The 121,896-nt window shown below is 42.6% G+C and overlaps 2 protein-coding genes across 5 annotated transcripts; both read left to right on the top strand.

Annotated features, from left to right (window-relative positions):
* Nucleotides 1–5,288: 5,288 nt before the first annotated feature.
* Nucleotides 5,289–64,703, top strand: SHOC2 (SHOC2 leucine rich repeat scaffold protein). Of its 4 annotated transcripts, none has more exons than XM_064716877.1 (10): nt 5,289–5,397; nt 6,128–6,278; nt 29,505–30,439; nt 43,278–43,415; nt 55,353–55,483; nt 58,203–58,391; nt 59,685–59,807; nt 61,910–62,047; nt 62,534–62,651; nt 63,931–64,703. In XM_064716877.1, exons 3-10 carry the CDS (start codon nt 29,737–29,739, stop codon nt 64,137–64,139), a joined length of 1,749 nt encoding a protein of 582 aa, XP_064572947.1. In that variant the 5' UTR covers nt 5,289–5,397; nt 6,128–6,278; nt 29,505–29,736; the 3' UTR covers nt 64,140–64,703. The 4 variants fall into 4 exon arrangements, with proteins under 4 accessions (XP_064572947.1, XP_064572948.1, XP_064572950.1 ...); XM_064716879.1 differs by lacking the exon at nt 5,289–5,397 and adding an exon at nt 5,994–6,008; XM_064716878.1 differs by lacking the exon at nt 6,128–6,278 and having other exon boundaries at nt 5,292–5,397.
* A 17,717-nt stretch (nt 64,704–82,420) lies between these two features.
* ADRA2A (adrenoceptor alpha 2A) lies at nt 82,421–86,160 on the top strand. The gene has a single exon (XM_064717188.1). The coding sequence runs from the start codon at nt 82,631–82,633 to the stop codon at nt 83,963–83,965; it is 1,335 nt and encodes a 444-aa protein (XP_064573258.1). The 5' UTR covers nt 82,421–82,630; the 3' UTR covers nt 83,966–86,160.
* Nucleotides 86,161–121,896: the final 35,736 nt, after the last annotated feature.

Below are 121,896 nucleotides of genomic sequence, written 5' to 3'. Positions count from 1 at the left end.
TTTCCCTTGGAAAGCTCAACTCCCCAGGGTCTGCATGAGGTCAATGGAAAAAGTGATTTCTTCAGAATGTGATTCAGAGTGCCTAAGCACTGGGCTTATCTTATTGACTACAGAGGAAGCTCAGATTCTGTAGATTTAAACTCACTTTTGAGAATACTCATCCTCTCTTGCCCCTTAGTTGTGGGAGTTATACTAGACCTGGATGTGGTTAGGCACACTTGGAAGGCACACTACCTACTGAAATTCAGGTGCTGCAGACCAAAGCTAAGAGAAGCTTGTCTACCAGAGCACAGGGTGTCCTGTTGGATCCTGTTTTGTCCTATTGAGTTACCCTGGGATGTCAGAAATGGATTTGCAAGTACCAGAAAGGAAAATTAAATCAAGAAAGGTTGGTTTCTTCATGGTTGTCCTGACTGGAGCTGGAATAATCAGCATCTGTTTCAGTTTAACTGAGTTTTCATTCTGGCCTTTTTCCCCTTTCAAAGTACAGGCAACTGAAGCCTTTAATTTGCCCTGTCTTTCACTGCAGAGGAAAATAGGAGTTTCTAACAGCTGTTACTATCCTGTCTAGAATAGCTACACTAAAAAAATACAGTTTATTGTCTGTTGTGAATGAAAAAGCTCTTGCTTGTTTCTGTTGTTTGTTGTGTTGACTTTGAAAGATAAATTGTTTGAACTGGTTGACTCTCCATTTGTATAATTGAAGATTAGCTTGCTTGATAGCCTGCTGGATTTGCAGTTTTCCCTTGCTCTGAACAAACTGACGAGCTGCTGGCCTTGGGACAGTTAGGACACAGCACATACTGAAAAAGTTTGTGCTCATACAGGTAAATAAGAAAATAACTTCATGCATGACATTCTGGATGTGCTGCTTCAGTGCTGATATGTCCTCTCTTTCCACCTGGAAGAGTTCTGGTAAGAGCTAGGAAGCCTTTTGAAAAATTGCTAACAGACATGGATAGGTGGCTAATGAGTTGAAAGTAGAAGCTGGCAGGACCAGAATGAGTTTTTACATGGTAGCTCTAAAATCCTAAATCGTGCTGCTTGTGTTTGAGAACATAGATACTCTGTCCTTTTATCATACGTTTGCTTTGTAAAAACAGTTGGAGAAAAAGGAAAAATAACTTCTTGTCACTCAAGTAAGCAGACCTGGCCCTGAATATATAAAAGGAAGTGACAGTAAAAATAGCAACATCTTATTGTACTGTAGTCCTTCAACAGAGAACCATATCTTGAAGTTCCCCTTCTTTGCATCCTTCTTTGTATTGCAAAGACATCTTGCCCCAAGCAGAAGCTTTTGCTCTGGGGGGTCAGAGTCTGATTTCAATGGGACAGAGCTTGGTGTCAGCCAGTGCACTGAGGATCAGCTTCTAGACATTGACAAGGGCTCTGGCCCTCCATGTGCATCCTCCAGGTTTGGTTTCTGTGCCTTCCTCGCTCCCCTTCTGCCAAGTGGTCCAGCCTTCCCAGTTTTTGTCTACTTATAATAAAGGCAGTGGGGCCAAGGTGCCATTCGCAGGGGAGACAGAAAAGAATGACAAAGGCGTTCACTATTTCCATGATAGGCATGGTACTCACAAAATTAAGTGGGATTTGTTGTGCCATCAGCCTTCAAAACATGCTTCTATCCTTCAGAATAACTAAACCCCTTGCAACCCTTGGCCAAGAGACTGAAGCCAAACTTCTGGTAAACTGACAATTCAAGGGAAAGGAATGGGATGTGACAGGAAGGTCTACATAGACTGAGGTGTAGATGAGAGGAAGGCAAAATCTAGTGTGAAATTTTGGGATCTGAGACATGATAGTGGGAGACTGAGATATAGGAAGAGAGAGAGAGAAAGAAAGAACAAACAAACAACTGGGAATTAGAGTTTTATGTTGAGACTGGTTGGCAAGGAACTGGCAGACAGAAGGCACAAGAGAACTTCAGTAGAAGGAAAGAAGAAGGAAGAGAGTGGAAAGTCAAGGGGATAGGCAGTGACATGAAGAACCAGACAAGAGGACTAGGACCTGGCGTGGGGAACCAAAGCTGGAGGCCCTATTGGAGATTAGGAAAGGAGGGACAGTCTGGGGAAGGAACAGGTGATCCAAGTCTGAGCGTGGAGGTGGGGCACAGGCAGCAGGGAAGGAATGGAGTAGCAGGAGGGAGCTGTGGGAAGCAGCCCCACATGGGGCAGAGCAGGGGATGTGTGGGTGGAGAGGGGCACCACGGGCTCTGCCTGCTGGGACATCCTGACTTGCAGAGCTGGAAGTGGAACAGAGCTTCCCTGAGGCTGGGCTTCATGTTGGCTCAGCCAGCAAAGAATTTGCCTCTTGTGCTGCCTGCCCCAGCAGCAGCAGCACAGAAACCACTGGAGCTGAGTGTCCTTGGCTGAGGCAGCAGCTGCCTGCCTGGGGGAGGAGAGCAGGCTGTCGGGCAGTTGGATGACAAGAATTTTACAGTTGGGAGGAGGCAGTGAAAAGGCCACATGACCAAGGGAGAAAGGGTCAATTCATTAGTCTGGCAGCCACTAAATTAAGAAAAGGCAAGTGGGACTATATATCAGAGGTATCTGAATTCAGTCAAAGATGATTCTGAAGTTGCTAGATTGATCTTGTGGTCGGCTTAAGCAAGCTTAACTAATTAATTGCTTTATTTTTGTTCATTGTGTAAGAGCTAGCTCCTAATCACACTGTTTTGTAGAAACATGCTTGAGACAACTGTGTAAATACTAAATAGCCTCAGGAATGGTCTTATGAATCCACTGAATAATCCAAATTCCAACACTCATCCCTCTCTGCTGCTGGTCTGGTTGGAGGATAACAGCCACTGCTGCTGTAACTTTCAGTAAAAGGAGAAGTCTGTGCTGGACACACAAGGGTGGGGACACCCAGCTAATGGCCCATGGAGGGGCTGGGATGCTGCATGAGCCTGCACCAACAGCTGTCCTTTTCAGGAGCACAGGAAATGCTACAGGTGTTACAGGAACACTATGAATGTTGCAAAGCCAAGCCTTTAAAAGTTAGGCAATGTCCAAACGAAATTGCCAGTGAAACCTTTATTCAGAACCATGCAGGTTATGAAATGCTCTTTAATTATATTTCTCCTCCTGCTCGTTTCAGTGTGGATGGCAATAGTTCAAGGCCCTTGTACAGTCCTGTGGGGTTTCTGGGACGACAGTCTCCTGATCCTGAGAGACCCTTCACTAATTCTTGTAAGGATTGTGAGCTCCTGTATTCACCCTCTGCTCTGGGACAGGTCTATGCCCATGAGATCTGGGGACAAACATTGCTGATGGAGACTGGGAGTAGGTTGGAGCTTTCCAACTCTTTCCAAGCTGAGCTTTCCAGCATCCAGTAGGAGGGTATAAATTTACCTACTCCATTTGGGCAGATTAAAAACAAATCTTTCATGCATGAATTCTGCCTTTGCAAAAATGTCTGTTAGTTCTGATTGTTGGCACAAGTATTGCCATAGTATCAGTCTAATCTCATATGACACATTTAAGGATTTGCAGCAGAAGGGTGGAGTTAGCAGTGTAAATTTCTTGGCTGATTTATCTCTTGTGACAATTGTCCTGCTCTGCTTTATATCAGCTTTTCAGAACAAATCTTATACTAGAGTGTAAAGTAACATTTCTTTAGATTTCAAATAATATTTTTTTTAAAGCAAAGTGAGTGGAAGCAGAAGTAGACTCTCCAACAGAACCAGAGTACGTGCAGCACATATCCTTGGTAAATATTTCAATGTTAAGGCAACTGGGCAGTGACACTTTGCACACAAAGGGCCTGAGAAATGTAAAGGTACATGACAAAACATTCAGATCCTCCCTACAACACTACAGTCTTTTAATGCAAATGACTGTGTTCAATTAACTCACACAAGAAACATTTTTTTCGGACTCCAAGCTCTCAAGGCAGTGTGTATTTCCATGTCTTGTAGAGGATTCTGCACAGTCCACAATGAAGTTTTACTGATTAATAACAGCAAATAAACATCCAGTCATTGTAAGAAATGTTGCCACTAGGAAATTTCAACTGGTTTCTGTCTTGTGACCCAATATGCTAAAAATCCAGTTCTGCTTTTAATGCTGTCCAGCATTTATTAGTAAAAGCCCACATAACCACATTGAACTGTCTGGTTTGCCAAAGACTCACACAAAGGCAATTGGCAGAATTTTGGTATTTGATAATTGAATGTGAATAGCCTTGTTTTGCTGAAACCAGCCAGATGATTGCCAAAAGTTGTAAAAAATCTCATGGAAATCAGCAGATACTCAGATCTGACTATCTGATGTGGCTCCCACTCATGGTTTTGATTCTGCTGAAGTAGCTGCTCAACGTGAGCCTGTGGGCCCAGTCCAGACTAGCAAGTACTGAGATCAATTAGTAGACTCCTATTAATTTGAACATATTTAGAAATTATAAATTTGAGATGCTACTGCAGTGCAGAATCCATCAAGGCTTGAAAGGGGAACTGATTGCAAACACCTGAGAACTTAGCATCAGAAAGCTAAACCTTTCTCAGCAAAATACTGAAAGATCTGTTACAAAAAGTCGTCAAGGAACTTGCTTTTAAAGCCCATCCTAAATGAAAGGGAGACTGATGGCAGGTGCTCTGTCACACTTGGGTATATTTGTCTACACAGAGGTGTCACCCTCTGGTATCCCTTGCAAAGGCAGCTTGCTTGGGCTTAGCCTGAGCTGTCTGCTACAGGAAGAAGAGTCAGCACATTGGTCCGAGGTTACATTGGCTGCCAGCTGCGGATGGTCCCGATTTTGTCGCAAAAGGAGACACGGGGATGTCGCGGTGCCCGTGCCCATTTCTTTGACGGAGTCTCAGCGGCTGAAGGCGCCTTGCAGCAGGAGCTGTGCCCTGAGCGTCCAGCACTGAGAGCCGCGCCACAGCAGCCATCCCTCCAGAACTCCCGCTCCTGGCTGCGCTGGGGCCAGCTCGCCATGCAGCTTTTGGAACGGCAGGAAAACACCTCCTGTTTGCTGTAACACTTCAATGAACGGCACTGGGTCACCGACCGAGTTACGGGCTGCCCTCCGCACCGGGGACATCCCGGCAGCGCTGGCCCGACGGCAGCTTTCAGCGGGGTCTGCGGGGCCGGGCACCCACCCGGGGACCGCCATGGGACAGCGCAGGGGAGCCGTGCCGAGCCCCGCGGGGAGCCGGCCCGGGCTCCGGCCCTCACGGCCCCGCTCCCGCCGTCGCCACGGGCAACGCGGCGCTTCCGCCGTAACCTGGAAGCGCTCGGTGTCCGCGCTCGGCGGGCCCGCCCCGAGAGCCGCGGGAGGGCCGTGGGCGGGCGGTCCCGTGACGGCTCGGTGCGCACAGACGGTGGCCGGCAGGGCAGGGCCGGGCGCGGAGCGGGTGCCGAGCGCGCCGCGGGAGGATGGCGGAGCCGCACGGTACGGGGCGGGCGGGCCGGGGGGCTCGGCCGGGCGGCGGCTGACAGCGGGCGGCGGCCGGGGGCGGCGGGAGGCCGCGGGCACAAAGGCGGGGAGGGCCGGGGCGCAGGTGGGGGCGGCGGGGCGGCCGGCGGGGAGTCCGTGCCCGCCTCGGCGGGGCTGCCCCGCCCGGTCCGCGGGGCCCGGCGCAGGTGGGGCGGAACGGGCCGGGCCGGGGGCGGCCATCGCCCCCGCGGGGCTCGGCCGAGGGGCTGCCGGGCGATGGCAGCGACCGCCACAACAACAACAACAATAACAACAAAAAGAAAGGAGGAAGCTCCGTCTTACAGCCTCACCTCTCCTCCTCGCCGCCAGCTCTCGGTGCCGGGAGCTGGCACGGAGAAATTGAAGCGATCTGGCGTGTGTGTAGTGGCGGCGGCGCTCCGGGTAATGATTACCGGCGTGCGGGTAATGATTAGCGCTGCCTCTGCCCGTGTCAGCGAGTCCCCCACCCTCTCGCATAGGCGTGAGGCTCTTTTCCTGTTTCACCCCACGTATTTATTGTGACAGTTCTGATGGAGCCACAGAGACAGAACCTCGTTTCAAAAGTCGTCGCCTTCCTGTCTAGCCAGGTGATTTTCCCGGTATTTAAAACAGAGAGGTGTGACAGAGAAAAGCGGTGTGACAGCTTCCCGCGTATATTTGTGGCTGTAGAAGGCGTCTTCACCGAGTTGTTCGTGTCTTTCCCTAGGAAATGCTCCAAAAGCTGTAGTAACCTTAGTAAGGTGAACGGCCGCCTTGACTAAAATTGCGACTGGGCGTGAGCTGCACAGCAATTCAGCAGAACTGAAGTTTGATGAAACTGTGTTGCTGCTTCACTTGTCCATCCTATTTAGGAACAGGTATGGACACGGAATAAAACGTCACCGTGTGTGAGAAAACAATTGTGAAGTGCTGAAATAGTACTGGTAATCTGTAAGTTGTGTTTTTGAGATGGGACTGTGCAAGCATTGAGTTCTGCACATGTGCAGACTTTTGAGGCAGACTATTAATGATCAAGGAGTTGTATTTGTGTGTATTGTCGTTGCTGCAGTATTTGGTGGAGACTTTTTTGACTGTCAGAATAGAAGTTGAGATGGTTTTGGTAATCACTTTTGGGGTCTTAATTTTCTACTGTTTCTTGTTAGCATGTTTGACCTTATATATTGTTCTTTTTACCTCCTAAACTGTGTGTGTTGGTTTGTTGTTTTTTTTTTTTAATTACTAATCATAAAATCAAGGGCTTAAAGTAGGTGGTGGTCAGATTAAATCATGCTTATTTACAGCCATATTTCAGGCATATGTTGTATGGTGATCTTGATATAAACTTAATCTGGTTTTGGGAAAGATTTATAGTATCTTTTGAATTTGTTATTACACTACTGTGCATACATTTTAATTTTAGTCACACCCTTATCGTCTTAATTCCCCTTGAATGTTTTGGATTTCACTATTTTGTTTTCTATGTAATTATTCCTTGCTCTGGATGAGTAAAATGGGAGATAATTTTCCTAATTTGAAGCCGTGTTCCTTTAATTTGAGGCTGTTTGTCGGCCATCAGCATTTCTGTACATGTGGCAAGGCAAAGCATGTATATTAGGCAAAACTAATTTTATATGTAACCTTGTAATGCACAAAGATGATTCCAGACAAAGCTCTCCTTGTGTCCACAGCCTTCCTTTGAGGAATACTGAGGGATCCTCAAAGAGGATGCTGTCTTCTTCCACGTCCCTCTGTGTGCTCTTTCTAGAAACAATCCTCAGCGTTTTTTGTTTGTGGTGATGGCAAGGGAGGGTCCATGAGCAGTTCTGCTTGTGAGTAGCTGCAGTTCCCGGTGTAGTTTTTCCTGGTGTAGTTTTCCCTTTCCAGCGTGGCATATCTGTACGGCAGGAGGTGCTGGGAGGGGCGTTCCTTTGTTATGTTGACACTTTAATCGCACTGACGGGTGTATTCTTCTCCAGGAATTCTGTGTGACTGAAGGGATTCCTTCAGACGAGGAATATTTTCTCCAGCTGTCTCCCTGCGCCGTTAGCCCGTGCACAGAGATTAATTGCTCGGAAGATCACTGCTGTGCGTGTGCCTTTTAGGAACCCCTTGGATTGATTGTGACTTGGCTGTGGCTTTCTAGAAAAGCATGTTTCTGCTGGAGCAGCGTGTGTGTGGCAGTCCTGGCTTGTCACCCTGAGCCGGCAGCTGTGTCCAGCACCCGTGAAATAGGTGGATGTAGATGTTTGTGTGTGGGCACGGTGCTCATGCATGGTAATTGAATTAGGGCTGTCAAAGCATCTTCTGCACGTTTGAAATAAGGACCACATTCTGTGATCCCTTCTTCACAGGGCTGAGGAAACGCAGTAAATAACAAAGCTCTGTTTTGGGAGGGTTTAGTATGCTAGCAAGGAAATAAAACTGCCTTAAGAGACCTCAGTGGTTCCAAAACACCACTGTAGAGAATTTGGGTGGGTGCTAGGAAGGAGCCATGTCTCTGTAGGAGCAGGTTCTCCTTCGTGTCTGAGGAAAGATGAAAACTTCTGTGCACAGGAGGGGAAGGCAGAGTTGTCCCTTCCCGTGTCCCACCACAGCCCCTGGGAAGGCTGTCCTGGTGCCTGCATTGCCCCTGCCCTCCCCAGCACCTGGGTTTGAGGTATCTGTGCTGTTCCTGGGTGGAGGAAAAGCTGCTGCCATGTCCTCATGTCCAGCCCGCCATACCCTCCTGTTCAGCGAGGCCAGTGGCATCTCCCACCCAGAACGCTTCAAGGCTCATTGCTTTGGATTTTATTTTTCAGTGGCTGCTCTTTTAAATGAAGTGAAGCTTGCTTCTCGTTCTGTTGTTGTAATACCTTGTATTCATTTTTACTGCATGCAACTGCATCTCAGAGGAGATATTTCTGCCTCTCGCTTTTTGGTGGGTTTGCGTGTGTGAGAGGGCTGGGGAGGATGCAGTAGAGATTAAAAAGCCAGTTACAACTGATGGTACAGATAAAAAGAACTCTCGTTTTCTGGAAACTGTACTGGCCGACGTAGTCTAGTCTATTTGATACAGTGGTCTTGCTGTGTAACAAAATGGATAAAAGGTAACAGGTTAATATAATAAGCAAGGTAATGTTTGCCGTATTAGCCATTGACCTTAATTCGCTTTTTTGCTGCATTGCTTTGCCTTGACTCTGTTGCGAAATACACATCACGTACTATTATAAATCTGGGAATTCTCCAACATCAAATTTGGTTCAATAAAGGCATTTTTAGGATATCCAGGTCTCTGGATGAAAAGGGAATTTTAATTACTAAGATTTTTTTCCCCATTTTTAACCTCCAGGTAATGTATCTTTTGTATAGAAATTATGGACAGTTTATAATTTCTTTTAAAAAAAGTGAGTTTGTGCCGTGTGGTGATTTTAAGATTGTCGCAGTTTAAGAGGTTCTTTATCTGTATTGCTCTAGAAGAGAAATGAGAGAACAGAGCCCGTCATATAATTGCCGACATGCTGACTGCTGTGAGGATATATTAAGAGGCTGTGAATTGGTGTAGATAAATACTAGGATGTACGGTCAAAGAACTTTTTAAAACAATCTGGCTTGTCTTTGTACTTGGTTGTTTTAGTATTGTTTTACATTAAGGTGTACATGTTGCAAAAAAAAAGGTAAATACTTGAGTCTATTAGTTTGCTTTTTGCTTTCTCTACAAAAGCACAGTCTGTTCTCAGAGTGGATGTGCATTAGATCCTGGTTTGCACGCCTGACTCAATCAGTGCTGGAGAGAGTTTTGGTGGTTTTTTTTTTTTGCCACAGGAAAGTACGTCCCCGATTTTTATGTACTATTTTTGAGCCAAGTTGAAAGTTTGCTGCTGTGTGTCAGCGGTGGGGGGTTTGCAGGGATGAGCAGCCCTGGGGACCGAGCTGTGCTCTCTTGTGAGACATGAGGCTGGTCCCGCATGGAGTTGGCTGTAGCTTGCTCTCACCTTTGCTGTGCTCATGCTCTCCGTGCTTTTGTGCCCAGGGACGCTTCACATTCCGGCTGTGAGCCCGAGGTGCGCTGCGATCCAGCAGGCAGGATTTCCATGGAGCCCTGTGGGTCCCGTAGATATTGTATCCGGTTCAGTGGACCTGCCTTCCCTGTGGTCGGAGGCTTTTTGTTATGCATGCATCCTAATTGTTCTTTCTGTCGGCATTGTGCGCTGACTGGAGGGGCTGTGCACCAATGCAAATCGCCTTTCTAATACCTTCCGCATTTGCATTAGAATGGCTGCATAAATATTGCAGCACATCTCAATTCACTCACTGCTTTGACTGCTGGGCTTTAAAATAGGTTCTTTCTGTAGCACAGATCTTGTTCGTGGTTGGTATTGCTTTGGAGAGGGGTTCTGAAGTGCATCCCTATTAAATAGTGAGGCTTGTTTGTGATGAGGTGCAATTTTAACTTAGCTATGTTCTAGTCTCCCACTCCTTTCAGCCCACAGGTTGATACATGCACTTGGAGGCAAAAAAATTTCAAGCTTTAGCAGTTTTTCACCAACTATTTCTAAACTCACTATATTTGGGGTTGCAAAACATGTTTGCTTGAGGTTTTGTTTTGCGTTAATTCCAGAAATCCTATGGAGGTCTGTGAGAATATTTCCTACATAAGGAATGTGAAACGTTGTGCCACTGTTGTTTTGGTGCTGAAACATTTGTTGACTTACTGAAAGTGTCGATACAGGGATGTGACTGAAAGCAGACACTCTTTTTGGGAACCGGTGGCAGATTGCCATCACCTGTCTGTCAAAAGTTTGCTTTACAGAGTTGTTACACAGAGCAGTGATTAGTATCACGTACTTGACTCTTAGTGATTAATAGATGCACAGAGACTTTTTAAAATCATCAGAGAGTGCAGCTTTTCTTGTGGCTATAGACTTTTTATTGATGCAATGTGTCAGATTTTGGGAATGATAGTACATGAAACTAGTATTTCTATTTTTGGCTAATTTGTTTTAATCCTAGGGTTCACTCTGTTTTATGTGTTTTAGTGTGTGAAAACTGCAGCAAGAAAGGTATGTTTAAATCACGTTAGGGTTTTTTTTAATATATCCGATGTTAGTAGCTTGTCACTCTTCCATTTGTTTGCACATGTATTAAAGCAGTATGAGTTATTCAGGTTAAGGATATGCAGAATGAGTTTGTTGTAAGAATTAAAATTACAGAAACTGTTTTCTGAAACAGTAACTGATAGCATTGTAGGAATCCTAAATTTACCTAGGACTTCTATATGATGATGGATGATTCACTTGCATGTGAAGTATTCTGTGTAGTGCTGCAAACAACATATGTGTTATTATAATACAGTACTTTTAACACTTATCCTGTCAAAAAATTGTGTCTATTAGAAGTTTAGAATAACTATAGTGATGGGCATGAAAATGCAAGGTTAAATAATGTTAAGTGAAAGCATAAAAATAATCTTGAAACCCCAATACCTGTGGACACTAAGCTATAGTGCATCTATACTTAATGTACAGATATATATGGATTTTAATTATCTATTAGATATTACAGATAATGTTGGTTTAGTACATGAAGAAATATGGCAAAACCACCTCAGGATTTACAGTTGTATTTAGATCTGTGTTTTCAATGTCTCCATCCTAATAGGAATTAGTAATAAATCAAAAATTGAAGAGTTATTTCATGACAGTTTGCATGGTCAGAACAATCCATTGGTCTGGCATGTTGTCTTGGCTGGGAAGAAAAGTAAGTATATTTATTACTTTTATGAAGAAATACCTGACTGGCAGCCAAAACAACCAGGGCCCGATATTTGTTTGTAGCTGAGGTGCAGCAATGATCGTGGGGAGTCAGATTTCTCCCTTTTCCTTTTCCTTACTCTTGCCTGTGCCCCAGCCATTTAAATCTTGGCAAATAGGGGATTTTGCTTTCTCTTTGTTATGAGGCTTCTGTCCTGTGACTGTGTAGTTGTAGCATGTGAACTGTCCAGTCTCCTGTATAATAAGATTCCTGACTGTTGTAAATTTTTCTTGATGCTGAAAGTTATAATCTGTTTTGTAATGCACAGCATTAATCGTGGTTATTGAGAATTGTCCTGGGTGGAAATACTCGTGTGTCAAAAGGCTCAGAGCAAAAAAAACCAAAAGCTCTTTTTTACTGTTTCTTAACTGTTGCATAGACTTTTCTTTTATAAACAAAAGAAACCTATTCAGTGTGTCACAAAGCTTATATTGCACAGTAGTGAAGGTTGTAGTAAATCTATGGATAATTAGTTAAAGCTCTGTGTTCAGTGCAGCTGCAGGTGCTGAATAAAGTGCATTGTGCTATGGAAAGGTTCAGACTCAGTCTTTCTTTTTTGTTTGTGTTAGACCTAATCCAGCATCATTGCATCCTCATTAAAAAAAGAACACCTTGTAATCTCTCTCAGTGTTTCTCTCCAACTCAACACCCCCCCAATCAACCTGCAGCTAACCAAGGCAAAGAAAAAATGGAGCAATTATTCTCTTCATTAGATGAGAAGTTGTGTTTCTGAAATTGTGGTGTTGGAGTTTTGTGCTTTTTTATATTCCCCTTCCCCCTCTGCTGCAGAAAAGCAGAACTGTGCATTTCTTTTAATTCCAAGGGATAACTGCACAGCCAGGAGTCTTTTGCAGATTGCTGCAAATACCAACTCCTGTTTAGAAGCATGTAGTTACATGGAGTTACTGTGTGCAGCAGAGAGAAAATGACTTCACTAGCAAACTGTATGTCTCCTGGAGGCATCAGGTGGCTTAATACGTAAACAAAAGTCCACTGCAGTCAAAAATAGATCTTTATAAAAAGAAATAGTGCAAAAAGTGGCCTCCTAAACAAGGAAGTGGAGGGCTAACAGAGAATTCATCTGTGTAGTCCTGCAAAATGCTGATCATAGCAGAATATGAAGGATTTACCATGAAATCCCATTTTGTTGTTTCTTCTGATGTAGCACTTAGAGTACATGACTTTTAAAAATGGTACATGTAGAGAAAATGACTGTACAATCAAAGGGTCTAAAGCCAAGGATAATATGCATAATTTGGAGTGATTTGCACAAATTCCTTATTGAAGGAATGTATGGGTTAAATGAAACCTCAGCTCAAATGTTCTTGTTAATATGTTAAATTGTGACAATTACTTTTCTAATAGTTCTTCAAATCTGATGGCTATTGTTCAGTACTTACAAAACCAAAAACATTACTTATTAAAAAGAACTTTATAATACTGGCAGTTGCATGGGCTATATTGAATTTAAAATTGTCGATTTCATGAAAAGGGAAATTCATATTAGTAAACAGCACTAATGAAAATACCTGGGAGCTTGTGTTAGTGCAGCAGATTTTGTTTTGGTAAGTCTGTTCAGGTCTTTTGTACTCTCTGACAGTGTGCAGATGTAACCACAGATTTCAGGTAATCATATTTATTTTTCACAGTGGGATATGTATTTGCTTTTTGGAATACTCAAAAAATTGTTTGGCAGCTGTCTTTATAGCATAATATGTGTGGCAGGCCTAGCTAGGAGGGAACAGAAGTTTAAATATTATACCTATGAGTTGTAATTCAGAATTTAAATGCAAGATGGATATTTTTTCCCTCCATGATGTCATTTCGTCCATAAATTTATTTTCTGTGTTTTAGGTCATCATTAGGGACATTTGCACAGTAGTAATTTCTCTTTTCTCTTCCCCATAAGAGGTCTTCAGATAAGTCTTTGTAGTTATTTCTTGCATTTAGGCTGTATCCTGTCTTGTCTTTTAAAACTTATCTGTTTGCAGGGTGGCTCTTTGGAGAAGCCCTAAGTTGTACCCAGCTATCGAGGTTTCAGTTACTTGTTCTCACTGTAGTATCATGTTTTCTTCTTCTAAACTGAGATGCTGTTTATTGAACCAATTAGCTGCTGGGTGCAAGCCAGAACTTTCTCCTGAAATCAGAATTAATGAATAAACAAATTCCTCTGGAGGGATTCCTGTTCTCACCGGGCAGTGACAGTGAACGTGTGACAAGGGCGCTGCTCGTGTCCTGTCACCTCAGTGCCCTGTGTGTGTCTGGGTCTGTACTCGGCCCTGCCAAAATCCGTGGGGTGACTTCTGAGTACGGATCACAACGTTCACATCACATATTTGATGGTATGTCTGTCTTGGGCTGGTTTTGAAACCATTCCAGCTCTTGTGCAGTCAGCAGATGGGATGCATACGCCTTCATTAGCAAGCAGTTAACTCCGCTGCTGGGGCTGAGTTTCCATCACGCTCCGGGTCTCTGACTTGGCTCTTTCTGCATTCCAGCTCCCACTGTTTGTTCTGCTGTCTCCAAGAAGAAATTGACAGGAGCGTTACATGCTCCTGCCCTCCTGTGGTAATGAAAACCCAAATGTTTTCCTCAAAATCAGGTTGTGTAAAAATAAAAGAGAGAGAGAGGGGAACAAGGAACTAGTTTGTCTCTTCTGGAGCAGCTGCTCACATCTCGAGATGTGCATTTGCCTTTGGTGAGGTGTTCTGCTTCAGAAGCCCTGGAAAAATCATAGTTATTTCTGAATTTGCTGTTGCAGTATCAGAAAGACCTTGTAGCCTTTTATAGTCTTGAATAAGCTTACTTGCCTTTATGTGTGATGTGTACTATCCCTTTTGCGTTAGAGAAAAAAGGCACAAATTAGAGGGGAGAATTTGACCAGCAGCAATGGCAGTGGGATAGCTCTGTCTTCCCTCCTTTGAGCCAGAGGTAGCTGAAACTCAGTCCTAGGATGTGGCTTGGAGACACCAAGCTCACCTTGGTTGAGGAACAGAGGTGGATCCCAGCCCCAAACTCCTCACTCCTCCCAGCCAGGAAGGTGGAGAAAGGCAAATGGGCACAAACCCATGGCTGCAGTGAGATCTTTGTTTGGAGAGTAGCATGTGTCATCTTTGAATGTACAGTGTGGTAACAAGTAGTCATGGGGCCTGAAAGGATCCTGAAATGGTTGTAATCTGTATGCGGCCTCTTATTTCTTAATGATCCTCTGTATTAAGAATACTAAAAGAAAGATGCTCTCAACTTCAAAGCTTGTGGTGTATATAAACTATGGGCTTACACCCTCAGTCTCTGTAGGCAAATCTTTGTGTTGTTCTCAACCTGTAAAGTCTTGGAATGAGAAATCTGTGTTTGTCACAGCTTTCAGTCCTGTGATTTTCAGTGTCTACTGAAACTGGTTTGTTTTGTTTTTTCCACTTAAACCTGCTTTATGTTAGCAGGAAGACTTTCACAGTTTGCATGCTGTTGGTTCTTTGGGCCAGCTTGCTGTCTGTCTTTCAGAAGTATTTAATATAAGCTGATCAGTTGTATACCATGGTAATCTAAAAGTATCCTTGAGAGCTGCTTCTACTGATTTTTGCATCGCTTTGTACTTTTACAACATGATTTTAGCTCCCTCTTCATCTTTGAACTACATAATTAATAGTTGAAATACCTTCTGACAAAAAGAAATGGTCCAGAATATTTTTTTTTATCTTGGCTGTAAATGTCTTATTTTATGACACAGAAACAAGTTAATGCAAGGCAGAAGTGTGTAGAGAGCATGAAAGGTACTCACTACTGCTGCTTGTCTGTATTCCCTTCTCCTGAGGTAACGTGAGGTATCCTGCCTCCATTCATCTTAATGCACACACTCAGGTATGTGTGCATGCCTGAACTCTTTCCAAGTCACTGCTATGCTTCCACCATTGAGTTACTCTGCTTGCAAGTCTAGAGGTATAAAGTTTTCTAATAAAAGTAGGGGGAGAGAGCATGGAAAGTTTGTGAGTGCCACTTTCGAATTACTTTTTCTAAATAGAAATGAATAATGGTTTGAACTTTCTCATGCACTTTTCCAGTGCTAGAGCAGTGACTTGTCATGTGAGCAAAGAGTTCTGCTTGTGTTGCATGTGGCTGTAAAAGCTCATGGACTGAATTTCAAGTTTTCTAAGTGCAGAGTGTAAAGTTACTGCTGAGATTCCTTAACTCCCTTCCAAGACTAAGTTTTCTTTCCTGTGTAAGCAACTTTCTCAAGTAGTGGAGGGTGAGATCAGTAACAGCTCTGGATATATCTTAGTTACAATTTTGATGTAAATTCAGTGTTGTATAGCCTGGTTTATAACTAAATGAGGCTAGGAACTCAGGAATCAATTAACAAGTTTTCTTTTGTGGGGTTCTGCTTTGATGGATCTTCCAGAAGTACTTCAGGTGTGTGTTTATATTCATGCATGACAAATGTGCTGCTCTTCAGTTACCAAAAGTAAATGGGCAGAACCTGATTAATAGAATAGAATGAATTATGATGAAAATAATCTTTTCACCAGATTTTGACCACTTTTCAGGTAGGTACTCCAAAATAAAGTTATTGATGCATTACAGAGATGATTAGTCCAGAATCACAGCATTTAGGATTCATTTGGATTCTCATTTTCCTTGCTGTCAAAACTCTTAATTACCAGCTAGTGAGCACTGTAAGTTCCCTTGTCAGTCAGATGTGGGAGGCTGGTTGTATGGCCCTTTTTCTCACCTCCTCTGACCATGGGCACTTTTCATCCAAGGCTACTGCTTGGTTTTGATTATTAGTATCATTATTAATGTGCAGCTTTTACCACTGCCTAGTGCTTGCAGCCAAGTGTAAATAAAATATCCCAGCTTGAATAGCAGTGACAAATGAAAGCTTAAACAGGTGATCACAGAGCAGAGAAATTAGCCAGTGCAAAGAAGTGATTCTTTTAGGTCAAGCTTTTCATTTAGATTTAAGGGTCACTTGCCTTAAGGGTCACGTTTCAGTATGAGGTGTTCTGATATGCTGACAATAGTTGTTATTATGCCATTATAATTATATATCCATCCATATATATATATATATATACACATACCTATAAAGGGAGAGGGGAGAATTACTTTGCACTTTGTGAAGTTTACCAAAGTCACTTGTGGATCACTCCCAACTTTGCTTTGGTTCTTCTGGTGACAACTAATAGTATTTGAATTAAGTAATGTGACTTTTATGCAAACCTCCTAATATTTGAAACAGTATCTAGAAATAATAAATAACAAATGGAGAGCTCCTGGTGATAGTACAGATGAGGAAGATATTTTAACTGGAACAGATGGTATTTTTTCAGCCTAATTTGGATTTGCTGTGTTATCTCCCTTTTTATTTAACGGTCAGCCTTTTGTATCTCTATTAGCAACTTCATTTATTGTATATGGAGGCATGACTAATGTGTTGGAGCATGCAGGGCAGCATGGCTTGGAAGCAGTCCACAGGCCAGAACTGCCTTGCAGGGCAATGATTTGCTTCCTGTTTCTAAAGGACAGGTGGAAGGGCAGTTTGGGCAATAAATACTTTGACACTGTTTTTTTTCTTAGATAGCATTTTGTAGTCCTGTCTAGACACAATGGTAGTATGGCTAAAGGATGAAGGGCATAGACAATTTTCTAGCAGATTCTTGCAGTTATGGTGTGTTTATAAATATAAGAAGAAGTGGCCCCATAGAAACATCCATTGAAGAAACCACATTCTTCTGGAGAGAGATGAAGAGCTCCTGAATCGAAATAATAATTTATTGATAAATGCTAGAAGTAGGAACAAGATGATGCTGTGTAAGATCATGCTGTAATGCAGCCCACAGTGATGAGTCTGAGTGTTGGCAGGGATCATCTGGTCTGGATTTAGTGGTAGTGTTATTTGCTCTGCAAAATAAGCTAAAAGTTGATTGTGAGAAAAGTGAGCAGTGAAACAGTATCAGCTGCACAGATCTGACACGAGGACTTTAGGAGTTAGAGGACAGCACACAGTGTGTCAAAAGCAGAGCCTGTGGTTAAACCTTTTTCTCTCAGTCATATTTCCAACTGCTGGTCCTCACAAGCATGGATCAAATTTAGCCTTAGAAAGCAAGAATCATTTAAAATGAAAATTTCCTTCTTTGCATCATGTCTGAATTTGATCCTCATGTGATGCTGATCTAATATAAAGTGATTTAATGTGTATATTGGTGTATATTTAAAAAACTGTTAATTTATGTTTATAGCATTTAAGTGTACTTCAATACTAAGTCAATACTGACAGTTGTCAGACTAGTTATGCTACTCTGTAGGAATTACAGAAGCTTTTGGTTTGGTAGGAATTTGTGCAGTACACACTGATATTCAGCTCTTCAGATTGCAGCTTCTCCACCTCCTGTTTGAGGAATTATTGTCAGAGAATGTAAGAAGGGGAGGAGGAAGGAGGAGTTGTGGGGGAGAGAAGCTGCCCCTGTTTGCACAACCCTGTGCCCAAGAATCACAGGAGCTGGGGGCTGGTGGGGAGGAGGTTTCCTCAGACATGTGCTGATCCTTTAGCCCCAGACAGGAATAAAATAGTGCATGTAACTGGATGTTTCTTGCCTTGCAGCGGAGGGAGGGATGGAGCAGGCTTGTGGTGGGATGGAGGAGCAGCTCTGGCACGTTGTGCCTGGCTGGGAGGGTGGCACTGGCTCTGCCCTGTTGCAGGGCTTGCAGCAGTTCAGGTCCTGCTCCACACATCCTTCTTGGGCAGTTCTGGTGTCCTGCTGTCTGTCTGCTGCTGCTCTTTTGTTATTCCTGTACATTGCCAGAGTTCCTTGCAGCCTGTACCCAGTGCTCCTGTCTCACTTCAGGTGCATGCTGGTGGTTTTCATCTCTCTTCTACCTGTACTGCTGTTTGCTCTCTTTTTCTCATCCTTCATGTTTTTATTGGAAGTGTCATTCCTGTGATTTTTTTTCTTCCTTCTTCACTATTTTGAGAACGGTTGAGTGAGAAAGGAACAAGCAGGTAGCAAGTATTAGTTAAATTAGTTAATCAGCTTCTTTGTTAAACTGATTTTTATTTATTTGTTTTTAGAGTTCCAGGTACAGTGTTTCTACAGTGTTTCAGTTTCTTATTCTTTCTTTTCAGGAGCTCTGTTCTCAAGTCCTCAGATATGTTCTTAGTATTCTCATACTGTTCATATGTATATATAGTACCCTTATTTTGAACATATTGTTCATATTGTCATACTAAAACTTGTTCAGTCCTTCAAGTCAATTTGTGAGGCTGTATATTTTTTCTGAGTGCTTTGAGCATATGTCTAATACTTTTTGGATTATTCTTGGCTTGAAAAGGACTCACTGTTTTTTAATCTGAGTTGGTTCAACCCCTGCAACTCGTGAATGTCACTTAAGTGGTTAAAATACCCCTCTCCTGCCCTGTGCATTAGTGCAAAAATGAAGGCTCCATCACTTTGTTGAGCTGTTAGCTGGGGGTTGGGTCAGGGTCACTCTGCAAGGGCTGAGAGCATCCTCCCCTCTGTGCAGGTCAGAGGGGGCAGCTGTGGGCAATCCCAGTGCAGGGAATCACCTGTTCTCAGCTGGGAAAGTTACTGCAATCCTCTGCTCCATCTGTTCAATAGGAACAGATTCTGCAGGGCACAAATATCTGCAGACCAGCAGGCCTGGTGGGACACTGTTGTACCTGAGCTGCTGTAAAGGTTGCATTTTAAATGTTCACAAACAGACAATTTCTTGCTGAATTATCTAGACATTTATGACATCTCTTTTCTGTCGTAAAGGCCAGTAGGGTGCAAAAGTGTCACTCAGTATAAACAGGCATATAGTAGAATTTTGATTTTCATTTTGTTAAGATAGTGATGTGATCTTTAGTGTAGCTCTAAGCTAGCCTGCTTATTTATCAGTTTTTTCAGATTTCCATTACCTTTTTAATTTTTTAGAAAGTGGTGAGGTAAAAGGTATTGTTGCAATATTTATACAACGATTTATTCAGATTGCATCTAAATTTTTTTCCATGACATTTTTTCAGGTTAGCACTGCTGCTGCTTTCTACTTCTGCAACACACAACCCTTTCAAGTGTGCTCGGAGTCTATCACTGAGCTGATTTTTGACAAGCAGAAATCATGGTTTTCACTGTTTCTAGAAAATTTGTAATTGAAGACATTTTGGTGGTGGGTTTTTTTTTTTTTTTTTGGAAGAAAAGAAAAGGATGCCTCATCTGAACAGATTTTGAAGAATCTGCTTGGAAGGGATCATAGATCTTTTTACTTTTTTTTTTCTTTTGAAGGAAAACATCTTGTTCCTGTGAAAGGACCCAATTTATCATGTGTTTTCCAGAATTGTTAGTATATGTGAAATAATCTTTTAATTGGGCTCAAAGTTATGAGCAGAATAGTGTTCAGTGCTGGGGCTGAGGGGGTTTTGTGCATCAGGCTCTGTGACAGTGGGGATGAGGAGAATTCATTGCAGGTCTGAACATTTTATGGTTCTAAACAGGAAGGTGAACAGAGCTTTCTTTCTCGTCCTTGTTTGTTTCACTTTCATCTGCTATCCTGGGAAAGAAATCTCTGGAATCATCTTGGGAGTCTGTAAGAATGTGGATGAACTTGCAATAAATTCAAATGCTGTCATTTTTGGATTTTTTGTAATGCTAATGCATTCAATGTTGAGTGGGGAAGAAAAGATGTAAAAAGCTAAATAAAAATACTCCTAAGAAGTTATGAAAATTAAATTTTCATTGTAAAACGATCAGAATTAGGTAGGTGTGAATGAGATGGCTTCCAGTGCTGTAGGTGACCATACTTGTCAGAGTGTGTTCAATACCTCTCCAATCACTACAGAGTCTCCAAGACCCCTTCTCCAGGCAGTGTGTAGGAGCAGGAGTGGTGCCTGTTGACTGATTATTTTCTCAGTATTTCTATGTCTGTGATATTCTCTTATGTAGAATTTCTATCAGCTGCTTCTTGCCCATCACCTGTGCGTGCCACTGTCCCATCCTTGTTCTTCTCCAGCTCCTGCCTCTTTCTCAGCTTGCCTGTGCTCCTGGCAGGAGCTTTTCCTCTGTGGGGCTGCTGTGACCCAGAGGGAGGTGGGGAGGACAGTAGCAGGGTGTTTCAGCTGAAAGCAAAGGCCTGTTTGCCCCTCTGGGTTTGACTTGCTCTGTGGGAATACCTTGTGTCAGAAGCTGTTGGTGTTGAGGAGGTGAAGCAGCCTCAGGAGTATGTGGTGAAATTCACTGTGGCACCAAGCATTATAATAGATTTGGAGTCCCTAGTCTAAACTAAAACTGCCATAGTTATGAAATTGGTGTCAAGATTACCTTCAACTTGAATAAAGCCATGTGCTTTTACCAGCTGTTAGTCTTGCAAACAGCTGAACCAAGTAAATTACCTTACCTTTTCCCTCTATTCTTATGCTCCCTCAAGACCCCTCTCTCCAACCCCAAAACAATCCAAAAATTCCTGAGGGCTGGCAGGCAGATGCTGCCAAATGCCAGCTTGAAGGAGTGAAGTTTTGTACAGGTCAGTGTGTTTGAAGAAGCCTTTGCCACAGGGCCCTGGCTGCAGTGGCAAAGGTGCAGGGCCACCTGAATCACCTCTGGGGTGCATCTGTTTGTTTCAGTAATGTTTCACTGCTTTCTGTCCTTGGGTTTAATTCTGTCATGCTCAATGGGGGAAAGCAGTTGAAAGCTTTGAAAGGGGCTTGGGAGTAATTTTGGTCTTCATCACCTCCTCAGGGTGTGTAATGAGCCTACATTTCCATGGTGCCATTAATTGGTGAAGTTCCCCGAGGTATTTCTGAGTTGCTGTGGCTGAGCATCGTTTCAGGCAGTGGTGCATGAACATGGGATCCATTGGAATGTGGTGCCCATTGGAATGTGGTAATCTGCTTAACCATGTGCAGTAATGCAGCATGAGAGCGTGAGGGCAGGGAGGGAATAATGCAAAAGCCAGTTGAAACTGAGTGGGCAGAATGCAATTAAGCTCAGAAATGTAGCAGTTAAAAATGAGACTCCAGCTGGAATGGGCACACATAATACAGGGAAAATAGCATTTCTCTTTGGCAGTTTCTGGTTCTTGCATCTGAGCATTTGGATGGCAGAAGTGGTTGGTCACATCATGTTTAGGCAAATGATTGCTGGAGAAAAGAGATGAGAATATTTTAACTTTTATCTCGTTAGTTGAAACACAGCAATTTCTTTGTCCTAATGTTATATATACATTATATATTTATATATTCACACACACACATATATATTAACCTGGCCTGAATCAGTTGCTTTCAGCAGGTAAAATGCATTTGTCTGAAAGAGTCAAATTACAAAACCAAACAAAAAAGCCTCACTAGAAAGAGCACTGCTTGAGCAGTAATGGGGGAAGATGTGTAGATTTTTTTGACTTTTCATTCAGTCTGCATTTGTTTTGCTTTCCTGTAATATTTAAATATATAATGTCAAAATTTGGGAAAATATAATGTCATAAAGAAACAATGCTAGCTGATCATTGTGCAGTTTTCAAAGAAATTTTATTTAATTTGGTTGTATTGAAGCAGAAAGTTACACTTAGAGCAAATTCGATGCTGATTGTGGTTGTTATCTTTTCTTTGAAAAGAATGCTGATCTGTTCAAGGAGCTAGATGTTTTCTAAGAACTGATCAGATCCAAAATATGTTAATGATTTTAAGGGTGAGGAGATATGTAATTGGCAACTTGTGGGTGAAGTATTTTTTTGGACATTGACAGACACTTCTATATCTTCCAAACTCGCAATGTTAGTTGAAAAGTAAGTGTTACTGCAGATTTCCTTTTCAATGCATTAGTTATATTTAAACTAGGTGTTCAATAAAACAAATATGTCCAGGCTTTTGTCATCTTAACTGAAGATCAAGAACTGCAAATACTTTTAGCTGAAAACAATAAAAAAATTGAAGAGAGGCCAGATATTGTTCAGTGCTGAGCTGCAATAATGTAGTTATTGTGGCTTTTTCTGCTAGAACATAGAAGGTAGAGAGTTGTTGCTCCTTTTCGCGTACAAAATTGTGTTAAAACCACATCTTAAGTTGTTTTTAGATAGTTTTTTGGTTTCTTTTTTTGGCATAGTGTTCCTGTGCAAAAGGATCCAGTGACATAAAAGTCACTAGTTATGGTCAGAAAATTTGAGGGACTGGTAATCATCATCATCCAGCACTGAACTTTGTGAAATTGTCATGATTATTACAGAAAAGCATGTTGAAGAAGCTGAGCAAACGTACTGTGTTAAATTCAGAGATAAATAAACAGAGAACTGCCACAATAAACAAGATTTTTGGTAGATAATCCTGTGTTGCTCTTAGGGGCCAGGGTGGGATGCTACCCTAGATAGTAATTGTTTTTGTTTAGCTGTCATGGGGTTTTGTGTGTGCTTTGTCCCAATCTCTGTAGGATCAACACAACTTAATTTGTTGGTAATGTAGATAATTAGTAGATAATATGTTACTCTGCTGTTGCTTTGTGTGTTTACTTTCTCTCTTGCTTGTAATTCATGTTTGAGTCTCCTTTTGAGTAGGTTTTGTTTTGATAAGTTGTTTTTATTGCTCAGAGGAAATGATGAATGAATGAAAAATATTTTGTAGTTTGTATCATCACCTTTGGTGGGACCAGTGCCATTTTCTGTCAAATTGGTAACAAAACAGTGCGTGGCAGGTTGTTTATAGGAGCTGTTGAGGGATCTGAATAGTTGTGGCTGGGTGCTGTGTAGTCGTAATAGTGAAAGGTTGTTTTATATTGGAAAATAAGTTTTTGCTGGGTGAGTGATCTTTATTCAAAGGAGGGTATTGGGTGGATTGGGAGTACTTGCTCTTGCAGAAGGTTGTATGCCACTATAGATAGAGAAGTTTATGGTCACAAAAACAAGAACTGGGTTTTCCTAGACTGGCAAATCCATTTAGAATGACCCTTTTAAGAGATATTAGAACCTGCACTAAATCCTGGAAATTTGTTTCGTCTAGAAAGTTAGGATTTTCAAATTTCATATATTATGCAGGATTACACAGCCTGCTGATAAAGCGAGTTGCCATGGAAATGGAGACATGCAGCTCAAAAGGTACATGCTGGGGGCCACACATGTAGAAAGTACCTTTTTACATATTAAAATAAGCTGCTCCATGGAGTTAGCAGAATTCTTTGCTCTTGGAGTCTGTTTTGCAAAAACATGCAATGGTATTTTATAACTTGGCCAAAAAACTAGTGGGTTTTTGTTCCTGCAAAGGAGAAGAAGAGAGAGTGCTTCATAAAAATAATGTTGGAGCACACAGAATGAATCACAGTATGTATATTTTTGTGCTTGCTAGGTGAGTTCAAAGGCAGGGCACTAAAGATTATTTCTATCTCCTAGGAACCTAAGGCGTGGGTGACTTTCTGTCTGCATAGGTGACACTCTGTCTGCAAGTGTGGAGCCTTTTTGTCCTGACTGCTCTGCACTTTGGTATGTGACCTGGCACTTAGTGCAGGGAAATGCTTCCAGAGAGCAGCAGAGCTGGTGACCAGTGAGTGAAAAGATGGATTCCAAAGCTTCAAACCCAGCAGTGTGTCCATGTGCCTGCCCATTTGCCCTGGAAAGGCATGGTTGTGTCAGAAGCTGCGATGGGGTGTTGTCGCAGTCGAGGCAGTTACCACAAAAGCAGAGACCACAAGCAGTCTCAGTTGGCAACACTTTATTAGTGAACATGGCTGATCTCTTATACACTTTCCAATTGTTTACCCTTCTTCTACTTTAACTGTTGGCCACAATAAATCAATACCATTCTATTGGTGAAAAGTTATAGTGACTTCACCTAACTTTCTAAAAATCCTTCGTCCAGCTGCAAAGTGCTCTTATCTTTCTTCTCTCGATCTCCTTGGTTACAGACTTGGAGAAAGCTCCTGATCAGCTGCTTCTTATTTCTCGGCTTCTTCTCACTCCTTTAGCTAACAGGCCTGCTGTTAGCCCCTTCCACAGGGTGTCCTGGGAGATCTGCCTGGTTCTGCAAACACACAATGATTAACCTTCAAAATCTTTAGAAACTCACTTGCTTATTCATAGTTACTCCAGATGTAACTGCACATAGGTTTATAATTAGGTGCCTATAGTTACAGACATGCTTGCAGGTTTAAGACACCACAGTGAAGCATAAAGAAGCCCTTAGAGGTGGTCTAAAAGCAGTTGTTGCCCCCTTGGGCTGAGGTTTGCTCAGTCATTCCCTCGGCCCCAGGTTTTGCTGGAGTACAAGGCTGGGTTATGCTCGGCTGTTTGGCAGCCGTGGAGGCAGCAAACAGTCGGGATGCTCTTGGCTGCAGGCCTGTGGCAGATGAAGATGTTCTGAAGGGCTTGGAGGCTGTCAGGGCCCAGGCCTCCTCCTTGCCCAGCTCCGCAGGCTCAGGCTGGGCCTGCAGTGAACAAGCCGCTCCCTCAGCGTGAGAGGGGATTAGGGTGAAAGCTGTGTCGCATCCTGGGGTGCTGAAATCAGGCTGAATTGGTAGCCTGTGAACTACCATCTGCTGGCCATCCACTCAGAGAACTGAGATGAATTTAATGGTCAGCCTTTTCTATTGAACAAGCCAGCCAGGGTAGCTGGCACCATGACAGTATTGCCCTGCTGCCATTGAGCACCCTGTACTCTGGAATAACAGGTTTCTTCCTAAGGAAGAGAAGCTGTCCAGCTGGCATATTTCAGGAGCACTGCTTTTGTTGAGATAGATGCTGCTGTTTTTGATCTCTGGTGGAGTGACGGCTGGTTGTTCCCTTGCTGTCTCCGTACCTCTGGATGAGGTTTTGTGTTCAGAGGAGCTGTGCAGCCGCTGGTGACTGATTCAGCAGTTTGCTCCCAGCTGCTCTGTGGTGGCTGCAGTGGCAGAAGCTGAAATGCACTTACACAGATGAAAACTCTGTAGGTCAGATGTTTGAAGCTAGCAAATTGTAGGAGAGAATGTGCTTTGTTTGCAAGTGACTCGTTGGCTTAAGCTATTTGGGTTTCCAAATGAAAGTAGTGACTATGGTGGTTGAGGTTTTTTTGGGTTGGCTTTTTTTTTTTTTTTGCTTATGTGGTATGAAATGAAATGGAAATTCATTGTAGCCACTTGGGCTAAGCTTTAAATTTCATCCGTTGCTTATTGATGTGTTCATCTTTGTGGTGTGCTGGAATATGAAATGTTTTTGATGTATCCCATGCTGCTCTAATTAAAAAGTAAATAATTTTAACAAGGTAGATTTTTTTTTTTGGTGTGTGTTTGTTTGTGAAGAGGTGTTGCTGCAATTACCAGATAGCATTTGAACTCTGCCTTGTTGTTAAGAATCACTTAGGGCTGACTAATCAGAAATACCTAGATCAGAATTGCAATCTCAGAACATTTTATTTATTATTATGTAGTAGAATAATTTTTTGCTTACTTCAGAGTGTCAAGTAGGAGCTGATTCCTTATTCAAATTTTTTTGCATTCGGAGTGATCCTCTGCTGTTTTTTATGTTAAAAGCCCTAGCTATGGTGGGGGTTAAATTTAGTACAAACACAGAATAAAGAGAAAAAAATCATTCCTACTGTTATAAAAAGTTGTATATGTAGTAAAAAAAATTCTTTTAAAATGCAGGCCTGTATGTCTCTTGCTACATTACAGAAGTAAAATTCTGTTACAGTTGAGTGTAATGTGTTACACTTCAGTGGAAATGATGCCTTAGATATCACATGCTTAGAATATCAGAAATGTTTATGGTTTGAAGTGCCTGGTTTGGCTCCTGAAACACAGAAGGGGAACCAGTAAAGGTTTAGGTGGAGCTGTAAAGTGACCATTTTGTAAGATGACGTGCCGCAATGATTTTCCTTTGGCAGAGAATCCTGCTGTTGGTTAGCCTCCTCACTTGAGTGGGAAATGTTTCAGCTGTGGGAGACTCTTTATTTCAGTTAACAGTTTCTTCTTCAAGCCATCTCTGTGAACTCACAGGAAAGGAAACTTTCACATAATTACAAGTCACAAGACACTTGAAGGCATCCTCTGGGAAACGAGGGACTGCTGGGAGTGTTTCATGCAGGGAACAGCCTGTTCTGGGGGGTCCCATTGCTTTGCAGTAGTGGGTAGGAGACAGTTAAGGTTTTTACAGCCTGACTTGAATAGCAGTTGGCTGAAATTCTTTATCTCAAGCCTCATATTGTGTTAGATAGTGACCAGGAAGCATTGGTATTTATATTGCCAAATTGCACTGATTAGTGTAGTGTTATTCCTAGAACTGCAAAATGTTCCTACATTACTGCACTTTTAATAAAGCATTTATTGCATAAATGTTTTAGGTTGTATTGCTCAGAAAAACTGAAATCTCTTTTCAATTACTTTTACATATTTTAAAAAAATCATTAAAATTTACAAGGTAAATGTGTTCCTCTTTTCCACATGGTAAGGAAGGTGATACAGTTTAGGCTTAAGTTGCTTCTGTTTCTGAAGTTTCATCAGCTACAGATGACAGAAAAAATGAAATGAATCTGGTTTATGTTCACCAGACATCAGGAGGAGTGGATCAAAACTCTGAAGTTGGTTATTTATAGCTATTTACAAATATTTTACTTTAAAAAAGTAGTACTCAGAACAGGGAAGAGATTATTTTTCTTAACTTCTTTAAACATTTCTTTTCCCCTCACATACTGTGCCAAGCAAGAGTCTTATTAAATTTTCCAAGTTCTCCACAACATAATAGTTAAATGTTTTTATGTCAATTAATATTGACAGGAAGTCAGTTTGAACAGCATTGGAAAATGGAAGTAGTTGGCAGAACTAGCTAATTTCACTTAATTTCCTTTTGCTAAAAATATCTCTGAAAGAAGCTCTCCTTTTGGGATACAATGAATGCTTGTTTGACTGTAGTTTAGAATTTATGGTGACTCTTGTCCTTTAACTGAAAGGGCTTGAAAAATATTCATAACCTTTTGAAACATATTTAACTTCCTCTGTAGTATGTGTTATTATACTAAGGCCCACCAAAAGTTTATACACAGGTTTGACTTGATGTATGTGAGTGACCCCATCAGCTTGAATGATCGGCAGTAGAGATCATGTAGAGCATTGCAGATGAACATTTAATTTCTTTCTAGGTACAATTCAAGTTATTGCTAACCAAGACAGTGAAATGCGTGCAGATTATTTGGAGCACTTGCACTGCCGAGCTGCTTTCAGCAGCACTAATCTCCAGCAGCCTTTCCTTTCTGAGGCTCTTTCTAAACCTCCTCCAGCTGCTGTGCACATAAGAAATGAAACAAATCTCTTGGTGGGTCCTAAATTTGATTAAATTGAAAGCTCAAGAGAGCAGCAGCCCTTTGAGTATTTCGCACTTTGAGGACTGGATGAGGAGCAGTAGCTGTTCTGGCACTCAGGTCTCTTTCCTGTATTATTGGAATTCAGAAACTGTGTTAGTTCTCGATTCTTTGTGTTACTGTTTCATAATGAAAACCTTGTCAAGCCTTTGAGGCTCCCACCCTTTACCCAGCTGTGTTTTTGCATTGGGAGTCATTGCATGTCCTATTAGTGGCGTTTTACAAGCTGTAGATTATACATTGCTCAGAAGCAGTTTTAAATATAATCTGGTGAGGTTAGCAATCTTGAGGAGAGGTTAAATTAATGGATGGTGTAAAAGCCATGTGGAAATCTTAAGGATAGAACCAGTAAAGAACTTCTAGTAAAGAACTGGTTTGTGCTGCTTTAGAAAACTCAACAGTGCAGAAAATTTCCAAGTTAAAAACTGTTTTTGCTTGCTGCTGCTAGCGTTCAGCCATGGCCCTTTACAACAGAGTTGTCCAGAAGACAGGAACTGGAGGCAATTTTGGGCTTCTTTTGAGGGTGAGGGGTTGTCCTTTTTATGTTACAGTGTTTGTAGCACAATTGGTGATGCTGCAGCAGTAATGAATCAGGGTGAAGGACTGGAAGGCACCTCCTAGGGCAGGTTCTCTTTTGAGCATTGTTACTAAACAGCTGGATTTTCAGCTGGGGTAAAGTGCCTTGTCCTTCTGATCATCTTTAAATAGATTTTATCTTAAAAAAAAAATTAATGAATATATATATACATTTAGAGCAAAGTGTGCAGCTTTGTGTTCTCCATGTACATTTTTGTATTTGAAGGTAATCATACATAGCGTGACCACAGTTAAAAATGGTTACTTGAGCTTTGCTAAAAAATGTTTGTATTTATAGTACTTGTGATGGCTTAAGTATGCAAAATATTATTTAATTGATTTTGATTACAAGCTTTATGAACTTGTGCAGAAGTTGGAATACCAGGACAGTGACACAGTTCCTGTGAAGGTTTTAAGAGTATTTAAACAAGGTGGCTGGGAAACAAGGGATCTTGCTTCAGCAGTGGATACTTCATATCAAAGCTAAAAGGTGGACTAATGTGGAGACATGAAGTTATTGTTGCCATTGATTGCTTATTTTTCTTCCACAAAGATACATTCCAAAACTTCTCCATATTACACAGAATCATGAAGTTCTTGGGCATGTCATGTGTTTTGAATTGAAACATGAAGAAAAGCTACTCTCCATGGTGCATAATGATTTTGTAAAAATATAAATTAATCTTTATAGGTTTGAGACATCTGTTCACTTATTAGGCTGCATTGTATTCATTGAGGGGGTAAATTCAAGATACGGTAAAGATATATTGCGTCCTACTCCCAAGAGAAATTCCTTCATAATTTTACTTATATTGAAGTATAATATATTGTTTCTTCTAAATCCTTATGCTTGGTTCTTCAAAGCACATGAAGCTGGTGAGAATGTTCTGCTCCACATGAAAAGCAGAGACTTGCAGTTCAGAGCTGGTCAGAAGAGAGACCTCAAGGCAAAGTGTTTGTGTTACTGAGCATATTAGATTTTACTGTAGATTGAACTGAGATTCTCTTGTGCTGGAAGAATAAGCCTATATGGGTTTCTTTGAAGAGGCAGGCACTTAAAATTATAGCAGATATTTATTGGCTGATTGGGCATTGAGGGAAGAGAGAATATTGATGTTGATGACCAGGGAGTTGTTGTAAGAACTAGCTAAGACATAGGATGGTGACTCAAATGTAGTACTGAAGGCAGTATTATGTTTAAGAATTGGGATTTTTCTTCCCTCACATATACTAATTAGTACAGTTCTTGTACCACAGTGGGTTTTGTGAGCAATATGTGTAGTATTTCTGATTTAGCCTTGGGTTTTTCATTGACATTTGAACAGAAGGACAAATCATTAACCTGACTTAGTGAGCAAGGCTCGATGTAGAAACACTCAGTATTTAATTGGAAGTTTTATATTTACACTAACTTTGGCTTCTCTTCTCTGTGTTCCAGAAATACTAATACGGAGCATTTGACCTGATCTCTACAGCTGGATCTCCTGATAGCAGGATTAGGAAAGAGTGCCTTCAGAACCAATATGTAGCAAATGGGTGTCATACCTCTGAAGCTCCCCCCTGGCTTCAACATTTGCGTGTTTTAAGGATCCTTGTTGCCTCAGCATTGAATTGTTCTTGTGGACTTCAGAAACAGATTTCATGTGGTGCTTGCTGAACGTTGAGTCACCATGAGTAGTAATCTAGGAAAAGAAAAGGACTGTAAAGAGAAGGATCCAAAAGTCCAATCGTCAAAAGAAAGGGAGAAGGAGGCGAAGGCCTCCGGAGGATTTGGGAAAGAGAGCAAAGAGAAGGAGCCTAAGACCAAAGGGAAAGATGCCAAAGATGGAAAGAAGGACTCCAGTAGCACGCAGCCTGGGGTAGCTTTTTCAGTGGACAATACGATAAAAAGACCTAATCCTGCCACAGGTACTCGCAAAAAATCCAGCAATGCTGAAGTGATCAAAGAGCTCAATAAATGCCGGGAGGAGAATTCCATGCGCTTGGACTTGTCCAAGAGGTCTATACACTTGCTTCCATCAGCTGTCAAAGAGCTAACGCAGCTGACAGAACTTTATTTATACAGTAACAAACTGCAGTGCCTGCCAGCAGAGGTGGGCTGTCTGGTGAACCTGGTGACGCTGGCCCTGAGTGAAAACTCACTCACCAGTTTGCCTGACTCTCTGGATAACTTGAAGAAGCTGCGCATGCTTGACCTGCGGCACAACAAACTGCGAGAAATCCCCTCGGTGGTGTACAGGCTCAGCTCCCTGGCCACGCTCTACCTACGCTTTAATCGCATAACTACTGTGGAAAAGGATATCAAAAACTTGTCAAAACTCACCATGCTTAGCATACGAGAGAACAAAATCAAGCAGCTACCTGCTGAAATTGGTAAGTGATTGTACTGACTGAAAGCGTGATGCCGTTTTTACGTTCCCTGCAGTTCAGTTAATTATACATAAACTGTCACTTTATTTAAAACTACACAAAATTATGCTCTTGATCATGCTGTTCCACTGTTCGCTTGAGAATAGTCAATACCTTGTATATATATTTGTTTTTAAACAACAAAAACTCTTTTTCTTCATCTGCCATCTTAAAATCAGATATATACTGTTTTCATCTTTGCTTTGTACTTTCACATATTGTGTCTTGAGAGCCCAGATGGTTTTAAAAAAAGAGATACAGGGGCATTTTTTATTTTAAGATTTTTTATGAATCATTTATGCACTGTTCCAATTTATAAACACATTATGGGCATGTTACAGAGGGGTGTGACCACAGTAATACAAGGTAGAATAGGTAACTATTACCGTGAGCAAGCTATTGGATGCTGTAACAGTTAATAATCTAGGTTAATGATTTGTGCAAGTGTCTGCCTTTTATAAGTCATGAATATATTAATACATGGACTCTGAAGTGACCAAATGTTGTACACATGGCTGATTATTCTTATGACTTTGTAATGACTAGTTTGTTTTTCCAGACATGGTTACAAGGGTTCAAAAGATGGTGAACTAGTGTGAAAGTATTTTATTACTTTAAATTGTTTATTACACAAAATGTGCTGGATTAGCTGTATATCAGAACTTCTGTGTTGTTCCTAATATATTCTGCTTCATGGAAAATGTCTTTATAACACTGTTTGAACAATGTGTGTGCCCTATGAAAGTGTGATTCTCTTAATCAGTAGGTTTTTTTTCTATATGTCACCAGTTTTTAAAATGCTAGTATAGCTTAGCCCTTTTAGGGGGTGGGGGAATAGAAACTTCACACAATTAAGAAACTGCTTTGACTTTCTTCAAGTGTGAAAAAAAAAAAAAGCCCAACCTTGTGAAAGCCCTTGTAACACCGTGAGTAATAACTCTCATGTCCTGTTTGCAAAAGCTGCTGGTACTTTCCTATTGTCCAAGCCAGTGCGTGAGTGTGTTGCTATTGAAGTGGCCCCTATGGTCACCAATTTTGCAAAGCTTGGGAAATGCTCTTGTATTTGTATATTTGTATACCTGATAGATCTTTCTCAAGCCAGCCGTGTTTGCTCTTTATCTTGCACATTGATGTGAAAGATACATAAGATAACATGTTCTTGATGGTGGGAACTCCTGGGCATGCCTGAAACTGCTCATCCAGTTACCAGCAGTGCCCAGTACAGGGAGCTTTGTCAGTGGTAACAGGAGTGGAGAAATGCACTGGGGATGCCAGCTGCTGCTCTGAGCCCTTGGCTCCCTGTGGCAGCTCTGGGGATGCATTCTGCTGGAGCCACAGGAACACTTTTTACTAGGCAGAAATGAAATGGATGATGTAGTATGTTTTCTGATCCATGTGATTTTTGAATTGTCATGAGCATCTCAGCAATCCTTTGAATTTCCCCTGAGAGAACGAAGTAATTACAATTTTCAACTATTTTGACACTTCAGTTTAAGTTCAGCAGCCTTGTGGGATATTTTGCTGATCAACAAATGATACTGGAAACCATGGGGCTGATGTTTACAGAAAACCCAGCATACTGCGTGTTTCTACATTCATTGAAGGAATTGTGGCCAATTTAGCTGGTTGAGCTATTACACAATTGTCAGTATTTTACCTGGTTCTGTTTGTGGCTCAGTTATTAGTTAATCTAGCATAGATCCATCTTCTGAGGTTCAGCTGGGGATAGTGCTGCATAAATTCAAAGTAATACTAGTAGTGTGTGAAGAAAAAACTTCTGTGAGGTGTTGGATCCTAGTGTTTGATGCTGTGCTTAAGAAACTTCTCTTGTGTGTTTGGTACTGCAGACATTGCTGCTGCTGAAACCCCTTTATTTCTTTTGTTTATTGAATAGGATTTACATGGAAGTATGTAATGCCTGTGTTTGCTCACAGTTGTCTTGAAAGAGATCATGTGTAACTGCTTCATGGGAAAATTAGTAGGTACTTGTATCATGAACGTGTGACTTTTTTCTTTCTTTTGTATTTTTTATTGTCTTGATATGTGTACAGGTAGTGTTCTCAGTTCTTTATAAAACCCTAGCTTGAGAACATTAACTGCTTTGCTTCTGTCTTTGTATCCAGCAGTTAGTCCTGCCTTTATTTGAATTGTGATAATGCTCATGTGCCTTTTTACGGGTCAGCACCTCATTGTGGAAGGCCTTTTAGAAGCACAAATGCAACACAACTGTCACCCTTATGAAGAATTTCAAAGGAAAATCATCAAGTTCAAGCATCCTTTTTTATTCAAAATAAATTCCTCAGACTAGGTTGCCTGAAATTGAATCAGATGAAAAATAAAATTAATTGGTGTTTAAGTAACACAAATAATTTAAACTGCTCAGACACATAGTACAAGCATTTGAAAATCTTTTTCATCAGAGTAAACCCAGATAGGATAGTTTAAATGCTGTAATTGATTTCTACTCACTTACTTTCGTGTTACGTTTTTTGATGAAATACTTCAGTTGAAAACACAGCTGAAAAATGAAACTACTGAGAAGTGTATTTCTGACTTTCCAATGGAATTTGTTTCTTTGAACACTTACTATTTCTCTACATTTCACATATGCACTTTAAAAAACCCTTCCCTTTTAAGTCTCATTGCTTTTAATCCCTTTTATGTTTTATAATGCAGTATCTAAATACTATAAACTAGCAAGCACTCATATTATCAGCTTGTAAATAACACAGAAGTTTTTCTTTCTGCAGAATGGAAAGTAAAATGAAGCCATTATCTTTTACAAAGCAATATCATGTGGAGCATTTCAAATTCTTTTTAAAAATGCCCCATTGTTCTAAGGCCTAAGGCTCACAATGGCATGCTAGTGTGCTTGTTCATATTTCTAAAAATTCAAAGCTTATGTAACTTGCTGACTTGTCCAGAGAGGAAGAGTCTTGCAGCAGTTAACTACAATGTGCTCATGTTGTTGATCTGGTGTGTGGAAGGAATCCTGGGTTTTCTTCACTTTTTCTTTTGAAAGTAGATGTGCTACAAAAAGGTTGGTCTGGACAAAAAGAAAATTAAAGATCCAGACTTCAGTTGGAAAAATGTTGCTATTGTTCCCTCAAAGGTGGGTAGCATTAAGTCTTACCCTGGTGCTACAGACTTGCGATGACTTTCACTGTTACACAAAACTGAAAATTTTTGTTTAGTAAGAATAAATGGCTTTCCAACTTTAGGGCCTTGTTATAAGCAATCATCCCATTGCTTTTCTAGGCATCTTTATTCTCAAGCCTTATAAAAAAAGTTTATTTTCCTTCTGGTCTTACTGAAATAAATTGAATGTTGGACTTTTAAGTGCTCTGATAATTGAGAAGTTTCTTCCAACACCCAGCATATCTTTGAATAGTTCATTTTTGTGCCAGTGATGTTCCATTGTTCTTAGATGCAGCACTTTCCCTCTATTGCCTACATTTGTTCTCAGGTGGTCCTGGAAGCTGCTTTACAACTGACCTGTTTAAGGTGTTTGTTGTTTTGGGGAAAACCTGGAAGAGGTGAACCTCCCACCTGAGCTGCTGGGAAATAAGCTGAAGTTTGGTTCTATTTTGGACTTTAAACTGTCTTTAGTAGCTAAACAACACAAACTTTAATTAGGGGACTACACCTGAGGAGAATTTGCTTTGCATTTAAAACCAGTGTTTTAGTGAGAAAGCGGAAATGTTATTATCTATAGTTACTAAATAGATGTGTGTGTTTCTGGTCTTTCCCCCTCCCCAGAATTAAGCACCTCTCATTCCATTGCATCCAGTTGCTTTATTATAGATAGATACATACTAAATAATTTCTGCTTGTATTTATCAGACTTCTCTTAACACTTTTCTAGCAACATCTGTATTACTTATATGTTTTTAATGCAATTTGAAATTATTTCAGTTGACTGCATAGTAAGCTGAGGTCTTGGTGTGCATTGTATTTTCAAATATAAACATATTTGTTTGAATAAGATGTAAAAATACTCAAATAGTTTGTTTTGGTTTTTTTTTTCCACGTTTAGCCGAGAGCTCTGCAGGTGAATCAGTGGGAGTTTTCTTGAAATAGATGTGCTGATGTATAAAAGCTTCATGATACTGAAAGTGGCAGGATCCACTCCCCTCCTGGCAGCTTCCCAGATGCTACATTTGTTGTCTGTTACTTTAGGTAGTTGAAATCAGTGCAGTTTAGATCAGCCTGGAGGTGGTGTGGGAGGAAAAGTGGGAGAGCATGAAGAGGAACAGGGAGGGCAGGACGCCTGAGCTCTGGGATCACTGGGCTGGCTGCAGCTCGTGTGAGCATCCCCGCTAGGATTGCTCTTGTTGTGTATGAGTGTGAGCGTGACAAGAGCACTGCAGGTGCTCTGGGGAAGGGTGGATTGCTGAGTGCAGAGAGCTGTTGAAAATGCAGCAAGTTATATTTTCAGAATCTTTTTCTCCTTTCCCACTGCTTTCCATGTCTTGTACCACAAGACCTGGAAATAACCTGGTGTACCTTACTGGAATCCTGGTAGCCTGAGCTCAACTGCACCTTAGTGAAACAAATGTTTTTATGTAGAGTGGTGGGAATCCGTTGAGAGTTTTTTGATGGCAAAGCTACTCTTATTCTTTCTTACAAATTGCATCCTACCTCACAGGGTGATAAATTGTTTCAGAGTGCATCTTGCTCTGTATCCTGGTTCTGACTCTAGCCTTAAGCAAGAATGTGCATAGAAACAGACTGAGTTTATATATGAGGCTTAACCTGACTCCTTGCCCACATCCAACTGTTTTTGTATCAGGGATTTCATGAGTCTGATGCAGCTTGTGTCTTTAGTAATTCTCAGTACCCTCTTCTTCCAAAGGCTTGGCCATTTTTTTTCTTTAAACTTCTATAAATGCCTTTCATCTTTAGTAAGGTCTGCAAGTTTGCTTTGAATGTTGTTCCTGCCCCATGAAGGTCACTGTTATGCAGATGTTTTATATATATATATATATGTATATATAGATAGATAGATAGATATATGCACACACAAGCACATCAAGTGCAAGACAGAATTTACCTGTTCACCTGGTCATTCAATCTCTGGTGGCATCCATTAAATAAAACCTTAACAGAAAGGTTTCCTTGTGAAAACTTTGCCAAAAGACAATTTGGAGGGGTAATTGTGGGGATGAGTTCACAAAGTGGACACCATCTTCATCTCCTTATCTGGTAAGTTGTCCTTTTGCACTGAGATCAAAAAGTGGAAGATTAGAATGGAAGAATGTGAATGCTTTGGTGAGTCAGGCAGTCAGCATGAGAAGGATGAAAACCAGAGGAATTGTCTTGGGATGAGGCCAAGCAAATGTTTCAGTTTGCAGGCTGTTACTTAAGCAAGCCTTTTGCATTTCTTATATTTGGAGTTTTATTGCATTCCTCCATGTTGTGTTGAAGGAATTGTTTTGCACAATCAAGTTGATAACATTTTCTTTGCAAAGACAAGGTTGCATCTTATACCAGTTCTGAATATTTTTGTCGTGTTGGCACACAGAACTCAAATAGAAATTATATTGTCAACATGGTTGAAATTACATGTACATAGTTTCTGCAAGTTTCTTGAGACTCCAAATATTGTGTTTTCTGTCTGTGAATGCAACTCCTTTTCTGGGGAGAATCTGGTCAGGGCTGTTCTGCAAGGGAAATATTTTTAGAATGTAATTCGGGGAATCTGCCTACACCAGACTAGGAATGTCTTTGAGACTCTCTTCTTCTCTTCCCCCATCTACCCAATATTTAGATAGTTTGTGGTTTCTTCACTGCTTTGAAACTCTTTTTCATAACACTTGCACCTGTTTTGTTTTCAGTAGTGTAGACAGTGGACCAGATGTGTGCAGCCACATTAGTTCAAGTCTACTCACTCCACACTGAATGTGGTGCTTCCTTATTAAATGACTTGCTAGTTGCAAAGCTTTTCAGTGATGCTCTGAATTTCATTTCCCTTTTTTTTTTTTTTTTAAGCAGAGCTGATAATATAGAGAAATATTTGTTTACATTATTTGTATCTAAGAACATCTTCCTGTGTTTCATCAATTTGAAGGAAAAACTAAATTGTGTTTCTGGGCTTAACTGGTGTGGTAATGTCTGCAAACAGTAGTTGAGAATGCTTTTATATGTTTTTATTTTAATGTGATAAAAGCATGAAGTTGTTAACAGGAGTGGAATAAATACAAGCATTAATGTATGTGTGTTGGTCTCTAGGAGTCAATGATTGCTTATGTGATCCAATTCTGGTGGTTTTCTTGAACTGCAGAAAAAGTGTAGAACTCTTTTGACCAGCTTTAGTTCTGGTTCTTGTGAGAGCTCTTGTGGGGATGCAGTTTTGTCTTGTCAGCTAGTCAAATTCCTCCTGATTACAGTTTCTTCAGGCTGGCTTTAGGATAATGATAAAGTAGTCCTGCCTTTTTGATCTGCTTGCAGAGCTTACTGGGATGATGCCCCAACTGTAATTCCAGTAGATAACTGACAGCTTGTTAGAAGTCCACAGTTTTGGGATTTTTTAAAAATTTTTTATTTTTTTCAAGTTTTATTTTTTTTAAATCAAAGCTGCAATTATTTTAACCGTTTGAATACTTCAGTAAGTACTGAACAGAGGAGAAAAAATCACCTTCCTCAGGCTGCCTTTTCTAATGTAGCCTGGAAGGTGGTTAGCCTTTATTATTTGAGAGCTTGCTCCATACTGACAATGGACAGGATCCAGATGTTACCCCAGGCTCAGCACCGCCAGGACCCCCTGGTCCTTCCCTGCAGAGCTGCCTCTCACCTCCTGGTGCAGGGCTGCACCTCTTTACAGGGTTATTCCCTGCTAGGTGCTTTGCCTTTGTCTTGGCACTCAAATGAGTTTCTGCTGTCCACCTCAAATCCTGCTTTGAGCCCTTGCTAAGACTTTTCTCTACATTTTGCATGTTTGGGATTTTGTTTGAACACGTTTTTAATTTTATTTGTATTTTTTGCTTTCAGTTATAAGCAATAAGTGTTTGCTGTTGTGTCTTGTTGAAGCTTGTTTTAGAACAGATTTTGAGTCTTTTCAGCTGAGGTTCTGTGGTTTTGAGTGGTTCCCACAACTAGATCCTGGTGTGCATTTTGAGAATAATATTACTGTGCTTATTTCTTACTTACATGAGTATTTTAACTTTGGTAGTCAGTAAGTCACTCATGACCATATTAAAATTACATTGCTACTCCTTGGTAACTCTTCTGTGTAAGTTAGAGTTGTGCAGCAATAATTCAGAATGGCTCTGACTGCAGTTGGTAGTGCAGAACAAAGAGCTCAGGCTCTCTGTCACAGTGATGTACTCAGATCTCACAGAGAGTTAAAAGATTCCAAAATTCTAAAATAGTTTGTAAATTTTTTTTCTAACATCAAGAAACCTGTCCCACAGACTTTGTGTAGACTGAAAATTCTCTTTCCTTTTATTTTCTCCTTTGCCAGCAGAGAACCAAGTGAAAGATGAGTAGCTATGAAAGTTATGGGAACTGTTCGTAACTTGTTCGCAGCATTGCTGATTTTGGATAATTAATTCTTGCATATTAGATTATAACCAATGTTCTGACACATCAGCCTGAAGTCCCACTAATATTTGCATTCTCCTCTTCCTTCTACTTTCCATAAGAGTCTTGATCCTCTTGCTGTGTCATCTGGCCTAGGATTTATCATGTTGTGAAGGATTTCATAATATTCAATCTGCTTAAGCATGGGCAGGCATGTCATTAATCCAGTGGAAAACAGGCTACATTACAAATTGTGTTTGCCATCCAAGAGTGGTGCCCACTGACTGAATTAGTGATTGGAGACACTGAAGCCTCTTTGCTATTGACCTATATACTCTCTCCAACTGTTAATTTGTGTGTACTTGAGTGTTTTTTGATGAAGCAGTATTTTGTGTTTCATATGGCCAAAAAGAACTTTCAGAGTTTTGTAAGTCAGGGCATGTAACCTGGCCCTCTTGTCATAACAGGCTTTCAAAGTTGGCCATGAAATGGGACTATAATTCTGCCTCATTATGTTGAAAATATTAGTCATTTTATTGTGCTGGCTTTTTAAAAGCAGGTATATCTATCCTTGTCATACTACAACATTTATTCTTTGTGTGTATGAGAACAACAGTGAGGTGATTGCTCACTCCACCTTTTTTAAGGATTGTTGAGGTGAATGCTTAGCTGTATTTCAACAAGTTTTTTTTTTAAATGGAAGGTGGTTGGAGTCTTCACAAACTGTCTTTGCTGAAAAATGCATTTGAATTGTGTGGTTTTTTTTTTAGGGCCTTTAAAATACAAATTTTTAAAAACTACATGCTATGCTGTAACTGACTATTTTTTGTGAAGGTTATTTATAGAGAAACTGTTTTATGTTTTTCAAATGAGCATTGCTCCTACTTTAAAATCTTTTATTGTCAAGCCAGCTAGTACGTGCAATTCCTGTCTGCTTTCTTGGCAGACTTGGAGCTTTAATTGCTTTTTTTCCCTTTGCAATCACAATGTAATATAGTAAAAAAAGGCAAAAAAATTCTCCTCCCCAAGAAAACTAACTCCAAACCCTAGTACCCTCCTAGTTTATTTTTTAATTGTTGTGAGGGTGCTTACCCCTTCAATGCAGCTGCAAGTAGTCTATAGAGAATCTTTTATTCACTACTTGTCTGTTTTGGACATTACTTGTGGCAAAAAGAGTTAATTTAACCTGTGGTTATTATTTCCCTGAAGCAGTGCTTGCCTTATTGTAGTGATTTGGGGTGTTTGAACAATATTTTCGTGAAGTGATGCAGAAGTTGCCCGTGTGATGAAAAGGAATGGGTTTTCCTTCAGGAAACTGCTTTCTGGTTAAGGCTGATTTTGATCTGCTGCACATTTCTAGCTGACTTATTTCTGTTAAATCAAGATAAAAATGGGTTTCAGCAAATTTTAGGTAGTACACAAAAAATATTGCAAATGTTGATTCTTTTACTGTGAATAAGATCGTGAGCTCCTTTTTTCTTTTTGTACCTGACCAAATCATTTCTTTAGGAAAAAAAAAGTTTGCTTTTTTTTTTTTTGATTTTGACATATGGTTCTTATCTTGGCAAAGCAAAAATGGCAGATTTCAGTTGTATCTTGGTGAAACTTATTTTAACTTTTTTTTTTTTTCGAGAAGCATTTCCTCAATACAACTGCCGCTGTTCAGACAATAAGAAGGACACTTTGACTCACTGAAACATCAGCTCCTGGGAAGAGCACGATGCAGATGGCCTCCAGTTGGGGCTCTGTGCATTTGCAGATCATTGTGTGTGGTGTGGAGTGCTCCTGCCATGTGTTTGTGTGCTGTGGCTGCTGACAGAGCCGCTCTTGTGAGCGGCGCCTGCACAGCCGCAGCCACAGCGTGGCCATTCCCGGTGCGCTCGCTCGGTGGGACCAGAGCTGTCCCCGGGCTGTGGCTGCTGCTCCGGTGGCCCCGAGCCCTCCTCGTCCCACTGGGAACGTGGGATGGGATGGGATGTGCTGGGATGTGTTCAGCAGTGCTGGGCCCATGAGCTGTGCTTTTGCTGTGCTCAGAGCTCACAACAGGGAGATCCTCACCCGGCAAAATAGAGCTTAAAGAGAGGACGGGGCAGGTGGTGCTGGTTGGCCACAGGGCATGACCAGCATTGGTTTGTAAGGGACTGGACCCTTTTATTTCCTTATTCCTCTGTTTTCCTATACTTGCCCTTCTAAGCTACATTGATTCCTCCCTTTCCCGTTCCATGAAGATTCCCTAGCAACTCTTACCATCCCTGGTTGCTCTTCCTTTTACCTCACGGTAGCTGTTCAAGCCCCGCATGCAGCGACAGCCTCAGGCTGCGAGGTGCTCTGAAGAGCATTTCCATTTACACACTGTCTCGGCTTTCACACATATGGCCACTCAGTATTTTAGTATTTTAGTTCTCAGACCACAGCTGAGAGAACTCTGTGTGCCTTTGCATGTGAAGTTGTAAAAAACCATTTAGCTCTGTTGGTTCGAGCATGGTGCGCATGACACCAAGGACGTGGGTTTGGTCTCCCTGTGGGCCATTCACTAAAGAGCTGGACTTGATCCTGAGTTTCTCAGTTAACCTCTTTGTGTGTGTACTGTTAGGCTTATGAAGTGATTCTGAGACTTCCTTCCATTTTTATCTCAAATGGAGTGTTTAAGTTGATAGGCTGGGTTCATGCTCTTCACTTCTGTGATCTGAGTCTCTATCACATCACCCAAATGTTTTTTGCCTTTTTAAGCATATTGGATGTAAGATTTTTTTTGCCATATGTCGTGGAGAGCAACAGGAGAAATGTACCTCGAGTGATATTTGTTGACTTGCATGCTCTCTGTTGTATCTCAGTAATTCAAGTTAATGTTTTGAAAAAATTGCAGTGCAACAGCATTTCATCTCCCCTCTCCTTCTACCCTTAGAGTGGGCAATAAACCCATATTGATGAAATGCTGAGAAACTATAAGTACACAATAAATGTCCAAGAACAAGATTCCTTACTGAGCAATGAGAATTAAAAGCTGACTATTTCTATATTTCTTTAATTCCTTTCCTTAAGTCGCTATGCTTCATGATAGGGCAATAACTTTTGATGTCTGCTCTAAAGCTTAAAATTTGTTGGGCAGTCCTCAATCTTTTTTAACATTCAGTATTTTTATTAAATGCTACTATTGTTGCTTTTTAAAATAATGCCTGCATCTTTAATGTGACAATATTAAGTATGGCTATTCAAATTAAACTAAAGCGTTTGGTTGCCCTTAATTTTCTAGAGAGACATAGGCATTATGTCTCTTTTCATTATTTTTCCTCCTCAGGATTAGGTAGTAAGATGTTTGTTTCAAACATTTAGCTTGCTGTTGTCAAAGATATCAGCAGGTGCAAAAATGAAGTGCAGCACATGTTGCTGCAAAACCCCCAAGTATTTCTTCGACTTCAGCAGATGTAGAGTGGGAAGAGTCAAGTAAATGAGAACTCAGCACGATGAAATGGAATTTATGCCATATTTCAAATTTGACATCATTGGTTAAGGCCTGAAGTGAAAACAAATGAAAACAGCAATCGTGAAGTGAAAGCTACTGCCCCGAAGTGTGTGAAGGTTCTTGAGTTACCTCAGTAAAGTTTTGTGGGGCTCTTTTTTTGTTTGTTTAAAGGGAGGGATGTTTTAAGTCTTCCTCAAGCTTTTCTTCCTCCTATTGCATTCTACACTTTGCCCCCTTTTTCCATGAATAATAAAGATACCATTGTCACAGACCATTAACTCTTGCTTAATTATTTGTTACGTTTGCTTTCTTCTGCCTGGTAATGGCATTGACATGTGTGGGTTAGGCAGTGCTGGGTACAGCACATTTAGCTCTTGCCTGTGGTTGCCTGGACTGCACTTGATTGCTGATCTACGAGAGGGGACACACAGTGCTGGAGTAGCTGCTTCAGCACCAGCTTTACATTTCCATCTTCCTAGCTTGCAGAAAAACATCGCGTTTTGGGTTAATTAATGCAGGAAATAAGACATGTTAACATATCAGCTATATGTTAACAATCTAAGAAAAACAGAATAATGAAGCTTTGAGGTTGACTTTTTTCCTGGCCTTTCACAATTGTTCTGTGATACATAATGAGTACTGTGGCTACATGACGCCTGAACTCTGAACAGAGTCTGAATTCATATTATTTTATGATTTATTAAATCACCAGTTGTGATTATCTGCTGACCTAATGAGTAGACACTCTACACGTCAGAACTTGCCCAGGATAATCCTCCAGGCCTGTGAGAAAATCCTTGTATCAAAGATACAATGCTGAAGCTTAAAAATAGATATTTGCTCCTCAAAAGGAATTTGCTGCTCTTCCAAATTTGTTACTCACTGAGTCATGCTCTAATATACAAATGCAGTGACCTCATCTTTACTGGAGAGTAGAAGCTGTTCAAATAATATGCATTAATTTTACCTCCATCAGATGCAAAAACTGTGAATACATACACATGTATTTATGCACACATTTGGTTTTTTCTTTTTTCAAACCCAACCATCTTTTGCTCAGAACACAGTGTGTTTGACATAAAAATAGGTGAAACTACTGTTCAGAGAGTTGTGCCTAGCTGTGCTTTTAAATTAATTTATAAATGTTAGAAATGAAGCAGTTCTGTGTGAAGTGGCTCTAAACTCCAAGCAAATCCAAACTTATTTAATGTTTAACAGATAACCCTTTTATTTCAAACTTTTATTTGCTGTAGGTCTGCTTGCCTACACTTTACTTATTGTAAGTTGTCTTTTTTGAGATGACTGTCACCAATGTTTAAAATGTTTAAAAATAGTGTTCAGGACTTTAGATTCTAGGTTGTCAGCCAAATAATTTTTCTGTCTCTTAATTGTTGATTTTATGGCTGAAAGTAATTCATTATATAAAAACAGACCTTAATTTCTCAAAATTTACTACAATTCATTTACTTAGTAATGTTTTAAAATTCTGGTCAGCCTGAAACAAGTGTAAGATGCAAGTTTTGTGCTTGTATTCCACAGCTTGAGCTGTCAGAATAAAATCAACCAATAAATTACATTTCTTTGGAGAATCTATTAAAGCTTTATCTCAGCTTTTCAAAATTGTTGATCAGGTTTTAGATCTGACTGATGAAATGATGATCCTGTAATACCTTATTTTATATGTATAACTTTATGGTAGCAGTAGCTTTTTTTCAGCTTATCCCAAAATCCGTCTGATTCTATTAATCTGTGTAGAGGTCACTGTTGAGAGTTGTACATTAAAGTCCTTTATGTTTTGGTTTTCCTGTGTGCTTTTAGGTGAGTTGTGTAACCTCATAACGCTGGATGTAGCGCACAATCAGCTTGAACATCTTCCAGAAGAGATTGGAAGCTGCACGCAGATCACCAACCTTGACTTGCAGCACAATGAGCTCCTGGACCTGCCAGAAACCATAGGTAGGTGAAGAGGCTGGAGAGGAGAAAATAAATCACTGTTTCAGAATATTCATTAAGGGGAACAAATTCAAGAATGAATATTTGTTGGCGGCTCTGGAATGACTGGTGTTCAGCTCAACACAGCTTCACACTTGAGATTTAAAGCAAGGTGTGCTTGTTACCTTAAGTGTTACCTTAAATAATTTAAGAATGAGAGTTGCAATGAAAAAAATCCAAATCCATTACTTCTAAATCTTAAGGTGTTCTATGGTTATAAGCAAACATCATCTACTTGTTTGTTTATTCTGTAATGAAACTGAGCACATAAAGAAATGAAAGGCTCACTTATAGTTGAAGTGCACTACTTTGGCAGATAATTTTAACTTACATCTTTGCCTAAAGCAATATAAAGCTAAAATCATAAATATTTTAAAATAATTATGTATGTATTATGTTCTTTGGTGGAGCATTTAAAAAAATCTCAAGTCCACAAGGTCATCGTGTTCTTATGCAATAGAATACAGAGAGTTTGCAACTTACATTGGGAATAATAGACTAAGATAAACACAGTCCTGGTTGGTTTCAGTATCTCATATGGGATAAAGCGGCAAAATATGCCTTTTCCTATCTCATTAAATCAGTTTTAAACAGATGGCAGAAAAAGATGGCTGCTGTGATTTAAAAAGGCTAAAAACAAGGCCATGATGATTTTAAGTTCTGTCACCAGAACATACTCAGAAGAATGAACATTATCAGTTTAATGGTATTCAGTGTTGAGTACTTATTAATGTCCTCTAGTGCATGGTAAAGTGAGGAACCATTTAATGACACTCCAGCTTTTCTTCTAGCAGTAAATTGTTGAGGATGAATTTACTATGGCTTTTGGTTGAGAAAGTTTGATGTGAGCAGAGTTTACACTGATGATGTATCCACTGGAACTAAACTTCCTTCCTGGACTGATATTTTTAAACTCTGGAGATCCCATTCCATCTGGAGTTTGCATCTAACTTACACCATTCATAAGTACAGCCTTTATTTTTGTTGCTATTTTGTAAATCTTGCTGAATGCTGTTTTACATAACACTTATGTGTAGTGTATGTATCACATTTAGGGAGTGAGTTCCCTGGATAAACTGTTAATTATGGGAAAAAATCTCCAAGCAAGTGTGAGAATTCCATATTCAAGGCTTATAGACTAAAGCTGTTAATTCCTGTGAAGAGTAGTAATATGGTTTACTAAGTTGTTTAGTGCCTGGTAATCACTGAACGTCTCAAAGGACCAGAAAAATCTCACTTGTTATATGCTGCAAGACTGTACTTACAAGGAAAGGTCTCTGGGTAGGAGAGGCACAAAGTTATTAGGCAGTTAAGTCACTTGTGATAGATAGGAAATTGCTCACTCTGCAGTCAGGATAGTTTGGACTCACCTATTTCTTCAGAAAGTTTCTGTAGGCTTAGGTGGTTTCTTTTGAGTCAGGTTCATACCTGGTTGGACTGGATTTCTGTTTTCTTTGTTTAGTTTTTCCCTTGCATTGGCTTTATAATGTATAGAAGTTACTTGTTTTTAAATGTTGGTAGCTGTCTCTTTACATGCTTATCTGAGCTGAATATCAATGTTTTAGAGCTCAAGAAACCACCAAAGATAGCTGAATAATGGTAGGAGACAAGAGTGAGCCATCTTGTCGTTAACCTTACTCTAGTTCGGTTTTACTCCACTGGAAAATCTCTCTGGTAAACAGTAAGTTAAAAAAAAAGTATTTAAATAAGACCTTGAAATCAGAAATCAATGTTTGTGCCTCCTGTGGTTTGCAAACAGAATTTAATAGTGAAGGGAAAGCTTTAGGTTCCATCTTAAATGATAATGATCAGCCTACATTTATGCATGTTGCAGAAAAGGCAGCCGTAGCCAGTTCAGCAACATTGGCTTTATTTCTTAGTCATCGCAGTTTTGGTTCAACCTACGAAAGCAAGCTGTGGCATGATTTTTAGATTACAGCTTGCTTTGTGGTTGGCATTGTTCAGCGAGAAACTCTGAGTGCTGTGAAAAGCCCAGCGAGTCAATGGCGCGTGGCTGGGGCAGCCCCTGGGCCCCTCCAGCTCTCGCTGCAGGTTCTGTCCCTGCCTGCTGCTTGCCACAACTGCCTTTTCTTGCCATGTTTCCATGCTTCCAGGTGTCAGGATGCTCGCTGCAGGAGTGCTGTTAATGGTTCTCAGTTCAAACTCTGGGTTACACACCAGGGACAAAGCAGATCAAACATATTTGCTCATTTCAAGTATTTGATGTTCTGTGAGCCCATGGGCCTCCTGGTATGGACCAGGCTTTCCATTGCTGCCAGGTCTGTGCCCTTCTCCCCCACTGACACCCTTTGATTGAGGCCTCAGTTTTTCTTGAGAAGGATGTTTCTGTCATGCTGCTTTGAAAAACAAACAGCCCCCTTTGCTTTTTATTTCTCCTTCCTCTCCATCAAAAAACCCTCTGAAAGTAGCTGCTGAACTATATAAACAAGCTTTGGTTTTACCACAGGAAAATTTCAGAATCTGCCAAACTTAAAATAAAGCTTGTTTGGTAACTAACAGCATGTACTGAAATGTGCTGGAGCTGTGGGAAAGGGACGTGAGGGTGACATGCAGGGGAGTGGCAGGGAAGGGATTATGCATCAGCAGTGATTACAGAGGTTGCAGAGCCAATATACCCACTCTGTAAAAATACCAAGTTCTTCTCTTAACTAATGCTGTAGAAGTATGTTTTTGTGCAGTAACAAATAGATATTAGTTGTCAGGAAGTGACCTAATGCCTTGCTTTATAGATATTGGCTTAATACATTCATATCTGTATTTCTGTTGATTGAAAATTGTAAAGTACTTTTTATATTAGATCATTTCCTGTAAGAAAAATGAGCTTTGTAGAATGGCTTAGCACATTCCGAGAGTCTCAAGCCCAGAATCAAAATCATACTGGGATCATAGCTGTTTAGTGTTTTTGTTGCAGATTGCACACACCCCCCCATGTTGTGACGGTTTTTTTTTTTTTGCTTTTGGAGGGTGGTGGAATTGTTAGCTACTTTTATTTACACAGTGTCTTATCTCTGTATACTTAGCTGGCACACTAATATATCCAACACAGAAGAAGGTGAATAGCCTATCATTTATATTAAAATTATTAATTGAATTTTTGAGACTGGCAACAAATTTTGGGTGGAGTAAATTGTTTCTTAGGATTACAAGATAGCTTAGATAATTTTGTCCTGCAAATACTACATAGTGAGTGTTCCCTCTTTGAACTTCTAATTTTAGCATTCTGTACAAATGAGTTCACAATTTCATATGTAAAAGCATAGAAAAACTGATTTAAGAAAGAAATATAACATAAAACAGAGTTGCAGCTTTTAGTAATACCAGATTCTTCATCTGCTTTGTAATTTTTTAGTTTTGTGTGCTTACGTGTGCAGATTGATTATAGTCAAATGTGCCATATTCACAGGCATCTAAGGCAACAGAAATTTTAATAAGAAAAAGAATAGTTAGTTGTAAATGGTCCAAAATTATACTTGAAAAGCACAAAAAATTCTGTCAATGGACACACTTTCCCGTGTCTGACGTAGCACTGTTCCTAAGAGATGGTTTGGGAAATGGGATTTACAGTTCTGCACTACTCTCCTGCCCTCCTCTGTGGCACTATAGCTCAGAAGCTGAAATCGCAGCTTTTATGAAGTTAAATACTATTTATTGATTGGTTTTGCTGGTTGAAATTGTGCTCCAAACCACGCTTCTAATCTGCTTAACCCCAGTGTACCTCTGAGAGCACGGTTTTGTTCTTTAAACCTACAGCTGATAAAACATGAAGCACTGACCAGAACCAGACATGTGAAATTGGTACGGCTCAGGTTATGCAAAATTGTGGTTGAGAGCTTTAAGTCCCTAGAAGCAAAGATATTTCTGAAGAAATGTGAAACTACTTTAAAATGGTATTTTAAATTTGGCAGGTTTAGCAAAATCAGGAGTCTTGTTCTGAAATGTCTGAGCACCTGCAGCTCCCTCAGTGATCAGGGGCAATGTTCAGATGTGACTGATGAGTTTGATGTGGTTAATTACTCACTGTTGTGATGGAGCAAAGTGTAGAGGCTTCTGCTCCAGCTTTCACGGCAAGATTCATATTCTCAACATTTAAGCACGCCCTGGTGCTGTGGTCAGTGAGCATTCTGTTTTGTGGCATCAAGCCACTTTCCACGGGCACACTTTGGGAGAGCTGATCAACATTCAGTGCTTTGTCTAAGGTTTTGTTCTTGGACTATACTGTTAATAAAACTTATTTAATTGGATTCTGCTAGTATTGGGCAATTGCAGTAAGTCCAGCCTTTTCTTTACCTGATTGAAAGCAGTGGCTCCCACTCTAGTACTCTAGTTTTTGTATTACTGTGAGCCCTGTCTAGTTCTCGTGCTGGTCTCATAAAGGAAAGCTTCTAGTTCTTGTTGCCTTCAATTCTAGACTTAGTAAATGTAAAGTAGTGAAATTGACTGGAAAATGTCAGGTGGAGGGTAAATGGGAAGGGACTTGCTCATTTTGTCCTCCAAGCTCAGAAGGGCAGGCTTGAGGCTGTGAGGTGTTGTGTGTCACTGGTGAGGATCAGACAGTACTGCATGAGATGGGCAGGGCACGTTTGGGTCTCAGTGTTTGTACAGGCTGATGCAGATGCTGAAAGCTCGGGGTGTGACATGGCAGTTATGCAGAAGAAAATCATAACAGTTGCTTTTACATTTGGGAAATCACTGTTGAATCTTCCCTCACTCTTCAGGAAGTTTCAGGGTGTTCTTTCTCCTTTCTTTAGGCTCTTTTCCTGGTATCTGCTGTTGGACAGCATTCAACTGCAGGGAAGATACAAATGGAACCCTGGTCTCCATAAAATAATTCTCACATTACTTAATTGGCTAAAACTGTAAAGATATATTCATGTGTTGTACATTTCATGTTTTCTTTATATAGTAGGGCAGCCTTAAAAAATTAAACACATCATTCACTTAGGAAAGGTTAATGTTTTTATCACATTGCCAGTTAAGCATAAACTGTTCATACAATATGATTTACATTTATATGTATCTTTACTTTCCCAGAAAGGCTCTAAATAGTATATTTGAAAAGGGAAAAAAAAGACTGCCAATGAAAAATTAAATTAAATAAATTTCAGTAGCTTTGTCTTACTGTATACAGTGTGAATTGAGTAAAATGAAATGCTTTCACTGATAGTTCAAAATAAGGCCCAGCTGTTGTTTTTGTCTCTGTTGCAATGTGAAGTGTTTTGTATTTATGTTTTAATTAATACGTTTCCAATGCAAACCCAATATAGTTAAATACACATGTACTATTTCATTGAAGGTTAGATTGCTTCTAATGGCTAAGTAATTCTGAGTTTATTGATTCAATGTATTTATGAAAATATTTTTTATTTTGTGTTTTGGTTGGATATTCATCCTAAGACTAGAGTGGGGGCAGTTTATTTTAGTGAATGCATGTACCTTCACACAGTAATTAGATGCAGAGACCAGTGTGTACGGATGTATTATAACTGCAGCTCAGCATTTTCAGAATGATTAGTATACTGCAGAAAGAAAAAGCCTATAATATTATTTTCTTTATGTGAGAAGCAGGCACAAGGGAAGAGTGATTCAAAGGAACGCATCGGAATTGAGACAAGTGGGTCTGTGAGTTACTTGCATTTTGATGAATGCATATTAAATGAGTTTTAAGTTGAATTTTCATCTAGACAGTTTCAGAAACATGTCACTAAGAGTTTGTGCTCTCTAGCCTTATGCAGGTGTTGTGTGTGGTGTGTATTGGGGTACCTGAGCCTTTGTTGCTCAGGTTTTGCAAGTATCTTGTGTGCATCTTTTACACAGTCAGCAATGTTAGAGTCTGGAATCAGATTGAAAAATAACTGACTGCCTGTGGTCACAATTTAGCGTTTTAATATTGACCTGATGAGTGAAAACCTGTCTTTGGATGATATCAGACTGAAAGTAGAGAGAACTCTTTGCTCTCTTCAGATGGCATATAAACTTGTAGGGGTGGTAGAGACTAATTTTAAAGTAATGTTAAATAGCTTTTTAATAGATAACATCTTCATCAGAACTAGGCTTTGCAGAAGGAGGATAATGCACTTTGATTTGAGCAGGGCAAATAATGATGGACCCTGCTGACTTTGGTAATTTGTGAATTTGATTTTGCCTCCTACACTGGCCTGCCTGGTATATCAGGAGGTATTGGTGGGAGAAAAGAAAAATTAAAATACTCTAAAAGTCACTTTACTGTTAAACCAGTAAAATTAAGTCAAACTTTGTATTGTGTTTAACTACACTTCTCTATTTGGAACAGAATAATTACATTTCATGCTTTGGCTTTGGTAGTTGGTAGCAATGATCAGGAGGGATTCTCTTCTGTCCTGCAGTTCTGCTAGGAGTGGTTCCCTTCCACCCCCATCACCTTTCTGTTCCTATTCCCATTTTTCTAGGGCATCAGCCTTTAGCCAGAGCACATTAAACATTGGGGATGTAGGGCTTGTAAAGGGATTTGTTCTCTCTCAGATGATGGTTGGTGACACAAGTTTTAATTTGTACAAACCTACAAGCTTCAATTTAGGAAGAAGGTGTCCCCAGACCAGATGAATGATGGCTGTGGGATTTTATTCTTGTTTCCTCTGCAGCAGGGATCATGAGATCTCTTTTGGGGTGTCTTGTTGGACCAGTCACTTTGTGCTGTTACTCTCTGCTTGTGGGGAGAAACTGAAGGTTAAACACTTTATCTGCAGCCTTTCATTTTACTCTGCAGCTATCAGGGGAACTGGTTTGCTTTCTGATAAGAGATTAGATTAAACACCAACAGCTCCTTTCACCTAAAAATCTGTTGTACAGTTAAAAAGTTGTCACAGAGGTTGGCTGACATCTGGAAAACTTGTATATAGTAAGTACAAAGTGTGGTACAGGCATCTTCTGACTCAGGACTATTTTAGACCAGGAGCCACTGTTGAAATATCTGAATGCAATGTTTAATCTCTGTCCACAACGGCCTCTCTGCAGCATGTCTGCTATCTCCCACACAATTTGAAATTTATTTCATATTATCATCTTTGTTATTCTCACTGCAAGATTAATATCATGTGGTGTATTAATTAATTCATGTATTTTTTTAAGTGGCATCAAGTTTAATTTTTTTTTTTAAGTATTGTTTATTTTAGCTGTACTTCTTGCTTTCAGTTAGTTAAAAATGACACCTGGTATCTTTGTATGCAAACCAGTACTTTTTTTTTGCTAGAACATCCCTCAGTGAATTAAGCACATGGCATTCTATGAGGTGACATGGGCCCATATCAAACATGTTCTTTAGTAGGTGACTGCTCATTGTGTGCCAAGTTGAGTCTAATCAAAATTGAAGAATATTTATGCAAGTTAGACCATCTGAAATACTTCCTAGTGCCATGTTGTTTGTAGCAGGTTCTTGCAATTTTCTGTCGTGTGCTGAAGCTCACATATATTTTTGATAATGATCTTATGGGATTTTGATGTGCACAGCTCTTGTAAGTCCAGTTTATATTTTTAACATTATCTGTAGAAGTTTTGTCTAGTGAACAGATTTTTAAATTGATCTGATGCTTTTGGTTTATTTAAAAGAAAGCAGCTGATCCTGATAGCAAATTAGCTTGGTGAGCTGTTTCACATTAATAATGACCTTTCATCTAAGGATAGGGAATTTGAAGGATTATTTTAACTAAGGGAGTAAAAGGAAGAGGGGTGGTAAATCTCAGAAGAAGAGAGCATTTATCACTCTGTTTAAAAAGCACTAGTAGGACTTTGAATTAGGAATTTGTATTTCTTCATATTATTCATCTTACCAGTTCTTTTTTCTCTTGATTTTGAAATACTTAAAAAAGAGATGTAGAGACTTCTTCATGTGGTCTTTCTAAAACATATTGTTTTGTTAACATAGTTTCCTGCTTTGTTTTCTGTCTTCTCTCTTTTTTTTTTTTTTGAGGGGGGTATTGGTAGCCACCTGCTTTTCCTTTGATTAATATTTTTGAAATACCCTTAATAAAGAATTAAACCATCTATTTCGCATCCCTTTTATTGTATCAGTTTAATCTAATATTTCTGGATTTGCATGCTGCCGAGCATTTTTAATTCACTTCTGTGTAAATGAAGCAGCTAATCCTGAGAGAGACATAAAGTCACTCCAGTGAAGGGATTATGAATTCTGTGCTTTAGGTTGCTTCAACCCTGAGAGCTGGCATCTGCTCATGGGTGTTAATACTGTGCTGGTGAGAAAATGGTCCTGAGACAAGGCGTCTGTGAAACCTGAATCCCAAGGGTGGCTGTTTCTGGCAGAAGTTGAACTAAAGCAAGTGACTTTTCAGTGACTTGCTTAAGCCTGGTATGAGTTTAGGACTTGGTCAGGCTTTGCAATCTTATTTTTAGAAGTACCACTGAATAAGGCAGTTGAGTTTACAAGGGTTTTCATAACAGGCTCTCTAAGAAAACAAGTTGAAAGGCGTTTTGCTTGTTGCCTTTCCTGCTGGTATCTGCTTTTCACTTGTGGTTATCAAACTGTCACGTACATGAACATGCAGTGCAGCGTTTTCTGAGTCATTACCTGCGAGGGGCTGGTTCAGTGCCAGAAGTACAACTGCAAATGGCCCTGGTGACAGTCTGAGCTGATCATGATCAGTTGTTGCCTTCCTTGCCTTATTCCCTAGACCTGGCCTGACAGCCCATCAGCAGATAGCCAGTGCTGTTCCATCTCAGAAAGCAGTAGCTGAGCTGGAATGATGGAGATGACTGCAAACACTGTAAAGCAACTCCAGATAGAGGCATCAGCTGGGTAACCCTGAGCTCAGAGAGCTGTAAGTAGGATCATTTGGTGGTTCAGTGCACTAGGTGTGGTCTGGAGCAACTTGTGACTGTTTCTGTGGTAAAACAGTTTGTCACTTGGTTTTCATGTTAGCCCACTGGCCCCTGGAGGCAAATGTTAACATTGTACTGGTGCATTCCTGTTAAAAAGAAAAGTTAACTTGGACGCACTGGGCAGAGGGAAGAGCTGTATCCTGTTTTGTGAAGGTGGGTCTAGGATCTGGCTTGTCCAGCATGTGAAGATGAAAGCTGCTAAGGGTTTCACACTGTGATGCGTTCACAATGAGGTGTGTGTACGCACTCCAAGGAGGAAAAGGTAGCTGAGCCTTGTTGACAGAAGACTGAGAGGCTGTAAATAAATTCTGATTTGAAATGAGAAGGTGGCTCATGTTGTCTGTATCAGCTGGGCTCAGGACAAGAGCAGTGGGAGAGGTGCTACTGATGCAGCTGCAACTGAAATCTCACTGGTTTGTCCTCAGGAATAATTGTATTTAGTGCTGTAATGTGTAAAACAATCGTGAGGAATGTGGTACACACAGGATGTGTCTTCTGTTATGCCTTTCTTTGCCTTTCCTACGGAGAAGAAAGATAACTAGTAAAGAAACAGTGATAAAGTTCTATTAAGAAATGCTACTTATGACAAGGAGAAATTACTGGGAGCTGCTATTTATGCCTCCTTTCTTCTCATGATAATGTCATGAGGATCGCCAACGTGTGTCATTCTCTTCTTTATGGTACATTTTGACTCTCTCTAGTGGCTGCCTTGTTTCATTTTTCTGAAATGCCACATTGCTGGTAGGAAGAGAGCCATGTACATACAGCCTGTGCTCACAATCTGGAACTGGCACAGCAATGTTGTATTGCTAAGCAACAGTTGGCATCACGCTGTCTACTTTCCTGTTCTTCCTTTTCTCTTGAAAAATCCAGATCAGCATCTAGCGCATGTTTTAGGTAGTGAAAAGAATAATAGGTTTATATCTTACTTTGTGTGAAGTTTGTTGTTCATTCTTCAATAAAATATTAAATAGCAATTCAGAGAAATACAGCCAAGGTGTGCTTTGTTCATCCCTAGGAGGGCATATCATAGTGATCTTGGAGCCTTGCAATAGAATGTTTTTTGTGTGAAGTGAGGCCAGTTTTTTATTCAACCAGCAATGCCTGATCTCACAAATACAGCATGAAATAGCTAAATTATGTACAAATCTGTGTCTTTTTACTAGTGGACTGTAGGATCAGAATAGATCTTTATTCTCTTTAGTGTGTATATGCATTGCAGGATTTAACAGGAAAAGATGAAGATTTGTGCACTGCAGTGCAGTATTGATAGCCTTGGATTTTAAATGCCTTTTTCTGATTAAATGAAGATTTTCTTTGCTGCTTCTATAAAACTTAATTTTATACTTGTTTAGAATCCAGCACTTCAGAAAATAGAACTCAACACCCAATTGAAAATACTATTAGTTAAGCAATGGTGTGTAGCTACTTGTTGTGACTTTTGTTTAGTTTTTGATGTTACGAAGAGAAAATTGTTGCCAAGCTTGTCAGATAATTATCAGATTATGCACTGAAAACTCATCCTGTTTTTTTCACGATTTGGAAGATGTAGATGATTTTTGTTCTATATTAAAGGGTTTGTGGGTTTTGGATTTTTTTCAGTTGCAGTTTTATGGGAGAGCTAACATTTTTTGTTTTCTTGTTTTACTTTCACTGCTCTTGTGACTTCTCTGTTTTAGAACTACAGCGAAATCATACAGCATTCTTTCCAGTTTCAAGTTTTTATTATCTACATTCCCAACTGTTTGGTGATGTTGGGGCATTTATTTTGACCAGGTTCAGGAAAGAGATATTTTGTTGCTTGCGGTGGTGAAAGTTTTTGTCTGTTTAGCAAACATAATCTACATTTACTTCTTCCTTTGCTGTGCTCCCGTTTGTATAAGTGCCCATGCATAGACACTAATATAGCCTTCACTTAATGAGCAGTTGGGCTGTACATATTAAGACCCCTTCATCTTTTAAAATTCTTCTGGTTATTTATTCTACCATGTGTTAAATTCTTGTTTCCTTGTACCATGGATGGTCATAAAAGCAAGTGTAAACCAGCAAATGTTTTGCAAGGAACTGATTGTGTGAATTAATTGTGTGTTCACAAGCTCCCCTGGTGTGAAGTCCAAACCTGCACAGGCACCTTTTCTGATTGTAGGGATGAGCCAGAGGTGGAGTTTCTTTGTACAGTTTGGCAGTTGGCTTTTCAGTGAAGTTCAAGGCCTTGCTACCTGCAGGAGAGGATAAATGCCCCAGCGCCATCAACAATATCCTTGAGCAGTTGGTTTTGGTCTTTAGAACTTGTTAGATGGTAAAGGTTGGAGCTAAAGGGAGCTTCAGATGGGAAATTTTCAAGCTGCAAGTTTCTCAAGATTTTTGTTCCCTGACAGAAAGACATATCAACTGGAGACCATCAGCCTAGCAATATTCAGAAATACTTTTACATGCACTACTGTCCAGATTTTTGTAGACCTCCTCCAGACTTTTCCTTCAGTGTCACTCAAAAACTTGAGAATTCTGGGGTTTTTCCTATCACCTGTTAAAGGTTTTCTTGCTGTTGGAGGATGGTAAAGCTGTGGGGTTTTTTTCCCCTGCAGAGGAAATTGTTTTGCCAGGACCTGAGTTGTATGATGCATGCCCAGGTTCTGGTAATATGGTTGATGGCATTGAATGATAACGTCAGTAATTTTAAAAAGTCATTTTGGGACATCTGGAAAATGATAATGTGTTTTGATGATACAAAGATCAGGATAGAAGGACTTTTACAACAGGACAATAAGCTTTGCTTGCTTATCATATTATGCAGAACTTCAGAATTAGATGTTATATGCACAAGCTACTTCTGCATGGTTGACTTCAGCGTTGGAAATCTGTGATTCTCCTGTATTGGGATGATAGCTCCCATTTCACCATTTGAAATTTTGAAGTGTAGGGTGAGAGATAACAGAAGAATCAGAAGTCACACCTTGTTCTGTGTGTTTGTGTGATTCTCACAGCATGTTAACACCTGTTTTCTACCCGTAGGAAATCTGTCCAGTCTAAGTCGTCTTGGCCTGAGGTACAATAGGCTGTCAGCAATTCCCAAGTCTTTAGCAAAATGCAGTGAACTTGATGAGCTGAACTTGGAGAACAACAACATTTCTACTTTACCAGAGGTGAGGAGTAGAGGGAGTGGACTGGGGAGGGGATGCTGCTGGAGAGCATCCATGTTTTGTAAAGGGAGTGGAACAAGGGAAATTCTTTCATCTTGCCTCTTAACTCTGAGGAATGCCCTTTGTTTTAACCTAAAAGTAATGTGAATGATGGCAGTTGTGTAAATATTAGGTATATTTAATCTGTATAGAAAGACTAATGTCATACAACTGGAGTTTAAACTGGGAGCAGCACATGTGGTTGTATTTGCTGTGCTGTATCTTTAGAAAACCTTAAGTAATGAGTTCAGATTCCCACCCTTCAAGCCAGGTAAGTGTTTCTCAGTGGTTCTGCTTTGTGAAGCATTACTGCCTGGAAGTAATTGTTCAGATGACAGAAGAAAAATCTGATGTGATTGCTTCTTATTTTGGATATTTATTCAATTTCTTTAGAACCTTTTAAGATGAAGACTTCATGACACAACATAAAGTTTATAGTCTCTTCTGTTTTAATGATGGTCAAACTGCTTTCCTAAGCTGTCATCCCCACAACCCCAAGTTGTCTAGATTACTAGTATAAAATGAGGTTAAAGGTTATCTAAATATGTATGCAGCAAACTATAAATAGAAGAAAACAAAATGCATTAGGAATTAGGCAAAGTATTTACAGTAACAAAGGCCAGTAAGTAACTAATTTTCCTCAGATAAATTTCTGAGCTCATCAATGATAGACCGAAACAGAGAATTCAGTAAACGTTTGTGCAAGACTATAATTTGGGAAAATGCTAGAGTGAAAGCCACCAGGCTGCTTTTAGGATGAGAGCTAAGCTTGCCCACCCCACCCAGCCGTGTTACAAAAGCAGCTGCAGTGTAATTACAAAAAGCTAATGTGAGGGATGATTACTTGCTTTAAAACACTTTCAGTCACAATGCAAACCTCTTTGTAGCTGTGCTGCCTTCTTCAGGTATATTTGCCCACAATATGTTAACACTTAAGTTTGCAGAAGTGTATAGTTTATACTGTAATCTGTTTAAAATAAAACATGTTATGCTATGAGACAAAGAACTGTATTTGTAGAAGAAATTTGTGAATTTCAAAACATAGCTGAAGCTGCTGACACAATGCCTAATAAATATTTTATCTTAAAAGGATGGGCTGAAAGAAGGCAACCCTGCCACAGTTCTCATAGATGTAAGAGCATTGTTCTCTTTGTACTGCCAAAGCTCTCTTGCTTCCCTTCAAATGCATTTAATTACTCTAGGCTATTACAGTGAATTAGCTAACATATTTTAGATATTTTTTTTGTATACAAGCAGCCTTTAAAACCAGCTTTTTGAAATGCCAAGATCCATCTGAAACAATAAACTGTCTTAGAGCTCAGGGACTGCCTAACCCTAGGACTAATATCTGTTATTTAAAGTATAGGTAGAAACAATATTTCCTAACCAAGGACTATACTAATTAATGATTGGGTTAGATTGATACTGATTTGAAGATCCATTATTTTATCTGTAGTGGGGAAAATGCTTCACTGATATTTGCTGACATGCCCCCACTGTCTAAATTTTTAGCCAGGGCACATTGGTAAGTCCCCTTTAGATCCTATTTTATTTACAATAATGTTAATAAACTATTTATAAAATCAGCCAAAGCTTTGCTGGTGAAACAGCAAAGCCATGTTCTTAAAGCATTTGCCATGAATATGGAGCTCAAATTGCAATCCAGAAATACTGACATTAGGAATATGGTTGGAATCATTATCTTGTTACTGCTCATTCCTGATTGCAGATGTTGTATTATTTATGGTATGTAATGCCATGCATAAATCTCCAATTTCTGTAATACTTAAGCAAATAGGGCTGGATTCAAGTTGGTGTAGTAATAAGCAAAGGTGACACTTCAGCAGTAATTTAGATCTCATTATCCATCTCCACAGTTCCAGCAATGTGCTTGGCACGTAGCTAACAGATGAACTGAGATATGGGCTGCTGGGATTTTGGAATCTAATTAGATTGTCAAAAGAAATGAAACTCTGGATTCAATGGACAGCCCTTGCTATCCAGTTTACCTACAGGCTTCTTGCTTTTTATTTTTAAGGGAAAAAAATAGAGCAGTAACTACTTAGGAATATTTTAGAAAAAGGAAAAAAACAATGGAATTTTCCAACCCATCAGATTCGTTTTCTCTGTCTGATTATCTGAAACTATTATGGTATAATTACAAGACACTGAAGTTGTGATCACAGTATGGTTTTTTATGAAGTTACCAAAGATTTGTACTGGAATTATCAAATGCCTCTTTTGGGAGCCATTGTGTGGGGTTGATATTTCTTTGGGCCCCATTTTTATGTGGGTGAGTTGCTGGAGCCAAAAAAGCTGCTGAGGATGGGATGGACATGCTGCCCCTGTGCTCCTGGAGCACATGTCACTAGAAAAATTGCTTTCAGAGGAGAAAAGAGTTACCAAACCCCCCAAACCTGTGCTTTTAAATGTGGTATGTTTGCTTTTTTTGTAGTCAGCATGCTGGGAGCAAGGGGGAAATAAGGTAGTGGCTGGTGACTGTGAGCAGAGGTTGTTGCTGGTGGAAGTTTTATCAAATTTAACACTGGTTTGTGTGTTGCAACACTTCTTCAGGGGATGGACTGGAGGGGGGGAAAACATTTCTAATTAGACCCATAAGGGAAAAGAGATGCATTCAAATAAATCTGTCCTAAGTTCTTGGGTGGTTTTCTTCTTTCTACAGGGTCTTTTATCCAGCCTTGTCAAACTGACTAGTTTAACATTGGCCAGGAACTGCTTCCAGTCCTATCCTGTGGGTGGCCCGTCCCAGTTCTCCACAATCTACTCTCTCAATATGGAGCACAACCGCATCAATAAAATCCCCTTTGGAATTTTCTCCAGAGCTAAAGTATTAAGTAAGCTGAACATGAAGGTGAGGCACAGAAACATGCTACTGTGTAAAATCAATGAGGAGCACTGTTTGCTGCTCCATGAAGTCTGGCAGACTTAATAATGTAAGGAATTAATTTATCATGCTGAAGTGGATGCTGCTGCTATCACATATATAAATAATTCTGTATTAGTGTAAAATTGTGCTATCAAGATGTTACTCATATTCTTTGTTTTGTTAGTTAAGATTTTGTCACATTTGCTTGAGTTTAAACAATGAAAATAAGAAAGCTGACTGCAAAGTTTGTGAATATCCACATGGGACACAAGCATGTAGATTAGCTTATTTCTCCCTCAGACATTCTTACAGTTTACATTTTAAACAGAACTATGTAAAATATTTTTTTTAATATAGTCTTTCAAAACCTGAGTCTAGAGACTTTTGGCTGTAGTTGAAGAGCGCAGCAAAAGAATTTTTAAGTGTGCTAATGCAGTTAAAGTAGGGAAAAAAGATGATATTTTTCTATTAATAGATTTATTTCAAGAAATGCTTGAGCAGTAGCTAAGCTCAGCTACTGTTTTAGAATTCAGTTTGAGACAAATGAATCCTCAATTTGCATTGTCCAGTTTTTTCACATACCCATTTGTAACTTTGCCAGTTTACCACAACTTTGTGTGACCATTTTTTAAAAGATTTTGTGGTGTCTGGTCTAAATCAAATATTTAAAAAATATTTTGAGCAGTAACATGTTCAGAGTAATTTCAGATGCTTTTACTCTGAGACATTAAAGTATATGGGGTTTTTTTGGTTCCTTTCTTTTGGTTGTGGGTTTGTTGGCCTCTTTCCCCTCAGCAGGGTTTGGGTTGTGGGTTCTGGTGGGATTTTTTTAGTGATGGTGTTTATTCTCTTGATTGGTTTGTTTGGATTTTTTTTAAACTCCATATATTTTTAGGATTCAAACATTTGCTGATAGTGCCTTTGTAAGTTACAGTGAACTTTCTCTTCTCTTTTTGAACCCACCATCAATTGTATTCAGCAGGAATAGGACAAACAATGTTTTAACCATAGTGTGAGATCTTGAGAATTTTGTGCTTCTTGTTTTTCCACTTCAGTTCATATTAGTAACAGAGTCAATTCTGTAACTCTAGGTTGATACCACTAATATTTGGTGGAATTTGAAAAAAAATTGGCCAATTACCAACATTTTGTTCTTCTGATTTCATTATCAACTATGTTGTTATGAAGTATTTCTGTTAGCAGTTGGTTTAATCTGTCAGATGCCTTCCCAGCCTCTGGCAAGGGCAGACCCTAAATGTTTGATATGTTAAATCACAGGACAATCAGCTGACATCTCTCCCCTTGGACTTCGGGACTTGGACAAGTATGGTAGAACTGAACTTAGCGACGAACCAGCTCACAAAAATCCCTGAGGATGTCTCTGGGCTTGTTTCTCTTGAGGTGAGAAGAGTATAAGTTAACAGCTAAGTCAGTACTTGCAACATAGGGATTCTCTACTTCAGGTTTAAGTAATATTACTTTTGGGTCAAATAAAGCTACATAAATTTGTATATCTGTGCTGTTTAATCCCCTGTTGCATCTGTTTGTGGCTGTTGTCAATGGCTTTTGAATGTTCTTTAGGCTCTTGATGAGTGTGCACAGACCACTACCTACAGCTATATTTTTAGCCAGGTAGAAAGAAAATTTTTCTCAACAGGAATCGTGTTGTAAATGCAGTGTTGCTGAACTTGGTTCAATTCCTGGAGACCAGCATGGAAGCAGCAGGGATCAGAAAAACATAATGAAATGTTTGACAGCCAGGGGTGGTTTGAGTGTAGCTCTGTGAACCTCGTAGGCAGCCAGGTGGGAATTGTCAGCCTTTGAGGGGCAAGAACTCGTAGGTTAAAAGCATAAACTAAACCTGCTCTGTCCCCTCATCCTGTTTCTCAGGGTGCCATCAGCAGAGACAAATTATTGCCTTGGAGGGACAGAAAGACAGAGGTACTTGTTTGGGCGGTTGAGGGGACTTTTTAGGCTCTGTGAGTTGCTGGGAAAAATTTGTTAAAGAACTATAACAAATGGCATATTTGAAATTGCAAATTTCTAATGTGACTTCTTCTGTGAATATTTAATTATTCCTGTAGTGTGAGGCTAAATTTATGACAGAGTAATAGTTACTTAATAGCCCAGTTCCCTTTTAAGTGAAGGCTGTGGTTGATGTGATTGGGAAATTAGTAACCTCTAACAACTGGGTTTGCTGGTGGTCTGTCAGCTGCTGAAGCTGGAGAGCTGCTTGGTTTGCTGACCTGTTACCACTGTGTTTCTCTGTAATTAAAAAATCAAACACAAAGAGCTGTTGGGGCGGTGTTTACACAGAAGTGAAGGTTCCCACAGCACTGCTAAGTCAGCTGCATTGCACGTAGGTAATATTGTCTGTTCCTGCCTTTGTTTCTTGATATGCAATTAAAATATTCCTGTTCTCGCTGCTCCGTGCATGTTCAGTGCATAAAGGATGGTCACTGAAATGCTGCTTGTGCTAATCCTCAGGCATTGGCTTTCTTTCACTTTGATTTTCACTTTGATTGTCACCATGCCTTTGTTTTGTTCCTGCCTGTGGTGTTTTCATGTTCCATGAAACCAGTGAGAGTTGAGATTATTGGTAGAAGAGAGGAACTCTCAGCCTTGGCTGGTTCTGTGTGGCTGGCACGAGGGTCCACACTGGCTGCTCTTTCACATCCTCATGTCTCAATGTGCCTCCTTAAAGAGCTAGATAACAGCATTGTTTAATCAGTAATTAATTACCTGACTACTCACAGTGCTGTTATGAGGCTTGATTACTTCCAAGAACTGCAGGGTTTCTCTGGAGGAAAAATGGTGTATTAGTGTAACCCCTGTTAACTTGCCTGTGAAATAATGAATAACTGTTAACTCTGTTAACTCTGCTAACCCTGCAAATAAGGATACACTTCTTGAACCTGGGGTATTTAAAATTCAGCTCAGAAATGAAGAGAAAAACAAGAGGACATCACTGTAGTAAGCGTGGGTGTGTGATGGCAGCCCATTTTGGAAAGCCAGTGCTCTGCTTAGGTGCTCCCATCTGTGTGTTTATTTGCTGCTGCTCCTAGCCAAAGGGACATAGGGAGAAGAGGAAGTACTAAGCTTTTTAAGGAGGATTTGGCAAGCACAGCAAATAATGTAAAACATGTTTATGAGATAGCTATAAGGAAGCATAACAAAATGGTAGGCAAATTCAGGAAGCAATTGTTTTTCTTTGGTCATTTGAAGAAATAAGGTTTCTATTGTATTTGCTTTACATTTATTATTATGTATAATAATATTTGAAAGAAGTATATCCTAAATGTATGTATTTGTATCATTAAAGAAAAAAATTATGTTAAATCAATGACTTGTTTTATTTTTTTTAAATGTTCAACTACTTCCTTTATGTAAATGTAGGCTAATATTGGACTTCATTACTTGAAAATATTAAAAAAATGAGTATTTTAATCTGTTATTTACTTACCTTGTTGCTGAAATTCTGTGTTTGGTGTTTCTTTTTTGAGGTTCTTATCTTGTCAAACAATCTCCTAAAGAAACTTCCCCATGGAATTGGAAATCTGCGGAAACTCCGAGAGTTAGATCTAGAGGAAAACAAACTGGAATCCTTGCCAAATGAAATAGCTTACCTCAAGGATCTGCAGGTGAAACAATAATTGGTCAAGATAAGCATCTTATGCCCTTTATTTACACCATGCTGATTTAATTGCAGCTTTTTGGATGAGTGGAAACTATTTGAGACTGGACACAGAATCAGAAGTTGAGTCTTGTGCAACTTCACGCACAATTATTTCCCATTAACTGTTCCCCAGCTTTATTAGTGAATACTGAACAAAAAATTTATGAAGGTTTTAACTGTTGTACCATGAGCATGATACCACCTCAGGAATTATTTCAGTCGTGCTCATGAAATCTTCTACGTTTAGGCATTTGTTTTATTAGGCATCTTTTTATTTTTACATTCAGTGATGCTTGAGAGAGATTTGAAATGTTGATGAGTGATTGAAATTTTTCTTGCTCAAATTCAGGAGAGTAGAACCCATTCATTTGTCAGCCACATATATTGTAATTTGCTGTCATTCCAAGCAAAAATCATTAATTCAATTTGTAAAAATGTGTTTTTCCCTTAGAAATTGGTTCTGACTAACAATCAGCTGACCACCCTTCCCAGAGGAATTGGTCACCTTACCAATCTGACGCACCTTGGGCTCGGAGAGAACCTTCTCACACACCTTCCTGAGGAAATTGGTAAGATCCTCTTGTCTGGTTTGATGCAGTGTATCTGGCCAAAGGACATATCATAGCCAGCTATTTTGCCCAGCACTAAAAGCCACAAAATTAATTTGAAACTTCTAGATATGTGCAGCCTGATGTGAAGGATGTGCCTCAGGAACAGCATTAGAGTGATGTGCAGATGAAGAAGGCATGGTTTGTCTCTTGCATCATCTTTGGTGAGGAGCCATTACAGCTGCTCATCTTATATGTGCCTCAATGTGAGAAAAACCTAAAATAATCTAAACCCAGAGCTTTGTAATTTATAAGCTAGTGGAGAGAGTTTGCTGTGGAAACAAAGTGTGGAATTAAAATCAGTAGGAACATGTTAAATACCATTGAAGGAGTACAGTTTGGTTATTAAAGCTGGATATCTTCACAGGTGAGAGAATAGTTACTTATTGTCAGGCGTGGCTGTTTCATGTATCATGCTATCAACTGTTTTCTTCTATAGCTTCTCCTTTTGGTTGGTTTACTATGCCATGAGTCCTGCCCACTGCTTTCTCTTGTGAAAGATTAAATAGTCTCTTGGGTTATAGGAGATGTTTATGGTATATAAGATTGGAAAGTGGGGAGTATTTTGGGGAGGACTTCTATGATTTTGAAAGGAGAAATGGAAGTCTTAAAAAGAAATTACTCTGTTTTCCAGCTTCTGGTTAATCTGTATTGCAGTATGTGTAGAGGCAAACTGTAAAATTTTAATTCAGGAAAAAAATTTCACACTTGTTAGTTTCATTTAATAAATTCATAAGTTAATATTTCTGTGCAGAGAAGTCACACTCTTCTGGTTTTTTACTGTGACACATGAGAGTTATGGTTTCAGGTCTTTAATATATGGTTTCTAATTACATAAAAGGAATGACATAAATATTTTTAAAGAGAGACTAGATCCTCTATGGCATAAGTATTTCCTAGGTTCTTTTGACTAGATAGCTGTTCCATGTTGCCTGCACTTGCATAGCTCATGCATGGCTATGGTGAATTCCCTTTCAGTCCTCTTATTCTCTGTATTTGCAGTTCATTTATTATCTAAAGGAGATGCCTCAATGTATATTTTTACAGGGAAATTAAAGCAAGTTGGTGCTTGCTTAGGTACTGGTGAACAGAACTTTCTGTGCTTGAGAACAGGAGTCTCACTGACTCAAGGTTCTGTGTAGGGAAGAGTCTTCAAGTGGACTCAGAGCCTCTGTATAAAAGTTAAAAACTGCATGAATCAAAAAGATACAACTACTACTTACTATTTTATTTTAACCAGGTACACTGGAGAATCTGGAAGAACTGTATTTGAATGACAACCCCAATCTGCACAGCCTTCCCTTTGAGCTGGCTCTTTGCAGCAAACTGTCAATAATGAGTATTGAGAACTGCCCACTCAGCCACCTTCCACCTCAGATTGTTGCAGGAGGACCCTCCTTCATCATCCAGTTCCTAAAAATGCAGGGACCATATCGTGCCATGGTCTGATGCTCATCGACTTGTCCAATACACTGTACAAAATACAAACTGCATTAATGTTGTAATTGTCTGTATATGTATATATAATATAATATATGTGGTTTATATTATATTATATATATATAAATATATAAATAATATAAAAAGGCAAATTTAAGACTGCATTATGTGTTTCTGCTAATAGAGGAATCATAGCCATTTAGATTTTTTTTTTTTTAATTCTGTAAAAATGCTTGTCTAAGTTTTCTTTGCTGAACTTGATGGAAGTTGTCTGAATAATCTGAAAATGCCAGTTCATTTAAAGCAATTGCCAATGAACTCAAAGTTTAAATTTAAGCGACAAAACCAGTTTTGCTTAGATTTACTTTCAGTTAAGAGAAATGTATAACCTTTATATAATGAACTTTTCTGTTTTGCTCTCCCCCACCCTCCCTTTTTTTTTGTGTCAAAACCTGAAAGGGTCATGTCCCCTGAGGTTGGTATTTTCTTTTAACTTATTTTGAGATTTGAAGCAAATGGTGTTTTTATATTGTTTACAGTCAGAGTAAATCACTGGATTTTGTTTTATTCTGATTTGCTCTGTTTTAATCAATCATATCTAGAGTTTATATGCCTCTGCTGATGAATTTTTATCAACCAGTTTGTATACTAAAAACATACTCATCAGAACAACTGGCAGGTGAAAAGGATGCAGTCAAAACAAAAAGAAAAGAAAAAAAAAAAGCTTGAATTCCTTTAAATCTTGCTTCCCTGAGTTATCAGTTGCAGGCATAACATATCTGAACTGAGCCTTTTGCAGTTGGTCTTTTCTAGCACAAGTAAACCTTTTCAGATTGGTAAAAATGTGGAGTATCCTCAGTGAAGAGCGGTTTTCATTGTGTGAAGTAACAAGTCCATGAGGTCTAACAGTACAGTTAAGTGACAAGGAAATAATATATATGTACATTTTTATTACAATGTTGAGTCATAAACTACAACAGGCAATTTTAAGGATTCCTTATAGACCTTGTACAATAAATGAATGTGTCTTACTTTTAAACACTGCAATATATGTAAGTTTTAAGGTTGGTTAACAATGTACTATGGTTTTATATCTTAACTTGCCTTGTACCTCCTTCCATTATGGAACTTCTGTGTCCAAGCACAATATCTTCACACTGTGCTGTTTTGCTGCTGAACTAAATGCACTTTTCCCCACAGCTGGGGCACTTGCTTCAAAATATTCAGTTCAGTATCTTGATTATTCTTTTTTAACTTCATCCTATCTGTTTCAGTATTAAACCAATCTGTTAAAAAAGAGGCACCTTTTTCATTTGTGCAGAGATGTTGGTAGCTCATGAGAAACACTGTAAGTAGTGGACATTCAGTTTTACCATGAATTTCTTGGCTGTTTAGAAGGCAGAAGATGCTTCAAGGAGATTTTCACTATTGCTGCACTTGCAGTTGTCCTTGTTCAGGAGGGTAAGAACTCGAGGCAGTCACCTTCCATGCTTACCCAAGAACTGTTGTGTTTATACTCACTGGAATTGCTGCTGGGGTAGTGTGACTTACAGGGCTGCACCTTTTGCACAAAATCAAATCAATGGATGCCATGGGAAATCTGTTTCACATGCAGAAGTTTGGGAATATTATTTCTGGCTTTCAGGTGTGCTTATTTAGACATATTTCCTCAATCTACTTGCATTTTGTTTTGTTGTATGTCTTTTCATTAACAAGGAGTAAGTTTTAAATGGAAGGCAGGTGGAGATATAAAACCTTAGAGGGCTTAAACATGCTGTAAAACTATTGTAGATGTCACTGGATTTTTACTAAGTATGTTCTATTCTTTCTCACACACTCTCTCTGTCATTCCCCCCTTCCCCCCCCCTTTTTTTTTTTTTTTTTACATCTACTGTAGCTTTTCAGTTTAGACTTTAGTTTATAAAAGGCTAGTTCCTTACAGTTCTGCCTGAGTTAATCTTTCTCAGCACTAAGGTGTTCAAATATGAAGATGCTGAAATGCTTAGTATCAAGACTGTAATTGAAATTCTGAATATACTGCAAAGTCCGTGTTTGTGCCCTCAGGTCCCGAGGGGGGAAACTGGTTTGGTTAATATGGTTCCTTAAAGCAAAAGTGGCGACCCCTTGTGTTTCCAAACGTCTTGGTCTCATTCCCTGTCTGCTCCTCAATCCCGTTTTTATAAGAGTTCAAAGGATTGAATTTGTTCAGTTTGTAAATATGTTGAATATTCACCTTGTTAAGGTACATGGTTAATGACTGTATGGTTGGAGCTGGCCCTCTCTCACATAAATTCCTGTGGAGGAGTTGGCTACCAAAATAGTGCTCGTCACACTCACTTAAAAACAAGCTATTCTTTTCAGTACACTTATAGGAATAAATAAAGCTATGTTTTCATTCATTACTATATTAAAAACAGGATATTTTTTTCAAACTGTTTTTGTACTAGTATGGTTGTTGCAATGCCAGATAATCCTGAGCCCTGTTTTAGGAGTTTAATTTTATACACTTTAAGGTGAATGCTTATTTTTTCAGTGTCTCAAGGGAGATTTGAGTAAGAGTAGTGTGAGAGAAGTTCTGGTGTAGGAGAAATCAAGTCAGAAGAATCTGAAAATCTCTTTAAAATTATCTCAAAATTTAAAGCATTAAATATCTGGTACAGATTGGGAATACATGTATATAAATCCATATAAGTGCAATACATGGATTTATATCCAGATCTGTACATAGATCCATATAAACCCAACCATTTTGATCATTCAGAATAGTCTTACCTCCTGAAATAAGAGACTTTTGCATTTCCCAGGATGCTGGATTGTTAACTAGTGTAGATTCTAGGTGATTTTATTGCCTGGTGACATTCAGTTGAACACACATACTGGCTTACACATGTTTAAGAATTTTATTTGCCCATATCAGTTGAAGTATGAATGGAAAGAGCTTCATTCTGACAACTGTATGTATACATAAATACAAAAATGTATTTGTGTATCTATACATGTATGAAAATATAGACAAGGTGAAGAAATAAATTATTTACAGCATTTTTGAAAATAAGATTGAGTAACAAGTGATTTCCAGATACTTGTATTAAGTGTTTATTCTCCTTGCTATACTGAGGTAAATAATTTAAAACTATTATTGAAAAATATGAGTATTTGGGTGAAAATCATGACCTTGATTACTTGTCCATAGCCAAAATATCAATTTTTTATGTGTCTGTGCCTGTGTACATACATACTCATGACTCATAGACACTATCCTGAATCATGCCTTGATTCAGCAAGCTAAATTATTATAAATTATTTAGTATTATGGAGGTCTGGAAAGGTATAAAGCAGATCACAGATTTGCTAAACCATGAAAAGAAGGAACAGTTGCTGTTGTGACTCATGTTGGTCACATATTGCTTTTTAATTTACAGAATAGGAATTTCTTTTATAATTTTTTGCAAAGGTTTTTTAGCATTAACCTTTTAAAGTTTTGTCTCTTGCTGTCCCATATTCAATTTTGGTGCTTGGATTGTCTCTCTGGTTATTGCTTAAACCCATTGTGTCACCTGGAAATCAAGTGTCATCTTCAATCCACAGAGATTGACAAATCTCTTTTATTTAACAATTAGAAAGCTTTGAGAGGTTATTTTTCCTCCCCCCCCTTTTTTTTTTACCCAAAAATAAATTAAACTTCTAAATCAGCACAGATCCATATCAGGAGACTTTTCATATCTGGATGCAACGAAGAATTTTCCTGTCAGTGAAACACCTCATTTTTATCAAAAGAAATGCCAAAATAGCTTCTAGTTAGAAACGTGCAGTTGGTGGTAATTTGCACAACACAAACTTCAAGGCATAGTAAGGATGATTACAAACAAATGATAGGATCTACAAATGGATTTGTTTTCTCATTAGCTAATATCAAAAAATTGTGTTTATTATTATTCTGATTTAGATCTTAACCAGGACTGCACAGGACCTTTGCTGTGGAAAAATATCAGACCACACTAATTTTGTGGTTAAAAGCTAAGTGAGAGTGTAAACAGTCTGCAAAAATGTACTTTTAATCTGAATTATTGTAATGTTGTTATGTCTATATAAAAGATTGCCTTGCTTTTTTATAAGAGTCATTCTGTATCAATGCATTCATTATAAATAGTATATTTGTAAATAAGCTGCCACTGAGTCTTTTCAAAGTTTTCTAGTATTTCTAGTCTGACATTAACCTGGATGTAAGTCTACTTTTGCAGCACCTCAAATTATTAAGAACTGTGTTCTCTTTGTATACTTATCACTCTTCAAAAGATCTCAAAATAGTGATTTTCATATAGAGCAATTACAGAAAACTTCAAAAGTTGGATGATAGTAACTTCATTACTCAGAGTCATGGAGAGTGGAGACCTTCTGTACAGCAAATATTGGTAAAAACTTTTATATTCATTTTGTTATGTTTTAGTAGGGCATGTAGTAAAAAAATCCCACAGCTTTCTCTCTAATAGGGAAAGTAAATCTTGGATTTTAGTGCAAAATGCATTTCAGCAGCAACAAAATAAAAGTAGGTATAGAATTGTGATACCTAAAAGACAGACAGCAGCATTTAATCTTCAGGTTTAATAACAGACAGTATTGCCAAACTGCCATGGCACTGATTAAACTGATATCTTCCAGCTCTGTCAAGCTCATTGCACAGACTGCTTCAAGAAAGTCATGCTTACATTGTGCCCTACAAACAAACAAAAATCCAGTGTCCTTGGAAGTCAGAATAGAAAGCCCTCAGGAGTTTGGGCATGAGGAAAGAGGCAGAGGACGGCAGCTGGTTCCTTAAAAATGCTGGAACCAGCTCTCACAGTGAGCAGCAGTCACTATGCAATAATGAGTGCTCCTGTCATTTCATCAGGTCCCTGTTGATTAAAATCAGTAGAGACTGATCAAAACACCTAAATTTTGGTCTTTGAGGTGAGTCAGTCCCTGTAAGCATAAGTGATCTGACAGTGTGAAAGCAAGCCAGTCTCCTGAGCAGCTGGCACTCGTGTGCTGTGCTGTTGGACCAGCTGCCCCCCGTCTGACAGGGCTGTGCAGATGTGCACATCAGGATGTGCAGCTCCTCTGCTGCACTGCTCAGAGCTCACCAGCCACTGCTGGAAGGGCTGGAGAAAGGAAACTGCATCACTGCATTTAGCAGCCTTGATAGATAAAGCAAATTTGCAGAAGAAACTTTATTTTTCCTTTTCCTTTTTCTTTTTTTTTTTTTTTTAATTTTACATCTCTGTGTATTTCTGGCCTCTGCAACATCCTGTGTCTAATAATTCTACAATATAATTATGTGCTGGGTGAAAAAGTGCTTCCTTTTGTTTGTTTTGAACCATGCCACCTTATTTCATTTGGTAACTCCTAGTTCTTGTAGAACTAGAAATTTATGAACAGTTTTTTTCCTGTTCATCTGCTTTTTACCACTCTAGAAGGTTTTGGGTTTATATCTTAGGTTGCCAAAGACAAACCAAGACAGTTTATTTTTATAAATGGCAGCATTTTTTCTCCAAGTCATGGAGTTCTAGTTTTTTAACTTCTCTTCAAACTAAACCTCTTCTATTCTCTGATAATTTCTGCTGCCTTTCTCTGTGGTTTTCTAGTCCCAGCTCTGAGTCTTTTTCCTGGTTCATAGCCTTTAGCAACCTCTTTTGTTCTTTGTGTACTTCTTCTGTGAAATAAAAGTACAGTTCTGTTATGAAAATTAAAGTTGAGTGGCTGTAATACAAAGTTTACTACTAAGCTTTGGTGAGGAATAATCCCACTAGGCAAGGATCAGGTTAGGATTTATACTTCAGATGCAGGCCACCCTTTACTGTAATTAATTGTTTCCTCTGATTAGCTGTAACTGTCTTCTATCATCTCTTGCAACTAGGTATAAAAACCAGAATTAATATGAATTTTTTCATCATGTGCTGATTTAAATAATGCCAGGATGTAAATACTACCTTCATGCTAGTAAGAGTTCATTGTTTTGGAAGATGTGGCTTTTGAATATTTCAGTTGACCTTTTTAAACTGTCAAAGCACAACATTTTCTGAAAATACTGGGAAATTTCTGATATTGCTTTTTTTTTTTTTTTTTTTTTTTGAAAGAGACTTTACTGGTTGGGTTTTGTTTTCTTCCTTAAGTCTTTGTAGAAAGCTACATAAGAAATTCACATAGTTAAAAAAGAGAGAAGAAAAGGAATCTTCCCTGACCCTTCCATGACAGGGAGCATCCTGGCAACAATTGGTGTCAGCCAGAGCTTGGCAGCCACCTGGACTGGGGGGAACTTTTTGCTTGTGACTGCTTTTCGTTCAGATGGTTGAAGTGAGCACCCCTAGATGAGCCTGGCCTCAAGAACCATGCTATGTGGCTCTGACTGAGTGAAAAGTGAAGAATGTGTTTTGTTTCTGCCACCCCATGTCCTTAAGGCTGTACAAAAGGCCTCAGCAATATGCAGATGTCTTGTGTGTCTCTGGTGAGACAAACAGATGACATGTTTGTGCCATTAATCCAGCCCAAGTGCTTCAGGATACCCAGTGTCCCAGCACTGCTCTCCATTGACAGCTCCTGCTCTCCACTGCTGGGAGCTGAGCATTTTAGATACCCACTGTGTACAAATACTGCATAAAATCTGAATACTGGGTAGCTCTGTAGAGCATAGCTGGTGCTGTGAACTCTTTCTGATGGCCATGGTAGAAAAAGAAGTGTTAGAGGGCTGGAGATGGTTAGCTTTGATACAACTGGCACAGGCTGAGTGCCTTGAAAGCTAATTTGTTTCATTTTCACAATCCATCTCAGTCAAATAAAATACATCATCTCTTCGTTCAACCCTTGCCTCACTTCAGATTGTAAGAGTGGGAGATAATTTGATTACCAAGATCAAATGATGATGTTTTAGAGGAGGAGCCATCTGGAGTTTCTGAGTGAGCAGCTGGCAGCCTGGGCTGCATGGTTAATGATCTATGTGCCTTGCAACTATTTTTTTCTGCTGCAAAACCTTTTAAGAGTCTTTAGAGATCAATCTACCCCACTGCCTCCAAGTAAGATGCTATCTGCAAAATTGCAGACAAGTGTTCCCTTTTAAAGGCTCTTCCCACAACACCCTCCTTTTCCTTTCTATTAGTATTTTTTTTTTTTGTTAAGACTCATAATGAATCCATAATTTGCTGTAGTTTGGTGCTTGGCTTTGCTTGGCCTAGTAGTTTCTGCTTTGCATTTTGTCCTGCATTATTACAGCTGTACTGCCTGAAGTGATTTCCAAACTTCATGTGGTCAGTTTTAATGGAAATACATTTTTTTCTTTGAAAATCTTAAGATGTTTGAAAACAGCCATGGTAAAGACAGTGCAGTAAAACTCTTCTCTCTGTATGACCCAAGGTTTTTGGAAGCCTTTCATCTTTTTTAGTCCTTGCCAAGTAATGTTAACTGAGTGAGAAGTTATAACTAACTTAGAATTATCTATCCTTGCCAGAGCAGCAGTGGGCAAGAAATTTAACTAGGTATGGAGCTTCTGGTCAGTGAGACAGCTCTGATTTCGGGCTTTTTAATCATCTCCAAGTCAAGCACTTCTTTTTAGGCCTGCCAGGCATTTCCAGCCTCCCAAAAAGCTGCATCTGACAGTGCCACGTGGTTCTGATGTGGGGAACCAGGAGAGAGTTCCAGGGAGTCAGAAGTTTGCCTGGAAAGCCTGAAAGGCACTGGAGGCAATTCCCTAAAAGCAAATTGAGCCAAGTGGAGAGTGGGTGGTACCTGCCAGCCTCTCCTGATGGATGCTTTGGTAGCCCAGGCTGCAGCTCCAGGCACAGCCAGGCAGGCAGGGGAGCCCAGCCAAGATTCTTGGGTCTGTGGCTCCACCAGATGGATGGTCCTGAGGCCAGGCCACTGCTTTTCTGAAGAAGCTTTAGAAAGCTGGGGAGGGCTGATGTCACTTTATAATAGAACTATATCTGGAAGTAGCAGAATCCCCCATGAGAAGGAGGGGCTTCTCTAGCATTGCTTCTTTTCTCCCCTGTGAACTCTTCAACTCCTACCAGCTCTGATCTCAGCCTCTCCACTTGTGCTCTTGCCTGCCAACTCTTACTTCAGATTTCCCTCTTTGGTCAGCAGCCAGGTATCTCACCCCCATGCCTGCCACCCTGTCCTGAGCTGAAGTAAATTGAGGAAGGCAGGGAGAGCAAAGAGGTTGTGTAGGACCAGTGATGACTTCTGCCCTATGAACCTGTTGGTGCAGCCAATTCTTCTGAGCTTGCTTTGTATTGGTTATGAGCCCCTTTTCTCCAGTTCTATTGCAGAATGGAAACACCAAGAGAAAAACAGGAGTTGGGAACAGATGGCTGGGAGAGGAAAATAAAAAAGATGGAGCAGCTGCACACAACACAGCTGTGAATTGCTGTACAGCTTCTCTGCTGGCTCCTTGGACACAGCCAGGTTTTTCTATTGTGTCTCAGAGTCCCTGTAAAGGGATTGATGTCTGAGTACTTGCCAGATAAAAGATTTGGCTTGGGGTACATGTCAAGACTCAGAAAGGAATGAATTTTGATTAAATGGCAATTCTGTGGCCAATCTGTGCTCCAAACCATTTAGGAATGAGGATGGATGGTTTAATTTTTGAAGTGATCCAAAATGCTTAACAGTCCAGTAAAGAGTTCTGAAATATGTGTAGTGCTTAATAATATTCATCACTTCTGCTTTAGGAAAACCCACATGCTCCCACAGTTAAATTGTTAGTCAAGTATTAATAAGAAAATGACATTCTCATTTCATACAGACATGTAATTCCCCAGAAACGTTTAAAAATTTACATTTTTAAAAGATATTTGTTGAAGTTGCCACAATTGCTTTTTACCATTTTTCTTTTGCTCTGCTTAAAATTGGAAATTGGATTGTAGTGAGGAATCAATGGTGATCTTCAGTGACTTCAGCTCCAGAGGACTTTGCTGGCCTGTCAGGTGTCCCAGTGCACAGGGACACAGGGAAGGATGTGAGCCTGGTGCCTGGGTGGGTGGATCAGAAGGGATCCTCAACAAAGTGGTTTTGAGGTGCTGTCAGCTAAAGCCAGGTGCATTAGCAGTGAGCTGCCTTTCCGAAGATTTGGGGAATATTTTTAGCCTAGCTAGAATGAAAGGGTGCTGAGATTTCAGTTGTGCTGTTTTTCTGTGCCTGTCTGAGGGCACTGGTACTATGCCTCTGGAAGTGCTTGGATGCTGTATGGCAATTTCCACTTTGTGCTTGCTGCCCTGCAAACGGCTTGGTCTCAGCAAGTAGAAAGAAAGAGTTCAGGGTGGGTTCAGTGCTCCCTGTCTGGGGAGCTCCAGTGTTTCTCATGGATTGCTTTGCCTCTTGCTCCTCCTGCCCTTGTGTTTCACTGGCTCTGACAAGCTGAACAGCCGAATATACATGAAGGAGCAGAGGTTGCTCCTTTCCCTTCCCTCTATTATGGCTCTCATCAGGTTTTCTTGGATGGCAGAGGGTGTTAAAGACATCAAGCCTTGTGAAAATGGGGATGGCATCTGTGTTGACGGGAGCACTGACCTCCTGGATCCTTCATCAGAGTGCAAAGACAAAGTTGTGGCAGAAGAATCTGGCATTGTTCTGTTCAGGGTTGAAAATGAGTTCTCAGGAAAAAAAAAAGGAAGAGTTTGCAGCAGCAGAGATTAATGCTTACTGACATGTGCTCGGTTTTCTGTTACACTTCAGGGAATGACATGGATTATTTTGCTCTTGAATTTTGTATGGCAGGAATTTCCCTTGGTTCCTAAGATGCTTCCAGGGAAAAGGAAAATCTGAGTTGAAAAAGTGCAAGAGGAGATATAGCAGACTCAGCCTGCTTTCTCTAAGTGCTTTGTCCTAATTACACATTACCACCCTTGATTCCCAGATAGGATAAATGTTTCCTGGGGAGAGAGCCAGTTTGTATTGCTGAAAAGCAACTGACAGTGCTGAATAAGCAAATACATCAAAAGCTGGTGTTTAGACTTAATTTGAGCCTCTCAGGGAAAAAACAAGTTGTACCTTGCTATCTGTAATATCCCTATGCAATATTCCTGTGACTGTGCCTTGCAATCTGCAATATCCCTGTGATTGTGCCTTGCAATCTCCAGCATCCCTGTGCAATCTGCATGGGGTAATTGTCTTGTAGGCAGTGTGGGAATGAGCACAGTAATGATGATGGATGCACGATCTGCAGATCACTGTGAGGATGGAAACTGGCCCTGGAGAGAAGAACCCTTTGTCCTCTGCCCACCAGATGAAGATTGTTCTGCTCTGGTTTTGGCTCACCTGGCTGTCACCACACAGGCCAGGAAGGTGTGGGACCATGGACCAACTGGAGTTCAAATGTGGGGCAGCACCTGGCTCTGCTCTGGGGGCTGAACCTGCTGTGACCTCCCCATTCTGGGTAGTCTCCCTGCAGGCAGGTGCCCTCTCCTGGAGCAGATTGTGTGCAAGCACTCCTGCCATGCCAAGTGGCTGGATTGTGGCTGGGATGTGGAAAGGAGGCCTGGCCTTGGTGGAGCTCTGCCCTTTGGCATGGCCTGATGGCAAAGGGGCAGCACAGGGAGAAAGCAGCTCTGCAAAGCTGATGAAGGCAAGCTCTTGCCAGCACCCCAGGTACTTGTAACACCCAGCTGAGCCACAGTGAAGGTTTTTCCTTGGAGGTATGTGTCCCTTTCCACCTTTTTTCCCCTTCTTGCTGCACCTCTGGTTAATAACTCAGCTGAGGTGGGGAAGGAAAAGTCTCACCTTGGAAGGGCTCTGGTCACCATGACGTCTTTTCCTGGGGGCTTGGCTCAGCCTGATTGCCAGGAGAGCTGGGTTTGCCCTGCTGTCTGTGCCTTCTGTCCCCTTGGGAGCTGGGGCCCTTCTGAGGAGGGGTGGAAGAACTGCTGCCCGTGGGAGAACTTACAGGAGCCTGTGGCTACAGCCAGCATGGGGACAGTGGGGACACAGAGGCACGGGGTGGGCAGGGATCCATCTGGGAGGGGAGTGCAGAGCAGTGTTAGTGCAGGACAGTGATTTAGGGCTGGGGCACTTGCAGGGCTCTGCGTGCTGCCTGTGTCCCCCTCTGTGTCCCCAGCTGAGGCAGCTGATCTAAGCACACTCTCCTTCCAGAGCTGCTGCAGTTCCTGGATGGCTCCTCAGTGTTATTTGCTTTTGCCACTAGATGGTGAGGTAAGGAGTGAGGGAAAGCTTGGGAAGTCTCTCTGTGTTCCCTGTTGGCCTCCCTCCCTGTGGAACCACGCTGACGTGCTCTGCTTTCTGGGAACCCAGCAATTTCAGGCAATTATTCCCTGGATGTCTTATACAGTTCAGCCTTCAAGAACTGCTGCTGCCACCCTGACTCTTTGATCTTTTTAACTCCAGTGCTGCCACCCTGCAGTGATGTAGGCAGGGCAAGCTGTGTTAGGCACAGATGGCAAAGCTGCCTGACACAGGGACGTACAGAAAGCTGTCTCCTGCTGTAGCAATTTACTGTGGTCTGGCTTTTGAAGAGGGTGTGTGATCTGCTTCCCCTTTCCCACGAGGACCTGAACCTGCTGTGAGACCCACACCTTGGCAGGTGGGAATTGCAATCCCTGCATGGCTGCTCTCTGTTGTGCCATCTCTTTTCAGAGCTGTTTGCTTCACTGGAAGCATTGCTCTGGCTGTGCAGAGGAGTTTGGGGATGGGTGATGGACCAGAGAGTTACAGCTCACCTGGGGCTCTCCTGCCTTCGCAAAAGGGATTGAACAAATGCTGGTGATGGCAGCCCCTGCCCCAGAGGCAGCAAAGTAGATCATGGAGAACGGGGAGGGAAAGGGCAGATGCACACATTTGGGCACTGGGGAGTGGAACTTGAAGGAATGAGTTACTCCTCAGCTGAGTAACTGAATGCCAGCATCTCCCCGCCGGGAAATTAAATGCTTTGAAGGGATGCGGTCTCAATTTCGTCTTAAACACAGGCTGACTCTGCTCATGAAGGGCAGCTTGTTGAGATGCAGAAACTTTATTGCTTTCATTCAGGGAAGGTTGTAAGGTGCCCAACATTTCTGCTCTCTGAATACTGACCTGGGTGCCACTCTGCACGCCCAGGATCACCTGCTTTTCATAGAATCATAGAATAGTATGGGTCGGAAGGTATTTTAAAGGTCATCTAATCCAATCCAACTCCAACTAGATCAGGTTGCTCAGTGCCCCAACCAACCTGGCCATGAACACTTTTAGCAATGGGGCAATCACCACCTCTCAGGGTGAGCTGTTGCAGTGCAGGCTTGGAGAGCCATTTCCTTTGTGACTGGCTGGAACACTGACCTGCTTGCTCTGGTTCCAGGAGTGTGGCAGTGCTTCTGGCTTGGTTATTTCTTGCTGGGCATTGCTGCTGAGGGGAGTATTTGCATGGGAGCAGATCAGGGAATGCCCACAGGAGCAAGGCTGTGTGTGGGCAGCCTCCAGGCAGAAGTGAGGCCAGAGACTGGGGAGTGTCACCTACCCTAGGTCTGGCCAGGGCTGGAAGGATTTGGCTGTGTTTTCACTGTGTTTTGGCTATGTGGTCCTTAGGTCTGGAAAAGCCCACTATAGTCTGGTTCAGGGTTTTAGGAGAGGCAATGACTCAGTCCCCTGAGCGAGACAGGGAGCAGTATGGAAGGCCTCTGTAGTATGTTAGGAATGGTCCATAGGCGTTTGGTTTATTTTTTACTGTTTCCACAGTTCTTGGCTCATTTCAGTGGGATCTGTCTTGTGAGCTGGCACTCTGGGAAGCCTGGGGAGGGGAATGGAGCTGCTCCCCAGCACTGAGGGATGACCCCCTGGTGTTTAGTTCTGGCCATGTTGCAGAATGCAGTGAGGAAGGAAAAGTCCCAAACAGGGAACTGAATAAAGAAAACAACACTTCATAAAAACACACCCACCTTATGCTTGGCACAGAGGTGTGTGTGTGTGTGTGTGTATTTGTGGGTGTTGCAGAGAGAAAAAGCACATTTCCCTCTCCCTTCTCCCACAAGCATTGAAGTGCCTGAGGGACACAAGCCAGTTACACACAGCCAGCCAGGGAGGTTTCTTGTGCAGCACTCCTCCTGCAGGGCTGAAATGAGCCTTTTATGTTCCAGAGGCCACCGTGACACCAGGCAGAAGCAAGAGGGAAAATACTGAACAAATAAACCAGAGGCTTGCATGAGCACAATCCCCATGTCAGCCTCACCCCTGACTCTGCCATGCTATAATCTGTAGCATGGAAATGTTTCTCTTGGCTGTTGATTTAGGGCTGTGCAATCAAATCTGGTAGTTAAAAGCCTGCTGAACAGGGCAGGCAACCAGAACAGCAGAGGAAAGGCAAGCAGAGCTTTCAAGTTGTTTGTAAAAAAACCACCTGAGGAGCAGGTGGTCATGCAGCATCCATCTTGTGCTGTTTTGAGCCAGCTGTCTGCAGATGTGGGCAGTAAAGAACTGCCACTGTAGGTAATATTCAGTGTGTCTCCTTTCCTTCCCCTCTGAACATCTGATACCATGGCAGCATCCCTGCTCGCAGGGGGATTAGGTGCTTGCACAGACCACTGCTGCTGTATCCAATTCCTACTGATTTATTCAAATGACTTGGAAAAGTACATCCAGCAGCTGAGTTCAGAAAAACTCTGTTGAAAAACATGCCTGGCTCTTCAGGGGCTATTGCTGTGAGATCTGTGGAAAGAGTAAACCCCAAACTCTCATGTGCAGCAGGGGTGGGGAATGGAAGGGTTGTGGGTCTGAATGTGTGTGGGAAGAAATGTGCCTGGGGTCTCAAAGCAGCTGGAGGGGTGGCCCCACTAGACAGTCTTTGAATTTAATTTAGAAATAGAAGGAAAATAGGAATCACAACATTTGAAACATCTGCCTAGAAATGGATGGTGTGGTTGCTGTATTACTTTGCAGTGGCAAAGCCAGGTTTGCCTGCAGAATGTCTGTGCCTCTTCCCTGATAGCTCCTATGCTGTTTTTCCTCCTGGGGTTAACACAGTAAAAGGGAAAACAATATTTTTGTGTGAGTTAGGTGCCTCTTTGCTGGCTTGTCCTGGACCTGCAGGAAAACTGAGCAAATTGGAGCTGCTGTGAAGGGCTACTCAGTCATTAGTCCACAGAGGGTCATGAGCCATGGGATTTCAGTGCCTTACTCCCAAGGGTAACTGAACAGTTAGTAAGGCAAATCCTCCTGAAAGACACCCTGCTTTGATACATTCAGATAAGCCCAGCAGCATGATCAAAATACACAGCTACAACAAAGGCTTCCTGCCATGGATATGCAAATATTGAGATCAGTGCAAATCACAAACCTCATGCAAAGCAAACTGTGACTGCTGTTTACCTCTGGTGCACAGCACCCACAGCTACAATGCTTCCCTCTTTTATGCTTGTGTCAAGTTGCTCTTGAAAGCTTCTGCTGAGCAATAATTTCTGCACCATGTTCCAGTGGTTGCCCCTTTCATGTCGTCCCCCCAGGAGTCTGCCATGCCTTGACATAGTTTTATGTTTGTCCAGTTTCTCTAGCCTGAACCAGACTGTCTAAAAAGCAAGTCTCGGTCCTTCACTGGTATTTTTTAAACTTTCCCTTGCCAGAATCTCACTGCTTTTCTGGAAATAAACAATTCCTGGGGCTGCTTGCTCAAAACACACATTTTGCAGCTTATTACCATAGCGATCTTTCCCAGAGATTCTCTCTCCATATGTGGATTGCTTCGTGCCGTGAGCAGCTCCCAGACAGCATGAACGTTTCTCAGCTCCTTCTCCCCGAGAGGCAACAGGGGAGAATGGTCCCAGTTCCCCGCAATGGAGACAATGCTGGAAGTGATGCTGGAGTCGAGGAGTGGAAGAGATGCATAAACATCGAGGCAGCATGCCTAATTAATGACCTGAAACCAGCTGGAAAGGTCAGTTTGTTTGCGGGGGCCGCGCTGGAGGCACGAGTGCTGAATGCGAACTTGGCCTCGGAAAGGGCACTGCTCCCTCCCGGGATGGAGGGGAGGAGGGAGAGCCAACACAGGAGGCTTGACAGCCTTCAGCCTCACTCATTAGTGTGCACCAGGCTGGGATGGGTCTCTCTTCAGCCTCACTCATTAGTGTGCACCCAGCCTGTCCCCCCTTGTCTTGTGAGCCCCGTTCCTCGTGGGGTTCTGCTGAGAAGCCAGGCTGCTTTCTGAGGAAAGGGCAGGCTCCTGCAGGTCTTTGGTGTGGGATGCTGCAGAGAACAGGCTGTTTTTTCTGGGCTGTCTTGTCAGGCACTTGTCGGCTGAGTTTGATCTGCAGAGTCTTATTACTCATATTAACGCTGTCAGCAGCACGCGTGCAAAAATTGAGCATCTGGATGCAAACATCAGGGAATTGATATAAAAATGTTCTTTGCTAGCTGTTCTTTGTCCCCGTGGAACTTTTCTCTACAGTGTTCCAGGGGCTAACAATTCAAGTTTCTTGCCTAATCCCAGGGCTGTGGGAGTTAAGGCTTTATGAATATTACAAATTGTCATCGAGCATGGTATAGACCTGTAAAGACAGATGTCCTGTAGGACAAGGTGTGCCATGGGTTGTCATGTGAGATCTTCAGGGTACTTGCCAGCCCTTGCAATTTCTGACCACCCTTCATCTCAACGCTTGGGCGGAGCCATGAGATAACCTGCAGAGAAAATCAAGGGGAGACAGCATTACTGAGTCACTTTGCAGACAGTGCTGGGCACTTCTGGTGTCAATAAAGTCACAGAGATGTCACACGCACAACAATGGTGGCAATGAGAGGAAAGTGCCTTTGATGAGGCAGGTTTTCTCCCTCTCTGAGATGAACACAATGCCATCCCAGCTGTTCCCCACTTGCAGAGAGTTCTCTTTCTAGTGGTGTTTCTGGGACAAACCCTTTTCTTCAGGCCTTTGGCCTCATGTTCCCCTCGAGCTCTTTGTCCCAGCAAACTGAACTGATCAAAGCTGCTTTTGCCATGCAGTGGTTCAGGAGCAACAGTTGTTGGCTGTGTTTAGCTTCAGGCAGACTGAGGGTGTCTAGCTACAAAAGGAGACAGAAAATCAAGGCAGCTGGCCATGCTTTGTCATTTAAATTGGCAGTCTGTCTGTGTTGGGAAATGCAGAGAGCATGGGGGAAGGCACCATCCCAGGTGGGAGCAAAGCATCTCAGACAGTCCCTGGTGGCCTTAGTGAAGGTGAACTGCTGGAACTGGGATCAAACTGATCACACAAGAGGGTGATCATGCAGGCAGGGCACAGCCTGCACCCTTCCTTGTCTGGGTCCTTCCACCCAAACAGTGACCAAGGAGGCTTCTGCCAAGAGTGATGAAGACTCTTTATCAGAGGAAGACCCTCTGCCAGGCAGAGCAAGGCACCTGCAGAGCACAGCAGTCCCCTGCAAGCAGCAGAAGAAGGGAGGTGTTTGCAAAGTCCAGCACATCCTTGACCTCTCACCTGGCCTTGCCATTGACTTAGGTGACTTAGACCTCTCATCCTTGCAGTGAAATCTGTGGTTGTATGTAATTTTTACTCTCAGACAGAGATCTTTTTTTGTGGGACTGCCAGTCCTCGTGTTCAGTTTACAGGTTTTAAGTTACTCTCTGCATTTTGCCCTTTTCCCAGACACACCAGTGCAGTGGGCCCTGCACTCACTTGCTCAGGCAATGGGATTCCCCCTCTTTTCCCTCACTCAGCCCTGTGCCAGTCCCAGAGGCTGTGTTCTCTGGCTCCCAGACCCCGTCTCTCCCATTCCTGTTCCCTCTCTTGGGCGTCACTGCTCCTGGGCCTGGCTTATAACACGGTGTGTGGCACAGGGACAAAGATGACAGGCTTTCCTCCCTGAAGGCTTTTTCTCTTGCAGAGGAAATCGGTTCATCGGTCTGAGCATTCAGCACAGCGATTGAGAGCAGCCTGAATCTGGAGCACCAAGTAGGCATCACTAGAACCATCTGAAAAGAGAGAAAAGAGGCAGTGAGCGAGGGATCGGGGCTGGAGGCCGTGTGCTCTGCAGGTGAGTGATCTGTACCTGCTGGGTGGGATTCCTGGAGCACCACTATTGCTCCTTTGCTGTTACAGAGCTTCCATGCTGCTGCTGCAGCCCCGGTGCTATCGGGGAGGCTTTCCAGGTGTGGGGCAGCTGCCCGCCCAGGCCTGCGGCCCCTGGGGGACTGCCAGGAGCGAGTGTGCTGAGCCTGTGCTTGGCGTGGGGCGCCCGTGGGTGCCCGTGCAGCGGGGCTGAGCCGGGCTGGGCTCGGTGCGGGGCTGCTCCATCCGCGGCTGCCGCTCCTCCCCGTCCTCCCCGCGGCCGTCGGGCGCCGCCGCTCCGGGTGTAGTGAGGCGCCGCGGCCGCCAGGTGCCACTGCCCGGCCGCGCTGCCCGGGGCCGCGCCCGCCCCGCGGGGCCCCTCCGTGCGCCGGTGCCTCCATCCCGGGGGTCCCTCCGTGCGCCGGTGCCTCCATCCCCGGGGGTCCCTCCGTGCGCCGGTGCCTTCATCCCGGAGGTCCCTCCGTGTGCCGGTGCCTCCATCCCCGGGGTCCCTCCACCCCGGGGGTCCCTCCGTGCGCCGGTGCCTCCATCCCCGCGGGTCCCTCCATCCCCGCGGGTCCCTCCATCCCCGCGGGTCCCTCGGTGCGCCGGTCCCCCCATCCCCGCGGGTGCCTCCATCCCCGGGGGTCCCCGCCCTCGGGGCCAGCAGCCCAGCCCTCCCTGGTCGACTCGCGAGGCCGTGCGGAAAGCGCTGCCCTCGGGCTCCCAGCGAGCGCGGCCGCACACCGGAGCGGAGCCCGTCCGTTCCCCGGCGCACACGCGGAACGGAGCGGCAGCTTTCCCCTCCCTCGCAGCCCGGCTTTGTGCTTTGTGCACCCCCGGCCGGCCGCGGAGCCCGCGCAGCGGCCGCACGGTTGTCGCCTCCAGGCGCCCCTCGCACGCCCATCCCCGGGGACAGAGGGGGCCGCTCCGCGGGGCCGCTGCTCTCTCCGGGCTGGGCGAGACCGTGGGATGGGGACAGCGGGACAGCGGGTGCGGGTGTGTGCGCGGAGGTGCGGGGAGCGAGCGGGAGTGCAAATACAGGCGGTGCCAGCGGGTGCGGTGAGCGCGGAGCGAGGGGCGTGTGCGGGGGACGCGGTGTCCGTGTGGGTGCAGGGTGTGCGGTGGGCGAGCCGGGCTGTGTGTGTGTGTCTGCCTGTCCATGTGTGTCTCTGCCTGTGTCTGTGTGTGCGTGTGCGCGCACCGGGGGCAGCTCCCCACGTGGGGCTGACGCGGCAGCCCCGGCCCGATCCGGGGCTATAAAGCTGCTTGGGCGGCGAGCGAGGCAGAGCAGCCGCGGCCGGCTGCAGCTCCAGCCTCGGTCCCGCTCGGCCCGCCCCGCCGCGCTCGGGGGTCCCGGGCAGCGCCCAGCATGCGCCGTGCCCGCCCGCAGCCCCCCGGCCCCCGGCGCGCCGCCTTGCCCCGGCCCGCGGCTCTGTAGGAGCGGAGCAGCCGCGCGGAGCGGGCGCGGCGCGGGTGGAGCCGGGGCGAAGGGCGGGGGTGTCCGCGCAGCCGGGGTTGATGTTTAACCTGGAGCGCCCGTTCACGGAGAGGGGCCACTTCTTCTCCTCCATGGAGTACCAGCGGCAGCTGGAGGAGGAGGAGGGCTACCCCCCTCCCGGCACTAATGGGACCTTCAACGACAGCGGGGCCGGCCCGGGCTGGGACGCCCCGTACCCTCTGCACACCACCATCACTCTCATCAGCCTGGCCAGCTTGCTCATGCTCTTCACCGTCTTTGGCAACGTCCTGGTCATCATCGCTGTCTTCACCAGCCGGGCGCTCAAAGCCCCTCAGAACCTCTTCCTGGTCTCCTTAGCCTCAGCTGACATCCTGGTGGCCACGCTGGTCATCCCCTTCTCACTGGCAAATGAGGTGATGGGCTACTGGTACTTCGGTAAAGTGTGGTGTGAGATCTACCTGGCCTTGGATGTGCTGTTCTGCACCTCCTCCATTGTGCACCTCTGTGCCATCAGCCTGGACCGGTACTGGTCCATCACACAAGCCATCGAGTACAACCTCAAGCGCACCCCACGACGCATCAAGTGCATCATCTTCATCGTCTGGGTCATCTCAGCTGTCATCTCCTTCCCACCACTCATCTCCATCGAGAAGAAGAGCGGGCAGCAGGCTGACCAGGGGGTGGCATTGTGCAAGATCAACGATGAGAGGTGGTACATTATCTCTTCTAGCATCGGCTCCTTCTTTGCCCCCTGCCTCATCATGATCCTGGTCTACATGCGCATCTACCAGATAGCGAAGAGGAGGACGAGGGTCCCGCCGAACAAGCGGGCAGAGCGCCCCGAGAAGAAGCAGAATGGCTTGGCTGACAAGGAGGACCTGCCAGCCACGGCACAGCTCAACGGGGAGAAGGCAGCAGGAGGCAGTGGCGGGCAAGAGGGAGAGGCCAATGGCATAGACATGGAGGAGACCTCTTCCTCTGAGCACCAGGAGAACAACCAGTGCAAGAAGTCAGAGAAACCATCGAAAGGAAAGACCAAGACTAAGCTGAGCCAAATTAAGCCCGGGGACAGTTTGCCCAGGAAGACAGAGGAGGAGAGGAACACCAAAGGGTCCCGCTGGAGAGGCAGGCAGAACCGGGAGAAGCGCTTCACCTTTGTGCTGGCAGTGGTGATCGGGGTCTTTGTCATCTGCTGGTTCCCCTTCTTCTTCACCTACACGCTGATGGCCGTCTGCGAGAGCTGCTCCGTGCCCGACACCCTCTTCAAGTTCTTCTTCTGGTTTGGTTACTGCAATAGCTCCTTGAACCCCGTCATCTATACCATTTTCAACCATGACTTCAGACGGGCTTTCAAAAGGATCCTCTGCAGGATAGAGAGGAAAAGGAGTGTTTGAAGGACCCTTTGCTACCGACAGGACTAGCCAAGACTTTGTAGGAGTGTAAAGAACGTCTCTCTTGGGCTGTGCTTGCATGGGATGGTTTCCTTCCTTCAGCTGGTGAGCAGGAAGCCTTTAAAACCTGAGATGAGCCTGTGGGAGCAGTGGGCAGCAGCAGTGAGGAGCAGCAGGCAAGTGGAGCTCCAAGCTGTGGCATTCGACTTGCCAGGGGAGGATGGCCTTTGACTCGCTTGGTTTATTTTGTTAGTTTTTTTTTTTCTTTTGCCAGAACCTCTCAGTGGATATTCTCATGACTGCTTAGTTTGACTCTTTGAAGGCAAACATCGTGCAGCTCTGTGAGATGAACAACAAAGAGGGAGTATGCCACACCAGAGGTGTTGGCTTTTTTATTTTGTTGTGTCTTTTTTCCCCCCCTGTTGTATATGTAATGAATTTTGACCCTCTTGTAAAATAGAGTATTGTATTCTTGAATTTGAATGTCTTAATTTTTGTAAGGCAAGCAGCTTTGAAACTGTGAATGCTTTAATTATCTTTGATACCTTAAAAGTCTTTCTTTTCCTACCCCTTGCAAAGCCCCTCACTCAAAACCACTGACCAACTAGAGCCATCCTCCTACCTGACAGTTTGATAATATTACCAAAATTCCCAAATTCCTGTTTTTTTTGTTTTTTTTTTCTTTTTTTTTGGCTATAAGCTTAGGATCACAGACCTCACCAGACTGGCTATTTTTGTTGCTATATTTTTAATGTCATACCTGTTTCTGTTTAGTTTCTGTGCTGCCTGTGACACAACACAGCTGAGATGGCACCTGCCATCTCGTTATTCGTGAGCGCAGAGCCCGACGGAGCGGTGGCTTTGCCATGCAGGCAGGGATGTCCCAGGCAACAGGGACTGTCCCTCCCTTGCAACGTGAGCCTTGGGACCCTGCCAAGCTCCCCTGAGTTAATCTTGTTTGATATTATACCACTCTGCAGCACTGAAATGTGTTCGATGCTCACTTGCTTCCTCCACCTCAACTGTAAATAGGTAACGTTTCAAAGCAAACAGCAGGGCTCTGCATATCATGTTATCTCATCTGTGCTGATTTGTGATGGTTTAACTCCTGCAGGATTTCCTGCAGAGGGGAAGGGGCTTGTGCACAGTGGCAATTCATCTTTCTCAATTAAGAAAGAGTTCAGTTTTTAACCTGCCAGTCTCATCTTTCCTAGGAAATAGGGAAGCATCCCTCTTTCAGTCTTATACAAGGCAAAACTCTGAAATGGGAAACTTAACTTCCAGTTTCTCCATTATTTTATAGTGTAATTAAGCTTTTTTTTTTTTTTTTTTTTTTTTTAATCCAAGTGTAAATATTGTGAGATTGGAGCAGGAGAGAGAGTTAATACTGCTTTTACACTCTTTCCTGAAATAGCTTTCAGCTCTTTGTGCTAAAAAAAAAATAAATCCAAAACAAAAATGGACAGAACAAATCTAACATCCTTGTGCCATGAATAAATTTCTGGAGAACATTTATAGGAAAAACTTTTGATTTAACACAATAAATAAACAAATCTGCAAGTCTTTTAATGTTGGGAAAACAGCTTTATCAAATGCTGACAAGTCACAGAAATGGTTTGGAGAAAGCAAAGTTTGTATACGTTGAATGTATAAATGAATTTGCCTTCTCTGGAATTGTATGGTACACAGGAAGAGACTTTAAAAATACGTTTTTACTTTTGGGAAGTGTTTTGTTGATTTTGCTCTCTCTTTTGACTTTCTAATTAACTCCAAGTGTCCCTGGATGCATCTTGGGACTTGGAGAGCAGTGTTTACATTCACTTGCATTTTCAGAACTGAATCCTCAAGAGGTGAGGAAAGCAAATAAACTGTGCTTTAATGTAAAAAAACAAAAACAAAAAGAAAACCAAACCATGAGCAGAAGTTGCTATAATGGATGATTATTTTTATTAAATAAAAAAGTGTTTACAGATCAAGTGTGAAAATCCTCTGAATAATGTTAGCTGTTTTATTGTATTGTATTTTATTTTATTTTCTGAACTGTTCACCAAGCTGCTGGTAGCTTTGGTCTTGCCATGTTTTGAAGAACACGCTGGGAAAAGCACTCATGCTGTCTGAAAGGGATTGTCAGCCCAGGTAGGAACAATGGCTCTGTTCATTATGCAGTGGCATAATAATAAATGAGTCCTTGATATTTCTTGGGTATTTCCACCCCTCTCCCCTCTTTGTGCCCATGTGGGAAGGGCATTCATGTGTTTGTTAAAGAAAAGAGTGAAGGGTTTGAGGGTGTGATTTGCACCCTGGGAATGCAGCCTGGCACTGCTGCTGTGGAGACCTGCCTGGCATGGCACTTGCAGCCACTGGGAGGTTTTTAATAATCAATTTGCAAATGGGACTAGAAACAATTAGGCGGGGAGGCAACATTTTGTGAAATATGCAGGAGTGTCCACCTGAGTGGGCCTTTGTTTCCAGAGCTTGCTTGCTCTTCCACCAGTGCTGCCAGGACCCTCCCTGAAGGAGGTGATGGGGGAACGTTCTCCCACTGAATGTGGAACTGCTTCTGGTGAGAAAATAAATGACCAGAGCCCCGTGTGGAGCTGCTGCTCTGGGGGCCCCACTGTGCCAGTGCCCCAGGGCTGCAGCTGGAGGTGCCTGGCACAGGGGTAGGGGCCAGGCAGCATCTCTGCTGGGTGTGGGGCACCTGATGGTGGCCCAGAGATGAACATCTGGCTCACCTCGGGGTGGCCTTTGCAGCTCAGGGGAACCTGTTTTGGGTAGAGTGTCCTGCTCCCGCTCTGATCTTGGCTGGCCCTGATGGCCTGGGAGGGTTTTGCAGAGCAGATCCCATGGGAGACTCTGGGTCAGCTCCTGGGACACGAGGGGATCCAGAGCCATTGACTGCCCTTGCTCCACCCCTCTGCCTGTCAGTTGTCCTTGCTGCCAAATCTCTAGAGTGGACAGTAGAGTGTTTTGCTGGGTTTGGGGCAGGGAGACTGAGGTTCTTCCCCTTCCCCCCCCCAACTCCCTCCCCATCATTGCTTCCAGGTCATTCCCTTGCAAATGACGCATTAAGGGATGTAATGAACTTTGATTGTTTTTTATGACCTTTTATTTTGGGGCTGAAAGGTTAATGGTGTGAGGGGAGTCTGCCCAGCTGGGTGGGAGCCAGCCAGACTGGCACACCAGGCAGAGACTCCACTGCCAGCTCTGCCCTGGGAGAGGTTTCTCCACCTCTTTGCTCTGTGGGGTGACCCTGCACACCACGCCTTGTGTGGGCACCCCCGAGGAGGGCACAGAGGTGCCACACAAGGGGTGTGCAGGAAGGGCTCAGGTGAGTTGGTCTGGTGGAGCAAATGTCCTGAAATGCTTCTGGGAGAGCAGCATGAGCAGCAGGGCTGCCCTTCAGAGACCTGTGGCTGCCTGCCCAGGACCTGTCCCTGACCCCTCAGAACCTCTGATGTATTCATTTGTTTCCATGGGGTTCTGGTCCATGTTCTCAGGGGGCCAAGGAGCTGGACACACAGAGGAGCCTCTTTCCAGTGAGGGAGGGACTTGGCCTGGTCACTGTGCTCACACAAAATGAGTTTCCCACACCCAGAGGAGCCTTGGTGGATTTCAGGCAGTGTCCATTGGCCTTCCTGTGCTGTGAGTACCCCCAGTCCCACTCTGCATCCTCCTGCCCAGGGGAAGGTTCCCACTGGGTTGGGTGGTGGCCCCTCTGCCTGTGCAACTTTCACCAGCTGGAGCTCTTTGTCTTATTTCTTAACATTCTCTGTTCTTTGGAAAAGTTCAAAGTCTGTTGAGATTGCTCCATTATTACAGCCAGTGCTCTGGGAGGCAGCTTCACTTGCAGCTCTCATTTTGTCTGGTATGAGCTGCTCTTTGCAGCTGGCTTATAGGAACATCTCTGTGACTTGTGAAATGTTTGTAGTAGCTGTGGTTTCTGTGCCTTATCTCAAGTTGTAGAAATGGAGTGAAGAGAGAGCAGAATTTGTGTCATCCCAACCCTTGCAGTAGCCTCTGGTACTCCCTCAGCTCACAAATGCTCAGGAGCAGATCCCAGCCCCTCTGGGAACAGCAAGTGTCACAGTCTGAGCCCTGGGAAGCCCAGGTGAAATTCCACATGGGGTCACAGTGCAGGGAGGCTACAGCACAATCCCAAATATCCTCAAGGCCGAGCAGAGGGGATGGTGAGCAGGGCTGGGGAGGACACAAAAATCCTTGCCTTTTTGTGTCACACCATGGCTAGTCCCAGGAGGGAGGTGTCATGCAAGCAGAGGAGGAGGAGGAGGAGGCCTGCTGTTGTGGAGCAGGGCTTGTTGAGAGGTGCTGGATGGAGATACTGATGTTTGAGCTGGTCATTCAGCATTCTGCCATCTTGGGACACCTTCTTGGACATTTCAGTTGTCCCCTAGGAGAACTCATTTCCCAAGGAGGGCCATAAATATTGAGGACATCATCTCACATCCAGGAGTATGGGGGTGTGAGGGTGTCTCAGCACCCAAGTCCAACAGAGAGACATAAAAGGGAGCAGGAAGACAGCTGCCTCACTTGAGCACAGGTGTCATCAACTGTAAAAACTTGTTGGCCTAAACTACCTTAAAACTGATCTAGCTGGCTCTGGTTTAGTCTGTTAATGTGATCATCAATTCCATGTTGGCTAAATTCAGAGAGAGCCTCTCTGCTGGCTTGGATCTAAGGTCCTGCTTTGCTTCTGTGTCTCTGAGAGTGGCCTGTAGCAGATTTCAGGGAACAGTGAAGAGCAAGGACCCTTCCCAGGAGGCTCGGGGGTCATTGGGAGCTCTGGGATTTCCTGGGGCCAGCAGTGCCTTTTGCACTGGTGGATAAATTCCACTGACATGTGTTTCCTGTCGGCAGTGCTCTGCAGCAGGAGGTCTGGAGGGCTTTCAAAGGCATGTTTGAGTCAAAAGCCAGCAGCTGGGTCTGTGTGAAGGTGATGGGGGGAATGGGTTTCATCGGGAGGTGAGATGAGCTGACCTGAGCATCCCTGCTTCCCTGCGTGCACTGCCTGCAGCCTTTGGCCCAAGCTGGTTTGGGCACAGCCCAGGATATTGCATTTGCAGGAGCAGCCTTGAGGCCCCCCAGAGCTCTGTGACCTGCTGCAGGGTTCACTCCCAGACATGAGAAACATTTGCTTTAAGTCAGCTGCTACATGGAGGAATAGATTGCTCTGTTGCTGCTTGAAACAGTTGTGTTTTGCTGGACCACGACTTCATGGCCTTTTTTCTTGTTTGTTTTTCAATTGCTCCCCACAGAAAAGAAGAAAAAAAACCAAGCTTCTCATTGCTTATTTCTGATAAAATAATTTCTGGTGAAGGCTGCCTTTTCTTCATCTGTGCATGTGGCATTGCTGCAAGGTATTCATCTTAAGTTTGACGCCTTAAGGTGTTACTGAAAGATTCCCCAAGTAACAAATGAAATAAATGTATAAATATTTAGCACTCTGCACCCAAACTTCTTTTCTGAACTGACTGAACTTTTTTGAAGAGTGAAAAGCTGAATTCTGGTCTTTTGCTACCAGGATAACTTTTGGCACTAGAAGAATTTGGACAAACTCTTCTTCTTGCAGACCAAACCAGGCAGGTTGGACCCTGAGGTGGCAGACCTGGCAGCTTGGCTGCTGGGATGCTGAGATGCTGATTTATACCCTGCTGGAGCCCCCCCTTCCCCCTTTCCCAGCTTATTCCTACAGCCACAATTCCTGGATAACCTAGTGATAACTCCTCTCTGTGTAAGGCTGAGCTTGTTCTTGGTTCCATGGTGCAGATACTTGAGCTGAAATGGCTCCTTGAATGGGGTTTGTCAGAATGAAGTTCCTGTTCTTAATTTAGGCAGCCTTTCCTTGGCACAAACAGCTCCCCACGCTCGTTGTCTCTCTGTGCTGTTACCCAGACAGGCACAGGGGACACCAAACGCAACACTGAGCTCTTCTGTTCCTCAGGAAGTACCCAAAACACAGGGAAGTGGCACGACCCCAGTCAACCACATGGCCAACATGAAAAGGGAGTGGAGTCTCCCTGTTTTTTCTCTTGGTTAGGGGTTTGACTTAAGCACAACCCAAAGATTTATACTTCAGAGATGTTAGTTAAAGGTAATCCTGCATTTGTTATTTTAAAACAAATATCTTGTGGCTTTAAACCAGCCTGAAAATCTAGTGGGGACAGAAGAGTTAAAATATCCAATTCAAATGAAATCACCTGACTTGCTTACTTTGAAAGATTTGCCATGCAGGGCTTTTGGCGTTGCTGTCTCAGGGTAATGAAGATACATCCGACACATTCTGAGGAGCAGGATAATTGCTGTCATCAACACCAGTCAGTGTTTGGGTGAGATGGCTTTAAACAGTGCAGCAGGGAGGAAAAGCACAGCTAAATGCTGCTCTGCTGAGCTGGGCACGCAGCGAGGAGAGCAAGGTAAGCAGTGCTGGATCAGGGCAATCTTCAATCATCATTGGCTCTGTGGGGGCTAATTAGGGACTGGTGTTCTGGCTGCTGTGACTGGTATGGATGGGATTTGGTCCAAACAAGGTTTTCTGTAGTAAAATAAGATGGTTGTAGCAACAGATGCAATGGTGGCAGCTGCCTTTAAAGCCCAGTGTTAATTGGCTTAAACCTGTGCATTGGAAATGATGTGCTCCTATTGTAGCTGTTGCTCATTGTTCCCAGAAATGCCTGTTCCTCACCCTGCTGCTGGGTGATGTGAGAGATGTGCAACCGTGTCAGGAGGGTGGTCAAGGACTAGGAAACAACTCACACCAGTGACATCCACCTGTGAGGGGCCTGGGCTTTATTTGCCCTAAGCCAAATAGCTGTTTTCATCACCCCAGCGTCATGGATTCCCACTGTTGAGCAGTGACTGGGGCTGGGATGAGGGCACACACTTGGGGATGTACAAATGGAGTCCATGGAAAGTGAGACACAGTGAAGCTGGGTGTGCAAATGGTTGGTGTAAACCAGATGGTGCTACTGTACACCCATCTGCAAAAGCATTCAGCCTGAAACGCTATGGGAGGCAAAAAATCCACCACAGCAACTACAGCAACTGAGAACATAAAGATAGGACCCTCCCCTCTTATTAATTGACATCTCACTTGGGATTGCATAGACTGACATCTTCAAGTTATCAGATGTTTGGAGGAAGAGGTGAATTTTTATCTGTTGTTTATTCAGACCAAGATTTAATTAATATTAAATAGATTAAATATTTTATGAAATAGACTGAAATGAAATATTTAGATCCCTCTTCCCCCCAAATAGCAGCCCCAGTAGATGTTTATGTGGGCAGTAAAGCTAGAACATCTTCTGAATGTCAGAGTGCGTTCAAAGATCAGAGTTACATGGGAGTATCATCTGTGGGTATGAATTAAATTTCTCTTGGATCATTGTCTTTGGCAGAGAACAAAGACAAGGAACATGGTCTTCCTTCCTCTGGGATTATTGAGCCACCACCTTCTGGGACTTAGGTGCCATTTCAGTGCAGGTGTCACCCTGTTCTCCTGCCACATTCATCTTCAGTGGGGAAAGAGGCCTTGTGGGGAAGGGTTTTCTCCCATGCTTCTCATTTATCAGGGCAGTGAACACAAACTGAGAAGAAAACAGCATTGCTTCATACAGATTAATTATGTTCCTGAAGAGGAAAATGTGGAAAACCAGCATCTTGCCTGAAGGAGGGCAGCTAACTCCTCACCAGTTGTGTAGGCTGGGGCTGTGTATCCCCCACCAGAGCTGGAGTGTCCCCAAGTCAGGAATCAGCTGCTTGGCCCTGGTGGTAAATGCTTTAGGAAATAATCCTGCTGTCAAAATCCACCTGCCAGTGAGTGGAGACTGAAGAAATGACCCTTGGTTTGGTCCAACCAATGAAGGCTTGGAGCTGCAATCCCTGCCTGTCATTGTAGCCATCAAGAGATGATGGACACTGGGAGGGGCTGGGGATGCATTTCCTCCAGTGCCCAATTTCTAGGACTGGAGTTTGGCCCCTGTGCTGGCACTGGCAGTATTGCTGCCAGAATTTGCTTGGTTTGGGCTACACTGATCTTGTTTTAAAAGTATGTACAGTATCCTAGCAGGAGTTTTCTAAATGGAATTATTGTCATAACCCACACAAAAGGACTTGTGTGTTTAGATAAGACCTCCCATCAAGAGTGAGGGTAAATCCTGGGCTCTTGTTGTCCAACACACCACTTTGGTCTTCTGGAATATTTCAGAAGCTTTAGCAGAGTAATGGCTTGTCCCTCTCACCTCTGCCAGCATCACTGCAAGGGGATGAAGCCACTGCAACCCATTCAGAGTGGTTAAGTGACTTGCTAGAGGTTGAGTGAAAAAAAGCTGTGGTAGATTAATAAAATATGGTTCTGAATAATTCAGCATGGGCCAGCTGATGGAGCTTAACAGGAGCAGAAAGCTGATCTCATTCAGCTTGGTGTGAAGCAGTGCCTGGCCAGCTTTTTGGCAGGAGGTAAGGGATGCTGAGGGCCTCTGGGAGGGGGTCTCATGGTGTGTGGGCATGTCTGCCCACCTCATTACTGATCTCACAGTGGTTCTCAGAGGATGGCAGCTTTGTGTTTGGTGTTGTGGCAATTGTTCTCTGTGTCTTTTGGTGTCGTGGCAATTGTTCTCTGTGTCCTTTGGTGTCCCTTTTGGTTTCCTGCCAGGAAAGGGCATCCCTGCTCTGGGTGGGCTTGTGAGTCCATGCTGTCCATGATGCCTGGGAAAGGCAGCTCTACAATTTGCTGGACAGAGGAGCCTGGATTCCAAGGTGACAGAGGCCCATGATGATGGTCCTTGCTTGAGGTTTGTGCATCCCCAATGCTCACAGCATCACCTGAGGGGCACCTGCAGAGCCCTGGGGAGGGAGCCAGCCAGAGTGTGGCACTTCCAGCCTCACTGTGCCCTCCTGTTCCTGCCCTGCAGGCTGTGCCCTCCTGCACTCGCCTCCTGTGGCTGCAGGCTGGCTGGCACTCTGTCTGCACACACCAGCACTCCAGGCTTGCCTTGTCTCTGGGTGCTGCAGCAGTGCCTCATTAAGTCCAGGTCTTTTTCTAGGAATCTGCTGAAGAAAACCCAAACAAACCTGTCTTTGTTTTTATGGCTTATCTCTGTGCTGCTGAATTGCCTCGAGTTTCATTGCCAGCAGGCAGCAGAACCCCCAATACCCATCAGGGATGTCTTCATTTATCCTGCCAGGTTTTCTCAGAGCTGTAAACATAGCCAAGCAGAGAAAACCATTTCCAGAGCAGATTTCTGAGGGCCCCCACAGGACCACAGCCAGGCAGGCAGGTCAGCACCTGGGAAAGCCAGCCCTTGCTGGCAGCTCTCCTCTCCTTTTGGTGAATTGCTCCAGGCTCTTGATGTGCATTGATAACTGCAGGGAGCTGGTGAGGGCTGACTCCCCACGGTTGGGCACAGGTCTGGGGAGGCTGCCCTCTTGATGCATGGATTTCAGTGGCACCAGGCCAATGCTGAATGGACCTGCTATCCCTCACATATGGCCCTCAAAATGGGGCTTTCTCTGCTGGGGAAGAGAATTAGGTGATAGCTGAGCTGATTGTGTTTTTGCCTTGTGACACACAGAAAGGCACATGCAATAGGAGTCCAAAGAGAGTCTGGTTAATGTGCTTCTGGAATTGGATTGTTTAATGCAAACAGCTTTAGAGATATGACTAAAGTAGGAAAAGAAACTTGGAAAAGACCCCATTTGGGATAAAAGCAAAGAAGGCTATTTTTTGCAAATACCAGTATAGCTTCTTCTAAAAATAAAAATCTTGGATGTCTGTTAGAAAATGAGAACCAAATGTGATTCTGAACAGTCTAATGCAGCCTGTCATTTCAGAGGAGAAGGAGGGATGGAGACCTCTCACTGGAGGCAGGGGGTGTGCTTGCAGGCTCTCAGAGACAAGGCAGAAAGCAGACTGGGAGGAATCCCAAGCACACTTTGGAAGGAAACGTGGATGGGAACGAGCAGGATTTGCCCACAGGCTGCTGAATTGCAGGTTTGCTGTGCTGGCAGCCATCTTCAGCCATGGCTCTGGGAAGATTTTTGAGAGTGTGTGAGAGTTTCTGAGGATCAGGAGAATGGCATGTGGGTGGCCATGCTTTCCCATCAGCAATGGCATTCACATAAGAAAAGGAGCAGCCCACTGCTAACTTCTGGTGGTTTCAATTTTCTAAGCAGGAGCAATATCAAAGGGTGGGCTAGAAGAAGGAGTGGTCCTTGCAAGAGAGGCCACATCAGAGCTGTCTTTCTGTTCAGCTATTTCAGGTCCTTTTTGGCTGTCCTTGCCTCTCTGGTGCACTGTTCCTGAGAATCTTGTGGAAGCAGCAAGGGAGGTTTCTCTTCTTTTTGCTCATCTTTGCCTCAGCATCTCAAGCAGATTTTTTTCATCAGCCAACAGTGAGAACACTGTGTTCAAAGGGAATTCAGGTTGCAAACATCGATGCTGGTGCCAAAGCCTTGCAAATGATTGAAAACCTTCAGGGTACCCTTCAGGACTAACTCAGACAGCATCCAAGCACTTTTGGAGTGTTTTCATAGACTTCTCACCAGTCTAATATTAAGCTCTGCTCCAACTTTGCCCTTTCCAAGCAGTGATCCAGCTGTCCTCTGGCCCTTCTATGAAAAGCTTGCAAGAAGTTTTTTCTTCCTTTGGAGCTGATGAATGTGAGTGTGTATTATTTGAAATGCACTGATCAGAGCACTCCACCTCAGGCAGGGGTACAGGGACATGCACCCCACAGAGTGCACATTTCTCCAGCCCTGCCTGATGGCTTCACCTGCCCTTTGCAATGGAAAGGGCCTGCCTGTTTCCTTTATGACCAGTGTCTGTGAAGAACACAGTGAAGAGGCACTGAGACCACCAGCCTGTGCAGTGTTTGTTTTGGGCAGCACTGGACCTTTCCTAAGTATGAATCAGAGTCTGTCTCTGGAGGGAAAACTTTCTCTTGGATCTCCTTAAAGGGATTTAACTCATCTGCCTCTGCCTGTGGATGATGTCATGATGGGACTGAGAGGCCAGGAGTCAGCAATAGGTGATCTCATGGAGAAGGTCTGTAGGTGTCAGCTGTACTTGCCTGGGGGTTTGCAGAGCTCTCAGCTGCTCTCACCTTTGTGAGCCCATTATACAAATCCTCTGGCACGGTGCCCAAGGCCTGTCAGGTGGCACAGGGAGGGACAGACCGTTGTGTACCAAGTCCCTTGGGCTGAGGGCAGTGAGCAAGCTCTCCACCTTGCAAGCTCAGAGCACCCTCTGTGCCCTTGCTTGGTAGCCTTGTCTCCACGATGACTTGCCCAAAAACCACACTGACCTTCATGGGACTTAAATAGACCCTGCAAGCTGGAGCATCCTGTGTCCTGCAAGCTGGATGCTTCAAGTGCTCACCACTAGAGAGAGGGGCTACTTCAGCCAAATTGTGCCTGGGCTGTCACAGGGACAAGGCTGCAATATTTGCTTGAGCTGTTTTGGAACTGATTGAATGACTGATGGCAGTGCTGGGAGCTTTTCAGTACCCAACTGGGATGCCCCCCTCAAAACCAAAACAACGGCAGAAGGTGTTTTTCTTGTGACATGTTTTGATTCTGTCACTGTGTGTAGTTTTTGTGATCACTTTGTTTTGCCCAACTGTGTTGCTCTGGGCATGATGGGGAGGAAAATCCATCTTTCAGTAAGTATTCCTCAAGCCACCTGCTGTCACAGCAGATTGCTGCATGTGTCTCTATTCCCAGAGAACAAAGCCATTGTAAATCTGAATTTTCAGGTCGTGTTCCATGCCTTCTGCTATCTGATCCACCTCACAGTGCAAAATTTTCAGCGTGTTTTGGATGCAGCCCAAAACATTATGCTGTAAGCATGAAACAGCTGTAATATAGAATGTGAATCTCATGTGCAAAGACTCAGAGGATTTGGATTTTCAGGCCAGAGGAAGAAGAACATCCTGCAGCAAAAGCCCTTCTGCAAGGCCCTGCTTTTTTCTCTCTGAGACACTGCAGGAGAGGAGACTTTTGCATTTGCCTGGGAAAGACTCAAGCACTGTGCACTAAGTGCTCTGACACGCACCCTAATCCTTTTGCCATGGTACATGAAACTTGAGTGTGTTTCTCCATCCCCAGCTGCATCAACAGTCTTTGGAGGCTTTATAATTGAGCTCTGCTTTTCCCCTATTGTGGATCCCCACTCTCCAGCCTTGCTCTGCAAGGACAGCGACTAAACCTTCTCCAGAGCTTCCCAGTGACTGTATCTATGGAGGGAGCAGCTGGCTTTGTGGGCAGGTGTTTGCCCATCTTTATGCCTGTCACAATTTATTAACGTGTGGCATGACCACAGTGCCTCTGGAAAGAGCCCAGCACTAACTGCTCACTTCCTAGACTTGTCATCCATTCCTTCTGCCAGGTCATCTCCACTTCAGATCTGCTTTCTTTTGGATGCATTTGGTTTTTTTTAAGTGACAGTGCCCTCAAGGATTTTGGCAAAAGAAAAGCAAAATGGAAAAATCCTTCTGGCAGGACCCATTCTTCTGACACAGCAGCAGCTGCTGTGGAGGAGAGCCAGCAGCAGGGATCCTCTTTGGAGGAGTTTACAGGCTGAGGATCAGAGCTTGTGCTTCTGTCCCTGCTTGGTAGCACAAGCTGCCTCCCTGCAGGGAGAGGTGGTAGCCAAATCAAGCTTGAAATGTGACATTCACACCTCTAATTAGATATTTGCAGTTTCACTTTGACTCCAGAACCCAGCCCAAGCAGGTGGATGTGCCTGTCTTGCAATGCTTGCCTAAGGAGGCCTAGGAACTTCCTCAGTGCAGTGACCAGCCAGTCCAGGGCTTCATTGCTTAAATGTCTGCATTACGGCAAGCTGAGTCACCCTGAGCACTCACTTTCTCTTGGTCCATGGAGAAGGGAACCCTCTGGCCAGCTCTAGGAAAGTGCTTACTCTCGAGCTGCAACACCGGGAGAGAGAAATCTGGTCAAGGAGGGAATGACACAATTTCCTTCTACCTTTTGTCTTGGTGGGCTCCATCCAGCTCTACTGCAATAGGCTGACCATTCACAGCTCTTCATCATTTATTAAACCTTTGCTGAATATTTTAATAAGCACAGCCAAAAAAGAGAAAAGCTTGGTAGGCATTTCTCCTGAGTCTGATGTTGGGATTTGTGAGCTTGGAGTGGGGCTCTGGACAGGGACTGGAAGGAGACTGGAGAGGATGACAGCAGTCCACCATGTCTGGATTTCATGGGCTGAGGAAGCTCTTGGATGCAGGTACATGATGCTCTCAAGGGTTTGCTGCTCTCATAAGCCAAAAGTCTAAGTTTTAAGGACAGGTCTTTTTCCTTCATCTTCCTATCTCTTTCCCTTCCCCACTTCACACTGTTAATCACACTGGCAGGATGCCCTCCAGGCTGAGACTGTTCTGGGAGCAGGGTGAGAGGAGGATGCTGAGAAGGAACAGCAGGCTGTACATTTTTCTTCTCTAGCATGATTTAGACATGATTAATGCACATGGAAAATAATCAGTGCATTCAGCCTAATTCTGCAGAATCATTGAAGGGGTGATAACAAGGGGAGAGGAGATATTTTTCTGCTTTTAATATATTTTCAGGAAGGAGGGCAGGTGCCATGTGAATTTGGTTAGGTGACATCAGCATCTCATATTAAGTCAGGGAGCAAAATTTATCACTGTTTTTCTTTTTTTTTTCTTTCTTTTTTTTTTTTTTTTTTTTTTTGTCTGCAAAAGGCATTGCTAGTCTGAGCTCTGGAGATCTCCCAAAACCAGGTCAAAAGAAGCTCATTCATCATTGAAACAACACAGTCTGTATTAAAGGGAAGAGAGATTGTAAATGGGGCATCTTTGGAAAATGGGATTATTATGCCTGGCTCTGAGGTGTTGATCACCTCAGCCTTTCCACCCCTCCTTTCAGTGTGCTGCCAGTGGGGCTGGGTACAGCAGATTGCTCCTGGTTCCTGGGGAAAATGCAGGAGCTGGGCCAGGCAGGCAGCCGGGGCCTGAGCACATCATGACAATGTGGAGCTCATCTTCTTTACGCACATCACCAAACCTCTTGTGTTTCAGGTTAGGTCAGCTATGGCTACTTCTAGTTTGCTTACTGCTGTGATCTCTATTTATCCCATCAGAAAGGAAAACATCTTGTTTTATGAGCCAGAGGTCTTGTAAAACTTTCTTCTTCTCATGTGTTAAAATGAAATAATAAAATATTGGTTTACTGGAAAGATCTTAATATTTCTTCAGATTATATAATGCACTAAATAATACACAAAAATGACTGATATGGAAAATATTAGAAAAGCCTATTTTGTGGTTTTGATTGCATTCCTTTCTGGCCCAGGTAAGTGTGTCAGCTACTTCTTTTAATTGTGTTTTTGAGACTTTGAATTTACACTTTATCTATTTTCCATTTTCTTGTAATTCCCATTTACCTACACAAAATTAACACTTCTTTTCCCTGCTGAGCTTACTGCTATTGATTTCTTCTTTAGTTGTCTAATTTTGTAAACTTTGATTAGGGATTTTTTTTTCCTCTGTACGTTCCTATAGGTGTCCATGTCTGTTCAGAGAGATTATTGCCCCATAAGTGCTTAATTTCAGAGTCCAAAGACATAGAATTTCAGACAGAGCTAGGAGCCATTTGATCTGAGTCAAACTGCAGAGAACAATTGGATGCCATGGCATTTAGCATCAGGCTCCTGGGTGTTGCCTCATCACAGATGAGAACAAGGCTGAAGCTCCTCCTGCTTTGTGAGGGTGCTTTGCTGCCTTCTGGGGCCATTGGCATCAGTGGGAGCCTGAGGCTGCCCTGCATGGCAAAGCCTTGGGATTGGGACATCCAGGGACTGCCCTCACTGCATGGCAAAGCCTTGGGATTGGGACCTCCAGGGAATGGCCTCACTGCATGGCAAAGCCTTGGGATATCCAGGGAATGGTCTCACTGCATGGCAAAGCTTGGGATTGGGATATCCAGGGAATGGCCTCACTGCATGGAAAAGCCTTGGGACTGGGACATCCAGGGAATGCCCTCACTGCATGGCAAAGCCTTGGGATATCCAGGGAATGGCCTCACTGCATGGCGAAGCCTTGGGATATCCAGGGAATGGTCTCACTGCATGGCAAAGCTTGGGATTGGGACATCCAGGGACTGCCCTCACTGCATGGCAAAGCCTTGGGACTGGGACATCCAGGGAATGGCCTCACTTGGTGCTGGTGGGGCCTCTTGGGGGACTGCAAGCACGTAGCTGGGGACTGGAGGTGGCACTGGTGTTGGTGTGAGGATGTGGCAGCCCCAGGGGGCTGGGGCACAATGCAAACCCTGCTGGGGTTTGGTTCCTGGGGGAAGCCTGACCTCAACAGACCAGCTTATCACATTATGTTCATTCCTTCAGATACTCTGCAATGACCTCTTTTAGCAGAAGAAGGGGATTTGCCTTTGCATGCTTGCACATCAGGATGCCCAGGCTTGGGTGGAAGGGTGCACAGAGAGTGGCACTCTCTGCAAGAGAAATGGATTTTCAGTCCTGGAGAGTGGGGAGCAGAGTGAGGGGACAGAGGTGTCCAGGTGAGCCCGAGCTGGTGCACACAGCCAGGTCCTGGGTGTGCAGCTCTGTGCTCTGTACAGGCCAGCAGAACCTTTGGAGAGGTACTGGGGCAGGAGCTGGATTCCACTGACTGTTAAGAAGTTGGCTGAATGCTCCTGTCCTCACAGATCAGCTTCAGGAAATGGTGTAGGTCTGGAGATTGGAATGGAGATTATAGCTAGTAATTTTAAGCTTTAGGAGGGAAAAACTAATGTTATATGTACTGCAATACATATAACATTGGCCAGACCTGAATAGTCTGGTGTAAGTGAAGAGGACAATCCCATGTGCTCTGCCATGTGATGAGACTTCCTCAGAAGGTCCAAAGTGCTAAACAGCCCAGGGAGGAGCAGACAGATGTTGCCAGGGGCTCAACTCTTGGAGTTATTTTGCCCAGATGAACAGCAGTGATCTACCAGGTGGCCTAAAGGGAGTGGCCCAGTGCCCCTTGCTGCTGAGTGTCCAGGCAGCAGTGGGTGCATTTCCATGAGACTGGGAAAAGGCTGGAGAGAAATGTGGCCTCCTGGTGCAGTCTTTGGGCCTTGACTCACTAGAACAAGCACAAAGTTGTTCATGCAGATGCTTTTCAAATGAGTAAATGCCACTCTGCAGGGCATGGTGGCCTTGTACCTGTCCAAGGAGATTTGCTTTTGACTGTGTAAACCGCCCTTGCAGAGAAAACCCACTGAGGTTTTTTTTTTCCCTCTCTTTCATGATAAGCACAAGAGCCTGTGGTGGTCACAAGATCCCTTCAGGAACATCCTGACTCAAGCAGCTTGTGGCGTTGTTTGTAAAAGTCCAATTTTCTTTTTGAGGAAAATCAATACAGCTCATTACTTAGCCGAGAAAAGAGCCCTGTGTCAGTTCCACTGGAAGGAGGCCTTGAGCAGGCTCAGCCAGTGTTTGCAAGGCAGACAACAGGCTGATGGCCTTTGTCTTAAATTATCTGTTCCAAACTAAAACTGCCCCACTGGGAAGAATGATCAGCTTCCCGCAGACCACCAAAAAGCTGCTCAACAAGTGAATGCCACCAGCCTTGGGCAAAATACACACTGGAAAAAAAAAGTAACAACCCAGAAGACACTTTTTTACACCTGCTGTGATGACTGTAAGTTCTCATGCTGCTTCTTCATTATATCCTTTCTTCTAGGCTCTGGCAACATCATCAAGTCTTCATTTCAGTGCAAGATGCAGTGCTACAAGGCTGACAGATAGCCAAATATTCTTTGTTGAGCCTATTTTGAGTGGTGAGACAGAAGTCAGGTGATTGGCCCAAACTTATGATGAGTTCAAGACATTTATGTAAGTGCATGGGGTGTTTTAAAGCAGCTTTGGAATCTGAGAGGGGTTGAGACAGTTGGGTACAGTGCCCTTGCTACCACATATGTGTGTGTGTGTGTGTGTGTGTGTGTGTGTGTGTGTGTATGGCTTTGGGGACTGCACTCTTGGTCACTGTGTTTAAGCAGGATGTGGACTGGGGGCATCCTCACCTGCAGTTAATACATTCTTTGGCTACTCATATGAATATATGAGCAGTGAAAACTACTCCTTGCTGCAGCCCAGTTTCAGGATCCAAGATTGTGATCCTTTCTCAGAAGTTTGCTAGTTTAGAAAGTTGGAGGAGGTATTGTTCCTGTGTGAAATGGAGAATGCAGAGAAAAAATGCTCATGGTGGCTGCTGAACAATAGGACTGGGGGCTAAAAGTCATATATTTATGGTTTTGGTTTGAGATCTGAATGAAGAGAATGAGTGAACAGAAATTTAGTGGAGACATTTCACTGCAGTAAGTTCAGGGACAAGATCAGTGAGATGAGAGGACCAATCGTGCATGGAGAATTATTGAGAAGATAACCTAATGGCTGGGGTACCTACTCAGCCAGGAAGAGCTATAAATAAGGATGCAAAGCTGGCAAATTCTGTTAAACAAATTCCCTGTCTTAGCTATTCACAGGCTGCTTCCAGACCAGAGTGGATAACAAAAGGAAGGCTGTGGTTTATTTTAAGGGACTAATCACCCAAGAAATCTGTTTTCTCTCTCCAGATCACTTTTGTGGTGGCTGCTCTTGAGAGAAGAGTTTGGCTGCATGGGATGCTGGTGAGCTTGGCCCTGCCTGTCTCCTCTCCATTGGGTGGTGAGGGGTGGCTTCCACCCTCACACCCTGGGGTGAGCAGCATGCCCAGGGCTGGGGGAATGTGTCCCAGCAGCAGGGAGTGGGGCAGTGCCTGCAACAGCATTTTGTGTTGTACCTCTTGTCCAGCTCCTCTCTGCACATGCGTAACACCAGGTCAAGTAAACCAAACTTGGAAGGGATTTGCATCCTTGTCCCCAAATCTGTCCAAAAACCTTCTCTTGTTTTGGTTTCCATCACTGGTTGGTTTCCAGTCTTTCTCTGTACCAAGCCCTTGATCTCATGAGCTGTCTTTAAGAATTGATTCCAGATCCTAGATAATTTCAGGCTGTAGAGACTGTGAACAGATGACATTGCTTATATTACCAGGCTCCTCCGGTGTTTGATGATGGCTATGATTGCAGTACATATAACATTATTATTTGACTGCAATTACAATAGCATGGGTGGTGTTATGCCTGACTAGCTGATTAATCATCTGGAGCAGTGAGTAAATCTCCCCCTCTTTTTCAATAATTAATTTGTACAGCTAGATTGCAGTTGGCTGAGTGAGCATGGAAGGGATCAAGGCAAACAGAGAGGTGTTTGGCAGCTTTGGGCTGTCAGAAAGGATGAGCATATGGAGCTCTTGGGGCAACTATTCCCTCTGTGATGTAAACTGTAGCTTGATCCAGCTCTGATCCACCTCAGGGAGCTGCATTTCTGTGGTAGGTGGCCAAAGTGCTGCAGACGAGTTGGTCCAGTCAGAGTTACAATGTCTGGCTTTGAGGGTAGGGCCATTTCAGACTATGGGATGCAAAGCTCTTTCCTCCTTGCAAGGGTTTGAGAGCCCTTTGCCAGTGTGTTTGTAGCTACCCAGGAGTCAAGGGGAGAGAGAAATTGGTTACTAGAATTGGATTAAATACCTGCTGTGCTGGGGACTTGCCATGATGGCTTAGGGTCACTGCTGTCCCCAAGAAGGTCCAGTGGCTTTCTGGCTCTGCCTGCAGTCTGGGCCACATACATTCAGCCAACAGCAGTACAGATTGCCTGAAAGTACCTCATGGTTTTGCTTGTGGGCTTTTACAGTTCAAATCAAGAGACATTGCAGCCTCTCCCTTCCTCATATGTTGATGTTCTTTGCTCTCCTGACACAGCAAAGATCCAGTTGAAATATTAAATGTCCTCCACAATGCAATTACATATGGCTGGTTGCAATCAATTCCCTCTGCCTCATGCAGTTTGCTATTGTTTTAGCCTTTCCTTCCCTTCCTCTAAAAGACATGAGGCTTTCATTTGACAGAAGACAAAGACTTCGATTTCCACTCTATCCAAGGAGAACTGAGCTCCCAAATCTCAGTTTTCACAGAGGTGAATTAGAGGTGATTAAAAGCGGTGGAGGCAAGAAGACTGAATGGGAACACAACCCTGCAGCTTAGTGGACACTGCAGGACAGGGAAGAGAGGACAGGCACTGATGCCTGCTAGAGTGATGGCAAACCACTTGGAAACAGCAGTGAATCAGCAGCTCTGAACAGCTTTTGCCAGAGCTGTGGTTTATCCCTGCAGCACACAGCTGTGATCCCATCCTGTCAACCTCTGGTTATATTGAGCTGAGCATTTCATCACCAAGGGCTGAAACTCTCTGAGTGGAGGGTGTTCCCACCCATCAGGCAGGAGTGGAGGAAACCCCAGAGCTTGAAGGGAGTGGGCACCAAGCAGCCCCACCCATGGTCCTGCCTTCAGTGCCCTGCCCAGGGGCACTCCTGCCACTCCTGTGGTACAGGGCTATTGAGACCACAACACATTTCTCTAAAAATCATCAGACTTTTCATTACACTTTAGTCTTTTCCTTACCTGTCTGAGCCTTACACGTTGCTATGTTTGTGGCTGCTCTCAGTGCTGGTGTGGCTTTGCTTATGATACAGTCATTTTTTACTTTCTGATTGCTAGTATCTCCTGTTTTACATTCTTTCCACATCAATCTGTGAGACCAGAGATAACTCATATGAAAAGGAGTCAATTATGTGGTGCCTGGGATACTCATAGTCTGGACTTTATGACCCAGGAAGTTTCTCTCTGCACCATGCTCCCAATTTGTTGAGGTTTTTTTTCTTCATTAATATAAACAAATAACATATCCTGGAAACCCTGCAGTCAACAGAGCTCACTTTATTGGCAGTAACTGACTTAGAAACTACTATATCTCTATGAATTTTAATCTATATCTATCTATCTCCTTATCTATCTATCTATCTATCTATCTATCTATCTATCTATCTATCTATCTATCTATCTATCTTTCATTCAGCTAGGAATATCTTTTTTTTTCATTTTGCTTTTTGGCTTTTTGCTATTTTTTTCACTTCATCATCAAATTGAAAGCTTGCTGATGCTATACTCTTGATCAGTTTCTGAAATTAATCCAAGCTAGGAACTTTCCATTATTTTTCATTTATGTGGTGGTATTTTCCAAAGCTTTCTTTCCCACTTGATCCTTGATCGGCATGCTACCATGGATAAGGCAGGGGACAAGTTGGGTCAGTGCTGAGTCCTTGGGAACTCTCTGCAGGTGGGAGTGTCAAACTAGTGATGCAATAGATTAAATTTACCTATGATGTATTGCTGCTGTCTTCAGGGAGGTCTTCACCATGGACAAATATCTCCTGTTAGTGTGACTGCAATGCTCAAGTCTTTCCTTCTGACCAGATTTCTGTCTAAAACAGCAATCAGCCAAGCAATAATGACTGTGCTTAGGTGACTTTCAATTTTTTATTGTTTTGTAATAAAAGGATGAGCAGAAACTTATAAATTTCAGTGTGAGAATGCACTGAGAAGCAGAAGGTTTGAATTAAAGTCACCATGCTTTTTGATCCAGTATTTGGAATTTAGGTGTGGGGACCTTGTAAGGGAAGAATGTACCTCATCATAGTGTTGGAAACCAGTTCTTCTTTTGAAATTTTGTTTCCAGACACTGAAACCCCATTGAAACATCCTATATATCATGCTGTAAATCCCATTGAAACATCCTATATATCATGCTGTATTACACTATATATTACATAGTTTCTGTACCAGACGAGATATAAACCAGCATTCTTCACTCCCTAATATTTGAGAGCAGACTGTTTATTATTTGTTCTTTGTAATGTTTTACCTGGCAGAGGGTTCATTTTTAATTTCTCTCCCTTTGTTGGATGTCTCTGCCCAAGCCTGGCAGGGGTGGGAACCTGAGGAAAGCACCTTGTTTTCCTCCTAGAGGCTGCTCCTTTGGCAGCAACCCTTCCCAGGGGACTCTCAGAGTACTGGTGGGGGAGAGTGGCTGCAGATGTGAGCCTGCAGGCTCCAGGGCTGCTGCCCAGCAGACTTCACCAGGAGGAAAAATTACTGAAGAAAAAAAATTTAAATATTGCAAGCACAGGACACAACAGCAGGAGTAGCCTTAAGTACTTTAAATTAGGGGAACTGAAAGTCATCTCACTGCACCATGACATTTTAAGCAAAGTCATTATAATTAATCTTCTTTTAATATAGAATAATAGTCTAAGAAAATGCAACACAAGCCATACTTCTCCTGCTAACACGTATCCAGGAGACAGAGTGGATTTGAAGTAAGGTGATCTTTGTAATATGGTAGAAATAAATTCCTGAAAGCAGCAATTGATCGATATGGAGAGTGGCAGGTAAAAGCAGTTCAAATACCTTCTCTAAAAGCACTGGCTATAGTAATTCCCACAGCCCCAGGAAGATGTTAGCCAATCAGATACACCATAAGCTTTACTATCTTGTAAAAAAAACAAAAAAGGAAAAAAAACAGGAAAAAGAGAAAATCTCTGAGCATATGGCCAGCAAGTGAGAAATGTGTATGCTGGGACTCTCTGGAACAGGGGACAGCCATGGCCACAGCTGTGGCTCACTCCTGAATGACCAGGGCTGAGTGGCACCAAAGAGGCTGTTTGCTTTCATGATTCCAGTGGATGTGTGGCTGTGGCACCTACCCCAGGCCAGCCTGGAGGGCAGCTTGGCAGCGTGAGAGTGTGGAGCTAGTGTTGAAGAGCCAGCTGTTCCCTTTTGTGCACCTCTAGGGCATCTCTCTGCCCCTGACAATAGGTACAGTAATGGACTCTGCCATTCCCCTTGGCAGGCAGGAGGTCAGGACTAGCAGATAAATCTGCATCTACTTCTGGGAGAATCCATGCACAAATCACAAGTGTCACTGGTCCTACAGGAGCAGCAGCTCCTGTACATAACCTTGATCACCACTTTTCACACCCACCTACCAAATATATTGTAGAGATTATATTATACTCCTGTGTAGAGGTGGTGGTTTTTTCATCACAGCTTATACTTTATTCTGGTTGTATTATAAATTCTGTCTCCTACAGATAGAAGTACAGATCAAAAAGTGAACAGAAGTGCTGAAGTGCAATCCCTGTCTCACCAATTTTACAGACTAACAGTACCCTCAGATGGGGTAAGATCTTCTCCCTGATGCCTACTGCTCATTAAACTTCTTTTCTCTGCAGTCCAACATTTAAGATGCTGTCATTTATCCAAGCTCTGGCACCTGTAGGATCCTCTCTATGCTGATTCAGCTCACTAATTTGGCAGAAAAAATAGTGCAACAGAAAGAGGTAGATGGTTTAGGCTGAGTTAATGACTTGAACTCACCCCTGGCTTTGTTTGCATAGGCCAGCTGGAAATCTCCTTCCCCAGTGAGATGGTGCTAATTCTCATCTCCAATTTTAGCTCATCTCCCACATAATTGTCTTTTAGATTTGCTTTTGATGCAGGTAAGTAACCTGGAAAGTGGAATGTATACCTTTTTGCCCCCTCTGCCTGGAAACATTTTTTTTTGTCACTGCAGGTGGAGCCTGGACTGAATATTTTCTTCCCAGAACCACATGGAGCTGGGCTTCAAAGGTGTAAACTGCTTGAAAAATGGAAAAAATGCATAACACACGTAAGTGTTGGGAAGGACAAAACAGTGGTTAAATAATGAAACCATTTTTTCGTGATAGCCTGACTGTCAGGCTGGGCACCAGTGTGTTGTTTGTTTTTCCTTAGATTTGTATCTTCCAGAGCTGGTTCGTTAATTTTTTCATTAAGCAGCTATCTGTCAATGCACTGTGTTTTAATTATGCCTCCTGCATGAGTGCTGGTCTGATGTAGTGATGCAGGGAAAAGCCTTCCCTGTAGGACATTTCCTCTTCTCCAACCTCTGGGCTGCCCCAGCCTTGCTGCAGGGCTTAGTCCTGTGCAGGGATCAGGCCTTGGTGTGCTCAGGCAGGACCAGGCAGGGAAACATCTCTGTCAGTGCACAGCTCCTGCTGCTTTTTTAGGAGTGTCCTGAGAGCATGGAGAAAGAGATTGGGGTTTGATGCTGACTGCTGGGCTGTGGAAATGTTCCTGACAGTGGTTGCTTTCTCTTTTTTTCAGCCCTCACCTGCACATCTGCTCTGCTACCAAACCTTTTTCTTCCTTCTATCTGAAGTCCCTCTAAAAGCTCTTTCAGAATTATTAGCCTCTATTCTCATATTCAACCTCCATCTCTCTGCAGAGATGCCTGGAGCAAACAGCTTCTCCTGTACTGCAGCTCATGAACTCACCTACAATCTGATTCAAGTGCAGTTATTGAAGGGTAGTGCTGCTCCATTGTCTTGAGTTATATCTATATTGCACAATGTAGTGGAGATTTATCAGACTAGCCACAATTAATTTAGTTAGTACAATAAGAAGTTTAGCCGGGCTGCTAAAGGGCTCATTTACGCCTTTAGAGGATCAACAGAGACAAATCTTAATCTGGTAGGTGCAATGAATATGTTCATCCAAAACTCAAGCTGAGCTACTATTTCCAGAAGAAATCAGAAAACTATCATGAATAAATCCACAATTCCATAGATTTATTAATATTTTACCAAACATCCTCCATAGATTCATTCATATTTTATATCCATAGATTTTATTCGTGGAGTAGGGAAAAAGGAAAATTGTGAAAGCTCTTGTTAATTCTGGTTTTACTACTTGCAGTGCTAGGAGGACAGTTTGCACCTGTGTTAATCAGCAGGGTCTGTTTGCTGTGGGCACAGAGGTGCAAGAGAGCCGTTGGCAGTGAGCATCTCCAGTCTGATGTTTTAAATAGGAATATTTCTTGTAAATGTGGGGATACCTGAGGCAGCTTTACCCAAGGAGCAAACAGTGTGTGTGAGAAGCACTGAGCTGGACAGGAGTCAGTACATGACCAGTTTGTGGGAGGAACTGTGTGCGCTTGTGACTGCAAATGAAGTAACTCCTGTTCAAACACCCAAGAGGTACCTGGGATGAAGGATAACTCAGCAGTCAGGTGTTCCCACCCTGAAGGCTCTCCTTCCTATTCCAATCATTAGTATGCTCCATGGTTCCCCCATCTGTCATAGTCTGCCTTAGACATGAAGGGATGAAATCACCCTTATCATTTCCCCTCCCACCTTTGGTGAGAACTGTTTGTGCTTTGGTTGATTGAAACCTGCTGTGGTTGTTTTCAGGACTCACTAATACCAGGATTAATCTGAAGCTACTGTACAAAGAGTGCATTCTGGCACCTCTGACAATGGGCTTACTGTGCCACTGGTCTCAGCTGGTGTGGCATCCAGACTTGAGTACTGTGTGGTGGAACTGCAGCCCTGTGCATTATCCTCTCCTCAGACCAAACAGCAGCTTATCCTCATTTAAATTGTCCCAGAAGAAAGGAAAGCTGGAGCACTGAGCCTCTTATGGGTCAGCTTGCAATGAGCATTCATGAATTTTAGAAAATCTCATTTCATGAGACCAGAAGCATTGGGAAGGAGAGAACCACCAAGCAGATCATTGACTTGCTGCTGCCTAAAAAGCTGAAAGGAGAAGAGCAGAAATACCAAAATACAGCAAGCCTCCTTCGCCAGGCAGCCGGGCATCTTAGCAGCAGACAACACAACGTTCCTCCAAACACATAAAAATGGGCATGACGAAAGCAGTAGATAAAGGACCATAGGGTAATGCTGGTAGAGCCTATTCCACCCTTGGGCAAGGGCAAAGACTATGTTTGGTCAGGAGATGTGGAGGCGTCACCACATTCCAAGTGCTGGGTGCAATTACGGATGCAGTAGATCTCCTGCTAGGATGTGTGCATGGGGAAATGTTTCCCAGAGACGGAGCGGCTTGGATGTAAAAATTCCTTCTTGTCTCATGGGTTGTGCCAAGGAAAACAGCGCTGGGGCACGGCAATTTCACAGCAGGAAGAAGTGAGTCTATGAACGGGTCCACTGTAGCACCATAATGGGCATTGATACGTGCTGGCTCTTTGCACGTGGGAGAACTGGAAAAGGCTTTGGGCAGAGCCCTGCCCTGTGGCTGGCTGGTGGAGATCCCATCTCAAAATAGAAGATGGAGAAGGCAGTAATGGCCTGCCAGGCTTGGCAGTACTGGCAGAGAGAAGGGAAAGGAAGGGAGGGTGGAGCGAGCAAAGAAGGAGAGGAATCATGTAAGTAAAACACCTTTTAAAGAAAATCTTACATCAATCCCTGTGCTACTGAACCAAGACAGTCTCAAGTGAGAAGTCATTAGAGTTCATTACCCCTGGCAACCTATGGCCATTAATTCTCTCTGGCAGCAATGCCCAAGGTTGGAGGAACATCCAGGCTGTGGCTCTGACTGCTGGGATGCAGAGACAAGACAGGGCACAAATACTTTCCTCATAGATGTCAAGGAACTTGAAAAAGATAAAAATGGTGCCACGGGGAAAAGAACAGTTAAGTGAGCAAGGGGAACAACAAATCACTGACAAGCATTGCTCCTTCTGGCACCAAAGTTCAGTGATCCACAAGAAGAAACATCTTTTCTGAGGATGACAGACATGCTTCATCTATTATTTCATATCTCTTTACTTTTCATATGTTGTGACATGAGTCCTCAGTCATAAAGCTCCTTATTAGCTTGGTCTTTAAATGGTCCAGTAAGGAAATCAATCTAACTCAACACTCCTTCCTGTACTGAAATGGCCTGAGAATTTCTGAGTCTGGTTTAAACCAAAAACTCTAAACTTTTCCTCACTACTGCAAAGCAGGATGGTGGTTCTTATGTAATCTGGAAAGGGGATTTCTCAGCAGGTTTTCTCTGTCTTTGCTTTCAGAACCATTCTGGCTGTCTTCCTGGGAAAAATTAATATCTTGACACCTATAGCTATCAACCCCTGCATTTCAGAACCTTTTACCCCCTAGAAGTACTGTGTGCCTTGTAGTTAAGGGTTTTCAAGCCAAATCTGAGGTCATAATCTAGATTTCAATAACAAAGTATCTTCAAAGGGAATGTTTGATCTTTCCCTCTGATACTCATGGAAATTCACTTAGGGTCTCCCGCTCCTCTCAGCTCTGGTTATGGAGGCTGAGGGAGAGGAATGCTTTCTCACACAGTGTACCTGTCAGCCACTCTTGATCAAAGCCTGGCAGCTGCTATCCATCCAGGAGCAGAAAAGTAAGCACACAGGTGGAGAAATGAGGATCTGAATTTGCCCTTGGCTAGCCAGCCTTCCGTATCAACATTGTGAGTATTCTCAGCTGTTAAGTAAAAGCTGAGAAGATAAATCCCAAATATAAGAAATTAAAATCAATAAACTCACCAAGTTCTCCATGTCACAGTTCAGACTCATAAAGAGATACAGCCACTAAATCCCCACAGTGCTCCTCTTTCACAATTGCACACATTAAGGAAAGGGAGGAAAGAGTTATATGAAACATTTGTCTGGGTATAGGAATCAGTTATCTTAATGATGCAATATCAAAAGGAAATATTGTCTCATTTAGACATCTACCAGCTACAGTCACTACAATGCTCCCAAAAGAATGGTAATTATTCTCACAGATGCCCAGAAATTAAGAATTATACTTTCACTATGTTTAATATCCTAGCTGTGCTTTCAAGGATCATCTGTCTTAGTAAAGCTTTGGGGATCTAATTCAATTGCTTTTTGCCTGTCATTGCTTATTTATAAAACACGTATCTTTCTGGTGATACTGTGTTCCAATGGATCTCTCAGAAGCTGGGGAAAAATGGATGAACAAGATAGATGTGATCTGCTCATCATGCCTCTAGGACTGCATCCTGTCCTCAGCTGTCTCGTTTTGCTAAACAAAGGACATACCTAAAAAATGCATCAGCCTCGAGCTGATCATGCCACACGGTAGGGCAGGGACATAGCCACCTTTTGGTGTTTTGTGCTGATTGTTCTGCTAAAACCAACAGCCAGCTGGTGATTTTTCACCTCAGCTAACAACATCTGCAAGGTGTGAGACATTTGCTCACCTGTGTGCAGAAAAAGAATAATTTCCAATGGATTATTTACAAGATCACACCATTATGGAACAGCATTACCAGGAGCCCCAGAGTAATGCCAGAATTGATGAGCTGTGCAGAGACAGCTGAAATGCAGTCATTCCTTAAGGGAGACACTTTAGTGCTTGGGGATGTCACATGCATGTGCTAATGATAAAGAAAAATATTGCTGTAATATTTGAAGATGAGAAAAAAAGTAATTTATATAAAACTTCCCAACCAAATATCCGAGATGTGTTGGCCATTATGCTATTTGGAGAGTTTTCAGTAACTGGTTTCTGTTCCAGGTCATAAGTGCTGAGCTTGAATTTTTGTCACTCCTTATTTGCTTAAAATTAACCATATGTTTAAGTGCTTTCATGTTGGAAATGTTTTCGGATAGGCAACATCAAATTTCATGCTAACAAATGCATGTAGAGTCTTAACATCTTCGTATAGGAAAAAACTGGCAGAGCCTTTCAGCCTTGAGAGCTCTGTCTCTCAGTAGTCTAGAGTATATTATTCTGATTAACAAACCATCAGATGGATTTCTTTCCAAACATCTGATGCCACATTAATACTTTTCTTAATAAGAAAAAAAAAAGAGGAAGCACATATTTTACATTGTTGCTCTGAAAACTATGAATTATTGCATATTTTACTTGACTGCTCCTGTGGTTTTGTACAGTTCTAGGAACATGAAGAAATCATTCTGAAGATGGCTTTAATGCAATACTATAAAAGTTTGGATTCAGCTGACTACCAGATGCTGAGTCATAAAGAGAGAGATGTTTCAGAGGTAATGGATTATGGATGGAGTATGTAGGACTCAGTACTTATCCAAAATCATCGATCTAGATCACCAATGTTTCTTCCTATCCAGGATCACTGTCAGTTATAATTTATGGTCCATATGGGGGAGCCTCTGACCCTGTCCCAGCAGCAGCACCAGCTGGTGCAGATCTTAGGGCAGGACTGAAAAACCAGCAGAGCATGTAGGGGGGAAAGATGTGCTGAGGGTCTGGAGAGGGAATAAGGGAAAAAATGGTCAGTTTTCTAACATTTATCAATTAAATCCTGCCCAGTCTCTTCACGAAGCACAGCTGTCTGCTATAAAAGTAAAAAGCAGCACAGAGCAGCAACAGGACCGTGCAGGGGGAGGTGCAGCTGTACAAATCTGGTGGTAAATGTGTGTGTCAAGGCACGGAGCTCTGGGTACCCCAGGTGCTCCCAGGGCTCTGAGCTCGGTCTTTGTCACCCAGCTGGGGCTGCCTCTGCAGGGAAGCAGCTGCTGCAAGGATGGATGGAGTGTTTGGCTCCACCTGCAGTTCTTGTGGGATTCCAGCCATGCCACTGCCTGGCTGGGCTCCTCTCACGCTCTCCGTGCATGCACACAAACAAAGGGAAAATGATGGCAAAGCACAGGATGAGAAGCGCAGCTGTCAGGAATTTCTTGGTTCACACAAGGGAAATGCAGAGTCGCCAAGAGAACTGAGAGAAGGAGGGCAAATCCCTGATAAAGAAAAGCGGAGCAGACAGAAATACTAAAAACAGGAGGCCTTTTAAGGCTTGAGAAAGTGTAAGGAAAAGAAAATGGCGTGGAGGCAGAGGAAGAAAAAAGAGAGGAACACCAGAGGGAAGCTGTGGGGTTATTGATGTTACAGGATCACAGACCTGGTGCCTGTGTGCTAACTGTGCTGGGTTTATAAGTTTATAACAGGCATCAAACCTCAGCATCTGCATTCAGATGAGCTGAGAACACATTACATAGATTCCATAGCACTTATTAGGGAATGTTGTTTTCCTACTGAGACATTTAGTGAGGATAGGAGATGAGCTACTGGTGTCTGTCTCCACCTTCTAACAGAAGGGAATTGCTGCACAACCAGAAGTCCTGAAATTTCCAGCTGATCTGTTCAATCTCTGTTTTAATTTCTGCTGGAGAGTTGTGAAACCAAGCCTTCAGAGTAAGGTGAGAGTGAATCTGTGTGAGCCCAGTAGCTGTGGGCAACTGGAGGGATAGGAAATAGAAAATCACTCTGGTGGCTAACTGTGGGCATGTGCAAAGGAAATAGTTTAAAACCACAAAGTGTTGTAGTGGCCTCTAAAATATGTACCTGAAACAAAGGCTACTTAAAAGGCATTTGCTAGTTGTGGAAAAAAGCAGCAATTTGAGTTCAGAGACACCTGTGAGGAGAAGGTCTCCCTTGCTCTGCTTCCATGTGCACCACACACACAAAAGGACAAAAAGGACTGAGGGAGCTGCCGTTATCATTGCTGTATGGGGCTGCTGAAGCTGCATTCCTGAAGGAATAAAGGTGCAGAAGTCAAGAGTGAAAGAGAAGCAGTCTGTCTTGAGCAAGAGGACAAACAGCTGATTGCAGGGAGCCCCTTGGTGTGGGGCTGGACCTGCCTGGTCCTTGCCTACCAGGCTGAAGATCCATCAGCTGCTGGAGGATGCTGAGTTCCTTTTGCAGCAGTGCCTTGGGGTCAAAGTGGGACCACAGGACAGAGAGGTCAGTGCCAAGCACATGCTTTTCAATGTCTCTGATTCTCTTTTTTAAGTCTTCAATTTAGCATCTGAGAACTTAAATTAAGCCTTCACTGTGCTAGAGTAGTTTTTGTATCTAAGCTTGGCTAGGCACATGCCTGAGCCCAGCTCAGTCCAGGGCTCCTCTGGTAGCAATGAATCCATGCAAGGTGGTGTGCGCAGACTGCAAACCAATTTACTCTGGGAAGTGACCACGGCACAGTTCAGCCATCAGGGCTGATCCACCAGCCTGGGATTAGTGCCACCAGTGACAATTCAAAGAAAGGCATTCCTCAGGTATCCACCTGTCTGTCACAGGCTATGGATAAGCTTTGGGAGATTGCTCAGTATGTCTTTTTATCCCAAAATGTCTCATTTAACAGAGACAGCCTCACAGGCTAAAGTAGATGGCAGCATTGTTAGGGAAAAAATGGGAATTTTGAAACGGGACCTGATTTCTGGTACTCCAAGACTGATTTTGAAGAAGAAAATGTTTGCAAATCTGTCCTCTACAAGGTGAGCCACTTCTCTCCCTGCCATTTGCATGAGCATGAGAACTGGAACTCCTTATCTGTACTGAAATGCACTCCTCTCCCTCCCCTGAGTTCTCAGTCCCAGAAGCCAAGTCCATTCAGTCACTTATCTGGCAGGTACATGAAATACAGGGTTAGTTCAAGGACATGCACTAATAAAATAAACATATCACTAAAGGTAACACCTGGTCAACATGCTTAACCTTTTCTGCAGCAGATAAGCTTGGAAGGAACTGATGAAGCAACATCTACTGTTTACAGAGTAGTTGCATGTTACTGAGTGACTCAGGTGAAAAGGATTCATCCCTGGTCAGTCCTCTTTTGCTGTTATTACACTCCACGGAAGTACACTTTTATTCAACTGCCTGTGAAACATGGGGTCTAAAGTGCAACAAATTGGCCACTGGCAGTCCTCTTAAGAGGCATAAGTGCATATTACTCATTTCATTGTTTGTGTGTAATCTGAGCCTTTCAAATTTCCCTTGAAAGCCTTAGCCTCGTTGCCTATCATCACCTGAAGCAAAGGTGATGAAGTTCAGGAGAGTTTTGCTGTTGGACTGGCTGCTGTAAGGTGTTGGGTTGGAAGGGTAGGTGCATTCAGGACAAAACTACCAGAGGCTGTGAAGGTGTCCTGGGGACATTTCAAGGCTGTTGGTGGCAGCCTATTGTGTTAGATGGACTATTTCTCCAAACAAGTTTGGCTGTCAGCTCATGTGATGGCAGCATAAGGCAGCTTCAGGAAGGGGAAAGCAAGAACTCTTACGGGGACATTAGGTGCCTAAAATATATGTCCTTGGTCTATGGTGCTCAGATTGTACATGTTACAAATCTCCTCATCTCTGGCTGTACAAATTCTGAGGACTCTGATCACCCTGGCATTAATTAATTATTTTAAGGAACAGAATGACTGCTTAAAAACAAGAAAATGTGTCTGTGGTCCAAGATCCTTTTCAATCATCTCATTGTTTCCTCCTTCACTGCATTGCCTGCTGCCTCCCAAATACTGCAGATAGCCTCTAATTCCATTAGCTCTGCCTATGAGTGCTTAAGCTGCCCACCAGCATCCTGTCACTAGGAACAAACTTCCCCAAGGTGAATTATTACCCAATTATGGAAGTTTTGTAACCTTTTCTGAGGCATTCAGTGCTGGTCACTCAGTACAGACAGGGCTTTGATTGATAGGGACTAATGGCAGGGCAACGTGAAGGAGGAGCTTTCCTTGGAGCTTGAATAGCGAAGCAGTAGTACTGAGTAGCTAGTACAGAAATAAAGCCACAGGTTTTGTTTTTTCTTGAAGAAACTGCAATTTAATATCAATTGGGATGTATTATATGGAGGTAAAGAAGAAATCAGAGAGAACACAGCATCTGAACAAAATTGGAGCAAAGAGGCATTGGGCAAATTCTCTTTCCTATTTTCTTGTGAATTTGTATCATGTCATTTGCCAACGGAACCAACAGAAGGAAAAGGGGTTTCCTGTAGTATTAAGTTACCAGGCTGGAAAATTTAGGGAATCCAAGAAACATTTTGTTTCTTGCTACCTGTCTTTTTGATCACAATGTATGTGGCATTACTATAGGTCATGGCTCTGCTACACAAAGTGCCCTGCAAACATACCACAGCAGACCTTCACCTAAATTGTCATGGAAAATCAATTTATGATTCTCTTCCAGCTTTTAACCTGGGACAGATTTCCCAAACTATGTGAAGGAATGGTTTGGGAAGATGTGAAGAGTAGTGATGAGCAACTGATGGTGACTTATGGGCATTTTTTACCTTGTCAGAAACAAGTCATAGACTTCACTTCACTAGGAAATGTAATTTCTGCTTGGGTTTTGAGAGACTTGAATGATTTGAGGATGTTGTGTGTATGGGAATGAGATTACCAATTCAGATCCTTCTGGGTTCATTGACCATTGGTGGTGTTAATGTTGACCAGTTTTAGCAGTGGGAAAAAGGGAGGGAAGGGCAGTTCTTAAAAAAAAAAAAAACAAACAAAAATAGAAAAATAAATGGAGATATAAACCAGCTACATGCAACTGAGCCCTTTGTATAGTATGCCCCACTATATAAAGTTGGATATTGATAGATTCATGAGAGGGAATGAGTTGGAAACAGAGCAGGAAGTTACAGATTGTGCAATCTCGCTGAATTATTGGGGAATATAGTTCACATCTCTTGCTTTTCCAGAGTCCTTGGTGGAGTGACAAATGGCATACTGCTGTTTCTTCTGTTAGAATCTGGTCTCTGTCAATTAGGTGTGTAAAGAAAATCTGCGGGGATCCTGGTAACACTGGGCAATGTCCAGACTTGCAATTGCAGCAATGTACATACAAAAGAGGAGGGATGAATATCAATCAAGAATTCCTCTTGCTAGATTTTAAATTACATTTCTGTGTATCAGATTCTCCTGGGTACAGCTAATGTAGAAAACAATGTAGCCTTCATGTCACTTGGATAGCAACAGAATTGCACTAAGCTCTGTATACCCAGAGCCTGATATACAGAAGGAAAGGACTAAAACACATCTTTAAGTGCCACATCTACATGACTTCTAAATACCTCTGATGCCATGAGAAGGCTGACCTGGAACAGAGGCTAGACAGAGTTAAAGAATAAAGTAGTTATTTATTAAAAGGCCTCAATGGATACACCTTGGGCAGCACAAGAGCCCAGCCAGGGCTACACCTAGGATGAACCCAAAAAGGTCACAAAATGCATGACCAGTCATGGGGTCTCTCACTTTTATGAGTTTTGGTGCATTTGCATATTGGTGTCAATTGCCCAATTACAGCTCTAGGTTTTGAAGTCCCATCCTTCAATTCCGTTGTTTATGCTCTTGGGCCTGAAATTTGTATTGGGGTTGTCCTTGGTCCCAAGCTAGAAAAGGAATTGTTTTGTCTCCCTACTCTGTGAAGAGAGCTTACTTTATATGAAGCTCAGAAGTACAGACTAAAACAGCACAGAATCTGAAAAATACAAAAGCTAAAATGTTAAGGCATTACCTCCAGGGATGGTGACTCCACCACTTCCTCGGGCAGCCTGTTCTATCTATTTATCAGCCTGACAACCCTTTGGTGAAGAAGCGTTCTGAATATCCGGTCTAAACAGACAAGATAATCTGTTCTATTGCCTTCCCTGGGACTGAGGTCAGACTGACAGGTCTGTAGTTCCCTGAATCCTCCTTCCAACCCTTCTTATAAATGGGCATCACATTTGCTAACTTCAGACTCTGGACAGATAAAACAGAAAGACAGCAGGATGGCATCCAGTATTGCAATCTGGAAAGCAAAATAATAAGAAAAAAGGGATTAAAGTGATAAGTTTTAGTTGACAGATTTTGTTTGTAAAGCTACAGTCATCTAATGGGGAACCTGAATTTTGTGGAGAGAGTCTGTATGCTGCCCTGGGATTACTGGATTGAATAATTGATGGAAAATGAAGATACAACCGCATGTAGGATGGTAAAGTACATGGCCAGTCTGTGGCTGCCCAATTTTTTTGAAATGGCTCCAATCCCACCAACACACTTCTGAGGGAAGCTTTGTCTTCATCCCTCGCTCCTGTAGGAGAGCAGGCTGGTTGGTACGTGTGAGTCAGACCAATTCTGGTAAGTCAGCTTGGATCAGATATGGGGCACAAAAAAGCTGCTCCTCCTGGAGCACAGTGTTATCTGGTGGGTACAGCTGCATTAAAGAGATTTAGCCATTCTGGTCAGGAGATTTATTAACTCTTCATCTTCCCAGGGTTCGTGTCTCAGAGTTTGTACAAGGGCTGTGCTGGCTCCCCAGGCAGACTGCTCGTGAGAAGGAGCCAGGGCAGCTGTTTCCTCTCCTGAGGCAGAAAATGCCCCCACTGAGTCGTACAGCCCAGGTCCATCCAGAAGGAAGCATTTATGAAGAAGTTTTGTGGACCTCTTCATGTGTAGGCGTGAAAACTTGTAAATGACAGGAGTGGGCAAATGGGGTCATCAAGGTGTACCCCTGAGATCTGGCTCAGAAGCTACATCAGCATGAAGACCACAGCCAAGGATAGAGTTTCCCCCTTGCCTGCCTTTCCATTTCTACCAGCCAGAGTTCTCTGAGTCATGGAAGAAACAGAACTTTTTGGTACTGGAGATATCCTACAAGCCATACCAAAGTAAAAGTGTATGAGATGTTTAATACAGAATAAGCTTCAGCATAGCTGCAGACTCATCAATGATTACGTTCTTGGCTCTCATTTTGTAGGCAGACCTTCAAAGTCAGCTTTGGTTTATTTGACATAATTGCTGTAATAGTACCCCATCAGCTTGTTAATGCAGAAATCTGAGATATTTGGCATTCAGGTCAATATGTCATACATAGATATTCCCTATTTCTGCACATTGCTTGTTAGTATAATGCTCAGGAATGGACTAATGTCATGTAAATAATTTCATCAGGGCAAGATTATTAGATCTACTCACCCCCAAACTCACATTATTTTTAAAAGCCATATTTCAATTCATAGGGAGCAGAGAAGACTGCAAATATAAGAGGCTGCCTCACAGCCAATCTGCAGATTTTTAAAAAGTAACCCTTTGGGAGGGTCTAACTTCATTTGTAATTTCTTTGTCTCCAGCTCAGTGGAGCATGAAAAAGAAGCAGTTCCTCTCCCAAACCCAGCCAAGCACACAGGTGGAAGTTAACTCAGGGAAAAGCAGCACACCACAATCTCACAGCCTGGGTGCTGAACGGTATGGCCATGTCTTGGTGCCCACATTAACAATCCAATCTCCACCAGGAATTTGATATGTTAGTCAATGCTCATCTCACTTAGGTTTATAGAGCTATGGAGACTTATAATTGGCTCATAAATTCTTTTCCCTAAGCCATTGTTAAGACTGTTATTGCTAAGAAATTATTTGGCTTTTCTGTTTCAGGCCTTTTCCACTAGGGTCCTGTAATTTTTGGTTGCCTTTTTACCTTACATAATGAGAGTTTATTTTCTACAGAATATCTTCCATTTTCCTATTAAAATATTTCCTTTTTTTATTGCATAAACATTTGAGTGGGAGCTCTGGAAGAGACATCAATACCATTGCCTTTTTTATGCAAAAGGAAAAATCAGTCTAGGAAGAGGCTCAATTACTTCTTTTGGTTTGTTTTACAGTAGTGATGAGAGGGATACTCTGGCAAATGTGACCTTGGAGGCCAATGTTCTGGGCACCCTGGAGTCCCAGAGGAACAGAGGAAAAGAACCAAGCATGAGAGAACAGGCTGTCCTTTGGGCTTTGGGCTGTCTCAGGTCACAGGCTGCCCTATGCCTGCAATGTGCTGTGCACACTAAATATCCCCATCTCATACTGCAGGGTAAGTTACCTTTGTACTGCCTTGATTTCTTCTGTATGAGCTATAATTCTGCTCCAGAAATATGCCTTGAAGTTGAATTCACACTGGGAAGAGGCAAGAAGTTGGAGTAATACAGTCACCTCAGTGTATCTCAATTAAATGTGCCTTCAGGATGCTCTTAGGGAGTATAGAATGTGTGCCCAGAGACAATAAAAAGACATTTTGTTATTATTATAATTTTTATTGTTATGGTTATTACCATGTATTAGCTTATTTTACCTGTGAATTCCTGGCTGAATTCCTCAATGAGTCCTTTTGGAATGCCTCTGTCTCTGTGTAGGTGTGTCTATCAGCTCAGGGCATGGTCACAGCATTGCTGTTGGATAGTCCATATGTGGGAAGAGATCAGAAGCTTGGAGAGTGATGAACAAGAAATAAGAAGTCAAGGTAAACACCTCACTGCCTTTTGAAGTGTGTAAGGTGAGGATTTTATCAAGATCATCACCATTATACCTGAGTACAAAATATGGCAGCACCTTGGTGTTTTCAGCTCCCATTAGCTGAACTTGTGATGGTAGCTGACTGTGTAAAGGGTCTTGAAAGGCTTTTACGAAGTATTTGGAACTGGAAACTTTGGCATGGTCTCCTCTGATATGGACATGGTCATGAAGCTTCATAACCTGCCTTATTTCAAGCTTTGTTTAATACACTCATAATTACATTAAATAGGCTGAAGTTGAGGATATGAAGATCTGCCCACAATGCATGATCCTGGATGGCAGCCTGATTTATTTTCATTTCAAGTTTTCCTTGGTTTCATTGCATTTTCAATATGGAGAAAAGGTATTTCTGTATTTTATTGTGTTTTTTTTTTTTAATAGTTTTTGTTCTAATGGTGTAAGAGGAAGTTTTATGATGCAGACATGCTTTATTACTATCTCTATAACAGGAGTCCAGAACTATTAATCAGAATTCTCCAAACAATGGTAGTTGTAGTGAGCAAAGGGTAGAAAATGGGGAAAGGAACAGAGAGCCACAGCTGCCTCTCTGCTTCAGAGAGCAGGCAACTGTCCCAAATACAAAGATCAAACAAAAATCTTCACATTCACTGCTATTTGATATAGGCTAAATTCACTTTAGGCTTAGATACCCATCAGATTGCATCAGCTTTTTCATCTGTGCTGCAACAGGAAACTTTGATTTTATTTCCAAGGGATGTGAGTTTGGGTTCCTTCTAAATTATGCTGAGTATTAGGGCCAGTGAAATCTGTGACTGAACTCCTCCATCCTCCTCCATTCAATTTCATGCCTCCAATTTCTCTGTTTCTAATGAAAGGGATGTTTACTACCAGGCATCTCACTTGAACAGATTTGGCAAGCTGCTGAGAAATGTAAGTTGCAAAACATTTGATATCAATGATTTTTTCTCCATCAAAAAGATCTTATGTCAAAAGTGAAGACAAGTCTCTGCTTTTGCTCTTCCTAATTATGGGATGTTAGACATTAAACATTGAACTGGAAATTCAATTACATGATTATTAATCAGATGCATTTTTTTCAACTTGGGGGAAAATAGGCTAAGTGAAACATGAATGCCCACTGGGAAACACCACCAATTAAAGCAATTAAAAAAGGACATGGAATTCTTAATTTTTACACTTGGCTAGAAAGTTGATTGACTGGGATTGACTCTCCTGGGAGTGGGTGTGCTGGGTAGTTTTTTTATTTGCTTCTTGATATCACATGCCTCTGTTTCCTTATGAAGAACAATTAATTTTCTTTGCAGGAAAATTTACTTATTGTGATATGGGTAGCTGATCATGTTTAAAATGTTGGATCAGGTTAAGTGATGCCTGTCATTTAACATTTCCACTCACGGGGAGAAGCACATATTCCCTCCACTCTTATTCTGCAGACAGACTTTCTGACAACTGAAGTGTAGCCAGTAAATTTCTTTTCCATTAGTTGCAAATTGTACAACAATATACTAAAGTAATTACATCATAAATCTTCTTGCCTTGAAGTTAGGCTCTGCGGTACACACTCATAAAATAGTGCAGTAGCAAATAAAATCACTGCATCTGTGTATATTTGTCTTGCAATAATTTTTCTGAGGGTGGTCTATAACATTGACAAATGGGAATTAAGGAGGAACTAAAAAGAATTCAGTGTTTCTTCCTTTGTATAAGAGAGGGGCTCTGGTTCCTCAATAATTAGGGCTACCTTGGACCTGCACATGAGTCAAAGCAAAGATTATTGCCAACAGTCTCCTTAGCTGTGCATTAAGAATTGAATATAATATTCCCTTGATCATCCAGGGTATGGTGAGTCTTGTTGAAGATTTGAGTTCAAGAGAGTGTTGAAGTTCCTTAGGAGTGTACCCAGTGTAGACAGAATATCTCTAGGGTAAATCTAACCATTGCATGGCTCTAAAATGCTTTGAATGTCAGGGAAACACAAATGAGAATATTTGCACAAAAAGAAGTAACTGCCAATGCATCTATTTTTCTTAGCTCCCTAGAAAAGAACAGACAG

Source organism: Zonotrichia leucophrys, chromosome 6, assembly GCF_028769735.1.
Source record: "Zonotrichia leucophrys gambelii isolate GWCS_2022_RI chromosome 6, RI_Zleu_2.0, whole genome shotgun sequence".
NCBI lineage: Eukaryota > Metazoa > Chordata > Aves > Passeriformes > Passerellidae > Zonotrichia > Zonotrichia leucophrys.
Note: the sequence above shows the minus strand (reverse complement) of the source record. Positions and strands in the feature narration are given on the sequence as shown.

Coding starts and splice junctions, on each gene's coding strand:
- ADRA2A (XM_064717188.1), top strand. CDS start 82,631: ATGTTTAACCTGGAGCGCCCGTTCACGGAGAGGGGCCACTTCTTCTCC.
- SHOC2 (XM_064716877.1), top strand. CDS start 29,737: ATGAGTAGTAATCTAGGAAAAGAAAAGGACTGTAAAGAGAAGGATCCA. Junction 30,440..43,277: donor GCAGCTACCTGCTGAAATTG/GTAAGTGATTGT, acceptor GTGTGCTTTTAG/GTGAGTTGTGTAACCTCATA. Junction 58,392..59,684: donor TAAGTAAGCTGAACATGAAG/GTGAGGCACAGA, acceptor GTTAAATCACAG/GACAATCAGCTGACATCTCT.